The sequence below is a fragment of the Callorhinchus milii genome, unplaced genomic scaffold (assembly GCF_018977255.1).
Source record: "Callorhinchus milii isolate IMCB2004 unplaced genomic scaffold, IMCB_Cmil_1.0 Scaffold2, whole genome shotgun sequence".
Classification (NCBI taxonomy): Eukaryota; Metazoa; Chordata; class Chondrichthyes; order Chimaeriformes; family Callorhinchidae; genus Callorhinchus; species Callorhinchus milii.
This window is the reverse complement of record NW_024704743.1, coordinates 86,038,193-86,181,281: the sequence shown is the minus strand read 5'-3', so window position 1 is coordinate 86,181,281 and position 143,089 is coordinate 86,038,193. Positions and strand designations below refer to the sequence as shown.

At 40.6% G+C, this 143,089-nt stretch overlaps 1 protein-coding gene and 1 non-coding gene across 2 annotated transcripts; one reads left to right on the top strand and one right to left on the bottom strand.

The window, feature by feature from the left end:
• Positions 1 to 22,286: 22,286 nt before the first annotated feature.
• Positions 22,287 to 137,047, bottom strand: eif3e (eukaryotic translation initiation factor 3 subunit E). The gene is made up of 13 exons (NM_001292859.1): positions 136,932 to 137,047; positions 132,642 to 132,759; positions 131,330 to 131,447; positions 118,460 to 118,502; positions 117,756 to 117,860; positions 109,437 to 109,562; positions 108,820 to 108,944; positions 96,475 to 96,601; positions 79,467 to 79,568; positions 59,820 to 59,929; positions 41,191 to 41,293; positions 34,339 to 34,473; positions 22,287 to 22,418 (listed from the first exon to the last, which is right to left on the bottom strand). The coding sequence occupies exons 1-13, from the start codon at positions 137,019 to 137,021 to the stop codon at positions 22,383 to 22,385; spliced, it is 1,338 nt and encodes a 445-aa protein (NP_001279788.1). The 5' UTR covers positions 137,022 to 137,047; the 3' UTR covers positions 22,287 to 22,382.
• Positions 76,033 to 76,104, top strand: trnaa-ugc. The gene has a single exon. It is a non-coding gene; the product is annotated as a tRNA-Ala (tRNA).
• Positions 137,048 to 143,089: the final 6,042 nt, after the last annotated feature.

The following is a 143,089-nucleotide window of genomic DNA, read 5'->3' as shown; positions in this document are numbered from 1 at the left end:
GAGTTATTTTCTCTATGGGTCAGGACTGGCCCCCTGCACATTTAAATAAAGTTTGCAGAAAGTAAAGTCAAAGACATACTCATTTTACTCATTCCTTTTCTCTTTAGGTACCACTTTGGATGTCAGGAATGAATGAGATTGCACATGAATTGGAATAAACAACACATTGTTATATTCATTCACTTCATGACTGTTTGTGGGACATTTCTGTGCACAAATTGGCTGCCATATTTACCTACAAATATACAGTCATTACACTTTACAGTAAAATCTTGTTATGTTCTTTGAGATGTATAAACAACATACTAAGACACTTAATCGAATGCAAGGAATAATTATTATTGCAATTCCCTCTCAAAAGCTAATCCTGCCTCAACTACAGTTCCACGTAGAGAATTCTACATCCCAACAATTCTTTGTGTGTAAAAAAATCTTTTGAGAAATTGTCCCTCTTACTCAGTATTGAGACTGCTTTAATTCCCAAAATTATTTTTTTTTGCACCAATTATGTTCTTTCCCATGGGTCTACTCACACACATAGGTTTCTCAGTGGTTTTAGAAGTGAGTTCCACAGCACAAGCAGTGTTTAGACACTGCAGACATTGGCTGGTGCCAAAATCCAAACACAATGTTATTCGCGTGATTAGATATGGTTCTTTTCTTAAATTGTCTGCTTGTATGCAATGTATGACGAGTACCACTTCCTCACTGGTTTCTCTTTCATTCATCGTGATTTACCCCCTAAATCCACAAAAAGATAAGACATGAACACCACTATATTAAGTTATGGAACTCCAATCCTTTTAGAGACACGTCTTAAAATCTACAAAAGGTACCCGGTTATCCTATCTAATTAATGCAATAATTTATAAATGTTTCAGCGTTTATGTCTGTAACACCCACATACTGACAAACCTACTGAGAAATTTGCTCAACTATGCAGAGAATGCCAGATAGCTTATTTTATATGAAACTGACCAGGTGGTCTACTAAAGCAATACTTCATTAGAAATGGCAGAGCATTTAAAAGAATGGATATCCATTGTGTGAGTGCATACCATTCTTCACCCACATAGAATTACAGTGCACCTCCTGCCTGTAAAACTTTCTCTCAGATAGCCTTACTGGATCTAATTTGCAGTACATTGTACTTAAAGCAAACAGTATCCCTTCTTGGATAATTATTCCAACTCATTCTTTTTGACGTCTCACGTGCACTGCCCACTCCACCATTGGCAATCCTTCCGTCTTTCTGTCCTTAACCTCTGAAACTCCATCCCAGAGCCCGTTCACCTCACCCCTCCCTTACCTCCTTCAATACCCATCTCAAGACCATCCTCTTCAACTGTGCCTTCAGTTATCTTCCCACCCCCCAAACCCCTTGTCCTTCACCCCTCCTGATTCCAACCTCCAATTTTGATGCAAACCCTTCACAGTCCAGCGCCTTGTGACATTCTTCCGACCTAAAAATGACAATATAAATTTGTTGATTTTTAACCCTTAACTTTTCTCCTCCAGTGTTTTCCTGAATGCACCTGTCTCCTTTTCCCTTTTACTGGGGTATGGGCAATACCCGGCTCAAGTGACCATTATTCGTGTGTGAGCTTTGACAGTGTGCTCTAGCAAGCTATTCAGTTGAATCAATCTATCTTCACTCAGTATCAATACACATGCATCTTCCAGTCTGGAGAGTGATCAGGTGTCAACAACAACAACAACTTGCACTTATATAGCGCCCTCCACATAGGGTAGCGCCTCAAAGCGCTTAACAATGGCGGACCTGACTGCAAGCCAGGGGGAGGGGGGACGTGGGCCATAAGCATAGTCGAAGAGGAAGGTTTTTAGGTGGGACTTGAAACAGGGGAGAGAGGGGACAAGGTGGATTCACTGCAGGAGTGCGTTCCAGAGTTTTGGGGTGCAGTGGCTGAAAGCGCGACCTCCGATGGTGGGGCGGAGGGTGCGAGGGATGAGCAGGAGGCTGGTGCCAGTCGAGCGGAGGTGCTGGGTGGTGGATTGGGGAGTAAGGAGGTGGGAGAGATAGGGAGGTACCAGGGAGTGAATGGATTTGAACACGAGTGTGAGGATCTTGAAGCCGAGTACATTCGGCTATTTCCCTCTCTCTAATACACAGGAACTGAGACCAATTGCAATTGTACTTACCACTTCCTCACCTAAAATCATCTAACACAAAACACACTCGGATTCAAACTTGTAACTTTTTGTATAACCTGTAGCACCGGAGATGCCTTTATGCACGAAACCATCAGGCGAACTCTGATTGGATTCATTTCTTAAAAACAATTTAGAGCCCTTGCATGCAGAAACGTGTTCGGTTCCATTAGTTATTATTTAAAAGGTGATTTTTAAAAATAAAGCTTAAAAAGTACAAGTTGCTACCCTGCCGACACCTGTGTGTGTGTCAAGGCTGCACCGATATCCTTCTCCAGCAGCCTGTCTACCAGCATAACTGTCCCCTCTGCCATCAGATGATATTACAGACTTTAGATGTGTATTTGTGAAATGCTGACAGACAGATCGCCTGCAGCCTTGTACAGCTTCTCATTTCATCATCCGTGGAGTCCTGTAGCTCAGTGGTTAGAGCACTCACCTCACAAGCAAGAGGACCTGGGTTTGATTCCCGGGCGGGGCAAAAGTTTCCTTAATCCACACGCCTCTGTTTAGCCAGCAGTAAGTGGGAACCCGAGTGTTAGTCAATTGGTGGATTGCTTTTCCGGGGGTAATAATCCCTTCAAAAACAAACAAAAAAAATTTGGTTGCTCAATCTATGACTGTTTGTGGGACACTGCTGTGCGCAATTGGCTGCTGAGTTTCATGCACAAAATATACAGTCAATTCCCTTTACAGTATATTCTATAAAGCTTTGAGACATCTCAAAGACATGATAATGCGCTATATCAAATGCAAGGATTATTATTATTAAGTGGCGTAATAAAATTGTATCCAATGTAACCTAAGATATTTGGATGTCCAACAATCCTCCGAATAAAATTAATCATTTACTTTATGGCCATTTGTGGGACATTGCTGTGCCCAGATTTGCTGTGGCATTTCTTCACAAATATAAAGTCTTCACTCTACTGAATAGTCTGTTTTGCTCTTTGAGACGTTTTGATATTCTGTCAAAGGTCCTTTAACAAATGGAAGGACTAATTATTGTTCTATTTACATACTTGTGAATTCAGTAATCTTTGAAATTAACTACCATTACATTTCCAAAATAGATTAAAACAAATTCAAAGTAATAGTAATCAATAACAATCCTTGTGCACCTTTCATGTTGGGAGGATGTCTCAAAGCACTTAACAAGGTTTATCGGAAAGTGTCGTGACTGTGTATTTTATTGGCCAATGCAGGAGCCAATGCATACACAGCAATGTCCCACAAACAGCTATGAAGAGAATGATCCATTTTATCTGCACCATTATTCTCATTATTGACATTGAGAGAAACACCCTTTTCTTTTCAAATAGTGCCATAGGATCTTTAATGTTCACATGTTCACATGTTCACCTGAACCAGCAGACAGGACCTTCGATTTAATGCCTCATCCAAAGCCAGCACAGCACCTCCAACGATTGTCTCCATCCTCGAACGTCATTGCTTTAGCACTGTATTGGATTGTCAACCTACTCTGCGAGTTCAAAATCCAGATGTGGGGTTTGAACCCACAACCCTCTAACTCAGAGGTGAAAATGCTACTAACTGAGTCAAGCTGAAACCTGAATATTACTCAAAGGCTCAAGAAAGTAATTATTTTATTGTGAGATGAAATTACACTTCTTTTTGTTATAAAANGATCCAGATTTTCCATGTTAAAGGTATTATTATTCACAGGCACAAACATTCCAAAATATTTTTCATCTAAATCCAAATTCACCTAATTTTCTGGAGGGATGGATTGTTTGACTGAGCAACAGGAGGATGGTTGTAGGCAGGGATAATCAACAATTTGAGAGACTACCACAAAGTTTACCCTTCATCTGATGCTATCCACATAAAATATATGCTCTCATATTGTGATACAAAATACAACATGTCCAAGGTTCAGTCAAACAATCTTAATAAAAAGATGGATATCCTACATATATACTTCTGTAACCACATTTGTACTCAGCCCTTTGAAGAATTAATGTCAAAACATTTCATATACATAGTAAGGGAAAACTGTGGATTAAGATCAAATATTGCAAAGGAATGAGTATATTTCAGTGGCTTGGTATGTTATCCATCACAAGGGGAGTAATGTTATACTTGGAAAACAGAAATATAATCCCATTTCCTTGATAAAATATGAATCACAACAGTTTTTTTGACGGGTATGTGTGGGAGACTGCTTATAGTTGAGGTAGTGGAGTGAGAAGCTGTACATAAAGCATATGTTGTATCTGCACATGAAACAAAACCAGACAGCTTGCTGTTCTGTTGTATTTAAGCCTAAAACAACTTATCACAGACAGAACAGCATGTTCAGGTGGACATTAAAAACCCCAATGGCTACTTGAAAAGAGAAGGGAATTTCTCCCAGTTTTGTGTCCAACAATTCTCCAGATAAAATTGGTCATTTATCTTCTGGCTGTTTGTGTCAGACATTCCTTCGTGCAAATTGGCTGCTGTGTTCCTCTACAAAATACAGTCACTACACTTTACAGTAAATCCGGTGAAGTGCTTTGAGACGTCCTCCCAAAACAATATGAAATGCAAGGATTATTTATTTTATTATTTTTAATTGGTTAAAAAATATCAAATAGCTCTGTGATTGTTCAGGGACACTGTGATGAACAAGTAATGATTACTCACCTTTTATAATATTCTAAAGCTTGATTAGAAAAGCAAAGGAATAGCTGTTCTTATTTTTTTTAACTGATGCTGATGTAAACAAAATACCGCAATTTAATCCTTATGTTTCAGAGCTTCTCTTCTCCCAGCTAATTAGGTTCATATTACTTATTTCTATGAACCTTTATATGCATAATGCAGTTAAGGAATAAAGATATTAAATGAGTTTATTTATATTGCTGAACAATATTGCATACAAACATACCTCTAATCCGTTGTATAATGGTAGAATTGGTGTGCATAGTAGAAGACTGGGTATCATAGTTTGAAAACTATTCTGAGTTCTGATGTCCCTTCTCTGTTGGATACGATGCTTTTATGTGAACTGAGACTGGCATTCTCTTATTCTGAAAAGGCACAAGGGAATTGGTGGAGTTTGCTTGAGGGGAGCAGGAGAGGTGAGGGCTTGTGTGGAGTAGACCTGCACATAAAAGTTGGGTTGAGTGGCTGTTTCTGTACTGAATCATTCTATTAACTACATAATTCAACACAACATGGGCAGTCTCAATCCAAGAGATTGTCAGGCTATTTAGTGTGGGAAATGATAGCCTGAAGATTGGTGCTGTAGGAGGTTATTACTGTGTGCAGTCCTGTAGCTCAGTGGTTAGAGCTCTTGCCTCGCAAGTGAGAAACATGCGTTTGATTCCCGTAAGGGCGAAATGTTGGGCAAGTTTTCTTACTCCACACGCCTCTGCTTACCTCGCAGTAATTAGGAACCCGGTTGTTAGTTGATTGGCGGATCGCTTTTCCGGGGGTAATAATTCCTTCAAAAAAATAATAAATTGTTCACTTCAATCCATGACTGTTTGTGGGACACTGCTGTGCACAATTGGCTGCCGCGTTTCGCCTACAAAATATGCAGTCAATTCACTTTGAAGGGCTTTGACACGTCTCGAAAATGTGATAAGGTGCAATATCAAATGCAAGGATTATTAATATTATTCGGATTATTTTCTAAAGCTGAATTTGGGGCTCAGTGGAGAGAGCTTCACTTTGCATCTTGCAATGTTATGCAAAACTTAGTACTTGAAAGCTGATATAAGGTGATGAAAGTAGTGAAAAGTTCTGCTCTTCACTACACAACCTATTGGAATGTCTAGCACAGGTTAAAATGTATTAGAGTTGAAATAGCAGCCGGTGGCTCTAAACTGCAGGTTTAGGAATGCAGCAATTTGAGAAAAACAATTACCATTTCAGTAAGACTACCCATAGCCATCTCCCACAGTTGAGTGAAGTTTTGACTACACTCATTAACAATAACTTGCATTTCTACAGTGCATGATACAACAACAACTTGCATTATTATAGCGCCCTCCACACCGGTGAGGCAAGGACTGGAGCAATCGGGATACAAAGTTTGGTGCGGGTGAGAATGCGGGTGAGGAGTTTTGAATGAGCTGAATTGTGTGAATAGTGGAGGGAGGGAGACTGACGAGGAGAGTGTTGGATACACCCAAGGAGCGCTGCATACATACACCCAAGATTTTGTGAAATGTAGAGAAAGGGAGAGGCCATCTGATAAGTGTGCCCAGGTCTGTAGACCTAGAGAGAAATGGCTGTTTAGATTAGGGAAGAATATATCGTTACCAGGCTAATGTGTATTCTGTGAAGCCTTGCATGAATAATGTTTTGGTCAGCTGGGTGTCTGACACAATTGGAAACCCATCAGCATGCTTAAGTACATCGAAACCAGATGAAGAATTCCACATATTTATACCACTTACACATAAAATGCTTTCCCTGGGCCTAGGATGCAGTGTATATTTGCTCCGTGAGAATAATAGCCACTTACACAAAGTATTGGAGGCTAATTGGCACCTGTGGAATCACAGGACAGCAGAAGGGAAATGAGGCCAATACCTTCAAGAGAGGAGGGAGTGGAGAAAATCAATGCAGAAATATTCATGAGATTAAAAAGAGTTAAGTAGCAGTGTGCAGAGTGGCTGGGATCATAATGTATCAATGATACAAAATATATAAGGATTATAGTGAGTGGCCGTGGATTTAGTGCTGTAAGCAATATAGTGCCACTGCCTGACAATAATAATGTTTGCATTTGCATTTGATAAGAGTATCTATCATGATAAAATGTCTCAAAGTGTTTTGTTTTGAGGAATGTTAGTCAGGAAACCGGGAGAAATTCATCTCTCTTTACAAGCAGTGCCGTGGGATCTTTTACGTCTACCCAAGCAGGATGGGATCTCAGGTTAATTAATGTCTTATCCAAAGGATGGAACTTCAAATACCTCATTGCCTTGGGATGTCCTCCCGACATTAAAAGTGCTATACAAATATAATTTTGTTGCTGTTGTTGCATTGGAGTGCCAGCCTAGACTGCAAGTTCAAAGTTCTAACATGGGGTTTGAACCCACAATCTCCCGATTCAGAGACAAGAGTGCTACCAATCAAGGCAGGCTGACAAATCTCTCCTTTTGGATTGTTATTATAGTCTTTGCTTGTGAAAAAAAATGGCCCTTTAAGATGTTTAAAATATATTTGGGCTCCAATATCTCCTGGATGATGATTTATTATTTTATAGAAGAAAATTCAAATTTCTTATTCCAGAAAGGACAACACACCATTCATATCTGTCTGGACTATGTTAAATATTTTCAGTCAAACTCCACCTGATCTAGTCTTGCAACATAAATAAGGCAAATGTGACACTTTGTAACAGAATTGATAAATATTAATTGATTATGAGGAAAGGCTAGAGAGGCTGGGATTATTCTCATTGGAGTAGAGAAGGATACGAGGAGACCTAATAGAGGTCTTCAAAATCATGAGGGGATTTGATAGGTTAGAAAGGGAAAAACTGTTTCCACTGGTGGGTGTGTCGGTGACTCGAGGTCACAGATTCAAAACAGTCTTTAAAAGAAGCAGAGGGGAGGTGAGGAGAAATTTTTTCATGCAGCGAGTTGTTCGAATCTGGAACACATTGCCTGAAAAGTTGGTCGAGACCAATTCGATAACTACTTTTAAAAACGCGGTGGATGGGTATTTGAGGAGGATGGATTTGCAGGGTTATGGGGAAAGGGCTGGGGAGTGGGATTGACATTAATTGCTCTAGTCAAAGAGCCGGAAAAGACTCGATGGGCCGAATGGCCTCTTTTTGTGCTGTACAATTCTATGATTCTACAGTGCAATATGTCATCAAATTTGCTATGAAATCTCACAATTTTTATCCTACCTTCTCAAATATGAGGAGCTGACCAGAAACAGAAGATAGAGAGATAGACATGGATGTAACAACAATGACAACAAATTACATTTGCAAAGCTCCTTTCAAAATTGGGAGGATGTTCCGAGGTGCTGGACAGTCAGGGATTTGGACCCGAGTAGGTGTTTGGGATCAGGAGTGGTGGAGAGCAAGGAGGGTAGGGGTAGGAGGGTTACCGAATGCGTGGTCGAACAGGAGGGTCTTGAGATGTACTTTGTAGGAGGCAAGGAAGGGAGCAAGACGAAGGGAATGTGGGAATGAGCAAGACGAAGGGAATTTCTTTAAGGAGCTCCAAAGGGTTGGGTCAGAGAAGCTTTTCAGGCAAATGCGGCAGCCAATTTGCACACCTCAATGTCCCACAAACATTAACAGACTAGCTGGAGTCAGTCCCTCTGCATTGATTTTGCATTTATTGCATTTAGGCTTGACTACACCAACTCCCTGATTCACTTTTAGAACTTTGTAATTTCCTTTATAGTTGTAATCATCCCGTTCCCCTAAGTCTCTGGCCGTTTCAGCCGGTGCTGGATGAAACATCTTGCATTATCAACCTCACCAGCATGAAAGCAAATTCCAGCCTTACTTAAATTAGGCTGTTTAAATTCTCCTTAAACCCGGATAACTGAGGGTGTGCAACTTCCTTTAGCGTCCATGTATTCATTCGTGGGTTTCTTTCTCCTGGGATTGTAGGTGATTCTGCTCTAGGTGTGTCTTTGTGATCTTACAAAAGGTGTCAACTGGCACTTCCTTGTTATTCAGTATCAACACTGAGATAAATGGGTTGGTTTCAACATCACCAGGCAAACTTCTCAGTTCTTATCAGTATCTCTGGTTTGTGGTGGACACAAACTTCAGCCTGAGCACTGTCCTGAAGGATTGCGCTGAGAAGAAGTGAAAGGCATGATGGTCTCGCTATTCCTTCCCTCTTCCTGGACAGCAAGGTCCCAATGCAGGTCAAGCTTGTGCCATACAAGACCTGTGTCAAACAGCCCTCCTTTATGGATCTGAGCTCCTGAGGATGCAGCTGAGCGGCTTCCTCTGACCCATCTGCAAAGTCTAGGATCACACAGTGAGGCGGATTTGTGGCAAACACGGGAAGCGGCTGCAGGGAAGGAGGGCTCTGGCCTACACTGACCTGTAACTAAGCACTCTGGAGGCAGAGGCGGCTTCACAATGGGTACGTCTATTTGCCAAGGCCCCTCGCGTGAGGACCTGGATTGAGCAGCTGGTACTGAGTAACCTTGTTATGGGGCATTGGACTTGAACCTCAAGAACATCAAGGTGGATGGCAAGTCACAAGCTATCCTATAAAGGTCCTCCCACCATGCTGAAGGCTGATGTCCACCAGATAGCTGATGAGGAAACTCTGAGGCTTGGGACGAGAGCTGCTGGAAGGCGTTACCTGGAGACCGAGTTCATGAATGTGCGTTCGTACATCCGGTATCTGGAATCCACCTACAGAGAGACAAGCAGCTGCTGCTAAACTCCGCACCTCCAACTGGTGGAGCCAGCACTAATTGGGAAGGGATGTTTGCCCGAGCAGCGGACAGGAAGAAGGTAGCAATGCTCTCACCCATTTCATGCTGAGCTGTATTGCCCACCAAGAAGCTCAAAGGGAGTCCCTTGTACCTGCCATCTACCTAGTGAGGACTCAAATCCATGCTTGTCTTCAACATGGTTGACCACCCTATCCTCTCACCTCAACCTTCATGCCTCTGTCCTTGACTGGTTCAGATTGTACCTCTCACACTGCCTCCACTTCATCTCCACAAATGCTTTTTCCTCCAGCCCTCGCACAGTCTCATGAGGCATTCCTCACGGCTCTGTCCTTGGTCCCCTCCTCTTCTATATGCTCCCTCTTGGTGACATCAGCCACAGACATGAGGTCAACTTCCCCATGTATGCGGATAACACCCAACTATACCTCTCTGCCTCCACCCTTGACTCCAGGACCACTGTTGTCCTGACAGAATGTCTGTCGGACATCAATTCCTAGATAAGAGCTAACTTTCTTCAAAGTCAACAAGACCGAGGGTCTCTTGATTGGCTCCCATCAGTGCTTCCTCACTTCAGGCGCTGACAGGATCACCATCCATGGTTGCATACTCCATCTTGCTAAGCCAGTCCGGAACCTTGGGGTCTTGTTTGACCCTCAACTATTCTTTCTACCCCACATCTGTGCCATGACCCACTCTGCCTTCCCCCACCTCCGCAACATCGCCCGGCTCCACCACTGTCTCACACCACAGGCCGCCAAAACCTCATACATGCTTTCATTACATCAAGGCTTGACTATGCTCACTCTTTGTTTTGTTGGCCTACCCAACTCCTCCCTCCAAAGGCTGCAGATCACCCAGAACTCTGCAGCCCGTGTCCTCTCCCGCACCAGGCTCCATGACCCTATTACCCTCATCGTTATCCAACTCTATTGGCTTCCCAACACACAGAGGATACAGTTCAAGAGCTTGATCCTCACCTTCAAAGCCCTCCATGGTTTTGCTCCCCCCTACCTCTGCAACCTCCTAACCCCCTACCATCCTGCTCTCTCCCTCTGCTCAGAGGGCTCCAGCTAAACACTGTTTGTGTCTGTTTGTATGTGGAGTCCTGTAGCTCAGTGGTTAGAGCACTAGCCTTGCAAGCGAGACACTTGGGTTCAATTCCAGGCAGGGTGAAACCTTGGGCAAGTTTCCTTACTCCACACGCCTGATAATAATCCCTCAAAAAAAAACAATAATAAATTGGTCATTTTCAATCCGTGACTGTTTGTGGGACACTGCTGTACGCAATTGGCTGCCGCATTTCGCCCACAAATATACGGTCAATTCACTTTACAGTCTATTCTGTGAAGTGCTTTAAGACGTCGATAAGACATGAAAAGCGCTATATCAAATGCAAGGATTATTTTATTATTATTATAATAATAAATCGTGGAGTCCTGTAGCTCAGTGGTTAGAGCACTCGCTTTACAAGTGAGAGACCTGAGTTCAATTCCAGGCAGGGCGAAACCTTGGGCAAGTTTCCTTACTCCACACGCCTAATAATAATCCCTCCAAAACCAAAAACAATAATAAATTGGTCATTTTCAATCTACGACTGTTTGTGGGACATTGCTGTGCACAATTGGCTGCCGCGTTCGCCCACAAATATACAGTCAATTCACTATACAGTGTGTTCTGTGAAGCGCTTTGGGATGTCCTCCTGACATGAAAAGTGTTGTATCAAATGCAAGGATTATTATTATTATGTTTGGACTATTATACTGACTGACCCAGGATGATCAAGTGCCTTTGAAACACATGGCGGAGGAAATATGTTTAATGAGCATGCAGAATCTGCGCTTTTATTTAAAAAGAAACATGTGCTTTATTGACTGAATTGGCAACTTGAAATATCAAGCCCATTTATAATCTGCTCAGTCTACCAGTTTCAGAAACAAATAAGAGAAATATTTTCATTTTCAGTACATTTTCGATCTACGACTGTTTGTGGACATTGCTGTGCGCAATTGGCTGCCGCGTTCGCCCACAAATATACAGTCAATTCACTTTACAGTGTGTTCTGTGAAGCGCTTTGGGACGTCCTCCCGATGTGAAAAGCGCTATATCAAATGCAAGGATTATTATTATTATGTGGGCAAAGCGATGAGCTGGGACGCAAGGAGAGGGTAGGAATGGGGTCAACGGAGCAGGTGGTGAGATTCATTTGGGAAATGATGGAGGTGAAAGAGATGGGGTCAAAGGTGTGGAGGGAGGGATAGGTAAAGGCCAGAGGGGGAGGTGATAAAATGGGCAGAATGGGCAGAAATAGCAGAATAGATCCCCTCAATTTGGGATTCTAGACCCACATCAGAGACTTTACCCTCACAATGTAGACTTCAATGCAGTGTTCGGTGAGTGCTACATTGTTGGAGTTGCCTTCCTTTGGATGAGAATATAAACCATGATCCTGTCTGACTGAACAAGTGAATGTTAAAGAATGTGTACACGATTCAAAAAGAGAAGGGAGTTTCTCCCATTGTCCTGGCCAACAATCCTCTTGGTAAACAAAACACAAAATACTGCAGATGCTGGAAATCTGAAACAAAAACAGAAGTTGCTGGGAACACTCAGCAAGTCAGGCAGCATCTATGGAGAAAGGAAAGTGAGTTATTGTTTCGGGTCCACGACCCTTCGTCAGAACTCCTGAGGGAATCCTCTCAGTAAATTGGTCATTCACCCCCTAGTTGTGAATGAGGTCACCTACAAATACCTAGTCATGCCTGAACAGTAATTACTGTAACGCACTTTGTGAACTTTCAAGAGTTGCAAAAAATCAAATGCAGGGGTTATTAAATATGTCAATTAACTGCTGCCCATCTCTTCGCTCAAAGGAGCACTCCCTGAAATAAAGCTCATATAATCCGTGCAAGGGTCCATAAAAGTTTCTGGTAACTTGTTGAAAAGCCTCATGACTGCCACTTTTAAACAGTAATTTATTCATAACATGTTTAAAAGGGTTACCCGATTCACTAATAAAGACACCAAACAGTCAAACAGAACTGAAGGCCGCAGGCTCAAATCCTGCTCTGTGTTGCTACCTGATCGCAACAGTTTTGGTGCTATAATTTGTATCTGGGTCAGGAAAGAGATTGTCAGCCAGCATTCTAGCTTCTGATCACCAGCCAGAGACCTTTCCTGGAAAGTAGGTATGTGTGAGGCATATGAGAAGTGCAGTGACTCAATTCTAAAATTCTCCCTTGGAAGCCAGCTCACAAAAGTGAAGGTGAGCAGACAGTTCAGATTGAACAACTTTATACACTGGAAGCTGTAGTAGCAGACTGCGTCAGCAAGTTGATGAGGGAATTCGGTATATTTGCAATGAAATTGATTGAAGGGAAGATTGAGGAGCATAGAATTTCTTTTTTGTTTAGGTCCCAGACAATTGCCTTATTTAACTGGACAGATATTTTAATATCATGAGCATAGTTCAGTGAGCCACAAGGAAAGAAAATTTGTAACAGGAAAAAAACCTTGGCAGCTGTAATGACAAGATACAAGGACTACTACGTACTAAGTTCATGACTGACAGGAATTTTTTTCTTAACAGTGAAGCAAACCATGAAACAACCAGAAAACTACTCAACATCAACACCTTATTCAATAACATCAGTGGAGGATGGACTTGCGGGTTACTGGCAACAAAAAATTCCTTTGATTTTACAGGGACAACATAAGTGGAGTAAAGATCATTTTACTCATAGCTCTCACCCAAGCAAAACAGCAGTGTGGAGAAGAATTAAGAAATTCAGCCTTTGTGTTGAAGCCAGGAGAAATAAATTTGTCTGAAGGACCGTTAATCTCCACAAAGAGATCCATCTTAAAAGCCTGTAGAAGTTTACAACAGCATCAATGAAATCCTGATTTTGGAGTTAAAAGACGATAGTTAAAGCGGGCAAATGCTATAAGAGAGAAAGATATGGCTGATCATATTGTAAATTAATTTAGTTGACAGCATTTTGAGGAAAGATGCAAGGAATTAAAAATTCTCAAAGTGCATTTGGACAAGTTGCAAGTAAAGCTGAAGAAAACTTGGTTTGTCTCCCAATAACTCATCCAACTACGCAAGTACTAAGAGCAGATTTTTCAATCACATATGCATTTTAGATCCCCAGTGTATGTGAAAGTACTACATCATTCACAATGTGTGTTGCTGGAAAACTTTAAAGTTGGGTTCTGGAAAATCTCACAGTAGTACGTTATCAAGTGTGAATTATTTAAAATCTTTGTACTTATAAAGTGCATGTTACACTGGGAGAATGTCTACAAGACTGAGTGGGAGCCTGATAGGGAGCTGAGGGTGGTGGTGGTATGAGTAGATCTTCAGGATCTGAAAACAGAAGGGAAGGGATGAGGAGGGGGGATTTTCAGTGGAGGTTCCAGAGGGAGGAATGAATTATTGAAGGCTGATCCGCTGTGGGAGTGGGTGGGTGGGGTGGGGTGGGGGGGGTTTGGTTGTCAGGAGGCGATGGTGATGGTCTGGGGGAGTTTAGTGGGGGAAAGGATCTGGGCTGTGGAGTTCCAGTTGGAGTTTGTGGAAGGTGGAGCTGAGGAGGCTGGAGAACATCGGAAAATTGTGGCTAATGATGACAAAGGTGTGGACGAGAGCTTTGTTAATGGTATGGTAATGGGGGGGAGGCGATGATGCAGAGATGGAGAAAAGTGGACTTCGTCAGAACATAGCTGGATTGGGATTTGTACAAAATGGCAAAGTTCCATTCAGGATCAATGATTTGGAGTACTTATAAAGTGCCTCAGAAAAATTAAATTATTATTATTACTGAAGGGAGCTGAGCAGGATAGCCTCAGTTTTGACATTGATTTCGAGAAAGTTATAACTCATCCAAGGACTTGATGTCTGACAAGCAGGCCTGTCAGAATAACAGTGATCCTTGAGTCAAGAGTGGAGGTAGAGAGGTAACGTTTAACTTTCAAAATATATTAAGTATTGATTCTATGGATAATATAATTACATTTATAGAATAAATACAATTAAAGAGCTTTCGATATTAAAGGATATTTGCTTTAATTGTTCTATTGCAGTTAGTCAAATAAAAGGCTCTCTAGAGCTCAATAGCATTTGAATTGTGCTGTGACCATATCCTCACACATTCAAACAACACCAAACAGTACTTCTAACCAGAAATTCCCATTTCGTATTAAATTATTGCATACAATTCTAGAGGGTACAGTTGTTTTCCATGGTTACAGTTGATATTACTGCCAAGTTAACTGTCTTTTTTTTAAACAATTGACCACCATCAAAATCACAATGTGCACGAAGTCTCAAATGACAAGCCATAAGGTCAGTTTCAATGCACGATAACATCCACATTATACTATTAATAATCCCTTGAGATCTAATCATTAGATATTAACTAAATAATAACCAACGTTTGGTTGCCAAGATGTATTTTCATATATTCTAGAATCCACTTTCTTTTTAAAGAAAATGATCAACGCTTTATTCTAAATTTTAATATAGAATCATAGAATCGTACAGCACAAAAAGAGGCCATTCGGCCATCGAGTCTGTGCCGGCTCTTTGAATAGAGCAATGTAATGTCAATCCCACTCCCCAGCCCTTTCCCCATAACCCTGCAAACCCGGCCTCCTCAAATACCCATCCACCGTGTTTTTAAAAGTAGTTATCGAATCGGCATCGACCACCCTTTCAGGCAATGTGTTCCAGATTTGAACAACTCGCTGCTTGAAAAAATGTCTTCTCACCTCCCCTCTGCTTCTTTTAGAGACTATTTTGAATCTGTGACCTCGAGTCACCGACACACACACCAGTGTAAACTCTTTTCCCTTTCAAACCTATCAAACCACCTCATGATTTTGAAGACCTCTGTTAGGTCTCCACGTAACCTTCTCTGCTTCAATGAGAATAATCCCGTCCTCTCTATCCTTTCCTCATAATGACGGTCCCTCATTCCTGGTAATATCCTCGTGAATCTACTCTGCACCATTTCCAACGCCTTGACATTCTTCCTATAGTGTGGTGCCCAGAACTGGGCGCAGTATTCTAACTGAGGCCTAACCAGTGTTTTATATAGGTTAATCATAACCTCCTGACTCTTGTACTCTATGCCCCTATTTATAAAGCCTAGTATCCCATATGCCCTTTTTACAGCTTTATCTACCTGTCCTGCCACTTTCAAGGATTCACTTACTTGCACCCCCAAGTCTCTCTTTTCTTTTACACCCCTTAGGATTGTATTACCAAACGTACGTTGCCTCCCCTCATTCTTTCTCCCAAAATGTATAACCTCTCATTTCTCCACATTGGAATTCATCTGCCATGTGTCTGCCCATTTTACCATTCCCTCTATGTCTTCGTGCAGTTTGCTACTATCCTTCTCACTGTTTACCACCCTACCTAGCTTTGTGTCCGTCGTCCGCAAACTTGGAAATGGTGCTTGCTTTTCCCAAGTCCAGATCATTTATGTATATTAAGAAGAGCAGTGGTCCTAATACCGATCCCTGGGGGACGCCACTGTACACTTCCCTCCAGTCAGAAAAGCAGCCGTTCACCACAACTCTCTGCTTTCTGTCTCCCAGCCAGTTCTGGATCCATGCTGCCACTGTCCCTTTTATACCATGGGCTTCTATCTTTCTTACAAGTCTTTCATGTGGCACTTTGTCAAATGCCTTTTGAAAGTCCATATAAGCTACATCAACTGCACTACCTTTATCCACCCTCTCCGTTACATCATCAAAAATTCTATTAGATTTGTTAGACAAGATTTGCCTTTAACAAATCCATGTTGGCTGTCCCTAATTAACCCATATTCTTCTAAGTGAAGATGTATTCCTTCCTGGATTATAGTCTCCAGGAGTTTCCCCACTACTGATGTTAGGCTGACTGGCCTGTGGTTCCCAGGTTTGTCCTTCTGTCCCTTTTTGTACAGGGGAGTCACATTGGCCACTCTCCAGTCCTCCGGCACGACCCCTGTGTCCAACGAAGATTGAAAAATTGTAGCCAAAGCCTCCGCTATTTGTACCCTTGCCTCCCATAGTAACCTTGGTTGCATCCCTTCCGGACCAGGCAACTTATCTACCTTTAGCACAGTCAACCTTTTCAGTACTTCCTCTCTGTTTATACTTATCGTATCCATTTCCTCTACTCTCTCCTCAAATACTGCGGCATTTGGTGCATCCACTTCTTTTGCAAAGTACTCATTCAGTACATCAGCCATGCCCACTGCTTCCACAATAAGATTTCTCCCTTGGTCCTTAATTGGCCCCACCCTACCTTTGACTAACCTTTTTTTCTTGATATGTTTGTAAAATATTTTAGAATTTAATGTTACCCGCTAACCTTTTCTCGTATGCTCTTTTAGCCCCTCTTATTTCCTTTTTCAAACCTCTTCTGCACTTCCTATATTCTATTTGGTTGTCTTCTGTATCTTGGGTTTGACATTTGTCATACACCTCCTTTTTCTGCTTCATTCTAGATACAATTACCTTCGTCATCCAGGGAGGTTTGGAAGCCCTACTTTTCCCTTTTGTGGGAATGTATTTATTCTGTCCCCGAGCTATCTCATCCTTGAAAACTTCCCACTGCTCTTTAGTTGTTTTACCTGCCAATCTTTCTTTCCAGTCCACCTTGGATAGATCCCTTTTTAACTCACTGAAATTTGTCCTCTTCAAGTTGAATATCTTCACATCAGATCAAGGTAGGGTGGGGCCAATTAAGGACCAAGGGGGAAATCATATTGTGGAAGCAGAGGGCATGGCTGATGTCCTTGTCTCTTTCCATATGCGCTCTGAATCTGATGATGTTATGATCACTACTGCCCAGATGCTCTCCCACTGAAACCTGCTCCACTTGCCCTACTTCATTCCTCAGAACTAGATCTAGTACTGCTTCCTTCCTTGTTGGGCTGGAAACGTACTGATCAAGAAAGTTGTTCTGTATGCACTTTGGGAATATTTCCCCCTCCTTGCCCTCTGCGCTGTTGTTTTGCCAGTCTATGTTGGGATAATTAAAGTCCCCCATTATCACGACTCTATTGGCCTGGCATCTGTCTGAGATCTGCTTGTAGATCTGCTCATCTATTTCCTTCCCACTATTTGGTGGTCTATAGTATACCCCTACCAGCGTAACAGCTCCTTTTTTGTTCCTTAACCTAACCAGATAGATTCCGTTTTGGGGCCCTCCAGCACCTCGACCCTTTCCAAGGCTATAACCATATCCTTGATTAACATTGTCACACCCCCTCCTTTTTTTTCTTCCCTATCCCTCCCGAACAATTAGTAGCCAGGAATATTCAGCTCCCATTCCTGTCCTTGCTTGAACCAAGTCTCTTACTGCTACTACATCATATCCCCCTATGACCACTTGCTCCTGCAGCTCACCAATCTTGTTTGCTAAACTCGGTGCATTTAGGCACATGCACTCCAAGACCGGACTTGACCTGTTCTGCACTTCCCCCATTTTATTCCTCCATTTTCTAGCTCTTTGTTTTTTGCATTCCTTTCCCCCCTCAAAACTAGTTTAAACCCTCCCCAACAGCATTAGTTAGCCTGTCTGCAAGCACATTCGCCCCAGCCCTGTTTAGGTGCAACCCATCCATATGCCACAGGTCCCACCTGCCCCAGAACTGGTCCCAATGATCCAGAAACCTGAAGTCCTCTTTTTTGGACCATTTCTCCAACCAAGCATTCATATGCTTGATCCTGCCATTATGGTACTTATTTGCCCGAGGCACAGGAAGTAATCCAGAGATCACCACCTTGGATGTTCGATTCTTTAGTATGTTCCCCAGCTTTTGATATTGACCCTGTAGAGTCTCAGTCCTTTTTTTTTACCAGTATCATGGATCCCAACCTGGACCACCACTTCTGGAGGTTCTCCTTGCCCCTGAAGAATTCTATCCAGTCTTTCTGCGATGTCCTCCATGGATATACCAATACTCTCAATGTTCAGTACGGAGTACTGGTTTGAGAATGCTACACTATTGGGGGCATTCTGCCCAGCCGTCCCCTCTTCCTACCATGCCGGACTGTCACCCAGTCATTTTCCCTCTGAACCCTCGGTGTGTGGGGTGGGATGACCCCTCTCTCAGGGGTCCCATTATCTGCAGGACTGATGAAACCATCCTATCCCTGAGTATTAACCAGATGCGAGCATCTCCCGAGTCTCAGGGGAGTGATGGTTTCCTCCATCATACTATCCAGGAACCTCTCACTGTCCCTGATGGGAGCGCAGTGTCTGCACCTCGGCTTCCAGCTCAGCTACTCTCAGCTGGAGCTTTCTGAGTTGCAGACACTTGCTGCAGATGAAGTCGCCAGGGCTCAGGGCACCCTCCATTAACTCCCACGTCACAGTCCTCGCATTTCACTTGACACATCATCTTCTCAGTGTTTTCTTTTTTTTTCTTTTTCTCTTTTCGTCGCTCTGACAGTTCAGACAGCTTACCTCAGCTGCTCCTTTTACGTTGATCGCTAGGCCCAGGCTCCGCCTCCGCTCCGTCCTGATTGCTCTCCCCGAGTGGTCAACTTTGCCAAGAAAACAGCAGCTAAATTTATCGAATGCCTTTTTTATTATTTATTCCTTGAGGAAATTATTTACTTAAAAATAGACTAATGCCCTGGAATTGTCAATTCGACAAGTAGTCCCTTGGAACATTACATTGAGAAGTGCAACTCCCTGTTCAAAACATCTGTTTAAGCGATCCGAGATCTAACCCCATGAAGGGCACAATATAAATGCAAGTTCTTGTTGTTTCAATCTGTAATGCATACACGTAACCCTTAAAACTCAATATTGCATTAATAATTAAGCTGAACATGTTGGATTCTTAGTATATTGTTGCACTTGAAATAATTTGCTGACTTTGTATTTTTCCCACAGCATGAGGTAGAGCTCCACCCATCCAATAAACTAATGGACCATTGGAATTACAACAAATAGAAGAATATCAATATCTTGAGATGGAAATCTTCTCCGTTAAATCACAGAAGTTTTGTTTTCCATCAAATGGGTCAATTTATGCAAATCACTAATGGAACATAGAAACCTAAGAATCAAATGAGTAATACAAACCTGTCTGGCTATAGAAGAACAGTAAGTTGCCTGGCTTGTTAATGCATATTGTAGTGTTTAGAGGTCTAGTAGTTACTCTATATATTCTGAGTATGCATACGTTCAGTCACTAAGTTTCACTGCAGTACATAGAAGATGGGGGTCACCTAGACCCTTAAACTTGTGTTGCTTTTGCGTCTTATTCACCATCTTCTGCTCACGGGATTCAAACAACTACAGTGCCGTTACCGGCATATACCTGTATTTTTCAGCACTGAAATATTGCATTAATATTAGGTTTAATGCCGGTAACCGGAAATTCCAGCTCGCCAGACCGCATCCCCCCAATTGTTCTGGCCAGCCGGTTTTAGTGTAATTATGCTTAAATAGGTTATAACCGAGCAGAAAATATGAGGGATCTGAATCAAGAAGTAAATATAGCAAAACTTACATTCATATCAGTCAGGACCATAACATTTAATATGAGTTACTCGAAGTCCAAGTTGCAGGCAAACTGTTTTAAGTTGTAGAAAATCTGATTTAATAATTTAATGCAGCTGTTAAGTGGGCAAGTGGTAGTTCATCACTGCAGCCGGTGAAGTGCACATGCGGTGATGGATCAAGACTACATTTCCTGCAATTCAATGTGTCTTGACCAATCGCCACCTGCACTTACTGGCAACTATTGGAATCACATTGAACGAAAATGGATTTCATCTGCACATGCAGCGATGGATCAAGACTGTTTCCCGTGATTCAATGCAGCCGGCCCGTAAGTGCGCAATGACAGGTCAGGCATCACTTTTCACGATTCAAGTAAATGCGGGAGTAATGAAGGGTAGGGGAGTGGTGTTATGAGTTAGGATGTGATTAATGTGAGCAGTGCAAAGAAATCTAAGTGCTTTTGATAGGAAATTGAATGGGACTTGGGTTGACTTAAACAGTTATATGATTTATAAAGATACGTTTTCCTGCTGTTATTAATCTGAAGTATTTCAGAATTCACAATTGGGACATTAATCAGTTCAGCTCCTTCATAGTTAAGCTCGTTACTCCTTTTCAAGACACTGGCTCCCATTGAGTCATTAGTAGTACTACAGTGAAACTTTGATAAACTTACCTGTGGGATAGGTAGTCAACCCCACATAACTCATCACTCACTCAATATCCCAGCTATTTCCCATATGAAATGTTAATTATGATCCTCTGATAACTAATCACCCTGGATATCTTGTAACTAGTCAGGTTTTCACACTCTTAAGATGGTGTTTATATGTTACATACCTCTCATAATTTATTTTATTCGGTCTTTGTTGAGTGATTCAGGAATTTTATAAAGCGAGAAAATGGCATGTGTCTCAGGTTCATTGTTTACTGTATTGTCTCATCTTCCTCCTTCCTCTAACTTAATCCACCCACATGGTGTGGCATGTGGACAAAATATTTCCTTCCCTGTGACCTTGTTTCGGTTATGCTTGAGTTTTGTACTTCTGACCAGTTACAGCATTCTGATCAGCTAGCCTTTTTGTGTCTGTGGATATTTTTGCAATGCATTGTGTTATCCAGTTTGTTTCCAGTTTATGTGTCGATGCAGTTAATGCATACCATTCAGTTTTTGCATTTGTGTATGAGCCATTGTAAACATCTTAAAAAGACTTATGTAAGCATTTTGAATAGAAAAACTGAAAAGAAATTTAGAAACTTCTTTCCTGCACCGATTCTCAAGTACTTTGCTCTTTCGAGATACTGTATTTTGGATAACTAGTCAGCTCTGATAAATAGTAATTTGAGCTATTTCCTCGGGTGATGAATTGTAGTGCGGTTCTGACTGTCCAGCACCTTAGGATGTCCTCCTGATGTGAAAGGCGCTATACAAATGTAATTTGTTGTTGTTGTATTGAAAATGCATTGACGTAGATATGCTCAAGTGAGTGCCTTGGAAACTTATGTCAATACTACAATGGATAACATACTTATTCCATTTATGAATCGATTGATACTAGTTATATTACAAAATATTCAAAATTTTAATTTTTTTTGGAGCTGATCTTCAGTCGAATTGCTATAAGAACATAAGAATTGCTAGACGAAAGAAGACCAAGGTCCATTCAGTTCGCTTTCCACCATCCTGGCAGTTGCGTGCACACTTCATGTCCCAAACTATATACCGTATCCCGAGATATTATTTCCCAACAGAAATCTATCTAATTTGTTCTTGAAAGAATTGACACTTTTGTTGTATCATGGAGCCAACCAGGTATAAAAACTCTGGTAAGGACCATGATACAACAACTTGCATTTATATAGTACTGTTCATGCAGGGTAGATGGGTATTTTTAATTCAACCCTTGAATTAAAAATAGAACAGTATAGCCAAAATGTTCTGAAGTACATATTTTATTGAAATTATGGGCTGATTTTTGAAAAGTTGGGTTGAAGATAATTTACAAGTTGTGCAAAGAAATGGGCAGAGAGAATTTCAGGTGCCCCTATTTATGTAATTATCACTAAAGGAAAGTATTACAGGAGATTCTGGATTCCTTTTCATTGGTTATAATGGTCAATGACAATTGTAATTCACTCTGCACACAAGTTTCCACAACTTGGGTGATACATATGTGTTTGTAAAACTCACAATTTAAACCCAAAGTCCTTTAATTAAAAAGACAGCTGTTACAAAGGTGAATAGTTGATCTAGTAAGATAAACTGATCTGTGCACTTTTTCTTCCATTATCCTTAGTAAAAACCCGAATCCTGAGCGGCCCACGGAGCCTGCAAAAACAAAACAAATGAGAATTAGTAAAGTCCATTAGAAAAAAAAGGTAGATGTTTTTAACTGAAAGCATCCAGTGAGTAAAATCATGCCTATAACACATTTAACCTCCCTTGCAATTGATGAGCACGAAAATCTGTGTCTCGATCATGAATGAAATCGGGAGGACAGTCTTGAACCCTGCCACCCCCACAAACTTCAGACCATCTCAAACCTGCCCTTCCTGGCCAAAGTTTTGGAATGCGTGGTTGCAATTCAACTTTGCTCACACTTCTCCCTCCACTCCCAACTTGAACCCCTCCAGTTCAGTGTCCGCCTTGCTCACAGCACAGAGATAGTGCTCGTCAAAGTAACAAATGACGTCCTCTTTCTGTGTGATCAGGGCTCCCTCTGTCTCCTTGTTCTCCTGGACCTTTCCACCGCATTCGACAAGGTCGATCATGCCATCCTCTCCCATTGCCTCTCCACCCTCATCCACCTTAGTAAGACCACAATCGCATGATTCGAGTCCTACTGAACAAATGGTCAACAATATATCTCACCAAATTGTTTCTCCTCCCGCCCCCGCCCGTTCACTTGCAGTGTACCCCAAGACTCCATCCTTGGCCCCTTTTTTTCCTTAGCTCCTCCGTGGCCACTCCCTTGATCTGGTGATCACCCGGGGCCTCACCGTCTCGGACATCACCATCGTCGATAAAGCCATCTCGGACCACCACTTCATCTCCTTTCCCCTTTCCCAACCCTCCACTGTCACATACTGTCCATGGAAAAAAATTTCCTCCCTCTCCCTCTCCACTCCCCTGGAGTCATCTGGACTCCTACACCTCTGGCCCTCACTGACCGATCTCCCCTCCTCACTCTCCTTTCTCCACAACTCCCTCTCCTCCATTCTGGACTCACTTGCCCCCCTCACCTCCCATACTGTCTCCTACTCCCGTAAATCCCCCTGGTACACCAGCCATCTCCGTTCCCTCAAGGCACAAGTGCGAGTTGTTGAACGCGCCTGGACCAAATCCAAACTAACGGTCCATCGGCAGATTTGGCTTCACCCACCAAGATCTACCACTGGGCTCTTGCCTCCGCCAAATCCTCCTTCTACTCCAAGGTTATCTTGGAGGCAAAGGACAACCCCAGGCTTCTCTTTTCCACCACAAACCGTCTTTTCCATCCATCTTCCCATACCTCGCCCATCCTCTCCTCTAACTCCAAGTGTGAGAAGGTGCTGGACTTCCTCGAATCTAAAATCGAAGTGATACGTTCAGCCACCTCTCCCTCATGACACCCATCATGGTGGCTATACTCCTTCGAGCCTATCTCTCCCTCCTCCCTCACCATGCCTGTCCGCAAACTCAAACCTATCACCTGCTCCCTCGATCCCATCCCACCTCTCTCCTCATCTCCCAGCTCCACCTTCTGGCCCCTCTCCTGTCCGATGTCATCAACCTCTCCTTGTCCACCGGTTCAGTTCCCACCCCCCCTAAAAACAGCCGTCATCACCACCATCTTGAAAAAACCTTCCCTGGATCCATCCCTCCTCTCCAGCTACCACCCCATCGCTAACCTACCATTCCTCTCTAAGGTCCTGGAACGAGTCGTCGCGTCCCAGCTCCGCTCCTTTCTCTCTCGCCATTCCCTCTTTGAACCCCTCCAATCCGGCTTCCGCATTGCCCACAGCACAGAAACAGCCCTGGTCAAAGTCACTAATGACATTCTGACACTGTCGACCCCTCCATCCTCATACACCGCCTCTCCGCTTTACTCAATCTTCGCGGACCTGCCCTTGCCTGGTTCGATTCCTATCTCTCTCACTGTCTCCACTTTGTTGCCTCTAACGGTTTCTCCTCCAGCCCCCGCCCGCACTGTCACGTCTGGCGTCCCCCAGTGCCCTCGCCTCTTTAATATCTGTATGCTCTCCCTTTGGTGACATCATCCGCAGACATGGGGTCGACTTCCACATGTATGCGGATGACACCCAACTCTATCTTTCTGCCTCCACCCTCAACTCCAGAACCACTGCTGTCCTGACAGACTGCCCGTTGGACATCAAGTCCTGGATGAGGGCAAATTTCCTACAGTTGAATGTGAACAAGACTGAGGCCCTCCTGATTGGCTCGCGCCAGCGCCTCTGCACCTCAGGCTCTGGCAGCATCAACCTCCATGGTTGCACTACAATTCATCAAGCCAGTCAGGAACCTGGTGTCTTGTTCGACCCTCAACTGTCTTTTCTCCCCCACATTCAAGCCATGATCTGCTCTGCCTTCCCTCACCTCGTAACATCGCCCAACTCTGCCACTACCTCACCCCTCAGGCCACTGAAACTCTTGTTCACGCCTTCAACACCTCCAGGCTCGACTATGCAAACGCCCTGCTTGTCAGCCTTCCCAACTCCTCCCTCCACAGGCTGCAGATAATCCAGAATTCTGCAGCCCGTGTCCTCTCCCGCAGCAAACTCCGTGACTTCATCTGCCCCACTCTCGCCCGACTCCATTGGGTCCCTATCCTTCAGAGGATCCAGTTCAAGATCCTGGTCCTCACATACAAAGCCCTCCATGGCCTCGCCCCACCCTACCTCTGCGATCTCCTAAACCCCTACCAACCTGCCCATTCCCTCCGCTCAGCCGGCTCCGGCCTGCTCCATGTCCCCCGATCCACCCGCCCCATCATTGGCGGGAGAGTCTTCAGCCAATCTGCCTCCAACTCTGGAATTCCATCCCCAGGTCACTCCGCCTCGCCCCCTCCTTAGCCTCCTTCAAGTCCCGCCTCAAGACCCTCCTCTTTGACCATGCCATCGGCCACCCCCCTTCACCTCCCCTCCCTTCTCGCCCCCTGACCCCAGCTCGGGTCTGAAATGCTATACTCTGTCCAGCGCCTTGGGAAAGGCACTATACAAATGTAATCTTGCTATTGTTGTTGTTGTTCTCGGCGATGTCATCCAAAGCCATGGGGTCAATTTCCACATGTATGCAGATGACACCCAAACCTATTTCTCCTCCAGCTGCGACTCCCAGTCCGCTGATATCCTGTCAGCTTGTTTGACGGAAATCAAGGCCTGGATGAGCGCAAATTCCCTGCAGCTTAATGTCGGCAAGAAGGAAGCCGTACTTTTTGGTCCTGTCAACATCTTCTCTCCTGCGGGGTCTGAACTCCTCAACCTCTCCCGGGCTCTCCCTCACTCACCGAACCCGTGCGTAACTTAGGCATCAGCTTTCCTTCCTACCCCGCATCAGTTCTCTGACCAGGACGCTTTTTCCCACCTCCCGTCACATTGCTCGCCTCCGTCCATATCTCACAACCAATGCGGTCGAAACCCTCGTCCACGCCTTTGTCACTTCCCGGCTCGGTTGGATGCCTTCCTCTCTAGTTTCGCCAGCTTCACCACGCACAAAATTCAACTAATTCAAAACTCCGTCGCCGGGATACTCACCCGCACAGAACTCCGTACCCCCATGACACCAGCCCTGGCCAGGCTCCTCTAGCACCCAATTATCGAACTGGTTGATTTCAAGATCCTCTCACTCATTTTTAAATCCCTTCATGCCTTCGCATCTCCCTAACTAACTGATTTGCTTAGCCGCTACTCCACTACCTACTGCCTCCGCTTGGCTAGCTCCAGCCTCCTGTTCATCCCTCGCCCCTTCCGCTCCCAATCAGTGTCCGTGCCTTCAGCCACTATTTCCCAAATTTCTGGAACTCTCTCCCTCAATCCCTCGGACTTTCCCCACCTCACCCACTTTCAAGTCCCGCCTAAAGACTTTCCTTTTTGATCGTGCTTACGGTCACCTTGCCCTCCCTCTCCCCCTGGCTCTGGGTCAGACTCCGCCACTGTCAAGTGCTCCGGGATGCTACCCCGTGTGAAGGCGCTATATAAACGCGTTGTTGTTATTGACACCCATCTTAAAAGTCAAAGACAAAGCTGCCGATAGTATTAATCCTTGAATTTGATATAGCACCTTATCATGTCTTTGAGACTTCTTGAAGAGATTCACAGAACACACTGTAAAGTGAATTGACTGTATATTTTGTGTGTGAAACACGGCAGCCAACTGCGCACAGCAGTGTCTCACAAACAGTCGTGGATTGAGTGACCAAATTTTTTTTACAGGATTATTATCCTCGGAAAAGCTATCTGCCAATCAACGAACAACTGGATTCCTGTTTACTGCAAAATAAACAGAGGCATATTGTGCAAGGAAACTTGCCCAATATTTTGCCTCACCTGGGAATTGAATCCAGGTTCTCTCGCTTGTGAGACAAGTGCTCTAACCACTGACTACAGGACTACATAAAGTAAATGAAGTAATTAGAGCATGAAGCATGGTTAGTTTCAATAACAATTAGGAGAATGGCATCATTATGTTCATAAGTTTTGCTCAAAAAGGGAATTAAAACTGTAAATTTCATGGATTTCACAGAACAGAATCCCCATCAGGCTTTCCTGTGCTATAGCTAAATAGAGCTAGTCATTTTTATTATCACCAGGGGAAATCATTGGTGTTTTTCTTAAAGTAATCAGAGTAATGGCCAAACTGTGTAGGTACAAATGCATTATAAACACACAGACATATAAACACACAGATTTTTTTTAGAAACACTGTTTTGTTTGTGAGTCAACTTTAGCTGAAAAAGGTTTGTTACACACCAGTAAAGCAAAAGGTAATGAAGTAATGTCTCCCAGAATATGAATCAAAGATGGCAGAATGGAATCTCTTCTACTCCTTGTAGTAAGCTACAGAAAACATAAGCTTACAAGCTGTATTCCCCCACACAACTAGTGCACATGAGAGCAGGGATGGGTCCAGGGAGGGATTTTTAGGGATAGAGGTGATGACGGATATTGTTAAAGGAATGCTAGTGTACAGGGAGAGGTTTATGATGTCAGTGAGTAGAGTGCAAGAAGCTGCCAGTGAGTGGTAAAGTTATAATCCCAGTCTCATTTGGGACTAGCCTCCAGACCCCAGGTCAGAGGGAAGCAAATTGCATGGAGTTCCTGCATCTGATCTCTATCCAGAAACTCCCAGGTGAAGTTGCATGTGAACATTGGTTCAGGCTAAGCCAGGACAGCCCCAAACTCAAACAACAACCTGAGCTCTAATTTGCAAGGTGTGTGAGCCCCGCTAAACCCATATGTAAAAAAGGAATTTTAGGTTCCTATGTATGTAGTTAATAACCCACTTACACAGCATTTTTCACATCAGAAACATCTCAAATTACTGCATAAAATAAGATTAGAAAATGAAACGAATGCTGTGGAACAAATGCAGCAGCTATTTTACACAATTACTGTCCTATACATGTCACTCCCTTAGAGCAAAACAAGAAAAAATGTTTATATATATATTCTCCTCTTTCCACGGTAGCAAGATAATACAGTACCGTTCAACAGGCAATGCATTACCATGTTTATCTATAAATAATTACTTAAGATCAAAGTTTGGTGCTAGGGGGAGCTACATTATTGGAGGTGGAACTCTTTAGAATGAAATGGTAAAACAACCTTCCTGTTCAGGTAACCATTAAAGATCCCATGACACTATATAAAAGAGAAATTTCTCCTTGTAGTCCTGGCCACGATCCTCCAAATAAATAGCTTATAAATTTCAAGGCTATTCGCGAGATAATGCCTTGCGCAAACATAACACTCACAAACATTACACTTCAGAACAATTCCCATTGAAGCACTTGAGCCTTTTAATGTTATTGGCAAGCGCAAGAATTATTTTTTATATTTTTTGAATGATCATTATCCGACATTTCAGTCCCCTCCCACCGGTGGAAAAGCACAGCAAGGCTATTTAGGTAGGGGCCACATCCTACTCATCCACAATGGGAAGGTCAGCAATCCACACCGTCTACTACTGTTGAACAACTAACAGAAATTCTATTCAAAATCAATCAAAACCAGACCAACAGAAATCAATTAGAAGTGTACAGAAGTCGTCTTCTCCAACGAGTGACCGAAGTGTTTTAAGAGCAATGAGCATAATGCACTGGGATTTCCAACAGTATAAATCATTCCAGTTCCTTTGCAGATTAATACCATGCAAGTTTCAAATTTACTAATCTGCAGCGCTGAAAGGAAAATATTAGGACACTAGTTTTAAGTTAGTTATGAGCTGGTACTTCATAACATTCTGCCCAAACCGCACAACTTTTCCACTATACCCTGTCAATATTGATTTGATCAGCAAGCAGACGCACACTGCATTTATTAAGGCAATACCTCAGAGCACTTTGAGGCTTGATCTGTTAAGCCAAGGAAAACTGCTCATTTCAGCAAAATTTACAATATGCAGCAGGGTCTTTGCACTTTGTCAAAAGTTATGAATACTGCTATGCTAAGCAGCTACAGCAGAACTAACGCAACAATCAGAACAAGTGAAAAATTACTACCAGATGTCATTACTGGCCTTGCAGCCATGTCTAACTCCGAGTTGTTAATGACTATTGCTAACTTGATACAGAACTTAAAAATCTAATGTTTACAATTGCACATTTTCCTTAGTAAGTGCTCAGTAGCATTTTGAACTTTGAATTTGTACAAACTAGCCCTTCTACACAACTAAGTTACTGGTAGTCACAAAAACCCAAGCAGTTTCAATTTGCACAATTATTAAAATGAAGATTTAGTCAAAACTTCACTGACCCCTAGTGACTGGGGGTACCCCAGGTCCCCGGTTGTATACCGCTCGCTATACAGCAGGTTAGTGCTCATGTACTAATATGGATACAGAAGCAAAACATTCCAAGAATGATCTGAGCTTCTGAATACATGAGTACGCATGTGTACATTGTGGAATGTTGTGTACATTGTACATATAAAAACATTTATGTATGCTTCTATATATGCACCTTATACATAAAATGTTAAACTTTCATTTTTGGCCATGACATACAGCAGGGAATTCTTCCAAAGAAAAACTGCTGAACATTCAATTGCTTAATGACGGATAAATTGCTTTGAGCTGAATCTAATGATTATGATGGTTCAGAGGACAGGAGAGTGTGCAGAAATCCCAGAATCTTAACCACCTGAACTCTGGAAGATTAAACAACTTAATTTCTTAAACTCCTAAATAATCTCATCCTAAGAGACTTTGTCAAACAGTAACACATTAACATATTTCACCGGAGCAGTTAAAAACTGCAGTCGAGCTTTGCGAGCGGAACCAAACATTCTCTCACCGGGCACTGCATTCATTTCTTGGGTCAGCAAAGACTACACTTCTGTTGCAATTTTCCAAGCACCATCTCGAGAGTCGTTACAGTATTTTACCAGAGACAATGCTGCAATACAGCATGGCATGACTGGGAAGTTTTCTTTAGTGCAGCTATTAAAAAATCTCAAAACCAATTCACAGAAGGAAAGCCTTATACAGCCTGAGGAAGTTGAGGAGACCAAAGGCAGCTTTTAGTTTGTCATCACCGAGCTAGTCATCTTTTCCTCTAATTACAGGATTGCTGGTACAAACAGCTGGAGCTTTCACCTGCCATGTTATACTGATTAGGGTACATGCCGTGGCTTACTCAAATAAATCAATTCAAAGTTTGAGAAAAGGAAGCCATGTTTTTGTTAACTAGGCAGTTGGAGCTAACAGTTCTCACAGCAGCAGATAAATATTTTTCCAATTCATACAACAGACAATACAAAAAATACAAAATTACATTTGTATCGTGCCTTTCACATCGGGAGGACATCCCAAGGTGCTGCAGAGTCAAGGATTTGGAACCAAGCAGGGGTTGGGATCAGGGGGGTGGAGGGCAGGGAGGGTAGGAGAGTGGCCAAAGGCGCGGTTGAAGAGGAGGGTCTTGAGATGTGAATTGAAGGAGGCAAGGGAGGGAGCGAGGCAAAGGGATGGTGGGATGGAGTTCCAAAGGGTGGGGGCAGAGAAGCTAAAAGCCTGACTGTCGATGGTGGAGCAGGCTAGAACCTGTTGAGCGGACAGGTTGATATAGGGTCAGCAGGTCAGAGGTAGGGAGGAGCAAGGCCATGAAGGGCCTTGAAGGCAAGGACGAGGATTCTGAAATCTATCTTCTAGGGGATGGTTAGCCAGTGGAGCCAGATAAGGGTGGAGTGATAGGGTTGCGGAGCCTGGTGCAGGAGAGGATACAAGCTGCAGATTATGGATGATCTGCAGCTTGTGAAGAGAAGAGTTGGGAAAGCTGAAAAGCAAGGACTTGGCATAGTCGAGCCTAGATGTGATGAATTAATGGATGAGGGTTTCGGTGGCCTGAGGGGTGTGGCAGTGGCGGAGCCGGGCGATATTCTGGAGGTGGGGGAAGGCAGAGCAGGCCATGACACTGATATGGGCTAGAAAGGACAGTTGAGGGTCAAACAAGATGCCAAGGTTTTGGATTGGCTCAGACTTCAGTTATTGAAGAGTCCCACACTTTCTACTATCAGTATTGTAGTCCGTCTCAGTTCTTAGATCAGTGAATAAATCTGAGAATCAATCTAATGTTCATTCACCTCCCCTCTGCAGGCGAAAGGTAATTTTGGTACCCGTGGACAGAATTAGAAAACTGTGAGAAAATGCAAAACAAAAAATTAAAATCTGCTTGTGTAAAATAGACCAAAGTTTGGTTTTTTTGTAGATTGAAAGTAGAGGGGTTATAAAAACAGTGCATTTGGGAGTAAGGAACTGAAGGAAATGGCAGAATGCCAGTTTATCCTCCCAAACATACTCCTTTTATTAATAGGATTGTAATAATAATTCTTACATTTGATTTAGTGCTTTTCACCTCGGGAGGACGTCTCAAAGTGCTTCACAGGTAAATTATAGTGACCGTGTATTTGGTGGGTGAAAGCAACAGCCAATTTGCACACAGAAATGTCCCACAAACAGCTATGAAGTGAATGACCAATTTTATTTGGGCGATTATTGGCCAGGACACCAGAAATTATTTTTAGTCGGTAAAAGATTTCTAGACACAAAAGTCTCAAGCTAGATACCATAGATTCAGAATCAATTGGAGGCATCTACTATGGTGATAGCTGGGGTGGCGGGGGGTGGGGGGGAGGAGTAATATTACGGGAATGGAGAAAAGGCAGGGAAATGGGATGAGAAAAGAGAATATTGCCTTAAACTGATAAGTTGTAGGATGGCAGAGAAGGCTAAATGGCCTTGTTTGTTCCCATGTAGATCATTGAATGGCTTGTCATATACAGATGTGCTCACATATTAAATATACTTAGGTCAACATATACTGGGTAAGAGATGGAAAAATTCTGAAAGTACAAGGCAAGTAGCATATCTAGTGAGTACTGGGACTTCTTAGGATGAGGCATTGCTTTGTGCAGATGTACGCATCAGGTTATTTTCTTGATACTCTACATTGACAAAATGCAGTAAATTAAGCCCTCAAGGGCTAAAATCTGTGAAATAATGTCCTATACTACAATACAAGTTAAGTAGTTTGCTGCTCCCTGGTGACTGGCTGCTCTCATCACTAGGTACAGACTAATAAAGTCAAGAAAGCAAACCGGGCCATATTTACTAGACCTACATGGTGCATCATAGAAAATTTGCAGCTCAGAAAGAGGCCATTCAACCTCCAATGTCTTTTCTGATATTTACTCCCCCAATAGAGCAAACTATTCTAATCCCATTCTCCTGCTCTTTCCCCATAGCCTTGGATTATGTTTCCTCAAGTATTTATTCAAATTCCTCCTTAAATACTGTTTTAACAGCCGTTGTGGTTTATTTACCCTCCGTGTACCCAGCCAAACCACTCAATTTTTGAAAATCAGTTTGGACCTATGGACATCTGAGCAGCCCGTTCTTTATCCTTATGAACCTTTATGTAAACAATTGTTTTCTGGGCTCTCCTTTCTCTGGCTTCGCATCGCTAGCTGGTGCGGTGGGGGCTGGGTGGAGCACTGGTATTGGTTGCATCCCCAAAAGGGGAGGGTCCAAATAACAGAAGAGTCACTTGCTAGTAAGCAATACAAAGCTGTACATTACTTGGAATGTCCATAGGTTGTCCTTAGGTACAAACTGACCTGGATTTGGGTACAGGGAGTACAGTTTGCAGATGATACTAAGCAAGAAAAATAGTACAGTGGAGGATAGTAATAGACTGCAAGAGGACACAGACAGACTGGTAAAATGGGCAGACACGTGGCAGATGAAGTTTCATGTGGAGAAATGCAAAGTGATGCATTTTGGGAGGAAGAATGAGGAGAGGCAATAAAAGCTGATGGTACAATCTTAAAGAGGGTGAAGGAACAGAGAGACCTGGGGGTTCATATAAGCAAATGGTTGAAGGTGGTAGGACAGGGAGATAACACTGTTAAAAAACGCATACGGGACACTAGGCTTTATAAATAGGAGCGTAGAATACAAAAGTACTGGTTAGGCCTCAGCTAGAGTACTTTAGGAAGGATGTCAAGGCATTGGAGAGGGTGCAAAGGAGATTTACCAGAATGGTACCAGGAATGAGGGACTTCAGTTATGAGGAGAGGTTAGAGAAGCTAGGAATATTCTCCTTGGAGCATAGAAGGTTAAGAGGAGACTTAATAGAAGTTTTCAAAATTATGAGGGGATTCGATAGGGTGAACAAGGGGAAACTATTTCCACTGACGGGTGGGTCGGTAACCCGAGGACACCGATTTAAAATAGTTGTTAAAAAACACAGAGGGGAAGTGAGGAGAAATGTTTTCATCCAGCGAGTTGTTCGGATCTGGAATGCATTGCCTGAAAGGGTGGTGGAAGCTGATACGATAACAACTTTTAAGAGAGAAGTAGATAATTATTTGGGGAGGACAAGATTGCAGGAGAGAGCGGGGAGTGGGATTGAATTGGATAGCTCATTTCAAAGAGCCGGCACCAACACGACGGGGCGAATGGCATCCTTCTGTACTGTATAATTCTATGATTCTATGAGGAACAGCTCAATTCACAAGCAGCTCTAAAACAATGACTTTGATATACGTTGCTACTGCAGTGGAAATAACAAGTCCACCCATGTGACAAAATTGGTTGGACTCAAGGTTAGATGCTGATGCCAATATGAGAACAAGCAGTAATGTCTTGAAGTATGTACTGTACTATCAGCTGTGAGTTTGATTTGCTGTGTCAAACATTCTAGATAAAGATGGTTTCACAGGACTTGCATAAAAGGCATGGACAATGTGGATAAGCAACATATGAGAGAACTATATTTCTGTGCTACTGAGGTTAAGAATATAAGAGATATTGGTAGAGGGAAAGGAGATCAGATTTGGATAGTGGAGAACGTTCTGCTGAATTTGCACAATTGCCTTCGAGATTCACAAAATATTTTTGCAGACTTCCTCCAAGGAAATGGGGTGAAATCCATGATACAGAAAGGGCTGTAGAGTGAGCAGGCTTGACCTTTGCTCAATCGATGCTTTACTATGTTTTCAAGTGCACGTCAATCAGTAATATTTGACTAAACATGTTTGTAAATACAATTTACATTTAAATACGGCTCATTCAAACAAACATTGTGCAGCATCGCTAAGTCGTCTCCAGATGTCCTTTTTCAAGTCACTTATTTTACATTATACATTTTATAATCAATCACAGTAATTTAAGCTTTTCATTATTACAACATTCAGCTCAGTTACTGTTTATTAGAACCAGACATTTGGGATTTTACTGAATGGCTGTTGATAATATTATGGGGGTCATAATGAACTCATTTTGCATATTCTGCTGCACTGAAAATTGGAAATGTATTTGACTTTTTGTAATACGTTGCTGGTGCAGAATAGTTGTTGAGTTTGTCTGCACAATATTCTATGCTAAGTGCAAGCTTATTAATTATTTCCCAATCATTTTATTTTACTGCTACTAAATCAAGTTTTGTCTGCTTTGAGATTCAGGTGGAGGTAAAGAGGCTGACTGCTCCCTCCCTTTCCCCCGTTGCTATTTCAAACATTGACCCACAGCTCACCTCAGTCCTGTTGTTTTGGTTCATTTTCTTTTCAATGTTCACAGCCAACATCTGACTGCGAAAGGAGAGGCTCTTTGTCTTTTCAATCACTTGCTGATATGGGGACACCGCATTGTTTCCCATTACTACATGGCCCTGAAATAGAAAGTTAGTTAGGTACCAGCTGAAATTTTTAATAAACTCCATATGCATGTGACGATTCTTTGCAGGAACAGTATTATTATTTATACAGATTTAAAATAAGGTCCAACTTAATGACATCCAATAATTTTGCAGGTACATATTTTAAATTTAAAAATAGGTCAAGACTTCGGGTATCATCTTTCATTAAATTTCCTTTTTATTCCAAATATGAAACTAGAATGCATCATAAAATTGACCACTGAGCACAAGTATAAGGCAATCTATTAGCAAGCAAATCAAAAATTTGGGATGCAATTGTCAAGTCAAACCAGGTTATTCGTTGCATTGATAATTGGTTATTCTATCTCCAAAAGGGCATACAGTGGAACTTATCTCCGATAATGCAGAGTAATCACATGGTGGATAATCAAAACTGGCAGAAATTCTGCTGTACGCGAGTGGGAGCCGAGTTGGGGAAGGTGAGTGACGAGGGAGTCAAGACACCTTTAGTATTGTATGAACTGGATTTAATTTCTCAATATTTTAAAAATGTATTAAACAAATTAAAATATCTCACAGAGTTAATTTCATTGCCTATCCCTTTGCCATATACTAGCAAAAGAGTAACTTTTTGGAGCTATGATAAAACATTTATATCTCAGAACAGCAGTATTAACAAGAGACATCTGGTTGCAATTATAAGGAATCAAACAACAGTCTGAACAAATTGACTTTTAAAAGCACAAAACAGGCAATTTTTGCAGTTTATTCATTTTATTTTAAAGTTCCAATTATTTCCCCAAAACCTAGGATTAAAATTGTTATTCACACTGAGCATTTCACTTTAAAATATCAACAAAAGACTACCAAGTACAATTGCAAATATTTTTAAAAGCATTGCTCAATGCTGTCTAAAAATTCTTATTTTAGTTAGTTAAAGTGTTTCAAGAAATTACTGGTTGTAAAAACAAACAACATGACAATTTTCTTCACTTCTCCCCCATCTTGTCTCCTAAAGGCACTCAACTCATTTTTACTCCATCAGTGTATAGTTCCACGTGTCCCATTTAACATCTGGTACCTTGTTTAAGTAGTAATTATTTATCTGTCAAGCATAACGGAGAGTGTCCACAGACTATTTAATGAGGGGGAGGGGGGAAACTGAAGAGAAAATAGGCACATTTACAGACTTATCCTCAGATGTTGACTATATATTCAAAGCTCCAGGAGGAGCTTCTAAATAGAATGGAACCCTGGCTGGTTTTACCTTTTGTTTCCCAAGATGAGGCCAATTACAACATTTTTACTTCTACTGTTGTCCTTAATAAATTAGACAAGGACCTTCTTACTTGCTTGTTTGTTCCAATCTGAACAACGACTTGAATTTATATAGCATTCTTCAAATTGAGTAATATATCGAAGCAGACACAGACCAAGGAGGATAGAAGAGTAGGATGACACTAATGCAGTGTTTCCACCCCCCACCAGACAGTCACATAGTTTCCTCCCCTTTTACCACTCAAACTTTCACCTTTGGCCTGTCGCTGTTACAGCAAAGCAAATCTTTAATGGAGTTCTACTACATTATGAAAGTTGACAACAGCAGATTAATGTTTAAACATTAATTTATGACACTACTGAATGCAGAGTCACAAAATCTTCCCTGCTCTGAAAATATAAAGCTGAGATGTCATTTAGATGTGTGGACTTGAGTAAGAGGTCCAGTGGTAGCATTTGGTCACAATACATGTGACTAAAGCAATTTAAATAGTGGTACAAATGGTACAACAAAAATACTTTGGGTCTCTTCCTCCATCCCCAAATGTATTGACTTTATCACTGCATAGTTTATCCAAAGATATACTTTTGCCCTTGTATCACTATTAAATCCAGAGAAAAGTGCAGGCACAGATTCCAAATCTGCAGATAGAATTACTTCTCAAGGACCTTGGAAGGAACTTTTGGCAACAAAGGTGACTGTTTCACCACCTATATTTACCACCTGAATTGCTAAGGAGGAGGAAACATGTCCAGTTCACTGTGCTCTCTATTGGTGTTAAAGGATTCAATCTTAAACTGGAAAAAAATTTACAATTAGAAATTACTTCCTTTTCTCATATTAAAACATTAGTTGGAACATCTGACCATTAGCTGGTCTTTATGTACAAGAAGTCCTGTAGCTCAGTGGTTAGAGCACTCGCTTTGCAAGCGAGACACCTGGGTTCAATTTCAGGCTGGGCAAAACCTTGGGCAAGTTTCCTTACTCCACACGCCTAATAATAATCCCTCCAAAACAAAACAATAATAAATTGGTCATTTTCAATCCACGACTGTTTGTGGGACACTGCTGTGCGTAATTGGCTGCTGCGTTTCGCCCACAAATATATAATCAATTCACTTTACAGTCTATTCTGTGAAGAGCTTTGAGACATCGAGAAGACGAGAAAAGCGCTATATCAAATGCAAGGATTATTATTATTCTGTTGACATATTCAAAGAAATATTAAGAAATTTTGTATTGCACAAATCATCATTAAAATCTAGGATTAATCTAAACTCCGGCCATATAAATGGCATCTGGTGCTACATCCAATCCAAGAAACTGGCACCAGCTCATAGTACTTGCTGAATGAAGAATGCACTGCAGATTGAGCCAATGTCAATAACGTCAATGTCCAAGTTTAAGCTACACCCAGACCAAGTAGATTGTATCTAGCACTAAATCCATTGCAAGCAGCTAAACACTGGCACCAGATCATTGCTCTGGTTTAATGAAGAATGTACTGAAGAATTAGCCAAGATAAATAGTGAAAATTGTGCACCAAAAAGAACAGTGAAGTCTAGTCTACCTCTAATCCAAGAGTCAAATGAAAAGGCTCAGCAGCCAGTTCAGTTTGTACCTTTGGCATCAATTTGCCGTCATTAGATCTAACCCTAATAGTAGACCCAAACTCAACCTCTCCTTTTGAAAGGTCAGAACTATAAAACATACCTTGCCCTGCAGGATAAAGCAGAGTGTATTTTAAGCATTAGCTGAAATCCAGTCTCCACGACCATTGAAAAGAGACAATCCAATCTGTTGAATCAGGATGAGGTGCAGAAATGTAAAAGACTCCTTCAAAAGCTTGACCACTAGAAAGCTGCCATAGATGCTTGAGTTTTTAATGACCCTGGCTCATTTATTTTAACTGTCCCAAACAACTGGTGTCATCTCAACAGAGTACAAAGGAGTAAACATCACAGTTGCTCAAATTCCACTGAACAAAGCTCATAAAAACTGATAGACAATTTGAAGCTGCTCTGACCAAAACATTATCTTATCACCAAGAAGAGGAAAATGTCTACTTTCAATCTCATCATCTCGAAACACATTAGTTTCCTTGATGCCCAAAAGGTTAGATTAGTGGCCATTTACATTTATATAGCCTTCAATAGGATATGGACATCCAAACTAATTGGAATCCCTCTTGAGGAACATTCGGAAAGCAGCTGAACTAACTCGGCAACTTCTTCTCAGTTCTCTGACTGTCTGAATGTCGTGTTCGAATTTGTATAGGCAAAAATTCAATATTATCTGCAGCATCAAAAATACCAGGTCAAAATTTGGTTAAGCACCAGCTACAAAAATGTCATGTTAATTTACAATGACAATTTACTTTTAGTAAATTGGTGCACATATGCATAAGTGTATTTTGCTGGTAGCAAGGGTAGGTTTTATACTTCTAAAATATACAGTTGGCTGGCACAATGTGTACTATAGAGACAGAATAATTATTTTAGTTGGCACAGCAGCCAATTTGTATTTCACATAATGTCTGATTATCCACACTCTCTGCTTATTCACAAGGGGCTGTCCCAAATAAGATGCGTAATTGACTCCCGGCTGCATATTTGTGAATGCAGTACAACCCAAAGCCACGGAGGCCTGTGCACTGATCCAATACTCTGCGTACCAAATGCAATGAATAAAGCAGCAGCAAGAGTTGCCAGTATTTAACAAGAGTAGGGCAAATGCAACTTGAACATTCTGCAAAAGTCCCAAACAGCTGCAGCAAAGCTTCACACATCTCTTCATTTCCTGTAGAATTCTTGTTCGGATAGTACTATTTTCTGAAAATCTGGTCACAGGTTGGCCACCACTGTCTTATATTAATGTTATTTAGGTCATTTTGAAACATTTTTTTTTCCTGCCTGGAACAAGGTAACACCAAAGGCAAAGTAAAATCTGTACTGGACCATCACTGACAATGGATGGTCACAATTCACCTGATAATGATTTTTAATAACCATAACAATCAAATGGTTGCACTCTAAATACTCTGTATTAGAAGGTTGTGGGTTCAAGCCCCAGACCGTGTTTTTAAACTCATATTGTCTAGGCTGATACTCCAATGCTGTGTTGAGGAGATTGCTGCGTTGTTGGATCCATTGGCTGTCCACTCGTTCAGGCGTTAAAGTGAGTTCCCACCTGCCTGTTCAGGTGTCATCCGCAAACACAGAGTAAATTTCCACATGTACGCGGATGACACACAAATCTACTTCTCCTCCAGCTGCGACTCCAGGTCAGTCAATGTTCTGTCAGATTGTCTGGCAGACATCAGAGCCTGGATGAGTGCAAACTGCTTCCTACTAAATGTTGACAAGACAGAAGCCATGCTCCTTGGCTCCTGTCAACATTTTCTGTCCTGCAGCTCTAACCTCCTTGACTTCACTGGCCTATCCCTTACACTCACTGAACCGATGCGCAACCTAAGGCGTCAGATTCAACCCATAGCTGTCCTTCCTTCCCTACATCCGGTCCCTGACCAGGACCACTTTCCTCCACCACATTGCCACTTCCGACTGCACCTTACCCCAGACTCAGCTGAAACATTTGTCCATGCGTTTGTCATGTCCCAACTTGGCTTTTCAAACGCCCTCTTTGCTGGTCTCCCAAGTTACACCATGCACAAGATCCAGCTGATCCAAAACTCCGTCATCGGCATACTCACCCACACTAAACTCCATTGCCCCATGACACCAGTTCTAGTCAGGCTCTACTGGCTCCCTATCACCAAACGGATCGATTTCAAGATCCTCACACCTGTTTTCAAATCCCTTCATGCCTTGGCACCTCCCTACCCCTCCCACCTGCTAACCCCCCACCATCGGTGGCCCAGCTTTTAGCCACTACGCCCCGAAACTCTGGAACACTCTTCCTCTATCCCTCTGCCTTGCCCCTTCCTTACTCATCTTCAAGTCATGTTTGAAGACCTTACTCTTCGACCATGCCTATGGTCACCTCCCCCTACCCCCAACTCGGGTCGTGCTCCCCACTGTCAAGCACTCTGGGCGTTATATAAATGCAAGTTTTTGTTGTTGTTAAAGTGAGGTCCCATCTGCCTGTTTGGGTGGACAGTAAAAATCCCAGGGCACTATTTGAAAAAGGGAAGGGAGTATCTCCTGGTGTCCTGGCCAACAATCCGCAAATAAAATTGATCATTCACTTCATGGCTATTTGTAGGACTTTGCTGTGCAAGACACAGCCAGGAAATGAATGACCAATGTTATTTGGGGGATTATTGATGAGGACACTGGGAGAAACTCCCTTCTCTTTTTTCCTTCCGTGCCATGAAATTTTCAACCTGACGAGACAGATGAGACTATAGACTGTACCAAAAGATGGTACCTCTAAGGATGCAGTTTTCCCTCTAACACTACACTGGAGTCAGCCTGGCCTACGCAAGTTCAAAGTCCAAATGTGGGGCTTGAACTTGCACTCTTCTGACTCAAATCTGAGAGTTCTATCAACTGAGACATGCTGACACCTACAATGCACATGAAAATATAGGTAACTTGGATTACAGTTTCCTCTGAAGTTCATTCGATGGGCCTTGAAGGTTATTTTCTGCTCGACAGTAATTATCAATTTTGAGATGGGTGGTGTCGTAGAATGGTCGGGATGTAGAACTATAGAAATTTACAGTACAGAAGAAGGCCATCTGGCCTATCGTGTATGTGCCAGCTACTTTATAAGAGAAATCCTTTCAGTCTCATTTCCCTATCCTTTCGCAATACACCTGTAGTTGACTCCTTTCGAGGTATTTTATCTAATTTTTTACATTTTGAAAGCCAATATGGATTGTGCCAAAAATGGTTAAATAAGGTTTCCTTAGTCCAATCCTTTCGTTCTTTTGTGAAATTAGTTTGAAAATGGATAAATATTGAGCAATTTTGCCCGATACACTTGGATAATTAATACCCACCTATGCAAACTCTCTCAGGAACCAGGTGAATCCATGGTCAAGGAGATTGCATATGGACTGGAAGAGGGTTTGGATGTCCTTTTATCATTTAATAATAATAATAATCCTTGCATTTGATATAGCGCTTTTCACGTCGGGAGGACGTCCCAAAGCGATTCACAGAATATACTGTAAAGTGAGTTGACTGTATATTTGTGGGCGAACGCGGCAGACAATTGCGCACAGCAATGTCCCACAAACAGTCATAGATTGAAAATGACCAATTTATTATTGTTTTTGTTTTTTGGAGGGATTATTATTAGGCTCTGTGTGGAGTAAGGAAACTTGCCCAAGGTTTCGCCCTGCCTGGAATTGAACTCAGGTCTCTCGCTTGCAAAGCGAGTGCTCTAACCACTGAGCTACAGGACTCCTGATTTTTCTCTTTAATATGTGATGTATTTGAAATGATTTGTACCAATCTAATGTATACAAAATAAGCTCATACCAGTTTTGAATCTATTTTTGCATCCAGTCTTGCATTCCGAATTAAGTTGACAATCCATCGCTCAGCTTCTTCAGGCGTCATATTCAGCTTCTCTGCGAGCATACTGTAATCAATGAGGAGTGTGTTAGTCATACAAAACAAATTACATTTATTATAATTACTAAAATATTCTCCATTAAGTTTGCAATGCAACTGTGATTTTCCTCTAAACTAAGCCAGCCAGGAACCTCGGGGTTCTGTTCGACCCTGAGCTGTCCTTTCTCCCTCATATCCGCGCCACAACTGGCACCGCCTTCCATCACCTCCGGAATGTCGCCAGACTACGGCCTACCTCACCCCTCACGCTGCTGAAACTCTGGTCCACGCCTTTATCACCTCAAGGCTGGACTATGGGAACTCTCTCGTCGCCGGCCTTCCCACCACCTCCCTCCACAAGCTGCAGGTCATTCAGAACTCTGCAGCTCATGTACTGTCCCGCACCAGGCTTCGGGACCACATCACTCCCACCCTCGCTCGCCTCCACTGGCTCCCCGTCCCCCAGAGGATCGAATTCAAGATCCTCACCCTCACCTACAAGGCCATTCATGGCCTTGCTCCCTCCTACCTCTCGACCTACTATCCCCCTACCTACCTGCCCGTACCCTCCGTTCCTCGGGCTCCGGTCTGCTCCACATCCCCCGCCCCAACCGCCCTACCATCGGTGGCCGGGCCTTCAGCCTCTCAGCCCCTAGGCTCTGGAACTGTATCCCCCAGTGCCTTCGCCGCCTCCTCCCTTTCCTCCTTCAAGGCCGGTCTCAAGACCTTTCTCTTTGACCGTGCCTTCAGCTCCCCTCTCGACTCTCTACCCCCTCCTCGCTCCCTCCCTTCCCTCCCCTCACCCTGACCATTTCCCCCTTACTCGGGTCCTGACCCAACTGTACAGCGCCTTGGGACGTCCTCCTGACGTGAAAGGCGCTCAATAAATGGAATCTTGTTGTTGTTGTTGTAAACTAGAAACAAAATGTATCTTGAATTTTGTAATCTTCAACCAATATTTTAGGGAGTCATTTACAGCAGAAGCAAAAGGAACAATCTGAGATACTGTTGGAATACAAGGATTCTTTAATTCAGGAATATGGAAATAATTCCCATTAATTTTTTGCTGTGACAACTTCTTTTGGAGTGGAATTCCTGCTAGTCAATGTGATGTGCTTCCAGTTAGGGTAAGGAATCCTGTTTCAAATTGCAGTGCTTTAAACCACAGCATTTTAAGATTTTTTTATTGAACTTAAAACAAGCTTCCTTATTGATGATAATAAATACAATTTTTAGGTACAAGTCACACAGACTTCTCCGCTTTAATATTAATAATAATCCTTGCATTTGATATAGCGCCTTATCGCACCGTTGAGACATCTCAAAGCGCTTCACAGAATATACTGTAAAGTATAGTTTGGGGTAGAAAGGACATTTGAGGGTCCAACAAGACACCAGAATTCTGGACAGGCTGAGTGAGGTGTATAGTGCATCCATGGGTGGCGATGCTGTCAGCACCTGAGGTGTGGAGGCACTGACAGGAGCCAATCAGGAGGGAAAGCACTGTCTGGTATGCTTCCCACTACATGTCCAGCTCGGTCCACCTTACATATTAGGGCAAGGTTAAAAGGAGTCAAATGGATGAAGCCCCGCCCGCAGTAGTAAATGGCCATGCTTTCAATCGGCGCACACTCATCATCATGAGATGCACATTATATGCTGTGCATTAGATGTTGCGTGCACATGCGGCAATCATGCCCATTCTAAGATATTTTCACACTGATAAGTTGTAGAATAAATATGGAGACGATGGAGGGACGTCAGCGCAGATGACTAAGTGAGAATAAAAAGGAATGTTTTCCTTTTTGAGATTGAGGCAACAAGGCAGCTTGTACCAGCAGGCATCTGAATTGGCACTGATGTGAGACCTACCACGGAGGTGGATCTGGTTTAAGTCAGTGCTAATTTGGAACTTGCAATCTGAGGTCATTCATAGTGGGAAATGGAGGTCAAATTCAGGATCAAATCTAACCTCAATCGTACTCCAAGGTTTAAAGATTGATTGGTGGCAAGATTCACATATTTCAGTCATTGCCTAAGTTTTAGTCTGAGTTTGTGTGAAATAGAGATAGTGATAAAACAAACTTATGGGGGATAAGGGCTTTGTCACTATAATGACACAGAGATAAAGTATTTGTGGTCTATTTAACAATGGAGACAGAAATATTTTGAATAAAATCTTTTTGCATTTTCTAATTCACAACCTTTCAATTTCATTTGAGTGTTAGAATGACTGGAATACAAAATGGCAATGGCTACATTGGTACAGGAGGTTGTGTTCTTGCTGAGGATGGGACAGTGGCATCTAATGGTGCTATACCCAACAGTAAAATATTAGATACCAACATGATATGCCCGAAATGAGAAAATGATCCAATACCCAGCACCAGCACTCCTCAACTACCGAACATAAGATTAAATTTAATTAAAAAAATAAAACTGTACATCTGAATTATTTTAAATGTTCTCATCCTCTCCTCCTCTCTCTCCTCCAACACAACACAGACTTCAAGAGCTAGAAGTCATAACACCAGAAAGTTGTGATTAAGACAGCTTCAATTAAGTTCCATTACAAAAAGCAGCAAGGAGCAGTGAGAAAGTAATGGCTGTGATTTATGAACACTGTTCTTTTCCTACTGCCAGAGAAACTTTTTAGAAGTGCTTTAATAATAATGCCGTTCACACCAGGAGGGTGGCTCAAAGCGCTTCACAGGATTTTATTGTAAAGTGTAGTAAATGTCTATTTGTAAGCGAACACAGCAGCTCATGTGTGTCCCACAAACAGTCATGAAGCGAGCAACCAATTTTATTTAGGGGATTGATGGCCAGGATACTTGGAGAATCTCCCTTCTCTTTTTAGGTAATGCCATGGGATCTTTAATATCCACCTAAACAGGCAGACAGGACCTTGGTTCAATATCTCATCTGAACGACAGCATCTCCAATAATGCAGAGCACTCCACCTCCAGCATTACACTGAAATGTCAACCTAGATGGTGAGTTCAAAATCCCAAAGTGGAACTTGAACTCAGACCCTTCTGACTCAAGAGGCGAGATTGCTACTAACTGAGTCAGGCTTTGGCATCCTATGATCCAAGTAGTGTAGATTATTTCAATGTTTGCAGGAAAATATCCTCATCGAAGAAAAGGAAAACATCAGTGAAAGCATGTCTTTTTCTGTCCACAAACAAGCCTCTGGTGTAATACTAAGGGTTTATTCTTTGTCCAGCTCCAATTACATTTCTCACGCACAGCAGCAGGTTGTTGGTTACATCAAACAAACCAACTTTTGAAGTTACTCCAACTCTAATGACATTAGACGTTTAATACAGAATGGATAATTTGACCGCAACACAAGAGGAAGGACCGATCTTAAACTTGGCAACTCTTTGCCTTTACTTTGTCTTATATTGCCACACAAATACGTCATACTGAAAATTGGTTCAGGGAGGTGTTTTACATGAGATCTATTGGGAATTAAAGCATTGCACAGCTAACAACATTACTTTTATCTTACAGTAACAAACTGCTACAAACAACAGTATATCAGACATTCCAATGCTTTTTTTTTTAGCATCCAGCCTGCTACTGTGTCCCATTACAGATCCAGACTCAAAGGCCAGTCACCACCACATTCTCTCACTTAAAGACATGAGATGTGTCATTTTTTTCCCCCTCTTCAAAAATCCAAAAGGCATTCCTTTCACTAAGCATCAGAAGTGCAGATGGTGTTTCCTGTGGCTTTTCAATAAACTTGTTGCTGATCTTCCTGCTGTGCGGTAACCCATAAATCCCAATCCATCATCTACTGCAAGTCTCGAGAAACGTCCGGCATTTTACTGCACTAGCAGCAGCTAACCTACCAGTAAAAGGCAAGCATTAAAAGCAACAAACCTAGAACCCTGCATTTCCAAACATTTCTTGTGTCTCTGAACCATATCAGATCCCTCAAAGTTGTGACTAACTTTCTGATTAAGATTAACTCAGCTTTTTAGCATACTAGTGTGCCCTAAAAGTAGGTATACAGTTAAAGAAAATTCACATATTCAAAAGTGTCTTTTGAATATGTGAATTTGGAGGTCTGATTCATGTGCGTGCACAAAGCCATAACAGTGCTATGTTTAAGTAAAGCCTCATTAAACAATGGCTTATGAAATTTGAATGTGTTCTAAATTAAATTCCTTATCTAAACACTATGTGAACTTGTAGAATGCGTGAAAACACTCATCATTTGATGCTGCTTTTAAACAGAGTAATGTGACCAGGAACGTCTGGTTCACGTACTTCAGAAGCACTACACACAGCTAAAGTTGTACTTTGCAGAATAAAAGGTGATACCAACCTGCAGCTCTGTCACTCATTTAACAATAACGTTCTGGAAATACTTCAGAGGTGCTTATTTGTGGGAAAGGCACCTTTTAACAGTTAAAGTTGTATTGATTGCAAACGGACAATGACTTGGAGGTATTTTTCTGCCAAGATTCAGTGGAAAGTTCTGATACGCAGCGAGAGAGGAAGTTGGGCACTCCCAGAATGCACTAAAAGAATGGAAAACTGCAGCGGGTTTGGCTTTCTTTGGGGCGGGGGGTGGTGGTAGAAAAAGGGATAGCTTTTGGGGAGGGTGGGGAGGAATAGGGAATCCAAAGATTTTTGTCTAACAATAGAGGAGTTGACTGATGAGAAGATAAAGGTTCCCCATTTTCTTGCCCTTCCCCCTCCTGTGATCCACAGCAAATTCTCAAATTACAGCTATGTCAAGCTGAGGCGAGACAGTGGCTCAGAGGCAGAAGAAAATTAAACAAGCTAAAGGGCAAGGTAGTCAGTGATCTGAAGGCAAACATCCAGTCAACGGGTTACAAAAAAGTAATGTAAGACTCTTCCTCTCTGTTGGTCTATATTGTGTCAAATTCGGAACTAAATAAGGTGGGAAGTTGAGAGGGGAAAAAAATGGTCGAAAGAGAAGGACTTTCCAAAAATTTCCCCATAAATAAATGCATCACAATTGTGATTAACTATTGTATTAGTAAATTTATGAATGTTGTTAAGATTCAATTGCCACATGATGAGTTTGTACTACTCACGTCCACTACAGTGTCATGTCCTACTTGAAGCACTACTTCCCAAAGCACAAAATACTCAGGTTCCATGTGGTGAAGCCTAAACAAACTGCTTGACATTTCTGTTAAAGTTGAGTATCCTGTGCCCAAATGGAATATAGGTTTACACTGTTACCTGGGGACTAGATCTCTATTAATTTGCAATGTGGTTCTACATTACACTTAAGTCAGCTCATGGGTATCTATCTGATGAAATGATTTATTGAGCAAGGTTAATACTGCTGATTGCAGTGAAATCCCTTCATAGCATAAAACACTGACAATGGGGGATTAATTTACAACCATTTGTAATGGGTTTATTTAATAAAAGTCATAAATGAAGACTGCTTTCAGTAACTATGCTGGCCTGTGGGAATGCCAAAGTGTCAGCACAGCTCCTGCATATGGGCACAATTTACTTTCCATTACCAGGAGGAGTCCCCATTTACTACTTGGGATTTCCCATTGAGAAATCCCGACGAGAAATCCCGTTACAAAAGGTTTTCTACATCAGCTCTGGTAAAACTCTTAGTATACATTTCTAGAAATGTTAATCTATTTACACTTCAGTGTGTATGTACAGGTCATTTAAATACAATTCATAATTCTCAAATTTCCACCCAAATACCATAATTCTTAGATCACAAACAGAATCTTAAAAATATGTGAGATTACAATTAGCTATATATAAAAGTATGGTTTAAATTCATCTGAAATTTGTAAACTGTGGTGAGCTTTTAGCCATTCTGTTACTCAGAATTGCAAATCTCTCCACCTCATGCCCTCCTTCCCTACCAACCTGCCTTAAGACCCACCTTTTTGGCACCTTGAACCCCCACCCCCATCAAACACCCCAATGCAGTGCTTGGGGAGTGCTGCATTGTCAGAGGAGCCACTTTTCAAATGAGACATTAAACCAAGTCTCCCTCTCCAGCCAGATGTCAAATATCTTAGTGCACTATTCAAAAAGAGAAGGGAGTTTATATATCTTTCAGCTGGGAAGATCTCTCAGACTGCAGTTACCATCAATCTCTTTCCAGGATTAGCCAATAGCAGCTACAACTCAGCATTAAAGGAAGAATGTTTTTNCTACCAATTCAGTAGTTTAAGTCCAAAACGGGAAGAACTTGCTTATTTACCCAAAACGTTGGAGTGACTGCCAGCAGTAGTTCTCAGGCCCAAGCTTGTGGAACGTTTAATGCCTTTTTAAAAATAGTGTACATAAAACAACCTATCTAATCTTAAAAAATGTCTGGATAAGTAAAGAGAGGCATCTTCAAAATGCAGAACAGTAGTAACCGATTCCAAAGCTGCAGACTGAAGACTTGCAGGACTAGGTTCCGTTTAGCAGCTTGACGAATAGATCACTTTGTTAACCGTTTTCCCAATTTTACTACATTATGAAAATTGCGTTGTCAGGCAACATTGAGTGAAATCATGAGCTTTAATAGCATCTACAAATAATGATTCAGAATGACCACAGTAATATAAAAATTCTTGAGTTTATGCCAGTTACAGCTTGAGAACACAGTAGCGTGCATTTTGCATTTCAAAATAAAAATAGTTTAATTGCATTTACATTTTTTTTACAGTGTGCTGAACTACCACAGCTTCTCCCAACTTTTATGAGACGTATGGAGCAAGCTGAATTGTTTGTTCATTTGAACTACTCGTCTGTCAGTGCGTTTTAAAGGAAATTAATCTGATTGTACTGTTTGCCAAAAAAAGGTCTACAAATGATTCCCAGACTCTATTTGCAACCTGAGCACATCAGTGTGATCACATAGCAGCTCACAAATGTTTGCTACAGACTGCAAATCATTAAGTAGCTAAAGAGATGGTACAGAATTTTGAAAATGTATTGCCTCACCAATAATCTCCCCAAAACATTTTCTTCAAATCATTTTGTAATGCAAACACTTGCATAGTCACGAACAAGGCAGATATTTTCTCAGTGATCTCTGTTTTTGTTTCAGATTTTCCTCATGGATTTGTGGTATAATCAGTCATTTCCTTCAGTAGTCTCATAGAAATTCAGCTGCTTAAAATTCAGCACTAAAACAGCAGTCCGATCTTTCTACAGCACTAAGTCATGTTAGCATACACTTTCGAGGGAAGAAGGGGAGAAGGACAGTGAAAGAAATGAACCATGATGCTTATTTTTATTCATTGCTAAAGTATGGGTTTTTGCTAAGTGGGTTTTTTGGAATTTAGCTAACCACCCAGCCAACTAATAAGTAACGAGTATTGCACAATCCCCCGAATGGTTGGTAGACATATTTCTATGTACCAGACTGGCACAACAAAGTTTAGCTAAACAAAGTTTAGCTTGTTCAATCAGATGTAGCAGCAAAGATAATTACCACAATGGTGAACAGCAATCAGATAATTCAGCAAGTGCAGGATATAGAGGGAAGATGATATATGGCATATTCTAAGGAAATTCTCATGGTTGTGTGCTCAGGCAGTACTAAAGCGCCCCTCTGAATGTTTTAGGAGGACATTGATTTGACAAGTTGCAGTTTAATGCTGACAAAGACATCCCCACTAGTCTCTAGTCGCAACAAAACAAATAAAATCTAATTATGACTAATAATTCCTAACAAAATAATTTCTAATTATTAGGAATGAGCATGTATACAGCCTATTCTGTGAAGCGCTTTGAGATGCCTTGGATGATGTGACAATGGAGGATTATTATTATATTGAAGGACTGAAAGAATTCACCATCAATCCAGTTTCAACACATGGCAAATGCTTGTCTCCTTAAAGGTAAAATAATAGATTTAGTTTGCAAACTATATCCTGAAAGATAAAAAATGAAAGATAAGAATGAACAAAGTTCCAGTAAACAATCCTTCATTCCTAACATTTGAAAGATAAAATGTACAATTTTTCAATCTTCCAGGGGTGGTGCCAGAGGACTGGAGGATGGCCAATGTGACTCCCCTGTACAAAAAGGGGCAGAAGGACAAACCTGGGAACTACAGGCCAGTCAGCCTAACATCAGTAGTGGGGAAACTCCTGGAGACGATAATCCAGGACAGAATAAATCTTCACTTAGAAGACTATGGGTTAATTAGGGACAGCAAGCACGGATTTGTTAAAGGCAAATCTTGCCTAACAAATCTAATAGAATTTTTCGATGACGTAACGGAGAGGGTGGATAAAGGTAGTGCAGTTGATGTAGTTTATATGGACTTTCAAAAGGCATTTGACAAAGTGCCACATGAAAGACTTGTAAGAAAGATAGAAGCCCATAGTATAAAAGGGACAGTGGCAGCATGGATCCAGAACTGGCTGGGAGACAGAAAGCAGAGAGTTGTAGTGAACGGCTGCTTCTCTGACTGGAGGGAAGAGTACAGTGGCGTCCTCCAGGGATCGGTATTAGGACCACTGCTCTTCTTAATATACATAAATGATCTGGACTTGGGTATAGCAAGTACCATTTCCAAGTTTGCAGACGACACAAAGTTAGGTAGGGTGGTAAACAGTGAGAAGAATAGTAGCCAAATGCAGGAAGACAGAATGGTAAAATGGGCAGACACATGGCAGATGAATTTCAATGTGGAGAAATGAGAGGTAATGCATTTTGGTAGAAAGAATAAGGGGAGGCAATATAGGCTGGTAATACAATCCTAAAGGGGGTGAAAAACCAGAGAGACCTGGGGGTGCAGGTAAATGAATCCTTGAAGGTGGCAGGACAGGTAGATAGAGCTGTAAAAAGGGCATATGGGATACTAGGCTTTATAAATAGGGGCATAGAGTACAAGAGTCAGGGGGTTATGACTAACCTATATAAAACACTGGTTAGGTCTCAGTTAGAATATTGCGCCCAGTTCTGGGCACCAGACTACAGGAAGGATGTTAAGGCATTGGAAAGGGTGCAGAGAAGATTTACGAGGATGATACCAGGAATGAGGGACCTTGATTATGAGGAAAGGCTAGAGAGGCTGGGATTATTCTCATTGGAGCAGAGAAGGTTACGAGGAGACCTAATAGAGGTCTTCAAAATCATGAGGGGATTTAATAGGTTAGAAAGGGAAAAACTGTTTCCACTGGTGGGTGTGTCGGTGACCCGAGGTCACAGATTCAAAATAGTATCCAGAGGGGAGGTGAGAAGAAATTTTTTCACACAGTCAGTTGCCTGAAAGGGTGGTTGAGGCCGATTCGATAACTACTTTTAAAAACACGGTGGACGGGTATTTGAGGAGGATGCGTCTGCAGGGTTATTTATGGGGAAAGGGCTGCGGAGTGGAAGTGACATTACGTTGCTCTTTTCAAAGAGTCGGCACAGATTCGTTGGGCCAAATGGCCTCGTTTTGTACTGTACGACTCTATGATTCTATGAAAAGCTGTATAAAAATGATTATTCAATTGAAACAAATTAGCTGCATTGGGTTCATGTTTGTTTACTTAAACAAAGTTTGACATTTAACTGTACATGACAAATAACTTGCAAAAATGTGCTATTATACATATTGCAAGATTGTCGTTTAAAGATTTTCTATGAGGGATTGGGGAGGGTAAGGATTAAAAGATTGATGTTACAAAAAGGCATCAATCAAACAAAAAGACAGAGACATCAACACACTAGAAGAGTACCAGATCTTCACTGTACCAAACGTCAAGTTAGGAAACATACAGGATGGTCTAAATGCGATGAGGAGAACACAATAAAAATAAAATAAAATTCTCATTCCGACATGCGAAAAACAGACATGTCTATGTAGGCAATGCACGTGAATTACTACTTATCGGTTGGCATGGCCACCAGAATCAAACATTCTCAGCAGTAATCTTAATTAAATCAGACTTTAAGATGGTTCGAAGGAACATCACATCCAGATTCATTTCCATTTCTCCACCAACCTCTCTGACTTTAATTAAGAAATATTTAATACAATTACAGATTTAAAACCAGGAGAACCTAAAGTTGCTTCGGACAAGCAAAACTAGGAAGTTAAAAGTTTATTTTTTTTTAAAAAAAGGCAAGGGAGATTAAAAATATACGATCTTGCCCTTTTCAACTCCCCAACTGCCCCAAAAAGGCCACACTTAATCCCCAGAACAGCCCAAACTGTGACCTTTTCAAAACTGCCTGAATCACATGGAGACTACGACACAAAGCTTTATCGTACCTCTACGCCAATCGTTTTGGACCAATTTTAATAAACTGCTCTCAGTAAATGTAAATCATGTAACTAAGAAAGTTCCTATGACACAGTTTTGACTGTACTTCCTTTCCTAGCTGACCTTCAAAGGCACTATACAGTCAGTGCATAGTCACATACAATTCTTTGTGTGGCTTTTTAAAGTTAGCAATATCACTTAGCCTGTTTAAATGTTAAATATTTACTGTGCCACATGTGTGGTTAGGAAAGTGGGGAAAAAGCTGCAGGGGATTAGAACTATTTTCTTAATAAGTCAGTCAAATGTCACAAAACAAACCTCAACACAATGACGGAGAATTGTATTTAATTTTAGAATCAAAACTAAGTTGTCTTCTTCTTTCCCTCTAAAAGCAACTGATTCAGAGTTAGAACTTCAAATCAGCTCTGAACAAATAATGGAAAATAGTGCTCAGAGATGAGATACTTCTCCTCAATGTATGACTTTACTTCTTTTTAAGGAATTCGAAAGGACGTTAGATCTTTATATGAGGGAGAGCAGAATAGAAGAGTATGTGGGAGGAAGTAAGGAATAGTTTCCCCCCACCCCATAAAAATAATTTACTGCACTTGACTGCAATTATCTGTAAGGTACTTTGATACATTTCAATACGATAAATATGTTGATGAGTGTACATTATCTGAATACGTATCCTTCATATATTGTATAAATCAGCTCAGATTCATAATTGGCAAGGGATGGAAAAGTGTGGAAGGAGAAATAAAAACACACAATCCTTTAAAACATTTTGAATTAGTGATGTGACCTGTGTTCTTCCTCTCTCCTGAGCTCCTACTTCTATTCAAAAAAATTAAAACAATCCAATAAGTGAAATAAATTACATATTTATATTTAGTTTAATGTTTTATATGAAAGATAGCTCCTTCACAATGCAGTGCTCAAATGGCTGTTGCTGTAACCCACAACCTTTCAACCAAAAGGCAGGAGTGCCACAAATTGAGTCCGTTGAAAACTATTATGCTCATTTTTCCAACTTCCTCTATTGGATAGACACAAATGGTGCTGTAGTTACATATGGTACAGAAGGGACCGAGTCCCACTACAGCTTTCAATATTACAGTTTTAAAATAGAATCTCTTGTGATTTCTTTGTCCTTTTCTCAAATCAGAATCAACGTAATTCCAGCATTGTTTAGGCTGATGAAGCAAGAGAATGCTTTACCCCACAGAATGGGTGTGCAAATGCTGAAACTGTGCAGCATGAAGTGCCTAACTAATGTCAGGATGGGAAAGAGGCAAATTAAATGGCATAGAAATGGAAAACTCATACAATGACTCAATTAAATTACATAACTGTCACTAATATCTTAACTTTATTCCTGCAATGTAGAGACTGGAATAAAAAGATGGCCAGCATAAATCCACAATATCATTTTGTTTTTTATTACTCTTAAAATTTTTATGTGTAGCTTTTCCAGATGAAAATGGGTATTATATTTAAGATATTAATAAACAATTCTTGCATTTGATATAGGGCCTTTCATTTCAGGAGGATGTATCACAGCACCTCACAGGATATAATAATAACCCTTGCATTTGGTATAGCGCCTTTCATGTCAGGAGGACAGCCCGAAGTGCTCACAGGATTTTACTGTGAAGTGGAGCAACTATTTGTAGGCAAACGCAGCACGCTAAGTGCACACTGCAGTGTCCCAGAACCAACCATGAAATGAATGACCAATTTTATTTGGCAGCATCATTGAAGAATCCCTGCTCTCTGACCCTCCAAGTCCCGACAATGAGCCAGGCAGGCTGGTTGAAGAGACTGTTTTGACAGTGTCTTGGAGTCCTGTACCAGCTCTCATAACTGCTTACGAATGATTTTTCACATTCATTAAATGTTTAGCTAAGTAAATGAAATTTCACCAGAAATGGAAGAGAACTAGCTTTAATGTGACAGATTACATTTTAGTTATAAATTTACAAAATGTTTACTTCACTTGTAAAAATAGCTAAAAAGACTAAGAAGTGATATTGCAGCCAAAAGTAACTGAAATTGTCTCCTAGCTGCAAAATGTAGCAACTGCATATCTCAATAAGCAGGATGCTATTAATTCTGAGCGTTGAGAAACTTGTAACATTTCAGATGTCAAGTGTTTCTGCTTAAGGCTGGTTTCCACTTTAGAAGAATGAACCACAGATGGCTAAACTAGTGGTTAAAGGACCTCATTAAAGACAGAATTTGATCAGCTATTTCGTCTTCTAACTGATTTATTTTGTCATTCCAAGTTAATATGAACCAGCAGAGGCCTTCTACATCCATCGGGGGACTGCAACTCCCACTGATAATGGTAACAAGCTGACAGTAATTAATATAATGCACAGCATGAATACAAGTGCTGTTCCTTTCTTAAAAAAATTGCATTAAGCCCGATTTTAAAAAATGCAGATTTCTTGTAAGTTTTTATTTAAAAACAAAGGTATTTAGTACTTCACTTCCCATTTCACCAATAAAAGATTGCAAGGTTACATCACAAATTAAAACTAAAGTGAATTCAAGGATGACCACCTAGAAGGCTAGGCGGGTCTGCTGTACTACAGGGCACTGCTGATGACAGCATTGCCAGCCTGGCTCATCAGCTGGACACTGGAAGGGCAGACCAGTCACTGGGGCCATGGACGCGTCCCACTCATTACTGTTAACCCTGCATGCCAAAGCCTAATCGGTACAGTGGTCCTAGCTGGATAAGCAGTTTGCTGTGCACCGATATTTACTTATCAAATTATGTTTAAAAAGCATGTTACAAAAAATTGGTTGAGTTCCAAAAACGACAACAAATTACATCACTTCTAGCACCTTTCACGTCGGGAGGACGTCCCTAGGCTCTGGACAGTTCGGGATTTCGACCCAAGCTGGGGTTGGGATCAGGAGGGATATAGGGCAGGAAGGTGACCAAAGGCGCAGTCAAAGTGGAGGCTCTTGAGATGGGCCTTAAAAGAGATGAAGGGACTGCAGGATGGAGTTCCAGAGGGTGGGGGCAGAGAGGCTGAAGGCCCGACAGCTGATGGTGGGGCGGGCCTGATGGGAGACATGGAGCAGGCCGGAGCTCACTGAGCAGAGGGAGCGGACAGGATAATATGGGGTTAGCAGGTCAGAGGTAGTCTGCAGCAAGACCATGGAGGGTTCTGAGGACGAGGATGAGTATTTTGAACTCTTATCTTCTGTGGGATGGGGAGCCAGTGGAACTGGGAAAGGGTTGGAGTGAAAAGAGTCACGGAACCTGGTGTGGGAGAGGATACAAGCTGCAGAGTTCTGGATGATCTGCAGCTTGTGGAGGGAAGAGTTGGGAGTCCATCAGTTCCCCCACAGATGCCACTTTATGTACGTTGTGCCCATGCACAGCAATCAACATGAACTGATAATCCAGAACTCGCCCCTTTTTAATTTCAAAATGCTGGCCAGCTTTCCGAGTACATATACAGTGAGAGCGGAAGCTGTAAGGCTACAGGAGTGCAATTCCTGGAGTGGTGCAGTTTAATTTTTCTCCACACATGGTTGTCAATCACTCCAAACACAATTGCCATTTTGTCAAAATAAACTAGATTTACCATTTTCTAAATTTCAGAGGTAACTTTTCTCCCATCAGTAAAAGGTACACAGTCAAATGAAACATTACAACAACCACAACAAGATTTCACTTGTGTAGCGCCTTTTACGTCGGGAGGCCTTCCCAAAGCACTGGACAGAGTATAGCATTTCAGACCCGAGCTGGGGTTGGGGGGGAAGGGAGGGGAGGGGAAGGGGGGTGGCCGATGGCATGGTCGAAGAGGAGAGTCTTGAGGCGGGACTTGAAGGATGCGAGGCGGAGATTACAGGAGGAGATTGGTGTTTTAGTATTACCAACATTTTGTTCATGTAGACTGGAAATTGCTATTTGTTGGCTTCATGGAACAAGTGGCAAATTGTGGTTGCCAACCACAATGTTGAAAAAGCAATTAAGGCTTCATTTAATTGAAGCAGGAAGCCAACTGAGCCATGAAATAATGTAGTTTTACTCCTCTTATAATGTTTGTTTAGACTTTACCTGCCTCTACAGTTGTTATAGATGTGTTACGAAACTGAAAACAAAACGCTAAAAAAGATTGTTTTTAAATTTTGAAATTTACATTAAAAATTATGTACATATTCAACCCTCAAGGAAATGAAACAAGACACTGATGTACCCAATTGGGCTTGATCGCACATCCTTCTGATTCAGAGACAAGTGATACCAACTGTGCCAGGCCTGTTGGTAATAAGGCAGATTTACTACCCAACTGCTTCATTAATGGCCCTTACAATTGACAAATCTTCAGAACATTTGATGTTCTTGATGCTTGGAACATCTTGATGTTTGTATTTCTGTTGTCTTAAAGGTCCTTGGTTCCATTTTTCTTCATTTAGTTTCTTGGGACCAGCGCCTTGGAATGTCCTCCCGATGTGAAAGGCGCTATACAAATATAATTTTGTTGTTGTTGTTTCCTTAGAACAACTGATATAGTTCAATGTGAAACCTCTCTGCCGCACCATGTGGAACTCCATCCCAGTCCCTCCCCCTTGCCCTTGTCTCCTTCAAGATCCTCCTCTTCGACCATGCCTTTGGTCACCCTCTTACCCCTACCCTCGCTGCCCTCCACCCCTCCTGATCCCAACCACCAGCTCGGCTGCAGATCTCTGACTGTCCAGCGAATTGTGACGTCCTCTTGACATGAAAGGTGCTTTACAAATGTAGTTTGTTGTTGTTGAAACATTGTAGGCATACACCTGAAAACTGAGGTATGTTTTGTTGGTGTAGGAAGCAGAAATGAAAAATTAAGGAAATGATGTGCCTCTAAGATGTCAGGGATGGCGTTCCATGCAATCCCTCCATTCTATACCCTCAGCGAATGCAGCCAACCAGATAAACAGCAGTTCATTCAATTTGAAAGAAGAATAGTTGGAAATTTTCCCCTTGTAACCTAGGCACAGTGGGTTGAAAGATACTGAAAAGTGAGATTGATCCAATGAGATTTTTCTTATTCATATGCAGCTTTCACATCCCACTTGAGATGCATTAAATGGCATATCAACCATAATTGTCATCTTTCATATCCATTAACTCAAGAACAATAGACCTAATAAAGCTAATGCAGCTATAACTTGTTTACTGAGGTCTGTCCACATGCAGTGCTTTACCAAATGGTGGAAATGAAGGACTATTTCCACAAACCAATTGATACATTTTGTCTGGTGACTGAAATATTCTTTGTTCTTGGTCAAACTGTTTGGACTTTTAAAAACATTTGGTTCAATCAACAAATAACACTACTGCTTTGTTGGCATATAATGGTATCATTGTTCAGTGGTATCATTGTTCAGTGAGTTACTCACTACCCGCACGGAGGTGCTATGACCCTCTTCCTCCCAGAACCCTAACCATCTGAAAATTGGAAAAAGCATTCAATGGGCTTCATTCACTCAGTGCCCATAATACAGAGCCATAAAAGACCAAGATCAAAATTAAATTTGTGCCACATACACTTGGCAATTACTTCTGTGAAGATGGTGAGAAAGTAACCAAGATGTGTTTAAGATCCATCACCATTGCTGTCACGGGCTGACTTTTTGGCTCCATTGAATATTACAGCACCAAAGGAGGCCATTCAGCTCATCTGGCCTGTACCGGCACTTTGGGAGTTACCCAATCAGTCCCATTCCCCCACTCTTTCCCCATATCCTTGCAAATGTTTTCCTTTTCAAATACTTATCCAATTCCCTTTTGAAAGTTGTTATTGAATCTGTTTCTACCACCCTTTCAGACAGTGCATTCCAGATCTTAACAACCCTCTACGCGAAAAAAAATCCTCATCTCCCCTCTGGTTCTTTTGCCAATTATCTTGAATCTGTGTTCTCTGGTTACTGATCCACCTGCCCGTGGAAACAGTTTCTCCCTATCTACCCTATCAAACCCCTCATAATTTTGAACACCTCAATTAAATCTCCATTTAACCTTCTCTGCTCAAAGAAGAACAATCCCAGTTTCTCTCGTCTCTCCACATAACTAAAGTCCCTCATGCCTGGTACCATTCTGATAAATCTCCTCTGCATCCTCTCCAAGGCCTTGATATCCTTTCAAGTGTGGTGCCCAGAATTGGACACAATATTCCAACTGAGGCCCAACCAGTAAGTTATAATGGTTTAGTAGAACTTCCTTGCTTTTGTACTCTATCCCTCTATTTATAAAGCCAAGCATCCCACATGCTTTTTTTTAGCAGCTCTATCAGCCTGTCCTGCCACCTTCAAAAACCTGTGTATGTGACCCCTAGGTCTCTCTGCTCCTGAACTTCCTTTAAAACTGTACTGATTTCCATGTGCATGTTTCCAGTTCAGATGTTCCCAGCAAATACAACCACATTTGACTCACTATGAACCCTTCCTCCAAACATTCTTTAAAGAGATACTTGCGACACTTGCTTTGCATTAATTATTGCAAAGAATTACTTTATCCCCTTTAAAGTATAATATGAATGTTTTATAAATGTATTCTTTGAATGCATTCCAGCTTGACTTATTCACAGGAGGTGAGTTGATGTATGTTTGCAATGACATTCATCCCTTGGTACTCGCACCAAACAATAGATTAGAAAAGTTATTTTGCTCTACCCATTTGTTCATTGCCTATCAGAATAACTACATAGTAACATAAACCTAGAATGCAGTCACCAAAATTTAACTTTCAGCGCTACTAGGCAACAAATATTATGAATTCTGCATCCTCAGCAAGAGGGCAGAAACAGATGAGCCGGAGGCTTGCCGTTGTGTGATATATATTTTTTGCATGTGATATACAACAACAAATTGCAAAAGCCATTGGACAGTTTGAGGGTTTGCACCTGAGCTGGGGGTTGGAACCAAGATGGATGGAGGGTGGGGGGGAGGGGTGGGGGGGGGGGTGAAGATGACCGATGGCACGATGAAAACCAACTCGTTCCACAATCTTGAAAAGAAGAGGAAGGCTGTAGTTGGGACTTGAATTAGATAAAGCATTGTAACACATTTTTGAAACGTTTTTCCACAGGGTTTAATGTAATGTGTAGTGACTATTTATAGATGAATACAGCAGCCAATTTATGCATAGCCACATCCCACAAACAGCAGCGAGGTGAATGACCAATTTATCTGAGGGATTTTTGGCCAGGACAATAGTGCCATGGATTGTTTAATGTTCACCTGAATATTCATCTGGGACCTTGGTTTTAACATCTCATCCAAAGGATAGCACTTCTGACAACGCAGTATTCCTCCCGAACTGTCAGCCTAAACTATGAGTCTCAAAGTTTCAAAGTGGGGTTTGTACACACAACATTCCAACACAAAGGTGAGATTGCTGCCACCTGAGCCAAGCTGACACCTGTTGGCAGGAATGAGATGTATGTGCATCCTGAGGTGTATGGAGGTTAAAAGGAATTTGGACTGATCAAATGCTAGGATTTAATATGTGGCAATTTCTAACTGGTCCATTAAAGAGTTAAACCGGAATGATATCATGCCAATTTATGGAAATTACATTCCAATCAATCTTCTTAGGTTGGTGAAAAAACTGCTGTTTCCCAGAAGTGATATATCGCTGTAGCAAGTTTTTGAAACCTGGATTGCTTATTAAAATTACAAAGCATTTTAGACCCTATACACAGCAGGAATGGATAGAAAGACAATAAACAAGAGACCAAAGACCTTGATCTCCCTTGTCCAAATTCTATTTCACAATTAGGATAACAAATTCCACAGTTGAAACATACTTTTTACTTTACAAATGTTCGACAAGTCATATTCTTAGATGTATATAGGAATTTAAAAAAACATATTCATTTGAATTTTGCCTGAATTCAATAAAGTTAGAGAACTAATAACCAATGAATGGCAGAAACAGAGTAATAGAAGGGAGTTTCTCCTGATGTCCTGGCGAAGTATCCTATGAATAATCTTTGTCATTCACTTAATGGTATTTGTGGGCCTATTGCTGTGAGGTATTAACTGCCACATTAGACAAATACACAGTCACTACAGTAAAAATACTGTGAAGTGCTTTGAGACATGGATGAAGACAAGATACTGTACTATATGAAATGCAAGGATTATTATAACAGTGTCTGTTGGACTGATCATTTAAAAGGGCTTCATTTACTCTGATACAAATTCATTCCCCATAGAATTACAGTAACAACTCAATAAGCCTTTATTGCTCTGTTTGCCATCTTCCTAATAGAAACAACTCTTGGAAGATACATTTTGTAATTTTTTCTATACCTGATGCTGATGCATTGATGAATCCGGCAGAAAGTCTCAAAGATGAAGAGACGAGCATTCTCAATGAAGTCCTCGAGGCAAGCCACCAAGAAAAAATCATTCACGAGCACCTACAAGAAATATATTATTAGGAAAGGTGTGAAACAACAACAACAAAATTACATTTGTACAGCGCCTTACAAGTTGAGAGGCCGTCCCAAGGGAAGGCCTTGAGATGTGTTTTGAAGGAGGCAAGGGAGGCAGAGGGACTGCAGGACGGAGTTCCAGAGGGTGGGGACAGAGTGGCAAAAGGCCTGCCCACCAATGGTGGGCCGGGCGAAGTGGGAGACGTGAAGCAGGCCGGAGCCCGCTGAGCGGAGGGAGCCAGCAGGTTGGTAGGGAGTTAGAAGGTCGCAGAGGTAGGGGGGAGCAAGGCCATGGAGGGCTCTGAAGGTGAGGACCAGAATGTTGAACTGTATCCTCTGTGTGATCGGAAGCCAGTGGAATCGGGTATGGGTGATAGGGTCCCAGAGCCTGGTGAAGGAGAGGGCACAGGCTGCAGAGTTCTGGATAATCTGGAGCCTATGGAGGGAGGAGTTGGGGAGGCCAACAAGCAGGGAGTTTGTGTAGTTAGCCTGGATGTTATAAATGCTTGTATGAGGTTCTCGGCAGCCTGCAGTGTCAGATAGAGGTGGAGTCGGGCGATGTTGCGGAGGTGAGGGAAGGCAGAGGGGATATGGCACAGATGTGGGGTAGAAAGGATAGGTGAGGGTCAAACAAGATGCCGTTTCCGAACTGGCTTAGTAAAGTGGAGTGTGCAACTATGGATGGTGACGCTGTCAGTGCCTGAGATGAGGAGACGCTGACGGGAGCCAATCAGGAGGGCATCGGTCTTGTTGACCTTCAACGTTAGAAAGTTAGCTCTCATCCAGGATAGCAGGATAGCAATGTCAGGATAGCAATGATCCTGGAGTCGAGGGTGGAGGCAGAGAGATAGAGTTGGATGTCATCTGCATACATGTTCAAATTGACCCCACTATTTGCGGATGATGTCACCAAGAGGGAGCATATAGATATTGAAAAGGAGGGGACCAAGGACAGAGCCCTGAGGAACTCCGCACGAGACGATGCGGGGGCTAGAGAAGAATCTGTTTGTGGAAATGAAGTGGAGAAGCTGTGAGAGGTAGGATCTGAACCAGTCAAGGATAGAATCATGAAGGTTAAGGTGAGAGGAGAGGCGGCGGAGGATAGAGTTGTCAATGGTATTGAAGGCAGCAGAGAGGTCAAGGAGGACGAGGAGGCAGATGGACAAAATGTAATTTGTCACTTTGACCAAAGCTGTTTCTGTGCTGTGGGCGGCATGGAAACCTGATTGGAGGGGGGGGGAGAGGAAGGAGCGAAGCTGGGAAGCAACGACTCGATCCAGATGTTTGGAAAGGAAAGTTGGAGATGGCGCGATAATTTGATAGCAGGGATGAGTTCAGTGAGGGTTTTTTAAGAATAGGAGTGATGACGGCTGTGAAAGTAAAATGATCAAGTATTAAACAATTAACCAAGGGGCATAAATCAACTGGAATGCATTCAAAGAATATATTCATAAAACAAAATTGTTCATACTATACTTTAAAGAGGATAAAGTAATTCTTTGCAATAACTAAATACAAAAAAAGGATCGCAGACATCTTGTTGAAGAATGTCTGGAGAAAGGGTTCATAATGAGTCAATGTATTCATATTTGCTGGAACACCTGACTGTGACGCAGAAAATCGGTAAACAGGTTTTCTGACAGTTAGAAAAGGGAATACAAGAGCGGAGCTCGGCCCCGAAGAAGTCTTTTTTTACGTTGTGTACAACAGGAGAAACAAACAAGGGGAGGATACCTCAACACAAAAGACCAGTGGATGCACAGCAGCAAGGTAGCAAGCATTCAACAAGCTTGGCTAATCTTGAAACTGAATACTGACATCAAGTTAAATAATGATAGCCGCCAAACAAAGCGACACAGGCTTAGTACAAACGCCAAGCTAGTTTATTATACAGCAGCCATAGTATACACTAATACAACATTATGAATAGTCAGTTTAACAATCAGGTATACTTTATTTTTAAATAATTTGTTGAGAATATTAATTTCAATATCGCTATGTATAACAAAAAAACAATGTATATGAGAAGCAAAATATTCCCTGGATATACACTACAAACTATTTAATTCCTTTGTATGTTCACCACACAATTGGCAACCCAGTGATGCCAAATCCTCCTCTCTGCCTGCAACAACATATATTCATGCATGAACAAAACAAATGATGATTTACCTTTCCTGGCAAAATCATGATCTTAAATGCTATGGTTTGACTATCCAGAAATTGGCTGTGCTGAGTATTTTATACATCAACCATAGAACAAACTATAAGATGTGAGGTAGCTGTCATTGATACAAAACTAGTCTGAGACAGGACAATTCAATAAATAAAAGTCTAATAAGCTCAAGATCCAAATTTTAAGGGTTTGTTCAAGTGCTTTCATAAATAATGCATGCTTACTCATCATGAGCATTAATTTTTTGGCAACAAACTAAAGATAAGTGAAAACACGAATTTCCTCCAAATGAATAGAACTTTTGATATGAATTAAACCATATCTATGAATACCACCAGCCCACATAAAGGAGCAGAGACGTGAATCAAGCTCCAAATTATACAGTGACCATTAGACATCTGCAGCATTGAACTTTAGAAATTTGCTTACAAACACCCAAAGAATTTGAAAAACACATCAATCTACCTGATTCACAAGGTTCCTTCAGTTTTTTTTAAAATGGGAAAAATCATGAAAGTATTACTTTTTTCTGCTTTTATCTTTTGCCAGCACAATAATTAGTTACTTTCATAATTTAAATCAGATGAATTCAGCAAAAGCTGAAGCTTCAATTATGTTGAATTAAAATAAAAAAGCATCAATCACTTTCTTGCCTTTGCCTACATTCCATAGTTACTTTTTCTCCCAGACTATGCATTTAAGAATATTCAATGGACTGTTCTGGAGTAGAACAAAATAACCACATTGCCCACAATAGTGAAGACTATTCTTAGTCTGGAAACAGTAGTATTTTTCTTATATCTTAATAACAGATCAGGTTCTTTACCCTCATTTGTGTTTATGGTCATCATCCATGAATGACATTTATGACTTCATCTGGCATGGAGTGATGATGTTTTGTTCTTTTAAGTTAAAAAAACGGTCTTTCTGTGCTTGCCTTCAAAAATCAAAACTAAAATGAGCTGATAATAGAGACTCCCTGTCTCATATTCCCCCTCAACCTTCCCCTGAAGATTCCATAAGCATTGATAGTTCTGTTAAGCCAATTGTCCATCTTGATGAGTTTTTCTGCATCATATATCAGTTTGGTTCAGTCGGTAGCACTCTTGCCTCTGAATCAGAAGGCTGTGGGTTCAAGCACCACATCGGGACTTAAGACTCACCAAGTCCAGGCTGACACTCCAATGGAGTGCTGGGGATGTACTGTATTGTCAGAGGTGCTTCCTTTTGTTGAGATGTTAAACAGAAGTCCCATTTGTCTGTTCAGGTGGATGTTAAATAATCCATGGAAGTTTCTCCCGGTATCCTGATCAACAATCCCCCGAAGAAAATTGTTTATTTGTTTCATGGCCATTCGTGGGACATTGCTGCGTGCAACTGGCTGCCTCATTAAATCTGCATTTGAGTGTATCATGTGTAGCGCTTTGAGGCGCCTCGATGACATGCTAAGGCACTATATCAAATGCAAGGGTTATTATTATTAACATAACAATGCATTTGTTATTCCACAACGAAGCAAGTCTTGTCCTCCTTCAACCAACAACAATGCATTTTCCTGTGAGTATCACTGGAAAATAATTTGGAGGACCCCTGACTATCCTTTTCCTCCCTCGCTGAGGCCAATTTTTGCATCCCATTTTCATCCCGAGAACAACTATCGATCACCTGTTTATGGTACACTGCTGTGTACAAATTAGCTGCTCTGTTCTCCACAAAATCACTATTCTTTATGGAATATCTTATGAAGTGTTTTGGGATGTCCTCCCAGCGTGAACAGCAATCTATCAAATACAAGAATTACCACGACCATTCTGGAATTTCCCAGATTTTTGGGTCAGGCATTGGTTAGCACTGGAAGCCAGCTGGTTCATTCTAGAACCATATCACATTTCCAATAACCACAGGTCTACGTTAAAACCAGACCCACACTTTAGTGAGGAGCTTAATAATGGACCTGCCCTGTATTTTGTAAAACTTCAATGAAGAGCAAGCACAGTAAGATGATGTCTGATAACCCACTGTGACTGTTAAAAGCAGCTTTGCGGAAAAGAGGTAATATACAGCTCCTGAGGCCATGGCCATTGCATAAAAGCCAAGCACAAGACAACAGTGGTCCTTTATGTTCCTCTTATATTCAGCCTTCGGTAGCACTGTGAGTAAAGCTCAAGTTGCAGTGCTGAGTACTGCACATACTGCAGCTGCAAACGTTGCATTTAAAAATCTTAGGAGTTATGTTACATAAATGGTTACCAAGTTGAGACAACCCAAGAGTGGCCTGGCAGCCAATAAGGTCAGTCACAGGAAATTTAAAATAAATGATTACTTTTTGCAGTCATGAGGAAGTCTGCAACATAAGGTGGATCAGTGACCTTAACTTTGTATCCTTCACGAACACTTCGGTACATTTCTATAATTAACAATCAAGTGTTCCATCAGTCTTATGCACAATTTTAAATTGTAAAACTGCTTTTCTTTAGATGTCAGCCTGACTCAATTGGTAGCATTCATGCCTCCAAGATGGATCAAGCTTTCCATCAGGATTTTGAATACAGTCAAGACAGACACTCCAACATAATGCATAGGGTGTGCTGCATTGTTGGAGATGGCTGCCTTTGGATGAGACATTGAACCAAGGTCATGTTTGCTTGTTCAAGTTGACAGAAAAGATCCCATGGCACTATTCAACAAGAGAAGGGAGTTTCTTCAGGTATCCTGGCCCAACAATCTGCTGGATAAAATTGGTCACTCACTTCACTGCTGTTGATGGGAGCCAGCTATGAGTAAATGGGCTGACACATTTGCCTATAAAATAGTCAGTACACTTTAGAGTAAATCCTGTGGAGCACTTGTTCTCCAAAACGAAAGGCTCTATCAAATCAAAACAAATCAAATTAGAACTACTAGAATAATGGAGTAGTCAACAATTATGCCCACTTGTCAACTAATTCAATCATATACATCAGTGCAGAATGACATTTAAAACCAGTCTCAAATATATTCTTTCCAGAGCTTACAGCAGCAGTATTATACAAAGTCCACTCAGTTTATCAAATTATATTTGCTAACATCTTATAAACTGTTTCCAAGTGAACAATCTTATCCTGATGTCCAGGCATGTGGTTAGTGTTTTTTTTAAACAATCAATGAAATGAACTAATTACGTGCTTACTTCTTTCCAGTAAATATTTTGTAGTGTTTTTCCTTGTTCCTATACATTAAGGTAACATAATAATAATCCTTGCATCTCATATAGCACCTTATCATGTCTTTGAGATGTCTCAAAGCGCTTCACAGACTATACTGTAAAGTGAATTAATTGACTGTGTATTTTGGGGGCGAAACGCGGCAGTGAATTGTGCACAGCAGTGTCCCACAAACAGTCGCAAATGTCACACCACTATTAGATCGCAAATGTCACACCACTATCAGATCGCAAATGTCACACCACTATTTATAAAAGGTGGAAAGAAAAAGATGGGGAACTATAGACCAGTTAGTCTCACATCAATGATAGGAAAATTTTAGAATTATTGATTAAGGATGTGGTAGTGCGGTATTTAGGGAAGCACAATATAATTAGGCCAAGTCAACATGGCTTTACAAAAGCGAAGTCATGTTTGACAAATCTCATAGAGTTTTTTGAGGACATTTCCAGTAAACTAGATAAGGGTGAATCAGTGGATGTCGTCTATTTGGACTTCCAGAAGGCATTCGATAAGGTGCTGCATAAAAGGTTAGTCCAAATGATAAGGGCCCATGGAATTGGGGGGAGCATATTAACGTGGATTGGGGAATGGTTAACCGGTAGGAAACAAAGAGTGGGGATAAACGGGTCCTTTTCAGATTGGCGGGATGTGACTAGTGGAGTGCCACATGGATCAGTCCTTGGGTCTCAGCTATTTACCATCTACATCAATGATCTAGGCGTGGTCACACCACGGTGATCTAGATGAGGACATCAACAATCTAGATGAGGACATCGAAGTTAATATAACTAAATTCGCGAATGACACAAAACTAGGAAGAGGTGTCAACACAGAGGATGACATTAAAAAAATGCAGCGAGACATAGATAGGTTAGGTGATTGGGCAGGTAGGTGGCAGATGAAGTATAATGTAGGGAAGTGCGAAGTCATCCACCTAGGTAGCAAAAACAGCAGAGCAAGTTATTTTTTAGAAGGGGAGAGATTGGAATGTGTTAGCGTCCAGAGGGATGTGGGTGTTCTTGTACACCAATCACAGAAAGTTAGTCTGCAGGTGCAGCAGCAATTAGGAAGGCGAACGGTATGTTAGCATTCATTATGAAAGGATTAGAGTATAAGAGTAGGGAAGTCTTGCTGCAACTGTATAGGGCCCTGGTGAGACCGCACCTGGAATACTGTGTGCAGTTTTGGTCTCCTTATTTAAGGAAGGATGTACTTGCCTTGGAGGGTGTGCAGCGTAGATTTACTATGTTAGTACCAGGGATGAAGGGGATGAGTTACGAGGATAGGCTGACCAATTTGGGCCTATATTCTCTAGAATGTAGAAGAATTAGAGTGGATCTTATAGAAACCTATAAGATCATCAAAGTGCATGATAGAGTAGATAGTGGGAGATTGTTTCCCCTGGTTGGGGAAACTAAAACCAGGGGTCACAAACTTAAAATCAGAGGCCAGCCCTTTCGCACTGAGTTGAGGAAGAACTTCTTCACTCAAAGGGTGGTGAATGTATGGAACTCGCTACCGCAAAGGGCTGTTGACGCTCAGTCCTTGAACATATTCAAGACTGAGATAGATAGATTTCTTATTGCAAAAGGGATATGGGGATAAGGCAGGGTCAGGTTATTAGCTGGAGTTAGATTAGAAGATCAGCCATGATTGAATGTTGGGGCAGGTTCGAAGGGCCGAATGGCTTACTCCTGCTCCTACATGTTATGTTAGTCGTGGATTGAAGCGACTAATTTTTTTTTCAGGAATTATTACCCCTGGAAAAGCGATCCGCCAATCGACCAACAACCGGGTTACTACTTACTGCTAGGTAAACAGAGGCATGTGGAGTAAGGAACTTGTCCCAATATTTCGTCCTACCAGGAAATGAACCCATGTCCCTCGCTTGTGAGGCGAGTGCTCTAACCACTAAGCTACAAGACTCCAAAACATGTTGAAATCATAAATTTAAGTAATTTTTAGATATACTGTTCAACAACATTTAACATCCATCAATTTATATTTGCCAACAGCATTGCAGCAATTTCTGCATGTCCAACTGAGACTCAAAATTAACAGCACATGCTGAAACAAGAGACCCAAAGAAACTAGCTGTACGGCTGCCATTTTATACTAGGATGTCATTACATCAATGCAGAATTGAAATTTCAAGTATGATCATTTAATTCAATATACAGTGCAATAAATTCTGTTATAATAGTTTCTCCAGCATGAAAGTATAAATGGGACTGAATTTCTTTACAGCCTCTCTTCCATCTTCACCGCATTGCTCACCTCCACCTCAAATTCAGCTAATAAATCCTTATCCATGTCTACAGCACCTCTACAATGAACCTCACCAATGCTCTCCTTGCTGGTCTCCCCAGTTCCACCATTTACAAGCTGCAGCTCATCCAAAATTCAGCATGCTTAACCAACTAAGGTTTGGATGTCCATCACCTCCATACTTACCAGTCTCCACTGCCTCCTAGTGGATCAACTTCAAGATCCTCACTTACAAATTCCTGCACGCTCTTGCCCCTCTCTACCTTCTCTGGCTTCACAGTCATGCTTGGCCCGTCCCCCTCAGAGAACTCTGAACTGCCAGGTGTTGCTCACCTTCTCTACCCCATCATCTGTGCCACAGCCTTTCTATAAAGCACTTTAGACATTACCCTATATGAAAGGCATATATAAATGCAAGTTATTGTTGTATAGAGGGCCACAGGGAATGGGGGTTTATCAAGTTTTCTAGTTTTCTTTACACAATGAGATGATACAATTTTGAAAAGAAATTGTAGCAAGCACACTAGACACGTCTGTTTGCTCAGCGATTGTGACCTGTTGCCAAGCTGAAAATCGTTTAGTAGCCAAAAAGCATTAATTTGAGAGCTTTTTAGGTTTACAGATTAATTCTTTCATGTGTAATTCGTGTATGAAATTTTACCTCTATTTTTTCATGCAAATCCAAAACACAAGGCAAGGTTGTCAAATATCTAACTTATTCCATTGTTTTATTTTCCTAGTGGTGTCTTAGGAATTAACATAGGCCTGGATTCTCTCCTGCTTTCGTAGAGTACATCTGGAAGAGAACCATTCTCTTTCTTATAGTATTGCGCTAAATAATCAGTGGGCGACTCTTAATTACATGGTTCTCTCATAATGTTTAAGAGTGCATTGTACAGAGAATGCAGTATGGTGGAAAATTCAAGTATGGTTAGTCTACCTAATTGTGAAAACATTTTCTTTATCCTCAGGATTTCTAACAGCATTCAGTCAAAATACATAAATAAAGCAAGCTGGATATCTGACAATAATAGTGGCCTCAATACACTGAAACCATAAATGAAAGGTGTACATCAATATCAATCTACCTATGACCCACATGCATCTCATCTCTCCTTCCTTCATTTGAGCCTCTTAGAATATAATACAAATTTACATTTATATAGTGTCTTTCATGTCAGGCGGACAGCTCAAAGTGCTTAAATATTCATTGTGTGATGCTGATCAAGCTTGGGCTCAATGTCCCTCTTCTTTTTTGCCATGGTTGCCCCAGTACCCAGAGAAAGGATCCTATTAAAATAGAACTACAGTTAAATGCGTACCTTCAATCCACATGTTGGTATATTTGAATCAGGCTCCAATGTGGAAATGTGTCACGTGTGTCATGTTGCCAGGAGCATAATTTGCCAAAAGAGAGAGAGTGAAATATATGGCAAAGAAAGTAAGAAATAGAAAGTTAGAGAGGAAGAAAGAATGGCTGGCACCATTTGGTACAATATTGACAATATAATAGATATATTTGTGGAGGTTTCAGTTGTCAGTGTAGCTAATATTTTATTTTTTGTGATAATCCATTATTCGCACTGTTCCATATTCACAACAGGGCTGGTCCCACTTAGTGCAGATAACAGGCTCTGTCTTGTATTGATTCACTAGTTTTCCCTCTTCTTCCTATTTGTAGGTTTGTGACCTCTGCCCTCTGTACATAATTCTAATCCAAGAGTTCAGTAGAGAATCACAGACACAGATCCTGTCACATCACTTTGAGGTGCATTGTGTTAATCATTCTCGAGGTGACCCTCAAGAAATAATACTAACCCTTACATTTGATATAGCGCCTTATCATGTCTTTGAGACTTCTCAAAGCAATTTACAGAATATACTATGAAGTGAATTGATTATTTATTTTTGGGCGAAACACAGCAGCCAATTGCGCACAGCAGTGTCCCACAAGCAATCGTGGATTAAGTGCCAATTTATTATTATTTTTTTGAAGAATTATTACCCCTGGAAAAGCGATTTGGGCAATCGATTAACAACAACAAGATTCCATTTATTGAGCGCCTTTCACGTCGGGAGGACGTCCCAAGGCGCTAACAACCAAGTCCCTAGTTACTGCTAGGTAAACAGAGGCGTGTGGAGTAAGGAACTTGCCCAAAGTTTCGCCGTGCTGGGAATCAAACCCAAGTCTCTTGCTTGCGAGGCGAGTGCTCTAACCAGCTACAGAACGCCATGATAAAATCCATGCTCTCTAATAATAATTCTTGCATTTGCTAAAGCGCCTTATCATGCCTTCGAGACGTCTCATAGCGCTTCATAGAAAACACAGTAAAGTGAATTCATTGTGTATTTTGTGGGAAACGTGGCAGCCAATTGTGCACCGCAGTGTCCCACAAACAGTCGTGGATTGAGTGACCAAATAACTATTTTTAAAAATCTTTATTTTGTTACTGGGAAACAATTTCGCCCAATTGATTCCATCAAAACCCCTCAAAAATGTCAAAGATGTCCATCAGGTCACCTCTCAACCTTTTTTTCCCGCCAGAGGCCAAAGTCCCAGTTCCTCCAGTCTCCACTCATACATAGGCCAAACGACTCATTCCTGGTATCATCCCAGTAAAGCTCCTCTACTCCATCTCTATAAATAGGTTGGGATTGTGGCCCTTGATAAAGTTACAAAAACTGTCAATTAATAAGCAAAGGCACTGCAACATGTCAATCAACCCACTTTCAGGATTCTGAATCTTATAAGGAGATCAATAAAATCCCTCAAAATGCATTCCATCCTGATAATGTTTGTTTCTTGGTCAAGTCTCTGTCAAAATCATGCTACAGTAATGTTAATCACATGATGTCAATGCCTGTCTGTGCTTATATGACTCATTCATCCACCTCACATTACTTGTTCTGTACTTCAAAATTATTTTCAAACAAAAATGCTTGCAGAAAACCTCTGATTTGATTGGCACTTAAAAGACTGAATGCTGCTTCAGATCTCACTGGCAGACATTTATCCTCTTACAAGGATACAAATACCACACTGACGTTTTATTTACATGCAAAAAAAAACATTACTTTCATCTGATTAAATGAGAAGCCTGTACAAATTTAGCAATGACTAAATTTTCTAAAATTTAGCAATTTTAGAAAATTTAAAATTTGCTTTGTATTTCATCAAATGCATCAACGTTGTCAAAATGGCTTAGTTAGAAAGAGGCCAAAATCAAACATTAAAGGGGAAGCATTTAAGTGAACATAAAATTTGTGTTAAATTGTGAAATTTTGAAAATAACATTCTTACCTGAAATAATTAATTGACGAGAATATTATTTAATCGAATAGAATACTCTCTATGAGAAGTAACCCATAATGAACTATTGTGTCATACTCCTACAACACCTGTTTTGAAACAAATTGCTCCCCAGTGTCCGTAGGGCAACAATGTTACTGGAATTAAGAACAGCTTTATTATTGAAGTGCTCCAGATAACTTTTAAAACTTAACTTCTGCATACCCTTTCTCTTCTTTCTTTGTCTTGATAAAACTTACCAGCTTCCCTGGGCTTCTACCCTTAAATCTTCAAATCTGTTTATTAACTAGGCAGAAGGATAACTAAGATTTTTTAGTCAGCCTGGTATCTGACACGTGCGGAAATCCATCACCATGTTTAAGAGTATCCAAACCAAACTGAGAATTCCATGCACTACAACAACAAATTACATGTGTATAGCGCCTTTCACATTGGGATGGCATCCCAAGGTGCTGGGCAATCAAGGATTTGGATCCAAACAGGGGGTTGGGATCAAGAGGGGTGGGGGGCGAGGATGGTAGGCGTATGAGGGTGACCGAAGGCGCGGTCGAAGAGGAAGGTCTTGAGATATGCCTTGAAGGAGGCAAGGGACAGAGCAGGGAGAAGGGACTGTGGGATGGAGTTCCAAAGGGTGGAGCAGCGAGGCTGAAGGCCCAACTGCCGATGGTGGGGCGCGGGACATAGAGCAGGTCGGAACCTGCTAAACAGAATGAGCGGACAGGTTGATATGGCTTTAGCAGGACACAGAGATAGGAAGGAGCAAGCCCACAGAAGGCTTTGAAGGCGAGAATGAGGATTTTGAACTCTGTCCTCTGGGGGACAGGGATCCAGTGGAGCTAGGCGAGGGTGGGGATGATAGGTCACAGAACCTGGTATGTGACCTATAAATTGTGTTATAGATTATAAAACAATTTAAGAAACTCACCAGATTCCAGATCATGGGGTAATATGAAAGCTTTCTGATAATTTACTGAAATCACCTGCATTTCCCATTGAACTTTGCTAGATCAGTACAATAGAAAGAATGTATTTCAAATACTTGTTTAATGCGTAGACAACCTCTTGCTAAGCTTCAACAGTGTGTCCGAGATTCAAGGCAATACTGCAGACCAAGGTTATTAAACTTTTCAGGAGTTTTAAAGCTCGAGCCTTACATCACCTAACAACTTCTACTTGAGTTATCCGATTTCTCTGCACTGCACTAGAAAGTGTCAAGCTTTCATCCATGTTCTGAAAATCAAAAAAACAAGGTATTTTCACCTGTCAATCTTAATGGAGGATTAAACCAGACTTGACTATACATCAAGGAGCACATGTTCCATCTTTACCACATGTTTCCATCTTTATTGCTTAAACTGAGTTTTTGATTTAGTTTGGAACTGAGTTTCTGGAGTTTTTTTCACTCCAGAAATGCATCTTTTGGAAATGTTATGGCATCCAAAAAGAAGGGAGCAAACACAAGTTTCCTTCTCCTGAAAATGATTTGCTATAAAGTCATAATGATAATATGGGATTGAAAGTTGGAAACTACTGTTTTTCTCAGTCACTGATACAGGAAAAGATAGCTGTTAATTAAATGAGTTATTAGAAATGCTCCATATTACACTAATCATGGTTAAACATATACATTAGTACTGTAAAAGAACATAGAAAAAATTAGATTACTACCCTCATCTGTAAAACAAATCAATTCCACTGGCACATATTGTTGAAGTCACAAGAATGCTCAAAACATTATTTGTGATCAATTGGGAGTGAAGATTTCAAAAACTTACAGGGAGGGGATAAAACTTGCCTTCAAATGCAGAGTTCTTTCTTGAAACTACATAGGGAAAAGATTTAAGATGTCCAAAGAGTACATGGTGCAGATTTTATTTATAACAGCTTTGACATGCAATCTGTTTTGGCACCAAAGAGCAGTCTAACACAAAACATATTATATGTGGCAGTAAACTACTTTATAAAAAGAACAATACCAGTTCAAACAATTTACAGTGATCCGTTGTTACAGCTCAAATAGTTATAAATCATATTGTATAAAGCAGAAAGCTTTTCAGAGTTACTGTGCAAAGCTTCAGAAAAAAGACTTTTATGCTGCCTTCTGGCTACCTAAATGTTAAAGTATTAATGAGTAAAATTTGAGTTCTGATCAATGACAAATATGTTTATGAATATTTAACAGGTTTTTACACCTGTTTTCTGCGGATGGGAGACGATCTGTACTACTTACTTCAAAATAAGTTTCTGCTATTCTGTTCATCATAGTCAATGTAATGAGAATTGCAACAAGAGAAATGAACCGCTGCAGCAAGGGACTTGGCACCAAGAGGGTATCTATCTGTCATAGAAGGACAAGTCTGGGGGCAGCAGCTGGGGGCGAAATGGTACTTGGAGGCACATCCAATCCAATGCAAAATTACATTTGTAAAGCGCCTTTCACATTGGGAGGACATCCCAAGGTGCTTAACAGTCAGGGTCATTAGGACTGGGGGGGGGGGGTTGGGATCAGGGAGGGTGGAGGGCAGACAGAGTGGCCAAAGGCATGGTCGAAGAGGAGGGTTTTGAGGTGTGCCTTGAAGGAGGCAAGGGAAGGAGCGAGGTGAAGGGAATGTGAGATGGAATTCCAGAGGGTGGGGCAGAGAGGCTGAAGGCTCGATCGCCGATGGTTGGGCGGACCGGGCAGGGGACATGAAGCAGGCCGGAACCTGCTGAGCAGAGGGAGCGGACAGGTTGATAAGGGGTTAGCAGGTCGGAGAGGCAAGAGGGGGTAAGGCACCACCACTATGTCCCACTGGTTGGCCCAGTGTTCAAGATGGCGAGTGCAACACAGAAGGTCCTCAAATGAGTCCGCCAGCAGCCCAAGATCATCCATGCCACAATCTGTCAGAAATGCCTGGAACAGATAAACCAAGTCCATCTCCATCGATGCCATCCTACATCTGGCACAGCATTGTTTGCGTGACCAATACACAAATTACAATACTGTTTGCAAAGTTCACTAGCGACAGTATGGAGCCAGCATTTGTGAAGCAATTTGCAAATCATTAGACAGTGTCTGAATATTTTAACCAACATCACTAAATAAAAGAATAATTTTGCAGGTGTCATCTAGTCACAGGGGTACCATTAATCCCCATACCAAAGCCACATATTTTTGCAGGTTAAACGTGTCAACCATCAGAGCATAGAAGGCTCTAAATCCTGATGTGAAATAATTCAACATAAATTATTTTTCATTGTATTCTTTTTCCCTTGAACTCAGTAACAAAGCAGAAATGTTCTTATATTTGCAAAGGGGCTATATTCTTTCTGTGCAACATCATAGAGCCATACTGATACCAATCTCTATATTTCAGCCTTTATGGTATTTCAATTATCAGTTATTAATACTGGTGACAAATGTTACTTAGCTATTACAATTGTACTTGACCGGGCATTCTAGCGAGCTGCACAAATATTTTCCGACTGCAGCAAACATTGCTTCAGGTTTATCTTCTAACTTAATTTGATAAAAGATTCAGTGAACACTATCAAAACATTGTGTGCCTTTTGTGAAATGTAAATCCATGAGGCTCATATGGGAATTAAAAATAATTCCTAATTGCCGCTGGCAGGACTAATATAACTCAGTTCAACAAATCTTTTTTAAAAAGAACTTGCTTGCTTTAGAGCCACTTCCAGGAATCCTCCCAAAGACCAATCCTAACATAATAACCTTGGTAAATATACTACGCAACACACCATAGGTGGAATAGATGCAGCACGGCTGCCCCTGCTAGTATCACCTTTCGGCCTCTAAATTGAACATACGCTCATAACAAATATGTTATTGGCTGGACATGTACTTATTGACCAAATTCTAAATGCCCCAGGCTCAACACAGTGTACAGTTCCATATTTATTTGAATACAAGACCAAATCGGTACTTGAACTGGAAGATTATGCTAGAAGGTTAAATCTGTTGCCACTGGAGTGAAAAGATGAAAAAAGGTGAACAAGAATCATGTCTGATTTAAGTAATAAAATTGCAAATAGTTTCCCGTGGCACAATATGAGATCCAATGATTCTCTGCACTTAGACTTATTGTAAAATCTTGGCGTTCGGTACCTCCCATTTGCAAAAACGCATGCTGAAACCCATCACCATATACGAGAATTCAAACCAGATAGAGTTCCACATACATCTGGCTCCTATAAACTTCTCTGCAAAATGTTCCTGCATTTGGAATGCAAAGCGCACTCTCTCCATGCTTACTGAATACTGAAGAATCATAGGCACAGGTTGGTCACAGCCATAGCCACCCACCACAGAGTGTGAGTACTGCTGAAATGTTTTTTTTAAAAAACATTTTTTTCTTAGGCAATTTTTCCTTACAAAAATTATGTAACTGTATTGTATTGTCCCCAATTTTCTCCCCACCATCTGTCACAAACAGTCGTGGATTGAAGTGACCAATTTATTATTGTCCTGGTCTGGCCTCCTCTTCCTGGGATGCAGCTCCACGCACACATACACACACCCAGTAGAGGACCTGGCTGGTTTTCCCCTCCCTTACTCTGGGATGGCCAAGGCCAATTTAGTTTCCCCACACAGCCCATGATGAGATCAGCAAACTCAGCATTTTAATTGGCAAGCTCCTGGTCCATAATCTGTGGCATGTTTTTTAATCTACAAGCTTTTTCCAACCACAAAGAGCAAAACTGCATTTACTCAAACTATCCTCCTTAACCTTGGAATTGGTCTGATTTTGCAGCATTATTAACACAGCTCCCGTTAGGGTATTGAAAGGTTCTCCAGCTATACAGGAAGATCCCCTCCCTATTTGGCACTGGACCAAGCAGAACCTGTCTATCTGGCTGAGAACAGCTGTTTGGCAACTGCAGAGAGATTGGATGTGAACATCATTGGATGCTGGTAGTCAAACCACGGCCTCAAGACAGATTGTTTGTGGGAAGGCCCAGTCCATTGCAGTTGTCAATGAGAATAGGTTAAACTGACTTGGTGTTTACAGCCAAAATGTAAAAAATAAAAATCAGGAATCAATGTACTTCATCATCATATGAACATAGAACAGATTCATTCAAGTACTCGTTTCATCTTTACCTATTCTCCCCACCCACATAGTGGAGTCCTGTAGCTCAGTGGTTAGAGCACTCGCTTTGCAAGCGAGAGACCTGGGTTCGATTCCCAGCAGGGCAAAACCTTGGGCAAGTTTCCTTACTCCACACCTCAAAAAAACACAATAATAAATTGGTCACTTCAATCCACGACTGTTTGTGTGACACTGCTGTGCGCAATTGGCTGCCGCACTGTGCCCACAAATATACAGTCAATTCACTTTAAATCTATTCTGTGAAGCACTTTGAGACATCTAGAAGATTTGAAAAGCGCTATATCAAATGCAAGGATAATTATTATTATTACTTCACACGCCTCTGTTTAGCTAGCAGTAAGTAGGAACCCGGTTGTTAGTCAATTAGTGGATCGCTTTTCCAGGCGTAATAATTCCTTCAAAAAAAATAATAAATTGTTCACTTCAACCCACGACTGTTTGTGGGACACTGCTGTGTGCAATTGGCTGCTGCATTTCTTCCACAGAATATACAGTCAATTTGCGTTATTGTATATTCTGTGAAGCGCTTTGAGACATATCGAAGACTTGATAAGGTGCTACATCGAATGTAAGGATTATTATTATTATATAGTGCAGTAAATACTGAATCAGTATTTACTGCACTATGTGGCCAACTTTCATATGCTAACAATTTTAGGTGTAATGATGTTTTTCTTGAGTTCATGCTGTGGATTATCCTGTTGCCAGTGAAAAGTTGTTTACAATGTTTTCAGCACATTATGTTGCACTTTTTATGAAAACTAATTTACAATTCATATTCCCAGTTGCTTAACATATCCCCAGTCTCGGGAAATGTGGTTTGCATTCCCACACAGCTTGTCACCTGCAAATTTGCACTTAATTTCTGCTATCTTCATGAAGATCGTTTATAAGCACTGAACATAGATAACCAGAACAACTCCACAGAGACTCACTCAGTCATAGCCACCTAGTTTGGTACAAACTACCAAAGAAAAAGTTTTACATTTACCCACCCTTTATCCCATTTAGGTTTTTACTTCTGCCTCCCCTCTCTAAATTCATTTTCTGAAACCACTTTCTTGCTCTTCCCTGCACTATGAGTAAAACTCAGTAATACTGCCTCCCAAATCGTTCTTTATCAGGAGCTCAAAAGGGCAGAACTCCTGACCTTCCTCCTAAAATCTTCAAGCCTTTAAAAACCAAGGCTCTAACTACTTTTTTCCAATCTGATTTCTTGACTATTCTTTTCAACTTTAGTGCATTGCATTATGGATCGTGAACCTTAACCCAGGTTCTCAACAAAAAAAATCCTGTCAGCCTACTCAAGATCATTTAATTAATAATCCCAAATTTCTGCATGAACTCGGATGTATGACTTGTCTTTCTAACTTCAAGAAATTCTATCAACTCTACTGTAAGAATTTAAAGTGACATGGAAAAGTGAAAAATAAAGATTTTTGACTGGTGGGAGGTGGGCACCAGGGACATCATTCTTGCTACAACACAACAGCCTCAAAAAACAGTAGCGATGGTTTCCAACCAATGCATGCACAAGGGAAATGAACTCTAAATTCAAGTACTATACTCTGAAAGTAAAAATCAATGTTGATATTATACAGAAATCAGATATCTATTGTTGTCTCCTTATTTTGACCCTCGTGGCTTTAAAATCACCTTTTCTGAAATGCAGTATTTGCATTTCATCACCTGCTCCTTCTATCCACACACCAATACCAATGGCATTCTGATCATTGCTACTGAGGTCCTTCACATTCAATCCACCATCACTAACTGTACATAAATCTCCTTTGCATCCTGTTTAACAGCTTGTGTCAAATACATCATACCGTTCCTCCAGAATTCCCCTCTCCTTTCCATGACGCATCAGCATTTGTTTAAATAATTCTCTCATCAATTTCCTTTTCTAGTCCCAACGGTGTAGGGTAATTCAATTTCCTTCCCTAAATGCTGAATTTCCACTCTTTATTTCTCTTCACCATTTTTCTCCCCTTGCATCTTTCCTGAAGGCAATGGACTTATTTTTCCTTCTACCAGGAGTTATTGGTAAAAACAAAAGCACCCTCCAGTCCTTCAATGGTAAACATTCACATTGAGAGCCTTGATGACGGTTGGCAGGGTATTTGCAAAAGCACTCTGGGACACTACCCTGTGTGAAGGGCGCTATATAAATGCAAGTTGTTGTGTTGTTATTTGACACAGCAACAACTTCAGGCAGAAGGAGACCATTGGTGCATTGAGTCCACCCATTCAATTGCTAACCAGATTCTATGAATATATTCAGCACCAAATTTAATCGATCCTGAATTGTAGTTAAAAACCCTGAACTATTTTAGATGATCAAACCTGTCTAGTTCCTCTTGGATCTTTTGCAATTTTTCATTCTATCACCTATGTTAGTAATCTCTATTTCCCGAGCTAATCAGATTTTCACCAAATTAAAAAATGACACGTAGTTCCCCCATTCCCCATCATTATTTTGAAAATAGGGTTCCTGGCTTTTAAATCTTGCATATAGCATTTACTGTATATGTATGTGTGCTGTACAATAACTTTAAAATGTTCATTTTCAAACACCCAAAAGATCACAGGGTATATCTAGGTTTGTGTAGAACAAATAGAGCAAGGTCTTTAGCCATTGCAAATGTCACTAATATTCAGTTATCGTGATCAGAGCTCTACTAATGCAATTGTGTATCTTGAAGTACATATAACAGTAGCAGACAATGGATCTTTTATCAGTGGGTGATGTTGCCAACTTACAGTGCTCTAGAATAGCCAAGGTGTCAAACTTTTGATATAAAGATGCTTCTGTCAAGCATGGAAAGGAATGGAACAATGAGCCTTCCTAGTTGGAGCTTAGAACCTTAAATTTGCAATTCCAAAGGTATGGGATTTTGGGTATGAATATCAGGTTAGTGGCAGGGGCAAGAAAATCGGTCTTTCTCAGAGACCAGATGCAAGGGAGAAGAGATGAAGTTCGAACCAAATGCAAAGGTTGTCCATGGGTTCAGTGAGTTTGAGAGAGCAGCTGGGGAGGTTGAGGAAGTCAGTCAGAAGTGAGCAGACGAAGACAGAAGTCTGTGAGGTGCACTTGAAATTGCACATAGAAGTGCACAACTATGCATTTGGGCAATTCCAAAATACCAGTTCAATAATGCATCTTGTAAGCGGTCATTTGAACTGGTGAATTTTCTACATTACTACAGAACCGAACATTTTCAAATCAGTGTTTATAATATACTGTATAGTCAAACCTATCTTTAACAACCGCTCAGGGGACTGGGCCTTTGTATAAAGGTGGCCTCTGAGTAAAGGTTCATTGGTGTGCGAACCGGGCTTTTTGAGGGTGGTTGCTGAATGGAGGTGGTTGCTTGAACAGGTTTGACTGTACAAGGAACGTAACAGTGGTCAAGGACAATAAGATATATTGTTGAAAAGAACTCACCGATTCACATTCCCTCAGTTTCTTCTGAGCACCATCAAAATCAAAGTTCACATACAGGCATTCCACAAACTCAGTGATGGGGTCCTTGTAAGTGTACGATTCCTGCAACAACAATCAGTAATTGAATTCAATAGGAGCAGATTATACAGAACAGACAACATAATTGGTTAATCAAGAAATGGTGCAGATTAACCTCTTGCTTTCATATAGAATGCTTGGTTTCTAAGCAGACTTTTTGGCAAGTCCTCTGTAACTGAAGTCGAGTACTGCAGAAAGATTACATTTGGCATGACACACCTTGCACAAGCATGATATAAGGTTCTTGGAGTACAATCAATTCCTTTTCAGACCCATTAAAGACAACAAAAATCAATTTATCTGGTTAACATGAAACCCACTCTGAGGTTATTCCATCTGGCTGTCCAGGCAGTAAAAGCTCACGCAAAACTTAATTGTTATCTGTTAAAATATTCATGACCCAAACTTAATATCCTAAACAACATGGGAAGTTCAGTATAGTTATTTCACAATAGTGCTATATCTTCATTTTTTCCAGGCTTCAGCTTAATTGCAACATCATAGTATTTTCCTGTTGAAATCAAAATACAGCAAGGTCCTGTTATACTGTGCTTCGGTGCACCATAGATAGGTAAAACATAATGCAGACAATCAACTTCCTGCACAAATAGTAGGCCCAGAAGGTCTGCCCAGTCTGAGGCATTCCAACAAAACCTGACAACACTTGTGAGAGTTGCCGCTGCTGACCCCAGTGTGGTCTAAATATGTCAACGTTAGTCTCTAACCATTTTTTATAACATGGCTCATTATAATACAGGATCTGACTTTATGGACCCAAGTCAGTGCATTAAAATAGGGCCTGACCGAATTAAGTTAAATTCTTACTCATTACAGTATATATACTATTTCAATACTTCAAATTATTTACCAGCATTGCACAGAATGTTATAGCGTGGAATCAGTCTGCTCTTTTGGGAAGTTCTGATTTGTTAAAGGTAACCATTTTTTGATTTATTAGGGTGAGAGAAAAAAATCAAACTGTAGAAAGCCTTCAATAGCATTTGGCATTCAATTAAAGCACACCTTTATGTAAAAATCCAGAAAGCTTTGGGATTCAGGGGGAGGCTCAATCAAACAGCGTGTTTTTGCAAATTAGGACAATTCACAGTCCAGATTACACATTTACTTTCCCTTAAATACTAGTTGAAAGAAATGAGGATTCATTTTGTTCCACTGTTCATTGTAGTGGTGTACTAATAAATTTGTTATCGAGAAGAGAGGTTTATATATATTTAATACAATTATTTGAAATGCCCAAGATCCACTGCTTTAACAAAAATCATTGCATGAAAATGCCAAGCAAGCAATTGGTTTCCTCCAAGCATTGACATGATATGCAGTAGAACATTCCCTCATTCACTTACAACACTAACTAGAACTAGGGAGCACACAAAACATTCAGCGAAGCTATTGAAAATTAACAACTTTTCTCCAGACCCCACTTCTCTGCTCTCACCTGCTAACCTCCGGAATATTGCTCGCCTTCACTAATACCTCTTCCCCCTGGCTGCCAAGGTCCTCATCCACACATCAAGGCTTAACTATGCTAATGCCCTGCTTGCCAAACATCCCAGCTCTTCCCTCACAGGATACAAACTATCCAGAACTCTGAAGCTTATGTCCTTTACCCCACCAAGGCCCCACAAGCCTAACGCCCTTAATCCTTGTCTGGCTTGATTGGTTCCCCATCCTCCAGTGGATTGAATTAAAAATCATGTTCGTCACCTTCAATCTCTCCATGGTCTTGCTCCAACCCACTCTGGGACCTCCTTCAATGTTACCAACCCAGCCTCTCCCTTCGCTTAGTGAACACTTGCCTGTTTCATGTCTCCCGCTCTATGTGCCTCATCATTGGGGGCAGGCTTTCAGCCATTCTGTCCCATTCCCACCCCATTTGGCTTCCACTCCCAGCTCAGATGTCCAGCAAGCAGTGTTAAGCACTTTGAAACATCCTACCGATGTGAAAAGTGCTGTATAAATGTAAATTATGTGTATATCATGAGAATACTGCATAAAGGTTTGAGAATGTTTTTCAATTAAAAGACTAATAAACACACACAAGGGATATGAATTAGATTATTCATTCCTTCATTTTAAAAGTAAACCAATTTTGTTGTACTCTAAATCTTAGAATCCAGATATGGATTTTGTTTTCCCGTTCAGCATAAAGTGCCGCCTTGGGGAAGCACTATATTATTGGAGGTGCCATCCTTCAGATGAGATTTTAGACCAGTGGTGCCCAACCTCTTTGGTTGCCCAACAAAATAAATGTTTCTGGATTGATTATTTCTTGATTTATGGTGTAAATCTATGCTATTTTGTTATTTCTATGATTAGTTTGTTGGCCAACTGGAAAGGTTTAGACCAGTCTGCTTTTGTCAGATGGTCACTAAAGATCCCATGGTACTACTCGAAAAGAGAAAAAGGTTTCTTCCAGTGTCCTGGCTAAGATTCCTGCAAAAATATTGGTCGTTTACTTCATGGTTGTTTGTGGGACACTGCGGTATGCAAATTGCCTAACACATTCAGCTACAAATACACTTTACAGCAATTACCTGTGAAGTGCTTTGAGATGTCGAAGTCAGAAGCACCATATCAAATGCAAGGATTATTATTATAATAAAGATATGCAAATAATTAATTGATGCTGAGATCTGTGAAAGTTTACAGCATCTTGTGTCATTGAGGGGCTGGTTTCTCTCAGCAGATCTAAAGTTTTTTTGGTTTTCTTCAGGAGTTACAAACTAATATTGCATTTGTGATAGCCAAGAATAGCAATTTACATTTATATAGTGCCTTTCACATCAGTAGGATGTCTCAAACTGCTCGACACTACTGCCTGGTAACCCGAGCTGGTGGTAGGAATCGAAGAGGGTGGAGAGGGGAAAGATGACTGAAATACAGTCAAACAGGTATGTTTTGAGATGGGCCTTGAATGAGAAGAGGTACAGACTCTGAAAACCCCATATCTGGAAGTGAACCCTATATTTGCAGATGATGTCAGAGTGGATTGATTGTGAAGTTGACAGTGAGTGCCCTGAGCAACACCACATGTAACTGTGGGGCGGGAAGAGAAGCCATTTGATGCAACAAAGTGAAAACACTGGAATAGGTGGGAGTAAAGCCAGGATAGGACAATACCATGAAGGTGGAGCAGAGGATAGGAGAGGTGGTGGAAAACAAAGGAGTAGTCAATAGTGTTAAAGATGGCAGAGTGACCAAGGAGAATGAGAAGGCAGAGTGAGAACAAGTCACAAATCGACAGAATGTTGTTTGTGACTTTGACCAAAGCAGTCTGAGCATTGTGAACTGGATTGACAAGAACAACAACAACAACAAAATCACATTTGTGTAGCGCCTTTCACGTCTGGAGGATGTCCCAAGGTGCTGGACAGTCAGTGTTTTGGACCCGAGCTGGGGGTCGGGATTGGAGAGCAGGTGGGGAAGCAGGGTGATCGAAAGCACTGTTGAAGAGAAGGGTCTTGAGATGGGTCTTGAAGGAGGCAAGGCATGGGCGAGGCGGAAGGACTACGGGATGGAGTTCCAGAGGGTGGGATCAGAGTGGCAGAAGGCCCGCCCGCCAATGGTAGGGCACGCGGGTTGGGGGATGTGAAGCAGGTGAGAGCCTGCTGCTGAGCGGAGGGAGCAGGCAGGATGGTAGAGGGTTAGGAGGTAGCAAAGGTAGGGGGGAGAAGAGGTAAATGGTAGAGAGATAGATCGGGTTGGGATCAGGGGAGCAGGTGGTGGGTTTCATGCAGGAGATGAGGGAGGAGAGGGATGCAGAAGAGATAGGGTAAAACATATGTAGAGTGGAGCCCTGAGGTGAGAGAACATGGCTGAGTGTTGTTACACCCATGCTTCAAATTATTGCTCGTTCAGCTGGGAGTTAGGAGAACTCAGTTCCTGATAGGCAGGTTGGTGTGGAAACCACCAAACACAGAATTATAATTCTATGTGTTATAGAACAGAAAGCGGCCATTTACCCATCAAGTTTGCATTAGTGTGTTATTCCACGTGATGAGCCAACTAATCCCATTCTCCTGTTTGCTTCCCATACCCTTTCATTCTCTTCCTCTTCAAAGACCTATCAAATTCCCTATTGGAAGAATCTATGGCTTGCGTTATCTAGGGTTTTGTAGCAGAAAATTCCACATTCTCATCACAGTCTGTGTAAATAACTTTTCTGACTTCCCCCTCATCCTCAGTAGAATCCATGAGAGCCTACGCTTTTTTAATTGGTTTTACATCCTTCCTGTAAAACTGCTCATAATACTCAAAGTGTAAACTTACCAATATTTTGTATAAATTCATCATTGCCTCCTTGCTTATGTATATTTCTGGATATAAAAACAATAATTGATTTTTTAAAATGCTATTACCTACCTTTCGCCCTATGTATCTGCACATCACAATAACCTTTTTTTTACTCAATATAAAATTGTAATTACTTTTACCTACTCTTACTACCAAAACATACTATAGCAGATAGTACTGCACTAATTGGATACAGCCTCAGTGTGGATATGAAACGTATATGACTATCAGGTCATCATGGAGAATACAGGGTATGGTATAAACCTAAACATTCTTCTCAGAGTTATACTGTCACTATTGTACAGTGTCAGCCCTTCTCTCTCTCTTTCGCTCACAGGTCTCCCCACAAACTATGCATTAAATATGTAAACCAGCAACATATTTAATGCATTATTTGTGGGACACTGTCTTTCTAATGTTCTAGCTATGATTAATATCCAATCCAAAGATTTAAAATCTACAATTAAATGTAACCCAAATGTAAAGTGAACAAAATGACATTAAGATAGTGCAGCTCAAAATACTTCTGTGCTAGTTCATGCCTGCCAACAGTGGTGTCAGACAGCCAAAGGTAACACTCCTGAAGGTTCGATACACACCATAAGATAAAATTTCCATCAATATTCATTAAGAGAATGAGATCATTGCTCATATTTTACAATACAATTTATTCTACTTTGTATGTTTCAATATCAGTACCATGTGTTCTTTTAAATTCATTATTAAATCATCTGAAATGCTAGTGGAAAATTGCCTGAAAAAAGACTTGCATGGATTTATTTTCATCTGTTCTTCAAATGCATCTGATGCAGTATAGTGCAGACTGGAGAGCCACCAATTTTTTTTAAACCTTCATCAAGGTCTGAAAATCAAATTCTGTAAAATATTTTTATTGCACAATATTGCTATATAACCAGTTGCTTGGAAAAAATGGCATAAAAGAATAAAGCTGAACTAAGCTGTTTGACAGAATAATGAACTGACTCCTGCACAGTTTAATCTTGGCAGCAATAATTCACAAGTGGATGTAGTATTGTAATGTGTGGTTTTACTTGCATAAAAGTGATCCACTTAGTGTTTTTTAAAAACCCAGCCAAAAATACACTGCAAGGTGTCATTAAACAGACGTAAGAGCTACAGCTGAAGCATTTGACATCTACTACTGTGTTGACATTATTAGGAGACACTCATTACCTCACACATGCTGTAATTAAAGTTTAGATCCAATAAATTATTCAAGGCCATTTTATTTAAAAAAGCTTTTGAAAACTTAAGCACCATATTTTGTGGTACAAAAGTTAGAGATCATCAATATTTGTACAAATAGCAACATTCAAATACTACTGTGTAACTCCACACAACTAAGCTGACTATCTGCATATCTCCATCAGGTCCCTGATGTTGAAGTGAAGTTGAGTTGCAATGTCAGCAAAAAGCTTTTATTTGCATGTAACATGTCCAGGTTTGTTCCCACCCCACCCCAGCAGCAAAAGGTGGAGAGATCTGATCCACGATAAGTACAAGAAAGTAAGTTTAGAAGCAGTGAAAGAGCTGAATACACACACTCAACTGAAGCAACATAAAGGGACACACACACACACCCATGCACAGGCAGAGAGTGAGTGAGACACACAACAGGGTACTTGCATTGTTTTCATATCCACAATTGGAGTGTTCCCAATTTGTATGGATATTGGGTTTGCTACTGCAACTATACATTTACAAATAATATTCTAACTTCAAAGTGACTAGAGCTAGCTTGAAATTCTAGCATATCTGATGTTCTTTATTTAATTTTAGTTTCTTGTAACAGATTTATTAGGTTTAAGTTAGAGAGCAGGTGGGTAAAAATTAAATTTCACTAACTTTTGCAATAACCAATCAGTCAAAATACATTTGGAAAGGCACATCTATTACCATACATTAAGTCCAATATCCTACAGTACATGAAGCATCATACATGGTCAACAACCTTAATTCTCCATGTCATATTTGTTTAGCGTTTCAAGATGGTCATCCTACATGAGATGTGCCATACATATAGTCGTTGTTGCTGCTATTGTTGCTGCATCATATTTCTGTAACACATTGCTCAGCTCCTAAGGACATAATGCTAATACAGTCAGATATATTAAAAGAAAAAACATATATTAACATAATCTTGTATCAATCTGGATTGGATCATGGTACCTAAAAAAACACAGAAGATTAGTTTAAAATGGCTTAGGTTCTTACGTTTACTTCTGAATCCAGTCTTATTATGTCAATATTGGAGCAGAGAAAAATATTAGTACCAAGCTTCAAATTATAAAAGCTAGAAAAAAGTTATGTGAGAAGGATGATCTAAGAACAGCATCAGTTGAAGGACAGAAGTGTGATGTTACAGAAGATCAGCACAATAACAGAATGATGTAATGAAGCCACATTATTTCTTGTAATATTACCCACATAATTTAATACTCCAGTTGCTGCAGAATAGATTGAGTAACACAGACAGTATTGTTTTCTAACCCTTTCACCATTTCTGATACACTATCTGCACATAAAACAAAGCTTTTCGTCATGAACATTTGATAGGCATGTAAAAAAGCAATGTCACAAAGATTCAAAGGCAAAGATTTTTCTTAAAAAGGCCAACTCTGGGTTATTAAAAAGCAAATACAAATTAACTTGAGTACTATTGCGAACAATTTGTCACTGGATTTGATATTTTTACTTTTTGGTTTTGTGCTGCTACAAAGAAAAGCCTGGCCTTTCAGTAAAATGAAATTATTCACTAGCTGGACATTTTTCTGATCTGTGTGAAATATCAAAACATTGCAATGGTCATAGAAATGCAAGATAAGAGGATTGCTCTTACACAGAAACGTTGTAATCCTTTTACTTGGCCATTTGTTTCACTATATTAGAAAACACATTACAATTTGAGACTTCATGTTACAATAAGGATCAAGGTATGTATTTTTCATACATTTGCAAATGGAGAAGTCTAACTATATACATATTTAGTAAATATATATAGTATATATATACACACACACATTTATAGTAGACGACTTTCTGATATTGGTTTTGAAAGAACTCTTCATGAATTTCCATTTAGAACATGATGCCACATTCATGACCTCCTTTTCTATAATTGGCAGCATCACACGGACAATAGGCCTCAAATCTAAACAATCTATTCGGTTACAATACTTGTTCCCACCTTGAGTATTGTGTCTAATTCTGAGCGCTTAATTGTGTGTAAAGGATTTAAAGACAATAGAAAATATGCAATGGTCATAGAAATGCAAGATAAGAGAATTGCTCTTATACAGAAACGTTGTAATCCTTTCACTTGGCCATTTGTTTCACTATATTGATTGCATAGGGCTTTTATCAGTAATATTAATAATAAGGGCCATCTGCTGATTTATCCCTTAGAGGGAATCCCAACAGCAAAAAGATTGAAGAACTGGGTGTATTCACAGACATGCTCCATGCTGGTTGGCATTTTGAATGTTCAGCACAAGTAGTAGAGTACAGTACCAAAGTCGCTTCAGGATCTAAAAATAAAGATATTGCAATAAAAACTGGAAGCCTGATTTTCACCTATTCATACCAGATGTTTGCTCAAAGTTGCTCTATTCTGCAAAAGAACAAAACATCCCCTCTTTTGCTATCTTTTTTTCCCAAACTTGGCTTTTGGGATTTGACCTTAACAACCATCTGCAAAATCTGTGGGAAGCCATTCCATCTTCAATAAAAAAAATGACAGGAAGGGGCTTGCAAATTTTATGGATAGATTACCTTTCAATTTGAAACAAACTTTCATCAACATTGAGACAGTTAAGGGTAAAACTTTACAAGTAGAAAGATTTAGAAAGTATCTGCATAGGGCTTTTATCAATTATAATTCTTGCATTTGATATAGAGCTTTATCATTATCATTATTATTATTCCAGGCAGAGGGCGAAACCTTGGGCAAGTTTCCTTACTCCACACACCTAATAATAATCCCTCCAAAAACAATAATAAATTGGTCATTTTCAATCCACGACTGTTTGTGGGACATTGCTGTGCGCAATTGGCTGCCACGTTCGCCCACAAATATACAGTCAATTCACTTTACAGTGTGTTCTGTGAAGCGCTTTGGGACGTCCTCCCGACGTGAAAAGCGCTATATCAAATGCAAGGATTATTATTATTAGTATTATTATCATGTTTTCAAGACATCTCAAAGCACTTCACAGAACTTATTGAAAAGTGAATTGACTGTATGTATATTTTGTGTACGAAACGGGGCTGCCAATTGCACACAGTAGTGTACCACAAACGTGGATTGAGGACTAAATTATTATTTTTTTTTTGAAGGGATTATTACCCCCGAAAAAGCGATCCACCTAACAACCGGGTTCCTATTTACTGCTAGGTAAACAGAGGCGTGTGGAGTAAGATATGCACTTCCATATAGCAGAGCTAAAAAAAAAACCCTGTGAGCATATCAATAGTATCTCACAAGGTGTCAGAGCTTTCATTACTAGTTACAAGATATATTTAGATCCCAAAATTGCCTTCTCCTCTCTATATTTCCACATTAAATCCTCTTAATTTATAGTTCTACATTTTACACCGTATACATGTATATCTTTTAAAATCATTTTTTAAAAATCATTCATTTTAACCCGTTTTTTTCCTTTGTCGTTGCCATCTTTTTTGTAAATGTTGTATATGCCTCAAAACAAAGCTAAAACTCCTGGCAGGGCGAAACCTTGAGCAAGTTTCCTTACTCCACACACCTGATAATATTCCCTCAAAAAAAAATTAAAATTGATCACTCAATCCATGACGGCTTGAGGGACACTGCTGTGCGAAATTGGCTGCTGCGTTTCGCCCACAAATATACAATCAATTCACTTTACACTATATTCTGTGAAGCACTTTGAGAGGTCTAGAAGACGTGAAATGCGCTATATCAAATGAAAAGATTATTATTATTATCTCCAATACCCCTTTTATAATAATAATCCTTATTATGGTTTGAGACGTCTTCGCAGAATATACTGTAAAGTAAACTGACTTTAATCAAGGGTGAGAATAGAAAAGTCAAAGTATAAAATCTACTGAGAGAAAGCTCTCAGCTGGATCAAGCTGACGATAAACAATGAAGAAACACATCTTTGCAAGGTATTTTAATTAAGCCTTTTGAAGTATTAAATACGTTTCAGGTCCTGGAACGAGTCGTTGCTTCCCAGCTTCACTCCATCCTCTCCCCCACTCTCTTCATGAGCCCGTCCAAACAGGTATCCGTGCCATCCTTAGCATAGGAACAGCCCTGGTCAAAATGACATTCTCTCTATCTGCGACCAGGGCACCCTCTGCCTCCTCTGTTCTTCAATGGTTCAGATTTACCTCTCACACCGCCTCACAGACGGCATCTCGGGAGGCGTTCCTCAGGGCTCTACCCTTGGTCCCCTCCTCTTCAATATCTAAATGTTCCCTCTTGGTGACATCATCCACAGACATGGGGTCAACTTCCATGTGTATGTGGATGATACTCAACTGTACCTCTCTGCCTCCACCCTTGACTCCAGGACCACTGCTGCCCTGAGTGTGTCAGATATACAGTCCTGGATGAGAGCTACCTTTCTTCAGTTGAACGTCAACAAGAACGAGGCTCTCCTGATTGGCTCCAGTCAGTGCTTCCACACCTCAGGCGCTGACAGCATCACCATCGGATTCACACTTCACCTTACTAAGCCAGTCCAGAAGCTTGGCATCTTGTTTGACCCTCAACTATCCTTTCTACCCTACATCCGAGTTATGACCCACTCTGCCTTCCCCCACCTCCACAACATTGCCCAGCTCCACTACTACCTCACACTGCGCAGGCAGCAAAACCCTCATACAAACATTCATAACATCCAGCTTGACTATGCAAACTCCTTGCTTGTCGGCCTCCCCAACTCCTCCTTCCATAGGCTGCAGATCATCCAGAACATGTCCTCTCCTGCACCAGGCTCTGTGACCCTATCACCCCCATCCTCGCCCGACTCCACAGGCTTCCCATCACACAGAGGATAAGTTCAAGATCCTGGTCCTTACCTTCAAAGTCCTCCGTGGCCTCGCGCGCCTCTACCATCCTGCCCACTTCCTCCACTCAGCGGGCTCCAGCCTTCTTCACATTCCCCGCCTCACCCGCCCCAGTATTGGCTGGCAGGCCTTCTGCCATTCTGCCCCCCACCCTCTGAAACTCCATCCTATAGTCCTTCCACTTAGCCCCCGCCCTTGTCTCGTTCAAGACCCATTTCACGACCGTCCTCTTCGATCGTGCTTTTGATCATCCTCCGTTTCCCCCTTGCCCTCCACCCTCCCCAGTCCCGACCCCCAGCTCGGGTCCAAGACACTGACTGTCCAGCGACTAGGGATGTCCTCCCGACGTGAAAGGCGCTATACAAATGTAATTTTGTTGTTTAAACTTAATAGCAATACAAAACAGATCTATTCGTTGGCATTATTAACTTAGCTTTATTTCTTCCAATGGCTAAGAAAGCCTATTCTCAATTCACCTTCCTGGAGTCTTTAAAATTCATAAACTCGGAAATTTTAAAAATAATTTAAAAGATTGCAGTTTTATTTTTCTTAGCAAACGGAGTCCAAAAAATAATTCATATACTGAAAATGATGGTAGGCTTACCAAACTATTTTCCTCACTCACGATACTGTTGCAGTTTATTGCAGTTTAAAAGCAAAATCTATACTAAAGCTTTTAATCAGATACCAACACAGATCAGTTCCTTATGGTAGATCTAAAAAACGCAAGTGACTGCTGTTAACAATCACTTGAATGCAAAGTCTGTATCTAAAAGCACTGTTTCTAGATCCCTGATGACAGCTCATCACTTCTGAACACATGCACAGACCAATAAAGTTTACGATGTGCTCCATTTTGAAAAGACAAGGTGTTGGGTAGAAGTCACTTATTTGGTGAAAGTTCAATAAGTTGATAAAATGATAAATCACTAGATAGTTGAAAGGAGCTCAGAGATTTAAAGAAAATTTGTGGAATAATAGATGATAATGTACAAGATATATTTTTTCTAAATGCTTGGAAATTACAATTTATATGGTTACAATGTATTCCTGAAATAGAAATCATCCCTTTTCAGCAAGAAATAGAACAAATGGTTCTCCCAACTTTGGAAAGAAAGGGAAAGCCCAACTAATTTATGCTAATTTAGATTTTGAAATTGTTAAGTATTTGTTTTATTTTGAAAATGGTTTTGGAAATGCCTGAAAAATGCTAAAACATCAAAATGCCATATGAATGGTGGCAATAAACTAAGTCACTTTTTCTCCAGCTTTTCCTTCTTAGGTTCTCACTCTCTTCCAGTTTATACCGAATAACCCTCACTGACTTTTGGAGGGAGTCGAGGAAGCTTCTTGCATCATGAGGCTACTATTCCCAATAATGTGAAATTGGTCCATTTTAATTGTAGTGAAGAGACCAGTTTCACACCCTGAGCTCGCCCCACCTCCCAATAGCATTCTCCAACTTTCACTGTGAGACAGAAGTAATCAGGTATCAAACAATATTATGCAGAGACAAACTTGAAAGTAATTTTTAAAATTTTAAATATGGGTCACCAAAATATAAATTAGGTCAAAAATGAACATAGGCAGATTAGATAGGAAACTGAAAGCTTATAGTTTTCACAATTTCCTCCCTGTATTTTCATATCTGGGGTCACCACATCAATAAAGAACCTGTCCCTTTAAGAGTGGGAATAAAAGAAGAGGATGCAGCCAATTCCACAGTATCGGAGGAGAGGGTAGAGAAATTGGATAAGAATAAACTGAGAGGAGGTACTAAAAAAGTTGTCAGTGCTCAGGGTAGATAAGTCACCCGGTCTGGACGGGATGCATCCTATGTGACTGAGAGAAGTAAGGGTGGAAATAACGGAGGCTCGGGCCACAATCTTTCAATCCTCCTTGGACACTAGGGTAGTGCCAGAGAACTGGAGAATTGCAAATGTTACTCCCCTGTACAAAAAGGGGGCAGAAGGATAAACCCGGGAACTGCAGGCCAGTCAGCCTAACATCAGTAGTGGGGAAACTTCTAGAGACAAGAATCCGGGACAAACTACATTTTCTCTTGGAAAAATATGGGTTAATTAAGGACAGGCAACAGGGATTTGTTAAAGCCAAATCATGTCTAAGAAACCTGCTGGAGTTTTTTGATGAAATAACGTAAAGGATGGATGAAGGTAGTGCAGTTGATGTAGTTTATATGGATTTTCAAAAGGCCTTTAATAAAGTGCCATATAAGACACTTGTAAGCAAAATAGAAACCCACGGTATTCAAGGGACAGTGACAGCATGGATACAGAACTGTCTGGGAGACAGAAAGCAGAGAGTGGTGATGAACGGTTGTTTTTCTGACTGAAGGGAAGTGTGCAGTGGTGTCCTCCAAGGATCAGTATTGGGACCACTGTTGTTTTTGATCTATATAAATGACCAGGACTTGTGTAGAGAGTACAATTTCCAAGTTTGCAGGTGATACTAAGCTAGGAAAAGTAGTAAACAGTGAGAAGGATAGTAATAGACTGCAAGAGGACACAGACAGACTGGTAAAATGGGCAGACACGTGGCAGATGAAGTTTAATGTGGAGAAATGCAAAGTGATGGCTTTTGGGAGGAAGAATGAGGAGAGGCAATAAAAGCTGATGGTACAATCTTAAAGGGGGTGAAGGAACAGAGAGACCTGAGGGTTCATATACATAAATCTTTGAAGGTGGCAGCACAGGTAGATAAAGCTGTTAAAAAAGCATACGGGATACAAGGATTTATAAATAGGGGCATAGAATACAAATGTCAGGAAATTATGATGAACCTTTATAAAACACTGGTTAGGCCTCAGCTAACCAGAGTATTGTAGTCAGTTCTGGGCCCCACACTTTAGGAAGGATGTTAAGGCATTAGAGAGGGTGCAAAGCAGATTTACCAGGATGGTACCAGGAATGAGGGACTTCAGTTATGAGGAGAGGTTAGAGAAGCTAGGATTATTCTCCTTGGAGCAGAGAAGGTTAAGATGAGACTTAATAGAAATTTTCAAAATTATGAGGGGATTCAATAGGGTGAACAAGGGGAAACTATTTCCACTGGTGGGTGGGTCGGTAACTCGAGGACACAGATTTAAAATAGTTGTTAAAAGAAACAGAGGAGAGGTGAGGAGAATTTTTTTTCACACAGTGAGTTGTTCGGATCTGGAATGCATTGCCTGAAAGGATGATGGAAGCCGATTCGATAACAACTTTTAAGAGAGTAGATAATTATTTGGGGAGGATACGTTTGCAGAGCTATGGGGAGAGAGTGGGCAAGTGGGATTGATATGGATAGCTCTTTTCAAAGAGCCGGCATAGACAAGATGGGGCGAATGGCATCCTTCTGTGCTGTATAATTCTATGGTTCTATGAAGTCTGCTCGGTCCTTCAAAACCTTTAATATTGGATTTCTGCCCCAAATGCTGCCAGGAAGTTACATAAATGTTGTAGTAACAGAAACTAGATACCAGGCAACTGCAATTTTAAATGTTGTATCCACTGATCCAACAACAACAACTTGCATTTATATAGTGTCCCCCACACAGAGTAGCATATCAGATCGCTTAACAGTGGTGGAGTCTGACTCCGAGCCTGGGTGGGGAGGGGCCATAAATACATCGAACAGTAAAGTTTTCAGGCGGGACTTGAAAGAGGGGAGAGGGGGCAAGGCAGAGAGAGTGTTCCAGAGTTTTCGGGCGTAGTGGCTGAAAGCACGACCTCCAATGATGGGGTGGAGGGAACAAGGGACGAGCAGGAGGCCGGTGCCAGTTGAGCAGAGGCGCCGGGTGGTGGATTGGGGAGTTAGGAGGTCGGAAAGGTAGGGAGGTGCCAAGGAGTAAATGGATTTGAACACGAGAGTGAGGATCCAAACTTTCTGTGAATTTTTTGACACGTCCTAGTATCAAAAAACGTCCCCAATCTCATAAAATCTATGATTCTCTTTAGATCTTCAGACTTGGAACTGAAATCCAACAAATATTTCAAGTATCTTCACCAAATCGAAAAACAGAATACACCCTTACTCTTTTTTAATGCCTGCCATCTATTTGAGAACAGTAATCTGGTTTGAAGCTTATTTCTCAGCAGGATATCTCGGTGAAAGAAAGTAGAATTCCAAAAGCTCCACTTTGTTCATTGCTCCAAACTATTCAGATATACTGTACATGGAATGCAACTGTAAATTTCTCATCTGAAAGTCTTCAACTTACATCTGTTGCATTTTAATCATATTACATGACGTGTCCACATGTACACCTTTCCCCAAACTGTCCTTTCCAGAAACTGGAAATTGTATACACTATATACTTCTTCACCAGCTACTTGATTTTTTCTGTATATCACAACTTGATTAGTTATTATACTCATTCTGTAACCTATCAACTCCCAGTTGAGTGCCTGTCTCGTGACCCATTCCTCAAAAGGCAGATCACTGTGGAAAAATTCATCAGGTGAAATCAGCAGCATCTTCACACAGAGCAAATCACAACCTACACACACACATACATCTAAAACATGTTTTTGTGTGCAACACAAATTCTGTTTCCACTGAACTCCACATCCCTATATGAGTATTATCTTTCCATCAGAGTGCAGTAATAAGTTTCCACTTTGATAAAGCAATTACAAAACATATTCTTTTATCTTAAAACAGCCAATTTAACATTTATATAGCACTATTCATGTAGGATAAAGTCTCAGAGTGGGAGGGTGAGATGTGAAGCAAGTGAGAAGGGGAATAGGAGGTTACCATAGGCGCAGTCAAAAAGGTAGGCTTTCAGGTGGGATTTAAAAATAGTTAGAGGGGGCGGAGCAGAGAATAATATCGATTTTAGATGTATGTGTTCGTGTAGGTTGTGATTTGCTCTGTGTGAAGATGCTGCTGATTTCACCTGATGAATTTTTCCACAGTGATCTGCCTTTTAAGGAATGGGTCACGAGACAGGCACTCAACTGGGAGTTGATAGGTTACAGAATGAGTATAACAACTAATCAAGTTGTGTTATGCAGAAAAATTCAAGTAGCTGGTGAGGAAGTATATAGTGTATACAATAATAGCATGCTATCACTAGCTCTCGTTACACGATAAACCAATTTGAATCTGATTAAAACATGGAACTCAGTAAAGTATCGCATGTATCGTAAAAACAATAAGGTTTACTGGAAATGCTTCAGTGGAATAAAATATTGCTTGACTTTCATACAATGGAGTTTCTGGAAACGGGAATTTATTTTATAACCAAGATACTTAGAAGTAAGTTCACTTGGATGATTATAGTGTTTCTGAATGTCCACAAACCTGGCACCTTGATTCCCAGACATAAAGATTTTTGTATGGCAACTAGCAATATGTGACAATTTCCAACTCACAATTGGATCCTAAATTGGCATAGTAGTTTAAAGAACTGGATAACTGAGCATGATCAGAAAGATTAATCATGAGAGATTACAAGAGCTAGAGAGATTCAGATGGCAGCCAGATATTCACAAAGATATTCAACCAGTGCCTACCCACCAACAAATGCTAAAAGTGATCCAAAACATTTTTTAATAAATATTCAAACAATACTGACAAAATTGCAATTGATAAGTAATTTGCAAAAATACAATGCATATTATGTGTTATGTGTCATTTAAAGCAAATCCTCCAGCAAACTAAACATAAAGCACATGGTACTTTAAGGCCACCCAGCTACATCAAAATCAAAACATGGGCAAACAGTCAGAGCTTCACTGCCCAGTATTTTATTACTGCTGTAAAGCATGCTTATCTTATAAGTCTGAAAATAGAGATACAATAAAAAAAATCACCCACATTGTTGCTTAAAAGACAGCTCCAAGTTCACAATCATAAAAATCTGTGTGTCAGTGCAACTTATGCAATTTTCTAAACAACGAAACAAAATAGTTGGACAAAGCTGGAATGCTTAGTGGGTGTGTGAAGTGTTTCCAAGTCAGGTCTACTTTTCTTCAAGGAGTAATGTTTAGTTCCAAAACTGGGTATGATATTGTACACATGGTTAGAAACAGCTGCGCGCATTTCAGAGCTGGAATATTCAGCGACTTTACCAAATACCAAAGTTCAACAAACAAATACAATCTCCTTTGGCATCTTGGTAAGGTTACTTCAAATATCTGGCTACTTCCACACCACCTGCATAAAGTGTTAAAATCAGCGTTTCCATCTCATGAATGCATTGGAGAATGGTAATGAATGATGGAATTCTTCATTTTCAAAGTGAATTGCTAAATTGCTAGATACAGCCACAGTGTTGCAGAAGTATCCATTGATTAATAAATAAATGTATTTCCACTACACAATGTGGGGAGGGAGAAAGAGGGACAAAAGGATCTCCCTACGATGCTCACACCTCCCAACAGCAAGATAAAATCATTGGCAAAAATGAGTTAGGTTAATCTTTACCGAATCCATCAATGCCTTTTTTTCAAACCATAGAACGTACTTCAAGATATATAAACAGAATTTATGATGATTTTACATTGGTGGAAGTGAAGTAGAAATTGATTCTCACCTGCTGGATGACCTTCACTAAATCCTTCAGGACTTGTCTACGTTTCCGAACATCCTTATTGGTGATTACTGCTGTGGTCAGGTATCGAAGGATATGTGGACACATGGTCTGAATGGCATTGAGATATCTAGAACAGAAAAGACAGATGAGGAATATTGTCACACCTGCTCCCCAAAATCCATAAATTTACATTCAACTAAGTACATCATGGTGTAAAGGTAATTAAATACCATTTAATTACCTTTAAAAAGGCTTTTACTTCCAATTTCAGTTTCAACTCCCAACATGAATGAGGAAGTGTCATCATGGCTAAGTCTGTGGCTAAGTTGTTAAAAGTAATCTTCTGTAAAAACATTTAAATCTCCCAAAAGAGGAGACTGGAAGGACCACTCCTACACCAAAGTAGTGCAATGATAACTGCTCATATTACAACAACTTGCATTTATATAGCACCCTCCACACTGTTTAGCCAACCATTTAATAGCATCTCTCTCAAAGGAATTAATTCTCTTTAACCAATTTTATAAAGGTTTAAAAAGTCCACACCTTGAAAGATGTAAAAGTTGGTGGAGGTCTGTGTGTACATTCTAGTAAGGTTACTGAGAACACAATGTCCTTACACAGAGCGATTATGTTCGAGCTTAATGAACACAACATTCTTCAGGAATCAATGAAGAACTCCAAGGAACCCAAATTTTAAGTACAGCCCGAACAATATACATTAATCTCAACATCAAAGAATCATTTTGTCTACACAATGCAAATGGCTCACTTTTCCCACCTCAGCTACCCTTATTGATCCTTGGGGTGAGACTATCAATATTGTCAAATTTGTGGCAATTTTGAACTGTGGACCTACGCTCCTAAGAACTGAATTAAAGACAAAAGTTCTAAAGCTTTCGTAAAGTAATTGTTCGAAAATAGAGATTACAACTAGCCACCTCCTTCAACTATATTATACGGTAAACTACATCTGGCCCAAAACAAATGTTGGATATGGATTTACAACAGTTACGGATATTGGGAGATACAGCTCATCGTCAACTCAATATTTTTCACTCTACGATATTGGACACAATGAAAATGATCAAGGTTCTCATCTGTCTGTCTCTCATTTTCACAAAATCAATGAAGCAGCCAAAACATTACACCTGTTCTTTATACATGTGCCATAACTAATTAATGGGGGGAAGAGTGAATTTTGGCCAACAAATTGCTTTTTTCAGGTTAATGAAGGAGTTTACTTCAACAGTTATAGCATTGCTGGTATACAATGTGCAGATTAGCTCATTAATTTACAAGATGCATACTTAGGATGTGCCATTATTACAGTTCAAATGACTAATTTTCCAAAATTTGTGGTAGACACTGCAATATAATCCTTCACGCTATCCTTCTCCACTGACACTTCTCTCAGCTCCACCTTCATGCTTCTGTCCTCTCCTGGTTTCACTCTTACCTATTCTGAAGTCTCCACTTGGTCTCTGAAGAGCTTCTCCTCCTGTTCCTACATTGTCACAGGCAGGGTTACTTACTTGGGGCTGTATCCTTGGTCCTCTACTTTTTCATATCTACATGCTCTCACTCGGCAATATCATCTCCAGACTACTTCAACATGTATACGGATGACACCCAAATCGATCTCTCAGTCTCCACCCTTGATTTCAGGACCACGACCACTGCTGTTCTGACCAAATGTCTGACAACAAGCTCTGGATGAGCTCTAAAGTTCTTCAATTGAACATCAACAGGATGGGGAATCTCCTGCTTGGCTCATAAGTGGCTTCTCACCACATGCACTGGCAGCATCAAACTGAATGCACACTCCACCTCACCAAGACAGTAAGGAACCTTGGTGTATTATTCAACTCTCAATGGTCTTTAAATCTCACATTTCTTGCCAGTTTTCTCACAGTTTTCCTCTATCTCTGTAGCATTGCCTGCCTCTGCCACAACCTCTCCCTCAGGTTGCCGAGACTCTAATGCACACATTCATCACATTCAGGCTACATTACGTCAACTCTCTGCTTGCTGGACTACTTGCCTCTTCCCTTCACAAACCGCAAACTATCTAGAATTCTGGAGCTTGTATCCTTTTTCGCACTAGGTTCTGTGAGCATACTACCCCTATCCCTCCTCAGCTCCATTTGGCTCCCCATCCTCCAGCGAGTTAGGACCTCATCCTAACCTTTCAATCGCTCCACGGTCTTACCATCCCTACCTCCTCAAACCATACCAACCTGGTCGCTGCCTCTGCTCAGCAAACACGAGCCTGCTTCACATCCCTGCTTTACCATCCACAATAATGGTAAGTCGGCGCCTACTTGCAGGCAGTTTATCCCAAACCACCTTCGACATGCACCTTCCCTCACCTCCTGCAAGGTCCAACTCAAGACCTTCCTCTTTGACCACACTTTCGGCCTTGTCCTCCCCACCTTAGTTCAGGTGCAAACCTTAACCAGGGTGGGGAAGAGCCTTGAGAAATCCTCCCAATGTGAAAGATGCTATTTAAATGTAAATTTGTATTGTATTGAACAAATAATTGAAAATAACCCTTGTGAAGTCAATATGATTTCAATGGGAAAATGGTGAGAAGCTTACATGTGCATCTGATCCACGTTTTAAGCCAAATTTGACACAAAATGTATTGCAATATTGCATTACAAATGTATCATCTATTAGATCAGCACCTGTATCACAGGTCAGCTACAGATAGTTTACTGTCACTAATTGCCCATAAAGATGGCTTACTCTGCTCTGTGTGCCTAATCTCAAGTATTACTTTACACTTAAGTTACTACTTAATGATCCCAACATCAAACCTCAAAAACATTTCTTCAGATGAGACACCTAAGTCACGTCATGTGAGGATGAAACCATAGTTAATGACAGCACTAACATTTAGGTAGAAATGAAATGTTAGCACATTGACAGGTCAAGGACAATTATCTAGTTACACTATTCAGACTCAAAGTTACCAGTTGCTGTGAAGAACCCCATATTTTCATCTCATCATTACAGACCAAGAAGTTTTGCTTTATTCCTCAGAAAATAAAATAGTTACTGAAATATCACAATCCAGTTCATTCTACAGAAAATATATGCTATAATATCACAATCTGGTACAAATACATTTAATATGTATTGGCTTATAAAGGACTAGCTGTACAACATTTTCTGTCCCCATAAAGTGACAGGATAGATACAAATCCTTGCACTTGATCCAGTTTGTTGTTGGGACTTTGGACCCACTGGATTCAGGAACATTTTCCCTCAACTACTACTTCATTCACTGCCCTCAAACCGTATACAAATCTAACCAGCCATATACTAAGCACTGTTCATCAGTAGAGCAGTCACACACTAGAATTTAGATAAATGTCAAAGGAATATAAAAGAGAATAAGTTCTGGTACTCAAAATTCTGTTTCCAATTAAAGAGAATATATTACCTTATTACAACTAAAATCTGAATTTTTACAAAATGTACAAGTTACCTTCTACATACAGCTTCTTGCTTAATAAGAAGTTTGATAGACTTAAGGCAATTAAATACAATCAATGCCTAAAAAGCACCAATAGCAGTCCTAGCTACATGCCTTCAGCCAATATACCCTTGAATACTAAAAAGTCTAACAAACATAAATCTATTTCCCCTTTGGCCACCAACTTCCAGTGCAAGAAAACTCAGAAAACCTGATATTAAATCAGAACAAATGGTGAGAGCAAGATAGTTACACAATTGATTGACCACGATTCACTCACAGGGCATAGCTTCAGAATGTACAAGTTTTCAGGAGCATTCCTTTGAAGAATTTTTTAAAAAGGTCAAAACATTGTATGGATTTTTTCACTAGTTTTTTTATTGTTAGCTCCTCCTCTAATTTGCAAAGTAAATCAGCTAGTTTTCTGTTGTGTATGGAGTGCAATCTCTGCATCTGCTTACATTTCCACTTTGATGGATTGTATCCAAAAAATTGGGTAAATGAATAGAAATTATGAAATTCTGAAGACCGAGGAATTTCTTCAAGAAAATTAAGGATTGTATACTTTAGTTCATAGAACATGTCTTAAACTGGATCGTACCTTAAACCCCTCCTCCCCAACTCATTCTGATTATTCTTCTCTGAAGTATTTCCAACTCTTAATTAGTTTTGCCTGAATAAAAGTCCATGCTTCTCAAAATGTTCAGACTCCATGAATCTCAGTCCACCCCAAGACAAATTCCTTGTACAACATTTCAAAAGTCTTCTTAAAATAATTCTAAATCAATCAGATTTGAAGGGGCTCTGTGTGAAACTGTGGAAAGAAGTTGCTCACATAGATGATCATGGAAGATTTCACCATACAGCAACATCTGGTTTAAAGGATGCCCTTCAATGCGTTTGGTCAACTTCCAGAATTAATTTTCTTTGATTTATATATTATCTGAACATGTATACCTTTTCTACAGGACTGTCAAGTGGTTGTTTGTTTTACTAAGCAACGCCAGTGAAGATGAAATGTAATACAAATATTCTATACAAATGATACTGATCAACCTGCTAGAAAAAGATATTAGCAAACAATCCTGTTGAATTTGATAACTAGACTGACACAGGTGACAGATGTCTGCACAAGTCTAGACTGATTTTCAACTTTATTTATATATCTGGAAGCACTTAACTTTTGACAGCAGTTGTGGAGCATATTAAACACAAAAATCAATTAATTACTTGAAACATAGAATTATGTCAAAGATTCAGGTTCGTAACAACTACATTACTGCATTGCATTGGACTGAAATGAATCATGTTGCACAACGAAATGTGACTTATTATCAAAAATAACATCTTTGTAATCTATCCTTCTATGGAGTTGCTCCACCCTACCCGTGTGACTTTCTACAACCCTATTGCCTGTCAGCTCCCTCGGTTCAGCAAACACTGGCTTGCTTCATGACCCTGCCCAATCTGCTCACCGGCAGTGGGCAACTTTTCAGCTATTCTGCCCCGCTCTTTGGAACCCTATCCCTGCCTTGCCCAACCCCCCTCCATTTCTGCCTCAAATCCTATCTTTTCAGTGCCCTTTCTTTCCTCCTCCCCTCTCCCCCAAAGGTCAGGGAAAGAGTCAGCTATAAAAAGTGACCTGAAATACACACACACACACACATATATATATATATATATATATATATATATATATAAAATCTGCAGTGGTATAAATCGACTTGCCTGATTTTCTTTTAATTATTACTGCGACTTACTATAAAAAGCACAGTATAAACAAGACACAATATGATTACATGTATGGGTTCTGATAGTATATGCACAAGTCTGTTGCTGCTATCTCACCTGTGCAATTGTCCAAGCATTGGTAACATACTTTCCTGCAGAAAACAAAACCAGTAATGAAATCTGTTTTTGCTAAACTCTCCAAGATGCTTTTATACACTTCCCAAGTTCTGTCGAAAACCAAAGAATAGTACACAGCATGGGGAAAGCTACACAATGAGAAATGGTGAAAGGGAATTTCTTAAAGGTTTTATTTACAACAACAAGATTACATTTGTATAGCACCTTTCACGTCAGGAGGACGTCCCAAGATTTATGCAGATTATAATTCACACCTTGAAGGTCACTTAATATGAAGAAACTTTCTTTTGAGAAATAAAACATTCAGACTAAAGTTCACAAGCACACAATGAAAGTCAATTGCACAGTACATTATTACAGCTGCAATTCTACCTCACATTGGATCACAAACTAGAAATTCACCATATGAGGAGTCCTCAAAGATCATAGCATTAAAGTGCAGAGGAATTATGAGAATTCAGCTGGGCAAATAACCGTAAAGATTTTCTTAAACAAAACTTCAGACTCTTGCGTTTGTATTTAACATGAGATTAAAAAATTATTTGGGGCAGCTATAAAATACTATTTACTCTTAAAGCTGCCTGTAATTCACTCACTTTATCCAGCCAGTCTCACTTGCAGCACATAAATCATAGGACACAATTGACTGAGGCAAAGCCCCTCCTTCCGTGAAGATAAAAAGTAAAACTGCCAGTCTGTCTGACGTCTTGTTGCAAATGATCTGGAGAATAGGGCATTAAAAAAATAAACATTCCAAAGAACAGAAGGTGCTGCTACAGAAAATGTATAGCACAACTTTAAGATCATCAAGACTGATGTTAAATAGACACATTTGAAAACAAGTTGGTTCATTGATATTAAAACAACTAGCCTCTTCTTTTCCACCTTTGCCTTATATATAAACTGCCAAAAGGAACATCCAGTTGATTTTTAATTACTCGCGTTTCAACAGCAAGTCGATCTGGCCACCAACATCCATCATCTCTCATACAATTATAATAATAATAATCCTCTGATTTGATATAGCACTTTTCACATCCTCTAGACTTTTCAAAGCGCTTCACAGAATATACTGTAAAGTGAATTGACTGTATATTTTGTGGGTGAAAAACAGCAGCCAATTGCGCACAGCAGTGTCCCACAAACAGTCGTGGATTGAAATGACCAAATTCTTATTTTTTTTATTGAGTGATTATTATCAAGCGTGTGGAATAAGGAAAGGTTTCACACTGCCAGGAATCGCACCCAGGCAAGTTAGCAAGGCAAGTGCTCTAACCACTGAGCGACAGGACTCCACTTGTAATGTATTCGCACTAATGGCCCACGTGAAGTCCACTTGTGGCACTGACTGACCGGTTTACTGCACAGCCCACATGTACTATTATAGGAATTACTAAAAGTACTATTATATGTACATAGGATGTGCTGTTGATGTTACATCATGCACAAAGTGTCGGGAGCAGTGAATTGACAACCTGGAAGCATTACAAGAGAGTCCGAGTTTATGGACCACCTTATAATGGGATTGGCATGCATTATCCAACAACAAATTATAATAATAATAATCCTTGCATTTGATATAGCGCTTTTCACGTCTTTTAGACGTCTCAAAGCGCTTCACAGAATATATTGTAAAGTGAATTGACTGTATATTTGTGGGCGAAACGCAGCAGCCAATTGCGCACAGCAGTGTGCCACAAACAGTCGTGTACTGAGTGACCAACTTTTTTTATTTTTTTTGTTTGGTATTATTATCATGCCCGGAAAGGCGATCGGCCAATCGACTAACAACCAGGTTCCTACTTACTGCTCAGTAAACGGGCGTGTGTAGTAAGGAAACTTACACAACATTTTGCATTACATTTGAAAAGTGCCTTTCACTTCAGGAGAACATCCGCAGGCACTTGACAGTCAGGGATCCGCACCCAAGCTGGTGGTTGGGATCAGGAGAAGTGGAAGGCGGGGAAGGTAGAGTTAGGAGAGTCATTGAAAGCACGGTCGAAAAGGAGGGTCTTGAAGGAGGCAAGAGACGGGCGAGATAGAGGGACTGTGGGATGGAGTTCCAAAGGGTGGGGGCAGAGAGGCTGAAGGCCCGCCCATACTGCTTTACCTTCACCACCACACATAACCAGTTTCCTCTTTTGTGCCAAGCATTTCAAAGCCCATAAAAAACCCTTAGCAGTCTTAAATGCCCAAGGCAATCCAAGAATTGAATGCATTCATAGAATTATACAGCACAGAAGGAGGCCATTCGGCCCATCATGTCTGTGCTGGCTCCTTGAAAAGAGCTATCCAAATCTATCCCACTTGCCAACGCTCTCCCCATAGCCCTACACACTTGTCCTCCCCAAATAATTATCTACTTCTCTTCTAAAAGCTGTTATCGAATCAGCTTCCATCATCCTTTCAGGCAATGCATTCCAGATCCGAACAACTCGCTGTGTGAAAAAAATTCTCCTCACCTCCCCTGTTCCTTTTAACAACTATTTTAAATCAGTGTCCTCGGGTTACCGACCCACCCACCAGTGGAAATTGTTTCTCCTTGTTCACCCTATCGAATCCCCTCAAAATTTTGAAAACTTCTAGTAAGTCTCCTCTTAACCTTCTCTGCACCAAGGAGAATAATCCTAGCTTCTCTAACCTCTCCTCATAACTGAAGTCCCTCATTCCTGGTACCATCCTGGTAAATCTGCTTTGCACCCTCTCTAATGCTTTGACGTCCTTCCTAAAATGTGGGGCCCAGAACTGAACACAGTACTCTAGCTGAGGCCTAACCAGTGTTTTATAAAAGTTCATCATAACTTCCTGACTTTTGTATTCTATGCCCCTATTTATAAAACCTAGTGTCCCATATGCTTGTTTTTAACAGTTTTATCTACCTGTCCTGCCACCTTCAAAGATTTATGTATATGAACCCTCAGGTCTCTGTGTTTTTTCACTCCTTCTACCATCAGCTTTTATTGCCTCTCCTCATTCTTCCTCCCAAAAGCCATCACTTTGCATTTCTCCACATTAAACTTCATCTGCCACGTGTCTGCCCATTTTACCAGTCTGTCTGTGTCCTCTTGCAGTCTATTACTATCCTTCTCACTGTTTACTACTTTTCCTAGCTTAGTATCACCTGCAAACTTGGAAATTGTACTCTCTACACAAGTCCTGGTCATTTATATAGATCAAAAACAACAGTGGTCCAAATACTGATATTTGGAGGACACCACTGCACACATCCCTTCAGTTAGAAAAACAACCGTTCATCACCACTCTCTGCTTTCTGTCTCCCAGACAGTTCTGTATCCATGCTGTCACTGTCCCTTGAATACCGTAGGTTTCTATTTTGCTTGAAGCTATATCAAACGCCTTTTGAAAATCCATACAAACAACATCAACTGCACTACCTTCATCCACCCTCTCCGTTACTTCATCAAAAAACACTTATCAGGTTTGTTAGACATGATTTGCCTTTAATAAATCCGTGTTGGCTGTCCTTTATTAACCCATATTTTTCAAAGTGAAAATGTATTTTGTCCCAGATTATAGTCTTTAGATGTTAGGTTGACTGGCCTGTAGTTCCCAGGTTTATCCTTCTGCTTCAATATTTGGGAAGCATTTAAAGATCCCTTACATTCCCAGATACAATACTGGAAAAGAATAGTCATCTGAAGAGTGATCTTCTGGCTTCCATACTCCCTGGCAATGCTGCAATGTTTCACATTTTTCTTCAGTTTTAATTAACATAACATGATGGTCATTGCTCCCCCAAATTTCCTCCTCTTTCTCCCAATTCTTGAAAAGGTTCTTCTTAGCGGTTCTTCTTCACTGCTTTATCACAAATCTCACTACTCTTTCTGATATCACCAAACCCTTCCCTGACGCTTCTCGTTTTCTATCTCTCTCTTTTCACCTTGGCAGTGTATTGCACCTTGTGCCTTGTCCTTCACTTAGGTTCTCAATTTGAGTACAAAAGCTGAGAGGAATTATTGATTTCAAATTCAAGGGAGCTGAATGTCGATTTTCACCATTATTAATCCAATATTTAGCTCATAAAACAGACAGTCACTTCACCATTAGTGTATTCTGTGAAGCGCTTTGAGATGTCTCGAAGACGTGATAGGGCACTATAAACAAATGTAAGGACTATTATTATTATATATGTTCTTTCATCCACGGTACTTTTCTCAGCAAATCTAACCAAAGATAACTTTAAGAAAAAAGTTGAAATTATGTTGAATGTATGGCTCTCCAGATAACTTTTCACAATCCATGCACTAGTTTTAAAATATCAACTTTAGACAATTCACCATTTTCATAGCAGTTTTTAAAAGGTACTTTGGTGTTGTAACAATTTCAATTTTTTTGACATTTCGTGGTAATATTTGATCCATAAATACTTTATTTGAATGGATTTTGCATTTGTTCGCATTTTTAGAATTGGGTTGTAAATACAGAAAAAAAACTACCAAGCATGTCTTGTCTGATAGGTGCATTGCCATCCTTCTCTCCAAAAATACATTGCATGTTGCCAGCAGTCAACCAACACATCAGGGAAAAACACTATAGCTTCTGACTCAACTGTATTGATTGCAAATATTCTTAAAACCATCAGTAAAAGATTTCTAGTTCTTTTAACACAACTTTAATGAGCATACATCAATAACTTCTCTGGAAGCGATTGCCACGGGCTAAGCATGTAAACAGAGATTAAACACACCCTCCCGAGAAGCAAAGACAAGTTATAAAATAAGCAAGCAATTTATTTTACAAAGAGAGAACTGCAGGAAATAGGGGGTGATTAAGAATCAGTGACACACTCAAAGGCAAATTGAAACAGCCTGCAATGTAGACAGGACATCTTGTAATTTGAACAGGATTCATCCGCACCACGTACTGAGTAGGCGTTCAGCACTCAAGTGGTCCATGCTAAAAGCTGCCCACAAGTCCGCATGCAGTGTACTTGACAGAACATAGATTAATTAAAGATTAACAGATCCCATAAGCAAGATGATACATAGGACATGTGCACACATTCACAACACTTGAAGGTGGGTAATTAATTCAAACCTGCAGAAACCTCAGCACTTCAAAGGATTTTTGTTACCCAAGCTCCTGGTTGCAAGTATGCATTTAACAATTACCAAAAAGTCTATAGTATCTTTAACAATGTTTTCTATTTCATCTATGTTAAAAACAACTTTTAATCTTTCAAATGGAAAAAGGGGTCATGAATAGAATCCTACAATATTCGTGACATCCACTATTTCAAATGAAGTACTGCTAATGAATACATCTGCTTCACAGAATACATCCCACAAAAGCACACAACTACAGCTGGTTTTGTTGAGAAGTCTACATATTTTTGTGGTCATGGTTTACTAAATTTTAAATAAATCCATGTTTATAGGTAATTTTGCTTTTCTATCACATGTATCCTTAAATATTACAACTTACAACACATTAATATGTAATCACATACAATATAGCACACTTAAATTTCTAATCTGCAAAACAAATCAAGTCTGACTATTTTTATCCCAATTCCAACACAATCCCAAATCTAGGACACAAAGGGCTGGAGGGAAATCTAAATTTATCCTACAGCACAGTTTCCAGTATTCCCACACTGTGCTGATGATTACTTCAGCAGGAGTCAAGTAAACCTCTGCCATGACCAAATTATTCAGTCTAAATTTTCTAACCAACTGCAAATCATTTATAAAAAAACAACTGCACCAAACAATTCTCATTCAATATAGTTCCAGCAAATGATCATGCTACAAATTAAGATAACTACTACCCACAACTTATCAATCATAAACCACAGCGGAATCTTTTGAGAATCAAACGCAAAATTCAATTAAACCAAATAATTTGTAACTTCTACTATGAACAGGGAGGGCAATTGTTCAGAGCAGAAGTTTGAAATCATTTAACTTGACATAAAGTTCTCAAGCACAGTCTTCTTACAGCCCACAAACAGAAACCACTGACACCTTAAAGGGCACCACATTTTTCCACCACTTTAGTAGAAGCACTGGAGTTCAAACAAGACTTAATGTACTCCCATGCAAATTGTGATCTACTGTATCTACACAACTATTGTACAGTGTAAATTAATAAATCAAACCAGCAATGATTCAACACCAACTGAGTTGCTTTAGTTTCTCACCAATATTGTTGTGATTCATTTAGGAATCCTAGCTCACTGATTCTGCAGTCCATCTGCATATCTTCTATTATTTTTAACAGTTTATCACATGCCTCCCATTGATCCTTCTGTTATTTTTCTGCTCATCACTATCACTTTTCCCCAATTTAACAAATCAGTAATTAATACACAATACATATATAATATTGTTCCAGTTTTTTAATTTCTCCTTCCACCCAAAATACATTTTTCAATCAGTTCTGTCCCCAGTACTGGTAACTCTGAACAAAGATCAATCAAGTCATACTTCTGTACCGATGATGGGCGCACTGAAAATGCACCCAGTGATCCATACAAAAAGGTATGATGTCTAAGCTACCCTCCCTTTTAGCTCAGCATCAAACTACACCACTGTTAAGAGCTCCAATATGCTACTCGTGTGAAGGGCACTACTTAAATGCAAGTTATAGTTGTTGTAAATAAATAATCTCAACTTCAAACTATCGCAGCAAGTAATCCAATTCTAAATACAGCAACTGCAGGATATATATTTGTTTTTCAGTGATTAACCTTTAAACAAAAGAATATTTTCTTTGTTAAAAGTTGGCTGCTGTGACAATTTTTTTGTGTGAAAAGTTCACTTCACACCTTCTTACATGAACAATCAAGTTGCAAGTTGCAACCTCAGTGAATGAAAAAAAATGTCTGTCCTTATACAGAAGTCAAATGACTGATGCTAGTCTTAAAGTGGCATGCTTCCTTGGGGTTTCACTTGTTGCATGACTAAGACATTTTGCATTGGAGGTAAAAGTCAATAAATGAAAAACTTTTTGTGCTGTGCAACACTTACTGTGGCTGATAAAGGAAGAGGTCAATAATGTTGTCTCTCCCTTTAGGATGGTTGAAGAACACGAACAGTGACCAGTGGATTAGCCACGTCCTTTGCTGAAGAGCCTGGAGAGGTGAGCTAACAGACTGAGAGAAAAAATGAAAACCTCTAAATCCTTAGGTTAAATCGATGAAGAACAAGCATTCTCTGGCTATTAGTTATATCTACCTGCACAAAACTCACTCAAGTTTTTTTTGACAATATAAAAAACATAATTTTTTAATATATTATTTTGTACAAGTTATAATATAAATAATTTATATATTATATAAAAATACAACATTTCACACAAAATATGCCCCGCTACTATTGTACCACCAACCCTCCCACCCCACCAAAGCTCTCGTTCTCAGTCACTGAGTGAAGCATGTTGTGATGTCCTCCCAACTGAAGAGTGCTATATAAATGTAAATTTAATGTAACGGTAAAAATCTGATAAATTCTTTCTTTGTTTACCACAATTTTCAGAATTACATTTTAATTTTTCAAGAATATCTTGTGGAAAAACATACGCAATATTAAAAAAAAATGCAATCAGCTATCAATCCAGTTGTACTATCACCTCAACAAATTCTTACATTGTTATCAATGGTTTCCTTTAGTCGGGTTAGATCTTCCATGGCGGCTTCCCAGTTCTGCATCAAAATTTCTGATGCTAATTTTCCCCAGAGTGAACTGAGAGCATTCCTGTCAGTCGAAGGTACCTGTTGAGAAGCACAAAAAACATTTATGCCAACATAACCACTTTAACTGACTTGAAACGAAATAAATAAAACTTGCATAAGTCTTATCTTTCTTTATACATCGTATAATTGCCGAAGTCGTACATTTACCCGAGTCCCATTTAGTTTCTTATTAAAACCACTTAGATTTCCTTACACTGCTCACATTAAATCACCTCCTAACACATAACACCACTCTTCTACCCTTCATTACCTCCGCACTTACCGGCTGTATTGAATCGCGGGAAATTATATCCTGATCCGTCCATGCATGCACACTTACCAATCACCTGCATTGAATCGCGGGAGATGTACTCTTGATCCTTCGCTCAATGTACATAAGAACTTTGTTTCCCGTGATTCAATGTGATTCCACAACAACAACAACTTGCATTTATATAGCGCCCTCCAAGCAAGGCAGCGTCCAAAAGCACCTAACAATGGTGGAACACGTTGTCCAGGCACGAAGAGAAGGCCTTCAGGCGCAACCTGAAAATGGGGAAAGAGGGGGCAAGGCGAAGGGATTGAGGGAAGGAGTTCCATAGCTTCCTGGCTGAAGGCACAGCCACTAATGGTGGAGCGGAGGATTTGCAGATCAAGGAGGAGGCCGGAGCCAGTAGAGCGGAGGTAGCGGGTAGTGCTGTGAGGAGAGAGGAGGTTGGAGAGATAGGGGGGTGGCAAGGCGTGGAGGGATTTAAACACTAGAGTGAGGATCTTAGAAGTTGATTCCAATGCTAAGTGGGCATGCAGCAAAGACTAAGACGTAATAAATCAAGGGAAATACAGGTTTGACCCATCACCACATGCGCACTTACCAGCTGCAATGACAAACTACCTCCTGCAACTTGGACTTTCCATAAGTCATATTAAATGTTACGGTCCCAAATGTTACAGCTTATGAGTTTTACTGTACTGGATTCCAAATACTGAATGACATGGTCAGAAAAATAGGATAAATGGATCATAAACTAAGTTTTTTCAAGGTAGAGTTCAGCTTAATTCTAGCACATAATGTTAGATATGAAGTTTTTCCATTGTTATAATCCCAAATCGTGTTTTGCTGGTGTATCACCCTCATGATTTCTCTTAACACCTGCAGCTTCAAGTAGGTTTGCACCTATAATTCCCCATTCAGAAAAAGTCGTATTTCAATCAACTGTGGGAAGCTGCAGTTAGGACAATAGAAAAAAGCCATTTCTGCCTTTTTTGAAACAATATAGTAGTTTGCATGAGCCTGGCTTCAATAATCCCTGTTTTTCCTGCAGATAACAGCAAAGAAACAGCTTAGCATTCCAGCTTTGGCAACATCCCACTACTAGACTAGCCACAAACAGGTTCACAACCACTTGGAGCAGCAGGACATTTGGGGAAAGTCAAGGTGGAGTGACCCCTGCCAAATTACAAACACTTCATCAGATTTGTACGGTTCACATGAATAATAATAATATCTGAAATATATCAGAGCAGTAGAACTTTGAACAGAATTGCAGTATCCATTACTTAAAAATTAATTTATATTATGCATCAGAAGTACATAAAATTCTTAATGGATTAGAGAAAGTGAACAAAGAACACGACTTTCTGATATGCTGAAACAGCAGAATAAGAGGGCAGGCTCTTCGTTGTGAAATGCAAGATCAGGATACCAGAAGCACTTGAGTCTTTTTTAAACAAAATTGGGAATCAATTGGGCCCTATCTAGTAGGGCCCAGAATACTGGACTCAATTCTGAGTAATGGAAGAATAGTAGAATTGATTTTCTGGAAGAATGAACCAAAAGATAATAATAATCCTTGCATTTGATAAAGCGCCTTATCATGTTGCCGCGATGTCTCAATCCACTTCACAGGACACTCTGTAAAGTAATCTCGACTGGGTTTTTGTGGGCAAAATGCTGCTGCCAGTTTGCACACAGCAATGTCCCAGAAACCACCATGGAGTGAGTGACCAATTTTATTTGGGGGATTGTTGGCCAGGACACTGGGAGAAACTCCCTTCTCTTTTCGAATAGGGTCATGAGGATCCACCTGATCAGGCAGATGGGGTCAAAAGATCATCTTCTCCAAACCTTTGTTATGAAACATCTGTCACCACTTTCCCAGAATAAAATTCATAATTTTATTTGAATAAAAATGCCAACTGCATGCCTTGAAAAAGTCAGTGGGAACAATAGCCTCAAAATGTTCTGACCGAATCTTGATAATATCTGAAAATAAAGTAATGTAGCGTCTATCAAGATATCTAATTTCATTTGTGATTGGAACAAACTGTTGTATAGAGGCTACTTTTGACTCTCGAGCTATGGATACTTTTTCCTTTGATGACATCAATAGCTAAAAGTGAGTATAACCAAAGGTTAAGACCCTGACGGCAGCAGTCAACACTTCTTCACGTGGTGGTGATTTGTTTCTACTGTGGGAACAATATTGATTTTTGAACGTGAGCTGCATCTAGTGCATACCTTATATATCACATTCTCTTGGCACACAAGAATGGTGTTCTTTTGAGGGTCAGCTGTACACCGGTGCATCAATTGCATAAAATCAGTCAGCTATTCTTTTTGCTTCAGTTGTTTATAAATTAATAAGCATTCTTTGCAGTTCGATTGTGTCATTTAAACATTAAATGGGAAGGAAATGTGTGTGATACAATGATATTGTGGACAGAAATGCAATTAAAATATATCTACAAATCCAGTCCTTAACAACAGATTTGAAAGTAAACAAATCTCAACTCTCAACTTTATGAGAAGCTGACCTGTGCATAACTATTCTCCTGTGGTTGGTTGGGGGGAGCTCATACTCATCCCTGTTGGAAGTGCAGATTTTAGGAGCATATTTTAACTGCATTTTCTATCCACGTGATGAATTACAAGATCACACAGCATTGTTTCCCTTCCTCCCCACATTTGGCTAATATACCCATCAACCCTGCATTCTGCAACTTTGTTAATGCCCATGGATGTTGGAGTAATATAATTATGGAAATAAAGTTCCAAGTTGCTTTTATACCAATAAAAAAAAACATTTTCTTGGGATGAAGCCCTAGTTCTGACCAGGGAGGCATTGCATCTAAAGTTCCTGAATCCTGGTACTTTGGTGATCCTGGTTCGGGGCCTCCCGGGAAACAGGTCAAGAATAAATACCAATGAGTATATTCACCATATGTAGGGAGGGAGGGAAATGTGGCATGCAATGGCAAAAAGCAATTTACATTCTCCCCCTTATGTCTTGAACATATTCAAGACTGAGATAGATATATTTCTTATTGCAAAAGGGATTAAGGGATATGGGGATAAGATAGGGTTATGGTATTAGCTGGAGTTAGATTAGAAGATCAGCCATGATTGAATGGTGGGGCAGACTCGAAGGGCCGAATGGCCTACTCCTGCTCCTACATGTTATGTTATGATTTATAAGACAATTTATGGTCAGTTGTGCAATGCAAAATAGTTTCAATATTTACTAGCATCCAGGACTTGCATTGTCTCAAAAGCAAGCAACATATTTGCCTATTAACCAGCATCAATAAAGAACCACCTCACTATAACCCTGAAGTGAGTTAGTTCTAAAAGTAAGCATGCTTTTTCTCTGTCTCAAATGGTCATAAATTGCTTCAACAAAGAGTCTCAAGTGGTCATTTTTTTGGAAATGAAAATTAAAAGTTATTGCTTCAATTCCTTTGAAATATTTCCTCAAGTCTCTTGTAACTTTCTTATTAAAATATTGTTTTTTTTTAATGTTAACACTATTTACATCAATTCTAACAAAACATGGAATGTTATCAAGTATATTATCAGATAATAATAATAATCCTTGCATTTGATATGGTGCTTTTCAAGTCTTCTGGACATCTCAAAGTGCTTCACAGAATAGACTGTAAAGTGAATTGACTGTATATTTGTGGGCAAAATGCGGCAGCCAATTGCGCACAGCAGTGTCCCACAAACAGTAGTGGATTGAAGTGACCAATTTTTTTTTATCTTGAGGGATTATTATCAGATGTCCTGATAACTTGAACCTAGCTTAACTTGTCACTGCCATTTAAGTCATCGGGCTTTCAATATGCCGGCCGCCTTTATGTATTTACTTATGCCTAATTCGCCACTTCGGATAACTTGTCACCGAGCCCTTTTGCCTTGGAGTGACAACAACAACAACTTGCATTTATATAGCACCCCTTAGCGTGGGTTATCAGGAGACTGATGTTCCAGCAGACAGGATGGGTTGAATTACCTTCTGTGTTGTAAACCTTCTATGAATTCTGTGTTTAATCGTTTGAAATGCACTAAAAAATTTAAATTGCCCCACCTCTGAAACTGTTAAATTAAAATGTTAAATTGCCTCCACCTTTTCCAAACATAATTCAACTTTCATGTACACGAATGGGCAGTCGGCCAACCTAGTCCTGTTCCTTTAAGACATTGCTCTTCACTGACCTTTTGTCAAGGGCCTCAATCTCAATCAGAGTCTTACTTGAGGGTTGTTCTTAGGAATTCTATAACACGCTGCACCACGGAATGATGGGATGTGGATTTGTGCCCATGATTTTCCACACAGTGAGCTTCTGATTTCAATCACTGCATTGTCAGCAGTTGCAATATGAAAAGAGGAAAAACTACAGGAGTGATTGCTCTATTAAAGCTGCAGACAGTGATGTTTTAAACATATCATCTTCATTTGATCTGTGGATGCTGCACACACCAGAAGCTTAAATACTACACTTATCTACAGCCCAAGCGGAAGGATCCTCAGTCAGGATACCTAATATCCTGGAGGCCTTGATACCTAAACCTGTGGGGCCTTGAACCCAGACATAAGTCGTATCAGTTAGGACCATAATATTTAATACGACTTACGTGAATCCGATTCAATCAATAATTTACAATGCGCATGCATAATTCAATGCAGCCAGCAAGTGTGCATGGAGTACTTAGTCACTGCAGCTGGTAAGTGGGCATGCGGTGACGGCTCAGACTACGTTTCTCGTGATTCAATGTATATTGACCCATCGCCGCATGCGCACTTACCGGCAAACATTGGAATTACATTGAATCGCAAGAAATGAAGTTTGTCTGCACTTGCGGCGACGGATCAAGACTAAGTTTCCTGCAATTCAATACAGTAAGTGCGCATGAGTCAACGGGTCAGGACATAATTTCCCATTTTTCCCATGATTCAACAGAGTCGATAAGTGTCAGAGTGAGTGTTATGAGTTAAGAGTTGATTAATATGACTGGTACTAAGAAATCTAAGTCGCTTTGATAGGAAACTGAATGGGACTCGGGTGCATGTACGACTTTGGTGATTTTACAATTAATAAAGATTTATGCAAGTTTTATTGTATATCCTGGAGTCCTGTAGCTCAGTGGTTAGAGCACTCGCTTTGCAAGTGAGAGACCTGAGTTCAATTCCAGGCAGGGCGAAACCTTGGGTAAGTTTCCTTACTCCACACGCCTAATAATAATCCCTCCAAAACAAAACAATAATAAATTGGTCAATTTCAATCCATGACTGTTTGTGGGACACTGCTGTGCGCAATTGGCTGCCGCGTTCGCCCATAAATATACAGTCAATTCACTTTACAGTGTGTTCTGTGAAGCGCTTTGGGACGTCCTCCCGCTGTGAAAAGCGCTATATCAAATGCAAGGGTTATTATTATTATTATTATCCTTGCTTTTCCTCTTCTGATATCAGTGGAGGGAACAGCACTGAATCTCTGCAATGACAACAGTAGAATTCCAGGTCTGGATACAAGACCAAAAGGGAAAATAAATTGGTAGTTTAGTCTTTTCATCTGAGCATTAACTCAATGAGTGAGTAATGTGCCATGGAGACGAAGTCTGCTGCCCAAGAGAACCCAACACCTACACCGTACAACTTCCCAAATCTAAACTATTCCATAAAGATGTCAAATGCATACAATTCTTAATCTGACCTAAACGTATGCATCCTTGCAATGGAACTGTAAGTTCTTGCATTGAGTGTCAAGAAGTACTCACTTTCCAATAAATCTGATGAACACAGCAGGGGTTTCCAAACTGGGGGCCATTTGAATGTTTCATGGGGGCCAAGGAGCCGGGAGTCTTCCCGGAAGTGGAATTGTTGGATTACAGAAACCCACGCAGCCCAAGGAGAGGATGATAAAGGTGTATTCCCCGGCCTCCAGTGCAAGGTATTTAAGGGCAACCTTTTGTGGAGGCTGTGGAGGCCTTGCCTACATGCGAAGCCCTCCATGGCCTCGTCCCACCCTACCTCTGTGTCCTCCTAACCCCCTACCAACTCACCCGTTCCCTCCGCTCAGCCGGCTCTGGCCTGCTCCACGTCCCCCGACCCACCCACCCCACCATTGGCGCGAGAGCCTTCAGCCACTCTGCCCCCAACCGAGCAGAAGCAGGTGCCAGTTGAGCCAGGTGGCGGGTTGGGGAGTAAGGAGGTAAGACAGGGAGTGAATGGATTTGAACACAAGAGTGAGGATCTTGAATTCAATTAATTCAGTGATGGGGAGCCAATGGAGCCTGTCCAGGACGTGAAAACAAAAATGGCAAACTTCAGGGTGCTCAGGCAACTGATGATGTTGATTTTGTGCACTGAAGAAGCATTGCAAGAGTACATTGGAAGAACTGATCAGCAGTTGTTTGGTTGAGATTTTACGGACCCAAATCACTACTTTATAATAGGGCTCAATTGTATACAGCCTTGCTCCTCTCTACCTCTGTGAACTTCTACCCCCTAGCAACCTGTCCACTCCCTCCGCTCAGCGGGTTCTGACCTGCTTCACGTCTCCCACCTTGCCCGCCCCACCATTGGCGACTGGGCCTTCACTCTCTGCCCCACCCCCTGGAACACCATCCCACAGTCCGCCTCACCCACTCCCTTGCCTCCTTCAAGACTCACCTCAAGACTCTCCTCTTCAACCATGCCTTCGGTCACCCTCCTACCCTCCCCGCCCTCCAACCACCCTGATCCCAACCACCAACTCGGGTGCGGATCCCAGACAGTCCAGCACCTTGGGAAGTTCTCCTGACATGAAAGGCGCAAGACAAATGTAATTTGTTGTTTTAGTGACTAAAGTCTGCAAGATGCAAGTTTCAAAACTTTTTTTAGTATGCCAACAAGAATAGGATGCTAACTAATTTTCTCAAAACTTAAAGATTTTTGAAATGCAAGGATTATTATTTTCCAGGGAAGCTATAAAATTACATACAAAACTTCAATTATTTAGAGTCCGAGTTCACTTTTCAATCATGTGTTTCTTAGACTAAAAATTTCAGTTCAGCCAGGAAGGGGTTATAAACAGAAATATTCAGTAATTTTTATTGGCATTGGAAATTCAACATGCCAGACATAACATTATATAGATCTTTTTCTTTATGCAGTTTCCAGCAAAAGGAAGCAATTATTTATCATTTCAAAAAGCGTCAAACGACTCCTGTTGTTTGAGTTGTGATCTTCTGGCCTACATTTCCTCAAGAGAAGCAATATTTAGTCACAGGCAATAAAGTGTTTGGAATACCAATTTTGTATACAACATCAAATTACATTTGCATAGCATCGCAATATCAATATATCCTTTAAGGTCCGTCTCAAATATATAGTCAATTAACTTGACAACGTATTCTGTGAAGTGCTTTGAGACGTCTCAAAAACGTGATAAGGGGCTATATCAAGTGCAAGGATTATTATTATTGCTACCTCTTTGATCACACTTTAGGTCATCTTCCCCTGCCCACTTCAGCTCCAACCCTCTGCGCGCAGGCCCAGACAGTACTATTACATGCTTTGGGAAGTCCTCCCGACGTGAAAAGCACCATATAAATGTAAATTTCTATTGTATTCCACTCTTTTAAGTAAATTGAAAGAAACCAGAAAGAAGGATTGAAACCAAAGGTGTGCAGAGAGTAAACTTCCCCTAAACACAAATTTGAATGAAAATATGGGTCTGGGTCTGAAGACATCCTATCACAGATTAATGAATTTATTTTTGCTGGTTGCAAAATTTAGTCAAAAGCAATATATAAAGTAGTGTACTTAAATTGTGGGCTGGTAGGCATTAGATCCAGATAAATCTTTATTATATTAGTTAATAAATGTCAAAAAGAAAAAAGACTTAACAAATCAATAATTCTGGAAGGCAAGACAGCAAACTCTGATTAGCACAGGAAGAGGTACTTACCAGAACTCTGAAAAAGTAGAGATATTCTGCTGCTCCAGAATAATTACCACACTCATACTGGAACTTTGCATATCTGTAGAGTGTGTCCAGGTATTCCTGACGGAACTTTAAACAAAAGATACTATAAATAATCCATAGAGAAACAAGATTTTAACCGAAAAGGCACTACCTCGGGGAGGGATACTTAACGTAACTGTGCAAACAACTGAATGGGAATTGCAACATCCGATTGCAGTGTTTGAAAAAGGCTATTTTTAAAAAATCAATAACAACAACTTGCATTTTTATGACGCCCTGCACACCGGGCGGGTGCACCTTACGATACACTTCCCCTTACAATCCAATAACTAATAAGTCAGTCATTGCTGGTGTACATTTGGTCTCACCTTTCGGGTCACATACCGCTACCGACATCTAAAAAGAAACTTAATTTGCCAGCTTGGTAATAAAAGACATGAAAAGCTAGATCAGTCAAACAAAGGTATTGCTTGCTCCTTCAGCATGCAATGCAGTACACTATTACAAAATAATTAACTAGAAGTTAAGTTAATTGAAATCTGTTAACGCTTTTTAGGAATGCACTAATGAATCAGTAATATCTTTTGGGGGAAATTATCAGTAACCTTTATTCATCAATTGTACTATAACATTTAAATATTAACACATTATCTGTGATAAGCATGCATAGATGTTCCAAGACTTACCCCATGCTTATCAGCTAAGTAGTCAAACAGCATTCGTCCATCCCTGTTAAAAACAATGTCATATTTTTAATATATTTAATAATAATAATCCTTGCGGTTGATATAGCGCTTTTCACGTCTTCTAGATGTCTAAAAGCGCTTCACAGAATATACTGTAAAGTGAATTGACTGTATATTTGTGGGCGAAATGCAGCAGCCAATTGCGCATAGCAGTGTCCCACAAACAGTCATGGATTGAAGTGATCAAATTATTATTATTTATTTTTNCTTGAGGGATTATTATCAGGCGTGTGGAGTAAGGAAACTTGCCCAACGTTTTGTTCTGCCGGGAATCGAACCCAGGTCTCTCGCTTGCAAGGCGAGTGCTCTAAACACTGAGCTACAAGACTCCTAGGACTCATATTTCATATGACTTAAGAATACAGTGTAAAATAGCACTATTTACTGACTGACAGGTTTAGACAAAATACTTTTATGACAATGTGCTTAAAATAAATTGTCTAAGCAGCTCAGGATTTCAATGGAACTGAAGTTATTACACGTAATTTCCACCAGGACTTATACTGTCACTATGTCACTACTGTACCACAGTATACCAGGCCCCCACGCCCCCCCCACCACCCCACCATCTCTAGCTCTCTCTCTGTGTCCTGTCAGTTTCTCTAAAACTCTTTCTCTGATTTCTCTTCATCACACTTTGTTTGTCATCACGTTGCAAAGGTGGAATTCAACAAAAACTCCCAAGAAAATCTGCAGTTCTATTCTGTCAACTGATATGGAATTTGTGTATAATTGTGGCTGTACCAATTGTTAATCTAATTTCAGAATAAGTAATTACAATGATAGAGAGGGTGTTTAAAAACGATAAGCTCACACAACTTTTTATAATGGTTTCATAGCCCTCTCTTTGTAAATTATTCCCTAGAAAAGGGATAATTTGTAATAGGTAGGATATGAAACCCAGAAATAAACAAACAGGAGATTCCAAATCATGGGAAAGCCACTTTGGAGATTGACTCACTGAAATCAGCTTTGAACACAAACCATTTAAAACTTTATTCATAAATTTCTGTTAACAGCATTAGGGTTACACTTCCCCTTAATATTTCATAATCCAACAGTCAGGTGCTGATTTTGTACTGTATTGAATCAAGCATAGTCACTCCCAGAGCTCTGGAACACGAATCAAAGACAACATCAGTCAGCCTAATGGTACTACTTCTGAGACGAAGCACAATTATATGTGGACTTAACTTCAAACATACAAGCTGCTCGGGGGCATCAAACTACTCTTAAAACGGCAGCAAGAACAACCGGATAAGGACAACCATACATAAAATAGTTGTCATCAGCCTGTCATGTGCTTTAGAATGAATCCCTGTAAACTGAGAGTTTTGCCCATGTGCATCACAGTGTGTAATTTATAAATGGCTTCTGGACATGAAAAGGATAATGAGGACCACCTGTTCAGCACGTGACAGTACCATCTCACCAGTTGAGGGTGATGAATGCATTGTCTGAATCCTTGGTTACCCCCTGTTGATTTATTTCAAATGTGCTTCCTTGCAAAGAAAGGGGAAGGAAAATAATTAAGACTTTAGAAACAAAATAAGCAAATCTTTTTTTTGAAATACAGGGCGTTCAAATTATTTTCTGTAGTTTCATTGGAGATTTGTATCAAATTTCAAACTGTTTGAAAGAGAAATGCTACTATAACCGAATGGAGAGCAACATACAAATCTGTTACAAGGCATCCTGATAAGTTAGTCAACAACAGTGAAGTTCTTACAGTTTATAGTATCAGAATAAAAGCACATCAAACCTGTCTCAAATATTGCTTCCTCTCTCTCTCCACCCCTTGTTTGCTAATGTAATAATTTAATGCACTGCATTTTAAAATACATCCCTACATTTAATTGTTAGTATTGGGCTTGGGCTCCAGAGCTTAGGTCTCAATGCATGGAGATTCAAAATAAAATTCCTTGAAGTTTCATTAGCTCTCAGCTTCACTGGCAGATGGAGAGCCTCAAAGAAATTAGAAGTCTGCACTGTTGGAAGTGTGGTCCTTTGGATCAGATTTAAAACATAAAACCATCTGGCTGTTCCGGTGGCTCCAATCCCATGGCACTACTTTGAATATCGGGATTCTTCCATTGTGTTGAACAAAATTACTTCCTAAATTCCTCATAACAGATTATTGGTCATTCATGTGGGATGTTGCTGTTGAAAGCTGCGTTTCTTGGAAGATTTAGGAATCGTACATACAGTAGAGCATTGTCTCACCCAAGTGAGACTGTGAATCAACAGCATGAGGCAGAGATCTGATGCAGTTGAATACAAGATTAGAGAAAGACAGATGTACACATACAAAGAGATGGTTAGAGACAGACAGAAACAGAGAAGTAGGCTGATACTGTGTGTATAACAATGACAGTATAACTCCTGATTGAAGGTTTTCGATTAGTTCTATACATTGTAGTTTGAATGACGTTCTCATATCCACAATTGGACCATTCACAATTAGTGTGGATCTTGAGCTCTTTACCATACAACATTATATCCAGAAGAACTCAATTATATCTGAAAAAGTGCCACTGCATTGAAGCCACCAGGACAGCTGGAGGATCTTTGGTTTTAAAGTCTGATACACAGGACTGAACCTCCAATAATCAGTCTTCTGATCTCTTTGAGGCACTCCATACATAACTGTATAACATTTCCATAATTGTACAACATTTCAAAGCAACAGTGTGAAGCTCTTTGAGATGTGATAATTCCTTACATCAAAGTATTACTACTACAATCATGTTGTGAATAACTATTTCACCTTTCAGGCCAAAATCCCACTGAATGATCAATAGATAAATCTAAGCATTTTGGAAACTGTCAAACTTTAGTAAAACAAAAACAACTTGCATTTATGTAGTGTTTGTCACACTGCGTAGAGTCCCAAAGCACTTGCTGGTAATTTAGCAATGAGGGGTTAATCGTGAAACAGAATTACCTCTTATTAGGCCTATACAGCATTAAGCATAAGGAACTTCTACAGATTTAATTTGTTAAATAGAGTATAAATGGAGAGCAACAATATAAAACTAGAATAAAATGTATACAAATACCAAAGCAGTCAGGTGGACCATTGTTGTTTTTAATTTTATACACCTAAAATATGTTGCACTAATCAAAATGCAAACTAGTATTCTCACTCATCAGGCTACACTACCAATTTTCTGCTGGAAAACAGGCTTCCTAAGCCAAGTCACAAAACTGTCACTGTTAAGAACATTTCTTTCTTCAAAGACTTCCAACTAAGTAAATCCAGAACCTTTGGCGGTGGCTTGATGAAAGCTGTAGATTACCCTTTCAAGCCTACTTTTTCGTATCCTGCACAGCTTCTTGCAGGAAGCACTAAATTCATTTAAGAGAACATCCTCAGAATCGGAATTAAAGACTTAACTGAGGATGTTTCTGGCACAGAACTGGAAAATGTCAGCGAACAGCTTGTAATGTCATTATTCTGTACTTATTAGATCGATATTTAATGAGATAAATGACCTGCAATAGGTTTCATAGTACATACAGAATATTACATTTACAGTAGCTCAAAAAAACTATTGAAAATCAATTGAACATGGAGTCTTAAATTTTTTTAAAAAAAACTAACTTACAAGAAATTACTATTAACTTACATATAAGTGGCGAATATGTATTTGAGGGAACTGATTTGGAGGAGCTGCCAAACAAATCACACAAGGGAGTCAATTTAAAATCAATAGGAACGGAGGCATAACTTTATTTTGGAGCCACAATCATGTTAGTCAAACAAAATAGAACAATAGAACCACATTAAATGTTAATAAAGAACCAGGCCACTCGGCCCAACTAGTCTATGCCAGCATTTATATGCCACAACTCCTCCGGATTCCTTCTCTACATCCCTCTATTCGCTCGTCCTTCACGAATGCCCTTCTCCCTCATCCTCTCATTCATTATGTCAAACTCATTAACTCCTTCATTCTAATTCCTGTAATTAGACTATCTGCATTCATCAGCTAAACAGCTAACGTACTTCTATTTGGCTTCACGACTTCTTAAAATTAGGGAGTTGTTAAAGTGTATAACTTTCCGTTGATGCATCTACACAATTTGCTGGGATAAAAATAAACACAAGGGAAAGATCAGGTAATATTCTTTTTTAAGGAGCTACTGTAAGCATATTTCAAAAAACTTCAAGCAGGATCTATTGGTCATAAGTAAGTTACTGATTTTAATTAAAACAATAAAACTCCTATAAAGCTCTCAAAAAGTGCAACTGGGTAAACTGAAGGATATTTGTTTACTCAGTACTAATATTTGTATTAATTGTTTGTGGATTAATGTCGCTCCTCACAAAATGAGAAATACAGCATTACTTTGGGAAATTGAATACTTTCCATATTGAGTATCTATCCTAAGACTGGATAATAATGTAATAATAATCCTTGCATTTGATGTAGCGTCTTATCGAGTTGTCTCAAAGTGCTTCACAGAAAATACTGTAAAGTGAATTGACTGTATATTTTGTGGACAAAACAGGCAGCCAAATATGCACTGCAGTGTCCCACAAACAGTCGTGGATTGAGTGACTAAATTGTTTTTTGAAGGGTTTCTTAACCCCAGATAAGCGAACTAACAATCGACTAACAACCAGGTTTTTACTCACTGCTAGGTAAGCAGAGGCGTGTGGAGTAAGGAAACTAGCCTACGGTTTCGCCCTGCCTGGGAATCGAACCCGGGTCCTCTCACTTGCGGGGCTAGTGCGCTAATGACTAAGTGGCATGTCTCCACGTATCTGCACATATGGACAAAAGGAATGTGGATGTTGCTCTTTCAACAAAATTATGTATGGGAAGATCTGATTAGAGATGGTGTAACATCTATACACAGACCAATTTTTGGTTGGTGGAAGATAAGAGATAAATTTATGGCTAAGAGCTGAAATAGAACGTTTAGTTAAAGGAACATGTTGCCTGATGTACCTGCTTCTACATCTGCCTGGACCATGCTTGTGTCACGTCTGAACAGCCATAAATCAACACTGGTCTAAAAGCAATGGAATCAACAAAGTCAACGTACGCTGGACTGTGGCAAGCCATTACTCTATCCCAATTCATGTTTTTACAGTATTAACTAAAAAAATTAACAGGTCTTTACTTTCAAACTTCCGTCACCAACTCGACAAATTTTAAGACGAATATTTCCCCTTGGATGTGGTGGGTATACTTCTGTGATTAGGTGCACAAGGTCAAGGAGAGTGACGGGGAGATTTGCTCTGAATCTAAACAACTATGTGTTTGATTTGGTAGTGGTTATGCTGTGATTAGGGTCAAAAGCAACCTCCTATTCTGCAGTAGTACAAAATTCAACAACGTTTTTAAAATCACTGCTTATACAGTTAGAAGGTCACACTAATTGGAACGAGCCCCGTTGTGGACAAGCAAACAATATGGATAATGGACAATCACACAAAGAACAATTTGGCTGCAGTGCGAACTCAACAAAATTCCATCAAGAACTAATTGGTTTCTGTAACGCCAGTGTGCCCACCATTCCCTCATTCAGTCTCTTACTATGACTTTCTCATCTCCAACCCTACTGCTCGCTCTAACCCTACACATAACATATAAACACTTACTTTCCTTCATGCCACCAACACAAATCCTAGTTGTAAACATACGTGAAATTGAATTTATGCGTGTGAGGTTACGCAGGATGCAATTTACTCACACAGCTACGATGTCTCTTGTAACCTGGTACTATCACATGCACGCACACAACTGGAATGTTTTGCTGGTATGTCAGAGCCCCTGTCCATTTCTACATTGAAGCTCAATATGGAAAAGCAACATATGGTGTGTGGATAACCAATATTCGTTCAACTATACTATTTTTCACTGAACTGGGTTCTCAGCTACTGTACTTAATTGAATAAAAACAAAATATAGGATGCCACAGTAAGAGAACTAAAATAAACGTAATATCAACCATCACCAACACATCTACATACTACAGTACACCAACTGTTTGCCAAAACTATGCAACACAGAAGCTTTTTTCTAACATCTGGTTTGGCACAACACATGTCAGGAGTTGACTTCAGTGTTTAAAAGAGGTTTCATAAAATAGAGAAAAATGAAAATGATCAAAATCAGGGTGAAGCTGCCCCATTTCCAAAAGCTGTACATAAATAAATAGCTTTAAATGGTCACCAGTTTTGTTTAGGAATAGCAATCTAACGTTCACAATAAATTGGTGGTTCTAAACAAGCAGTTTTATTTGTAAAATTATCAGTAATTCTCAGATCACAGGTCTTAATTCTTAACTATCATGTCCTCTGCAGAACTATAAAGGACAGACATCAAACCATTCCCTGAACAAGCAGACAGGTTTGAACCCTATAAACCCTTATAAAACCAGACTGTATTGATAAAGACAACATTTTACAGTCTCCGACAACAAAGTCTCTGTTGACCTAGGATCAGGTTTCCAGAACTATTCATTTCAATTTCAGGTTCAATCATTTTATACTTTGTAGATGCGAGAGACTATTTCAAATTTGTATCTTTCCACTGCAGGCTTTTTGTTCTCTTACATACTTATTCTGTAACTTTTCAGCCCCCTCGCAAAGGAATACTTCACAACTATTCCGCATTGAGCTCACTGCAAGAGCAAATCGTAACACACACCATCATTGTAAAGCAATGTACTGGGCTTCAATGTGCTGTTCTCCCATTCCACTGTTTTTGAAGAATTCTGCAGAAGTTCCAAAGTAAAGGCATTTTAGATCCCATTATTAATGGAAAGTTACGTTTTCCTGAGTTTATATGCTAACATGAATTCCGTGAAGCCATTGCACATCTTGACGGTGTCAGTAGGAAGGCACATTTGATTTTCTGAGGGTTATTGCACATTTTGGGAGCAATGCAAGAGCGGACTGAGGCAATAAATTTGTCCTGGTGTTTGGGTAGGCTGAGAGGAAAAAGGAGGCCACAGACAATCCTTACCTTACCTGACTACAGGTCAGGCACTGCTGTTGCCTTCCTGAATTAATTACATTATTCTCCTATGAGGTTGAGATTGTATCAAGCCTCCTTCCAGGAAGGGGCCATACACAGCCCAGTATTTCTCCAGGTGCATCAAGTTTGAAAAAAATACTAAGCATTCCAATTGGGATACATTTCTTAAAGGCAGCAGACACGTGGTTGGTGGTGATGGGGGGATGTTTAAGAGTCAGAGAACTAAGCTTGATCAAGGTGTCCCAGGCTTCACCTTCTTGCAGTCAGCTCTGACTTGGGACCCAGGAATCCAGGGGGAGTGTGTGCATTCCATTCTAAACACAGGGAAATGTACATGCGTATGTGGCTTTGTCCGAATGGAAGGCACTAAGCATGGTGATGGCTTTCCGCAGGAGTCAAATATCTGTTAAACCAAACAATATATTTATGCACATAAATATACTGTATAAAGCTAAACAGATTTGCACTTTTTTGTGTGGAATACCCATGTAACACAGAAAGGCATTCAAGGTGTAGAAATCAGTAACTGTGAATATGAAAAGCAGTAGCATGTAGCATACAAAACAGTCACCAAATCAGAGGTGAGGAAATCAAAAGTAATCTGCAGAAGAGAGTTTGAGCACTTCACTACGGGTAGGGAATCATTCCATTCTGCTCCTGTTAATAACCCTGCAAGCCAAAGCCCTAATGGGTAGGGTGGTCCCAGCTGGATAAGCAGCGGGAAAGCTTGCCACACAGAGATATCAATGGCAAGCTAAGGGCAGCCTGCACCTAATATTTTCCAGAATTAGGTAAGCAGGATGTGTCCATTACAACAATCTATCACTGGGATTTCCATGTGTAGGTGGGATGCAAGAAATTCTCAGTTTGGTTTGACACTCTTAAGCATGGTGATCGGTTTCCATGTGTGTCAGACGCCCCAAAAAATGTACTGTTATTCAGCTTATATTAATTATAGTGTTAAGTGCTGACAAATGAAACAAAGAGTTTTCAGATTTCTGACAATGTTTCTAACTAGTAAGTAGTTGAATTAGAACATGGAAATAAGAAGTCTGAGTCGATATCCCTGGACCCTGAAGGCCAGCAAGGATAGTGAGGTTGGGGCGTGTGCTTCGAGAGTGGACTGGCAAGGTAGAGTCTACACAAAAGTCAGTTTTTTGCCCGGCCTGCCTAGGTATGAATTCCAGATATCTGGAGTATGTAGGGGCGGTTACTGTACTAGGACTGACGTGAAACAATCAGGAAAAAAAGAAATAAATACATCTACTGCCAAGAATTATCCAGCACTTTAATACTAAACAAAATATCTATTAGAAGTACTAAACCAGGTGCACAGGCACCTCATCACTTTGAAACAACAAAGTTAAAACCCTAGTAATTAGGAGTGTTGTCTAAAAAGACAGTATTCATTAACTGGAAGTCACGGCACTAATTGTGCCTGAAATTGCTGGTGATTTGCAAACAAATTATCTCCAAACAGTCAATTCCAAATGCCAACAATGAAAGGTTGTTTTTGCAGCTGACATTTTCGCAGACTTTCCATCCACCGCAAACTAAATGAAGTTACAATTAAAACAGAATCTTGCAGTTTGAGAATACTGCTTTTTAGACATCAAAATTTAGTTCGCCAACTTTTCTTCAGATAAATAACTTATTCCTCCCAGAAATACTTGTGTCTTTCCCCTCCATTTCAGCCAGGAATAATAATAATAACAATCCTTGCATTTGATATAGCGCTTTTCACGTCTTCTAGACGTCCCAAAGCGCTTCACAGAATATACTGTAAAGTGAATTGAAATTTACCAAATATTGACTGGACAACTGAGAGCACCTTCTGCAGGATGCAATTCTGTTAGGTCAGCAGCTTGAAGCTACACACAAAAAGGGTATGTTGACTTGCCGTTCATTTTCTCCCCAAACCTTTGAGAAGTTGAGCTCCAGCACTAAAATCTCTCTAAAGCATAATTCAGCAAATGGGAACTTAGACCAATCTTCCCTCCTGCCATTACACTCCCCTTCCAAATTCTGGTGTCAATTGAACAGACTTGTGTATTTTTAAATCATTTAAACCTTATTTATTCCATTACAGAAAGACGCAGTGGAAAGTGCGGGACAGCATCACCAGACTTCAAACTCACTCTAAAATTGTTTCGCATATTTTGTGGAAGACTAAATCTTAATTTCTTGGCAATCAAATTAGGTCAATTTCGATTTGTCTATGAGTTTTCAACACAGACTAACGTTTAGTTGTAAGGGATATCTTTTGGGAAGAAAGCTCTCGACTCTCAAAGTGTGATTGATGTGGCTTGCTACACTGACATACTACATTTAGTCTAGCTTCTTACTTTAAACAAACAGCCATTGCAGGTTTCATTTTACCCCTAAAACTCAACAATCTGTTGGTACCTGATAATGACAACCTTCAATGAAATACTCCCTTTGATGCATCGGTTGTTACAAGAATAATTACATGAATTGTATGTGTTTTTATATAAACACTAACCATTATTCTATGTTAAGCCATATACCAGCACTATTCATAATTTAAACCAGGAATTTATGGACAGGTTTGCAACTAAAAAGCAGAAAAGTTCAATAAGAGAAAAGCCCTTGGAAACAATGTAAACTAAATTCAATTAGTACACAGTAAAAGAGCTCCTTTTATTTTCTGAATAACCAAATGCCCATGAAAATAAGGCTCAACTTTTTCCATCATACCCTTTTGCTGGCAGTATCCCACTCCTTTGTCTTCAGTTTTAGGTTCATTTCCCATCTTACTGAGAACAAAGAAGGTTGAGGTGACCTGAGAGAGATCTTTATAAAATTATGAGGAGTTTTGATAGAGTCAATTGGAAGAAATTATTTCCACTGCCGGGTCAGTCAATGACTCTAGGGCATCAATTTAAGATGGTAATAATAAAAATCCTTGCATTTGATACAGTGCCTTATCAGAACTTCAAGACATCTCAAAGCACTTCACAGTATATTCTGTGAAGTAGATTGTCTGTGCATTTTATGCGGGTAACGCAGCAGGTAATTTGGACACAGCAAAGTCCCACAAGCAGCCATGACAAACAACCAATGACCAATTTTATTTGGGGGATTTATTGGCCAGGATACTGGAAGAAACTCACTTCTCTTTTCGATTTGTGACATGAGATCTTTAACAACCACCTAAACAAGTAGATGGGACCTTGGTTTATTGCCTCATCCAAAGGAAATTAGTAAATGGAAAAGTTAGGAGAATTTTTTTTACACACACTGAATAGTTAGGATATGGAATGCCCTGCCAGAAGTGATTGAGGCGTGATCCATATTGGCCTTCAACAAGCCTTCAAGAAAGTGTCTTAAAACGATTCAGCCTCAGGGTATGGGGAAAGGGCAGGAAATGGGACTGAAAGGACTGCTTTCAAGGGAGCTGGCAAACACAATGGGCTGAATGTCTTTCTCCTGTGCCATCAACTTCTATGGTACCTTGTGTGTCTTTATATCAAGAAAATTAAACTAGCAGGGCAAACTGAACACTACCCATATCCTGAAACATTCAAAGAAAATAAAAATTCCAATAGAAGCATAATGGCGTACAGTAAAATTCACATAAGTTGTATCAGTCGGGACCATAATGTTTAATATGACAAAAGCGTAATCTGAGTTGCAGGCAAACTGTATAAATCGTATAAAATTCAATTTAATCAATAACCTACACTTGCGCGTGCATAATTCAATGCAACCAGTAAGTGTGCAAGTGGCAGTTTGTCAATGCAGCCAGCAAAAGCACAGCCAGCAAGTACGTATGCAGTGAAGGATCAAGACTACATTTCCTGGGATGCAACTTAATAATACTTGCATTTGATACAACAGGCTATCATGTCATTGAGATGTCTCAAAGCGCTTCACAGAATATACTGTAAAGTGGATTGATTATGTATCGTGTGGCCAAAACGCAATGTCTTGAAAAAAATGCCGCATAAGCACTTGGAAGTGCATTGTATCACAGGAAATGAAGTTCTTCTCCGCATGTGGCGATGGATCAATACTACATTTCCCGTGATTCAATGTAGCCGGCCGCTAAGTGAACATGCGTTGATGGGTTAGGACGTCATTTCCTATGATTCAATGTGTAAGTGCAGGAGTAATCGAGAGTAACAAAGAAGCCTAAGCGGTTTTGAAAGAAAACTGAACGGTATTCGGGTGAATGTACCACTTAGGCAATTATACAATTGAAGACTTCTTAAGATAAGACTTCTGCAAGCTTTACTGTAGCGTTTAACTAACATGCTGCAGTGTCATGGAGTGGCAGAACAAATTCATACCAACACCTGAAGAGGCCTCAAGCCTCTCCAGAGAGGAAGAGTCAGTGGGCTGCTTACCTAGACTGCTTTCATGCACTTCCAAGCAATCAAAAGTTCATATATAGAGGAACACAGGAGAGGTACCAGAGGTCACTCAGGAGCGGTACCAGAGGACAACTAGCTTCTCAATGCCGCTTTATTGTGTAATACTATGTAGTGCCGGGAATGTGCTATATTGTTGGAGGTGTCTTCTTGGGATGAATCATTAAACCGACTAGTCAGGTGGATGTTAACAGTCCCATGGCACCTCTCGAAAAACAAAGAGTTTCTCTCAGTATGTGGCCCCCGATAATACTGGTCATTCACTTCATAGTTGTTTGTGAAGCGTTGCTGTGCTGTGAGCATATTGGCTGCAGCATTCAACTACAAAATACACAGTGACAACACTTTATAGTAAATCTTGTGAAGCACTTAAGAGATGTCCTCCTGATGGGAAAGGTGTTATAACAATTGCAAAGATAATTATTAATATTAATAAGATTGGCCCCACACTGGTTTATTAATGTTTTTGGTCAGCCAAGTGTCTGACACTGTAGAAACCAATCACCATGCTTAAGTGTACAAATTCCGCCTTGCCCCTTCCTTCCCCATCTTCAGGTTTCGCCTGAAGACCTTCCTCTTCGACTGTGCCTACGGTCACGATCTCCCTCCCTCCAGCTTGGCGTTATGCTCTGCCACTGTCAAGCGCTCTGGGACGTTTCCCTGCGTGAGTAGTGCTATCAATGTAAGTTGTTGTTGCAGACAAAGTTCTGTATATGTATCCTACCTAGACATGGAAAATATGCTATGTCTGGAATGAAATGTCTCTCTTCATGGAGGGATGCAGCCTGCTCACTGACAACATTCAAAAATGAAGGCTATTCTGTATTCCACAGTTCCTCATCATGTATCCTCTATTAAATACCAGTCACATTCAAGACAACTTCAAAATGTCCCATTGAACAACCCTCAATAAAATTCCAACTCAGGAGAAGATTGAGTCCTGTAGCTCAGTGGTTAGAGTACTCGCTTTGCAAGCGAGAGACCTGAGTTCAATTCCAGGGAGAGGGCGAAACCTTGGGCAAGTTTCCTTACTCCACACGCCTAATAATAATCCCTCCAAAACCCAAAAAATAATAAATTGGTCATTTTCAATCCACGACTGTTTGTGGGACATTGCTCTGCGCAATTGGCTGCCGCGTTTGTCCACAAATATACAGTCAATTCCGTGTTCCGTGAAGCGCTTTGGGACGTCCTCCCGACGTGAAAAGCGCTATATCAAATGCAAGGATTATTATTATTATAAGATAGGTACCACAAAATATTAAACTATTTTCCATTAATAACTCTGGGAGAAGGCTTTAAAACCAACTAAGATTGCTGACAAGAAGTTCCTTCCATTTAAATAGCTGCAAAAGTTACTAACAAATAACTCTTGGGTATGACTTAATTTCCATTATCTGCACAAATCTGTTGCCACCTACCTGGTAGATTGCATTTGCCTTGTAGTTTCTGGGTCCTCAAACATCTTCACAATTGGTTCAGTTTCAGACTGGAGCTGCTTCAGTTGTGCAACCACAGTCGTACGCTTTTCTCTCAGAGCTAAAATTCAAACAAAGAGAATGGTTTATGGGGTCAAACAAACAAAAGGTTCCAAGTCTGAGCTCGATCATTTTAAGCATTGAAATGCAAAAAGAAAACTTTACACATCATATTTCAATGTTTTAAAACTGTGCCTCCCTATGCACACTACAGGTAAAGGCAAATTACTTCTATTGAAGCATTTTGGAAGGGTATTCAGAACATCTGGCAAAGTTACTTTAGACAGTTTTCTGGCACTAACTGTGTACATTCACCACAAGATGCAATGGACATTACAATACACAACATCTTAAACAAGCACTGCCAGTAACTTGAGTCATGCAATCATCAAATAGCAGCAATAAGTACTAAACAAGCAGGAAATAAGGCCCTTGATCCCTGTAAATTATGAAGCAGCGCACCCAATCTGGGAACGTTTTCATGTCAAATTGATTCAAGAACAAAACAGATAAAGTAGAAACGGCCTTTTATCCCAACTAGTCTACTCCTTATGGACCATCCAAACCCTTGGACTCCATTCCAATAAACTCTTGAGGAAAAGTTCTGCAATTGATCTCCAAAGGTAATCGAGGAAAATTTCCTTGTCATTTCCATCTACAAACATCCTTTTTCTCTCTATTGATTCCAAGCACAATACAATTGATGGCTATGAAATGTCACTTAGCCTGTAGGACTATACTGTCCTAAAATGTAATGATGGTGCAGGAATATTGAAAGTTATTCAATTCAGTCCTAATTTGGAATCTCTTCTCCAGCTTCTTAAAAGGAATACTTTTCGAAATAAATAATGAATTTAAAAATTTTCAACAATTCATCACAATCTTACATTTTAAGGCAAAATGGTCTTACAAACCATGACCAGATGAAATTTGGGGCATTGTGGAGTACTTGTTGATGTCAGTCTACACCTATGACCTCCAATACTGTTCTCAACCGGTTGCTCAGCCAGTTCATTTTTAAAGAGATTAAATCAACTCCACATCAAGTGCTTTTGTCGAGTTTGTTATAACTTTACCAGAATTGGCGACCAAATTTGAATATTCATGAACAGATAAGATTTTAGTGGTTGAGTTACATTATTGATATTTATTCATAAGACTGTGAATGACAAACTTCACAACTGTCCATTAAATTTAGAATTGCATTTTTACCAGTCAATTTCTAAATCCATTTGACATGCTGAATGTTACTCACCTTGAGGGATTTCCTTATCTGAATACAAGTTCTTGTACACGTCCATGGCAAAGTCAACCATGTTTGTGTCACTGAGAAGATCCAGTTTACCCTGGAGAAGTTCTTTTTCATTGTAAATCTGTTGCAACAGAAGAGTCACAGTACCATTTTAAATAAGAACATTGAACCCCACATCAAATTCCATCAAAATCTAAAACCAGAATTAGTCTTAGCCCGAGATCGGTAGATTGAAGACTCCGGTCTGTATATTGCACAATTCTGTTCATTAATACCAGTAACAGTTAGCTTATGCACGTTTACACTAAGAATATCAAAGTAAGAAAACTACTACTGCATTAATACAAATATTTAAACTAATAGCTTTATAATAATAACCTGCATTTGATATAGCACTGTAGTAAAAATATCTCAAAGCACTTCACAGTAATTACCATTAAGTGTAGTGACTGTGTATTTGTAGATAAAAATGGCAGTCACTTTGAATACAAACTCCCACAAACTGCCAGGAGGTTAATAACAAACTAGTTTGGAGTACTATTGGCCAAGAAACACTGGCAGAAATTCCTTTGTCTTTTTGAATAGCGTCAGGAGTTCTTTAACATTCAGCTCAACAGATAGATAGGACTTTAGTTTAACGTCTCAAAGAAAGATGGCATCGCTGACAATGAAATGCTCTCCCAATACTGCGCTGGGGTGTTAACCTCGCCTGCAAACTCAAAGTTTCTAAAGTTGGGTTTCAACACACAATCTCCTGATCCAGATGGAAGTGTGCTTACAACTGAGCCAAGATAATTACTGTATAATGTTATAGTAAGTAATTCAGAGACTTTTAATGTTTGTTCAATCCATTAAACTGTAGCTCAGTAGTTAGAGCTCTCGCCTCGCAAGTGAGAGACCTGAGTTCAATTCCAGGCAGGGCGAAACGTTGGTCAAGTTTCCTTACTCCACACGCCTAATAATAATCCCTCCAAAAACCCAAAACAATAATAAATTGGTCATTTTCAATCTACGACTGTTTGTGGGACATTGCTGTGCGCAATTGGCTGCCGCGTTCGCCCACAAATATACAGTCAATTCACTTTACAGTATATTCTGTGAAGAGCTTTGGGACGTCCTCCCGACGTGAAAAGCGCTATATCAAATGCAAGGATTATTATTATTATTACTCCACACGCCTCTGTTTACCTAGCAGTATGTAGGAACCCAGATGTTAGTCGATTGGCTGATCGCTTTTGGTCACTTCAATTCATGACTGTTTGAGGGACACTGCTGTGCGCAGATGGCTGTGCGTTTCGCCTACAAAATATACAGTCAATTTACTTTACAGTAAATTCTGTGAAGCCCTTTGAGACGTCTCAAAGATGTGATAAGGCGCTATATCAAATGCAAGGATTATTATTATTTATTATTACAGTAACGTGTCGGTCTAATATTACGATTTTTAATTTTAAACAAATGGGAGGGGGAAACATTTTATATACTTTAAGGTGGCATTATCTTAAATTTCAGACACAAATAAATTCTCACGACTTTGTCCACAGAATATATCTCAACAAAAACCACAAAAAGCACTTTTGCCCATGAACTGGATGGAGATGGCACAAAAATTAATGTACGCCTCATACACCCAAAAGAAGATTTCTATGCCATCATTGTGAACTGGATTCAAAACCAAATCCTGGTGGTACATGGAAGGTCAAGGTCTTAAGCCACAATCATCATTGGTGGTATATTAACTGGATATTTTCAACAATGTTCAAGGAGACAATTAAAAAAGCCAACCCATCATGCTTCACCTAGATGGAAAACATTTCATACCTCTAACATCATGCTTTACTAAACCCTACTCTTCATCTTACAAATAAAGATTTTTAGATAACAGATTGATTATAATTCTACTTGAGAATATGCCAGTGTTAATACACTGACAGCCCTTGAAAATAGATAGCATTAGTTAAGAGTTTAATTCATAGCCAGTTACTATAAGAATAGGGTTAAACTAGTGTGCTTTTTTTCTGTGATTGTCTGCATATACAAGAACTGCTAATAGTTTTTGTCAGTCGTGTGTGACTTTTATGACACTTGTAGCATTTTTAATTTCACTGAAAAATCAGTCAACATAAGACAAATGAAACAGGAAGTCAAAAATTAAAACAACACACTATGAGAAGAGCACTGCTGATAAATATGTATGAGAAACTGAAATCTTTCTACAGATGCTATATTCAAATAGTTGTAGTTTTTGAAACCCATGCACAATTAAGGTTGTATTAAAATCCATTTAGTCTATTGCATCAGACAAGCACATTGGTTGATTGTAATTGTAATTCTCTTTACTCCTTAGTGTGTGAACCAATATTATTTTCAGTTTGAATCCAAGGAGTTTCTGCGCACTCTTGCTCTCCCAAAACACCTCTGACTTGTACATATGGCAGGATTAATTCTTTGGCTTGCCTAGTTCTGACTGATACAGAACTCTGTTATCACTCACTTAGTTAGAATGCACGCCAATTACAGTGCAATCGGGGTGTGGACCCCAACATTATATTTAGCAAAGTATAAAAAATTTGCATAGAAAACCAGACAAAAAGCAATGTCCCACTACAAAACTCATGATCACACGACTATATGTTTTGAAGCCTGACACTGCATGAAGCGCAATGTGTTTTGAAGGTAGACTTCTCAATTTGATGTGTGATACACACTGATGGAGTTAGCAAGCAATCAGTGTGCATGACAGTGATGTCATCAGTTGTGTGATGGGCAACAGCACGATTCAGAACCGCTGACTAGTGATCTCTCACTTTTTTTACAAGGCTGGTTGGGATTTTATGAGCCCCCAGCTATTACCTTAGAAGAGGGCTCCACTGTATGTATTCACATCAATAACAACCTGGCAAACTATGATCACTTATTTGATTAGTTGTACAATTGGCCATTAACAGGAGCTTTTTTGCTTTAAAAAAGACAAAATGAAGTTGCTCCTAACCTTCAAGATTGGAGTTTGAGTACAGTCTACTTTAGTTAGGTTCACTAATTATTTTCAGCAAATTCATAAAACTATACCGTATAGTAATATTACTGCTTATTGTGATGTTCCACAAATGCAACAGGTAGATTTTTTTCGATCAGCCGGGTATCTGACACAGTGGTGATGGGTTTCCGCATGCATCAGGCACCCGGCTAACCACAAAAAAATGTAGAAGCAGGGATTCTTCAAACCAAAGCCCCAATGGGTAGGGTGTCCAAGACAGCTTGCGAGGGAGGCAGTGTTCACATTGGCAAGCTATGTGATACCCCGTGATCCCCAAGTATTGGATTTGCCAACCTGTGCCAAATACTTTTAGGTAAGGAGGCTGCTTGTCTCTGGAGAGAGAATGCATTTTCTATTCTAGATACATGAATACTTATACATATGTGAATTCATATTCATACATGGAGTATTCATATGTGAAACTCTTGAGACTGGTTGGATGGTGATGGGTTTCCAAATTAACGATTGGAAGAATGGATTCCAAAATAGTACCGCCCTGCAATAGAGCCTTCACATAAAAGTCCCATTTGAAAACTTATATTGTACTTCGGTGTCAAAAAGCATCAAAACCTATTGATTTCCATTACAGCTTCTTTAAAGTTCATTTCGGTCACCGTCTACTTTAGGTCACGGCCAAGTATCTCGCCAATCTGAAGGTGCCTTTGAGTTCTAGTTCAAATCATGGGTAAGAAAACACAAGACAAAAAGATTTATTAATCATTGATCCACTTAAAAATGGAATAAATCATCTCAAGTACCAATACACGGAGAGCGGCAGAACTTTCCATTCCCCCAAAACTCTGTGTGTAGGCGTGAGGGGGAGGAAGAGGGAAGAGTACTTTGAATAACCAGGAACGAGCCACAATGAGATGTCAGAAGATATTGGGGAACCAAAAAAGAACCCAATCCTATGAAGAAGAGAGAGAGGGAGAGGGAGGGAGAGGGAGAGAGAGGAAACAGCCCCGGGGTGAAGCCCAGTCGCTCGGGAAGCCCGAAAGTAACCGCAGCAAAAGATAAATAACAACATAAACAACAGCGAAAATAAAATAAATACACAATAAGAATAAGAAGAGTGACCGCGGACCTGCCCGCGAGCCCGAGGCCTCTCCTCTGCTCTCCTCCCCTCCTCCCGCACATGTGGCATCCATCCCGCGACAGGGCCCCGGCCCGGGGCTGGCGTCGGTGCGGGAGGCAGGAGGAGAGGAGAGGAGAGGAGGGGCTGGTACAGGGCTCGCATCCTCCCACTAATGCTTTACCTCTTTAACGGACAAGAACTCGAGCAGCGGGAACACGAGGTGCCGGTCCAGGAAGTTGGCGATCTTCATGGTCAGGTCGTAGTCCGCCATGTTGGCAGCGGGGAGACAGGCGCACTGACTGCGTCACTACGTCACCGCGTGCCCCGCCGCCAGATTCCGCGTGTGCATTGGTGAGGCCCCGCCCCCTCGCCGTCAATCAGACAAAGGGGGCGGAGATTCCCCTCGCCGTCAATCACACAAAGGGGGCGGAGCTTCCCCTCGCCGTCAATCACACAAAGGGGGCGGAGCTTCCCCTCGCCGTCAATCACACAAAGGGGGCGGAGTTCCTTTCCTCACTCTTCACCCAATGTGGCCAGGTCATAATAATAATATAATAATCCTTGCATTTGACATAAGAAGATAATAATAATAATATTAACAATCCTTGCATTTGATATTAGTGCTTTTCACGTCTTCTAGACGTCTCAAAGTGGAGTCCTGCAGCTCAGTGGTTAGAGCACTCGCTTTGCAAGTGAGAGACCTGAGTTCAATTCCAGGCAGAGGGCGAAACCTTGGGCAAGTTTCCTTACTCCACACAGAGCCTAATAATAATACCTCCAAAACCAAAAACAATAATAAATTGGTCATTTTCAATCTACGACTGTTTGTGGGACATTGCTGTGCGCAATTGGCTGCCGCGTTCGCCCACAAATATACAGTCAATTCACTTTACAGTGTGTTCTGTGAAGCGCTTTGGGACGTCCTCCCGACGTGAAAAGCGCAATATCAAATGCAAGGATTATTATTATTATTATTATTAATGTTATTTCCTAAAAGAAAACTATCTAATCTGTGTTTGAAAGAATCAACACTTCCTGCTTCAACCATCTCCCTAGGGAGCCTGTTCCATAGGTTCATGATTTGCTCACTGAAATAGTGTTTGCGTAGATTTGTTCTGAATGTCCCCCTCACACCCTCACCCCCCCACTTCAATCGTTGTACTATTTTACTATTCTGGACAAGTTGCTTAGCCCCTTTAGAATATTAAAGACAGCAATCATGTCGTCTCTCAAACTTCTCTTTTCCAGATGAACATGTCCAATTTACTTAGTCGCTACTCATAGTCCAATACTTCCATTCCCTCAATCATTTTGGTTGCCCTCCTCAGTATCTTCTCGATTTTTCCAATATCCTTTTTGTACTGTGGTGATCAGAAATGTACATCAGAAATGCTCCTCGTGTGGTATATAACATTTTATCACGTTGTCAAGACGTCTCAAAGCGCTTAAAAAAATATTTTGTGGGCAAAACGGGGCAGCTAATTGCATACAGTAGTGTTCCACAAACAGAAGTGGATTGAGAGACCAAATTATTGTTAATTTTTGATGATAAACCCCAGAACACCAGTATTGGACAGGTGCCTAATTTTTAAAAAAAATTATTTAAACCTTTGGATTTATTTAAAAATGTTTCCCGTCCCCCTTTGAAACCCTCCCTGGACCCTTCTCTACTCCCTAACTACCACCCCATTTCAACCTTCTCTTCCTCTCCATGGTCCTGGAACGAGTCGTTGCTTCTCAGCTTCACTCCTTCCTCTCTTGCCACTCCCTTCTCAAACCCCTCCAACCGAGTTTCCGTGCCATCCACAGCACAGAAACCACCCTAGTCGAACTGACAAATGACATTCTGTCCATCTGCGACCAGGGCACCCTCTGCCTCCTCGTCCTCCTTGACCTCCCTGCTTGTCAACCACTCTATCCTCATCCACCGCCTCTCCTCTCACCTCAACCTCTACGGCGCTGTTCTTGATTGGTTCAGATCGTACCTCTCACACGGCCTCCACTTCATCTCCTCAAACGGCTTCTTCTCTAGCCCCCGGAACATCTCGTGCAGCGTTCTTCAGGGCTTGTCCTTGGTCCCCTCCTCTTCAACATTTATATGCTTTCTCTTGGTGACATCATCCACAGACATGAGGTCAACTTCCACATATATGCGGATGACATCCAACTCTGCCTCTCTGCCTCTACCCTTGACTGACTCCAGGACCACTGCTGTGCTGACAGAATGTCTGTCAGACATCAAGTCCTGGATGAGAGCTAACTTTCTTCAGTTGAATGTCAACAAGAACGAGGCTCTCCTGATTGGCTCCCGCCAGCGCCTCCTCACCTCAGGCGCTGACAGCATCACCATCCATGGTTGCACACTCCACCTTACTGAGCCAGTCCGGAACCCTGGGGTCTTGTTTGACCCTCAACTATCCTTCCCTCATCTGCGCCACGACCTGCTCTGCATTCCCCCACCTCCTCAACATCGCCGGGCTCCGACACTGTCTCACACTGCAGGCCGCCGAAACCCTCATACAGTCTTCATTACATCGAGGCTTAACTATACAAACTCGCTGCTTGTCGGCCTCCCCAAGTTCTCCCTCCACAGGCTGCAGATCATCCAGATCTCTGCAGCTCATGTCCTCTCCCGCACTAGGCTCCGCGACCCTATCATCCCCATCCTTGCCCAACTCCACTGGCTTCCCATCACACAGAGGGTACAGTTCAAGATCCTGGTCCTCATCTTGAAAGCCTCCCCCCATTCTCTCTGACCTCCTAACCCCCTACCATCCTGTTCGCTCCCTCCGCTCAGCGGGCTCCAGCCTGCTTCATGTACCTCGCCTTTCTCGCCCCACTATCAGCGGGCGGGCCTTCCGCCACTCTGCACCCACCCTCTGGAACTCCATCCTACAGTCCCTCCATCTCGCCCCCTCCTTCACCATCTTCAAGGCGCACCTCAAGACCCTCCTCTTTGACCATGCTTTCTCTTCAACCATGCCTTCAGCTTCCCTCTCGACTCTTTACCCCTCCTCGCTCCCTCCCTCCCTTCCCTCCCCTCACCCTGACCATTTCCCGCCTGCTCGGGTCCCGACCCAACTGTCCAGCGCCTTGGGACGTCCTCCCGACGTGAAAGGCACTCTATAAATGCAATCTTGTTGTTGTTGTTGTTGTTGATCTCCCTGCTTCCTCCCCTGCCCTCCCCACTCCCACACCCCGACCCTCAGATCATGTCCGTAACTCTATCTGTCCAGCGCCTTGGGACATCCTCCTGACATGAAAGGCGCTTTACTAATGTAATTTTGTTGTTGCTGCTGTTGTTGTTGAAGACCATTTCTTATACAGTTTCAATAGCATTAACCTAAATTGGCCACTATGTTACCCATAGATTTCCAGTAGGGTGAAATGTTGGGCAGATTTCCTTACTCCACACACCTGTTTACAACAACAACAACAATGGTGGGATGGGTGAGGCGGGATATGTAAAGCAGGCCTGAGCCTGCTGAGCGGAGGAAGCGGGCATGTCTGCGGATGATGTCACCAAGAAGGAGCATATAGATATTGACGAGGAGGGGACAGAGGACAGTGACAGAACCCTGAGGAATGCCGAATGAAATGGTGCGGGGGCTAGATGAGAAACCATTTATAGAGATTAAGTGGAGACAGTGTGAGAGACAGTTTCTGAACCATTCAAGGACAGGACCATGAAGGTTGAGGTGAGAAAGAGAGGCGGTGGAGGAGGATAGAGTGGTCAATGGTATCGAAGGCAGCAGAGAGGTCAAGTAGGATGAGAAGGCAGTGGGAACCCTGGTCACAGATGGACAAAATGTCATTTGTCACTTTGACCAAAGCTGTTTCTGTACTCTGAGTGGTACAGAAACCCGATTAGAGGGGTTTGTGAAGGGAATGGTGGGAGATGAAGGAGCGAAGCTGGGAGGCAATGATTTGTTCTTGGACCTTGGAAAGGAAAGGGAGGTTGGAGATGGGGTGGCAGTTTAAGAGCAGAGATGGATCCAGGTAGGGTTTTTTAAGGATAGGAGTGATAACAGACATTGTTAAAGGGGTGGGAATGGTACCAGTAAACAGGGAGAGGTTTATGATGTCTGTGAGTAGAGGGGCAAGGAGGTGGAGCTGGGAGGTAAGTAGAGGGGTAGGGATGGAGTAGAGGGAGCAGGTAGTCGGATTCATGTGGGTTATACTGGTGGTGAGAGAGAAGTGGGAGTCAGATTCAAAGGTGTATACACAATAGAATTTAGAATTTAGTATTAAGTTAGAGAGCGATGTAGTCAAATCCGAAGCAAGGGTCTTGAATTTAAATAAAACTAACTTTGCAGATATGAAGGAAGAATTAGCTAAAATAGACTGGGAAATTAGATTAATGGATATGACAGTGGCAAACGTTTAACGATGTAGTGCAAAATTCTCAGAGGTTACATATTCCCTTGAGGAATAAGAGTGCCACAGGGAAAGCAGTTCACCCGTGGCTAACTAGAGAAGTTAGAGAAAGTATAAAACTAAAAGAAAAGGCCTACAAAACTGCCAAAAAGAGTAGCAAACCTGAGGACTGGGAGTGCTTTATGTACCAACAAAGGAAAACCAAAAAGCTCATTAAGAGTGAGAAAATGGATTATGAGGGGAATTTAGTTAGGAACATTAAGACAGATTGTAAGAGTCTTTATAAATACATTAAGAGGAATAGGCTAGCAAAAGTAAATGTGGGTCCATTACAGGCGTGGAGTCCTGTAGCTCAGTGGTTAGAGCACTCGCTTTGCAAGCGAGAGACCTGAGTTCAATTCCAGGCAGGGCGAAACCTTTGGCAAGTTTCCTTACTCCAAACGCCTAATAATAATCCCTCCAAAACCAAAAACAATAATAAATTGGTCATTTTCAATCTACGACTGTTTGTGGGACATTGCTGTGCGCAATTGGCTGCCGCGTTCGCCCACAAATATACAGTCACTTCACTTTACAGTATATTCTGTGAAGCGCTTTGGGACGTCCTCCCGACGTGAAAAGCGCTATATCAAATGCAAGGATTATTATTATAGAGACAGGAGGAATTATAATGGGGGATCAGGATATGGCAGAGTCCCTAAGTAAATACTTTGCTTCTGACTTCATGTTAGAAGGCACACGAAGTTTACCAGAAATAGAGATGAACCAAAGGGCTAATGATAGGGAGCAACTTTGGGAGATTAACATTAGCAAAGAATTGGTGCTAGGGAAATTGTTGGCATTAAAAAGTGACAAGTCCCCTGAACCTGATGGTTTGCATCCTAGGGTTTTAAAAGAGGTAGCTCATGAGATAGTGGAGGCCTTGTGTCTGATCTTCCAAAATTCTTTGGATTCTGGAATGGTTCCCATTGATTGGAAGATCGCAAACGTAACACCACTCTTTAAGAAGGGTGGGAGAGAAAAGATGGGGAACTATAGACCAGTTAGTCTGACATCGGTGGTAGGGAAAATTCTTCAGTCCTTAATTAAAGATGTCGTTATGGGATTCCTGGAAGACCATAACAAGATTAGGCAGAGTCAACATGGCTTCACAAAAGGGAAGTCATGCTTAACTAATCTTTTAGATTTTTTTGAGGACATATCAAGTAGATTAGATAGGGGGGAATCAGTGGATGTAGTGTATTTAGATTTCCAAAAGGCATTCAATAAGGTGCCGCATAAAAGGTTGATCCACAAGATTAGGGCCCATGGAATTAAGGGGAATATATTAGCATGGATTGAAAAATGGCTAACGGGAAGAAAACAAAGAGTAGGGATAAACGGGTCCTTCTCAGATTGGCGAGATGTGACTAGTGGAGTGCTACAAGGATCAGTGCTTGGGCCTCAACTATTTACAATCTACATCAATGATCTAGATGAGGACATCAAACTTAATATATCCAAATTCACGGATGACACTAAACTAGGAGGGAGAGTAAACACCGAGGATGACATTAAAAAAATGCAACAAGATATAGATAGGCTAGGTGAGTGGGTAAATAGGTGGCAGATGAAGTATAATGTAGGGAAGTGTGAGGTCATCCACCTAGGTGGCAAAAACAGTAGAGCAGATTATTTTTTAGAAGGGGAGAGACTAGATAGTGTTAGCGTTCAGAGGGACTTGGGTGTCCTTGTACACCAGTCACAAAAAGTTTGCTTGTACAGCAAGCAATTAGGAAGGCTAATGGGATGTTGGCATTTCTTACAACAGTGTTAGAATGTAAGAGTAGGGAAGCCTTGCTACAACTGTATAGGGCCTTGGTGAGATCGCACCTAGAGTATTGTGTGCAGTTTTGGTCTCTTTATGTAAGAAAGGATGTACTCGCCTTGGAGGGGGTACAACGTAGATTCACCAGGCTGGTA

Excerpts from the sequence above, each read along its gene's own strand:
- eif3e (NM_001292859.1), bottom strand. The coding sequence starts at position 137,021 with ATGGCGGACTACGACCTGACCATGAAGATCGCCAACTTCCTGGACCGG. Across the intron at positions 132,760-136,931 it reads AGTTCTTGTCCGTTAAAGAG|ATTTACAATGAAAAAGAACT; the intron begins GTAAAGCATTAG and ends CTGTTGCAACAG. Across the intron at positions 108,945-109,436 it reads AGGAAACCATTGATAACAAT|TCTGTTAGCTCACCTCTCCA; the intron begins GTAAGAATTTGT and ends TTTTTCTCTCAG.